This window comes from Geotrypetes seraphini, chromosome 2 (genome assembly GCF_902459505.1).
Source record: "Geotrypetes seraphini chromosome 2, aGeoSer1.1, whole genome shotgun sequence".
In the NCBI taxonomy this organism is placed as follows: Eukaryota; Metazoa; Chordata; class Amphibia; order Gymnophiona; family Dermophiidae; genus Geotrypetes; species Geotrypetes seraphini.
The window spans coordinates 225,740,653-225,863,103 of record NC_047085.1 but is presented as its reverse complement, the minus strand read 5'-3'; the positions used below and the strand labels follow the sequence as shown (position 1 = coordinate 225,863,103).

Sequence of the window (122,451 nt, the reverse complement as noted above, 5' to 3'; positions counted from 1 at the left end):
CTCCATCCTGGGTCCAGTATCTATCTGAGTCCATCCCCATCCATTATCTGGTCTCTGTCCCTTCCTCCCTCCAGTCCAATCTCTCTCTTTTGTTCCCCCCTCTCAGTTGGTCCAGCATACCTCCATCTCCCTTCCTCTCCCGATCCAGCACATCTCTTCTAACTCTTCCTTGCTGATTGCACCCTCTCCCACCAAATGGATCCAGTGCCTCTCCTTCCCGCACCATGAGTCTAACATCTTTCTGTCTCCCACCTCTCTCCCCCTGCATGTCCAATGTCTGTCCTTCACTGCCTCCCCCTCCTTTCCCTAGGTCCTTCAATCTTGCCTTGATCATCTGTAGTAACAGTGATTAAGGCAAACTGCCTTTGCCAGCATCAAGACTTTCCTTCTGGGTGTCCTGCCTGCATGGTAACAGGAAGTTACATCAGAGGAGGTGGGACACCCTAGTGCAGGGGTTCTTAATCTGGAGTCCATGGATGGGTTTCAGGGGGGCTATGAGGGTCAGATAAAAATTAACATTTATATTCACTATACAGCCCAGTACTGTTGATTTTTCTTGCAGATAATGAGAGAGTAGATGTAGTAGTAATAGTACCCTGTTTCCCTGAAAATAAACCCTAGCATGATTTTTAAAGATGTTCCTAATATAAGCCTTACCCCAAAAATAAGCCCTAGTTATGATTGATCCACGAAGCCCCGCCCAAATGTCCCCAACACTCCCCAACTCGATCCCTGACACTAGTGCTGCCCGATTTGCTGAAAAAAATCAGACTCGTCAATTCAGCGACCCCCCCCACCCCCGTGAGACCTGACATACCTCCGCTGAGACCTCCTAAAGCAGCAGCGGTGTCAGCGCTTTCTCCCCTCCCCCATGTGTAGCATCTTTCCTCCCCTCTCACCCATTCCCTTGTACAGCATCTTTCTATCCCTCTCTTCCATTCCACTGTGCAGCAGAACCCCACTGAACTTCCTACTGTGAGACTGACATACCGTACCTCAGTGATGCGGCAGAGGAAAGGCCCTGCTGGGGAAGACCATGAAACAGCCCTTTCAGAGCGCTGCTGCCACGGCTGTTTTTGGAAGCCTCGGAGGTATGGTATGTCAGTCTCACGGTGGGAGGGTTGGTGGGGTTCTACTGCACAGGGGGGATGGGAGGAAGGGAGGGATAGAAAGATGCTGCATAAGAGGATGGTTGAGAGGGGAGGAAAGATGCTGCACATTGGGGGGGGGAAGGAAAGAGGAAGAATGAGTGGAGAAGAAGAAGGGAGAGATGATTGTTGTACATGAAAAACAATAAGACATCCCCCCAAAATAAGCCCTAATGCATTTTTAGGACCCAAAATTAATATAAGACCCTTTCTTATTTTCGGGGAAACACAGTAGTAGAAAGCATAGCAGTAGATCTGTTTTGATTTGCACAAGAAGATTGTATTTCAGAATTATAATGCGTGGCCACTACTTTTTGCATGACCCCATCTATTTCACTTTATCATATATGTTTGAGACAATCAAATTTCGATAATTAAAGTACATTATATTAATTGCATGCAAAGTTGTGTTTATCTGAATATTTCTGGGGAAGGGGGTCTATAGCTTTCATCAGATTCTTAAAGGGGTCTGTGACTCAAAAAAGGTTAAGAATCAATGCCCTAGAGGGAAAGCCCTGATGCTGTCTTAATAGCTGCCAGTGACCGAGGCAAGGTTGAAGGACCCAGGGGGAAGGAGGTGTTAATGGACAAATGTTGAACTCACAGAGGGGGTAGAAGAGAGAGTGAGCAATGCTGGATTTGGGAATAGAGAGTAGTGACTCAGATTATTGGCTTAACATTAAAGACTCCCTTTACCCCTTTCCCTTTCTATTAGTTTCATGCAATATATCCTTCCCATTTACCCTTATATAGCATGTTACGTCCGTATTGTTTATGTAAGTCTGTTTCCCACTTTTCTAAATATTTTTTTTAAATACTTTTTAATTCTCTTTATATAGTACTCCCCTGAAATTCATGGGGGTTCCGTTCTAGGAACCCCTGCAAATTTTTAAAAACCGGGAGGTAGAAGAGGGCAGCTGGAGCGCCGGTGAGTGAAGAAAATAACTCACGGTCTGCTCCAACCACCTCTTCCTGTAGTAAAGTCAGTCTACACCAGTCAGGAACTGCTCTGACACGCAACTCCTGATTGGGATTTTCTGTGATAGCCCGACTTTACTACAGGAAGAGGCGGTCGGAGCAGACCACGAATAAGCGAGTTCGCGAACTGTGAATTCGTGGGGGAACACTGTAATTGTAAACCGCTTTGCATTTTAAAAGTGGTATATCAAGTCCAAATAAACTTGAAACTTTCTTTTAGAATGTGCCCGATTGTGTTTTCATTATCTGGATTTGTTTCTCCTGCTCTTGGAGGTTTTCGGGATTTTTTGTTATCTCTTCCTCTTAGTGAGTTTCTTGTTGTTTGTCACCTTTTGTATCGTTGGCTTTGGTTTCTCTTTCTTCCACCTCAGACATGTCTTGAATAGGATGTCTTTCACCCTCTGGCCGTGCACATTTGCAGGCAACTCGCAGGTAGCGCCTACTTTCAGGTTCAGTTTATCAATCCACCTGGAACAGAGAAGACATTACATTAGAGATGGGCTGTCAGGTGTGACGAAATGTTATTCACCGATAATAGTGTGCACTCTTTCTTGTTGGTTTGCACATGTGTGCACTCTGCAAAGAATGTATATATTTGTTCCAGGATGAAAAAAAAAAAAATCTAACAAATTGAAATTTTTGTGACTGCCCCATCCCACATAAGAACAAAAAATTGACCCTGATGGCTCCAAGAGAAAAAAAATCAAAAAGCAACAAAAAATACTGTGGAGAAGTGATGTTCTTGATATGAACTTTATTGATAAATGAACTTGACAATCCACATGAAAAATTCTAGGACATAGTACACTGAGAGCCTTGGACACAACACGGTCCATGTTTTGACAAGAATGTCTTCCTCAGAGGTTAAACTAATCAGTCCAAATATGCTAGTCTGCAGTAACTCTGTGTATTTGGACTGATTAGTTTAACCTCAAGCTCTTATCTTAGGACTTATAGGGACCCCTGAGGAAGACATTCTTGTCAAAACACAGACCGTGTTGGGTCCAAGGCTCTCAGTGGACTAGGACCTAGAATTTTTCATGTGGATTGTCAAGTTCATTTATCGATAAAGTCCATATCAGGAACATCACTTCTCCACAGTGTTTTTTGTTGCCCCATCCTACATTATATTGGGTTAGACCAGGAGTTGGCAACGAGGGCCGGAAGCCAGTCGGGTTTTCAGGATTTCCTCAATGAATATGTATGAGATCTATTTGCATGCACTGCCTCCCATTGTATGCAAATGGATCTCATGCATATTCATTGGGGAAATCCTAAAAACCCGACTGGATTCTGCCCCTCGTTGCCCACCCCTGGGTTAGACCAACCTCTGGAATAATCTGATGGCCAAAGGTTTGTAAATGATAGCCTGAAGAGAACAAGGAAGAGCAAGTACTAGTAACCAGGACCTGATACCAACTGTGACGGTCTTGTCCTGGCTTACAGTTTTTAGTTCATTTTTTTAATATTTCAAAATAAGAGAGATGAATTACAGTTGTATATAATCAGAGAATTAACAGAACCAAACTTGTAATGGCCTTCTGAGCACTAAGCTGTGCTGTTACAAGTTCAGTTTAGTTAATTCCCTGATGCAGCCGCGAGGTGAAACGTCAGCCATTGTCAGTTGGGCCGTCTCTTGTCAGTTTCACGTTTGATTTTAAAAGATAAGTGTTAAAATTCCATAACTTTAAACTGAAATTTAGAATGTGAAAATTCATTTGTTATTTAATCTGGAGGTTTTTTAGCCTATGAAGTAACTACCCTCTCTAATTGTGAGGAGGGTTTTCTCCCCGACAGGGTTCTGAGGCTTTTTCTTCTAGTACAGTATATCCATATATACTCAGCTTCTTGGGATGTTTTGAAATAATGGGGTTCTTCAGGGGTCTGTGTTGAGTCTGCTTATTTTTAACATATTTATCAGTGATCTAGAGATGGGAATGACCAGTGAGATAATTAAATGTGTTGTTGACCCAAAGTTGTTAAATCGCAATAGGATTGTGAAAAATTGAAAGAGGATCTTGAGAAACAGGGCATCAAAATGGCAGATGACATTTAATGTGAGCAAGTGCAAAGTGATGCATGTGGGAAAAAGGAGCCTGAGCTATGGCTACGTGATGCTGGGTTCTATGTTAGGAGCCATCGTTGAGGATAGAAACATGATTGCAGATAAAGGCCAAATGGCCCGTCTAGTCAGTCCATCTGCAGCATCCACTATCTTCTCCTCTCCCTTAGAGAATCCCATGAGTCTGTCCTTGCTTTCTTGAATTCAGACACAATCTTTGTCTCCACCACCTCTACCAGGAGACTATTTCATACATCTACCACTCTTTCTGTAAAAAATTATTTCCTTAAATTACTCCTGAGCCTATCACCTCTTAACCCTTTCAGGACCAAGGGACATATTTGTCCCATAACTTTAAAATCCTATAAATTTTGATTGGGATAGTCTACAGTTCTAAATTTGATATGTACGGATTCCATATGATACTGCCTTTATGTAAACAAACTGGTTCCGACATTCATTCATTAGCGTCGTTGCCAGATTGACGAGAAGATTCACTTGCCACACTGTCCATAAGCCAGAAGTTTGATTTAAAAAAAAAAAATAATGATATTTCACAAAAAAAATCAATTTTTTGGCATCTGCAAGCCCTTTTTACCATAAAAATGTCGTCAAAACCACAAAAATTGGCCTACGATCCTTATGGTCCTGAAAGGGTTAACTTCATCCTATGCCCTCTCATTCCAGAGCTTCCTTTCAAATGAAAGACACTCGCCTCATGCATATTTATGCCACATATGTATTTAAACGTCTCTTATCATATATCCCACCTTTCCTCCAAAGTATACTGTATGTTTAAACTGTAACACGCCTAGGATTTAGGCAGGAAATACATTTAAAAATAAATAAATCTTATAAATCGATAAAGGAATACTTGCCATACTCAAGCTGACTCGTTTCCATTAAGACATCCCTATTTATAGGGTGAGTAATTTTAATACTATCGTTTCAACCATTTTGCCCAGTAGAGACATCACTCTCACCAGCCTACAATTTTCCAGATTACTCTTGGAGGCCTTTCATGCCTGTTTTAAATGATAGGCTACAACTACCAATCGGCTTTTCAAGACTTCCACAATGGAGATGCGTGAGATTGTGGGAGTGTGTGGCGCAGTGGTTAGAGCTACAACCTTAGTACCCTGAGGTTGTGGGTTCAAATCCCTCGCTGCTCCTTGTGACCCTGGGCAAATCACTTAATCCTCTCATTGCCCCAGGTACACTAGATAGAGTTTGAACCCGCCGGGACAGATAGGGAAATATGATAAAACACCTGAATGTAAACCACTTAGGATATAAGTGGTAAATAAATAAACACGGATTGATTTGCATGTACCGCTTCCATTGTATGCAAATAGATATCATGCTCATTCATGGTAGAAAACTGAAAATACAACTGGGTTGTGGGCGTGGCCCTTGAGGACTGCTGTTGCCTATGCCGGCTTTAGGTGATGAATTAAATTTCCAATTTAGAATCAGCTGGGTACTTGTAACAAGGACTGGACAAGGTTAGAGCAGGGTATTGGACTTGATGGACCTTGGTCTGACTCAGCGTGGCTTGTCTTATGTTTTTATATTGTCTAAGTGCAGATCTGATCAATAAATTCAGCCCCACTATTGAAAGGAGAACACTGGTTGTCAATTTCATTTCGAATCCCATTTAAGTTATTAACAGTGGTACGTAAGATATATTATTCTGGACTTCCATTATTTCTTTCTCGATTGTTGATTCTGCTTTTATGTTGTCTAAGTTGGGTACAGTTTAAGTTACACCTTTGTGTTCTGTGTTACTGTTTACTTGAGAATGTCTGGGGACCCTGTCATTTGGCTGCAGTGCTGTGGGCTGAGCTGAAGGAACAAGGTTCCAAATGTATTGAAACAGGGTTACCAGATAGTGTTGGGTCATCCTTGACCACAGTGTTCCCTCTGAGTGGCTTAGTATGTGCAAACTTTTTTCATGTGAGCAACAAGGTCTAAAAATCAAGTTTTGGTCCCAGTATTAGCAATACATTTCTGTATGTACCACCAAAAACCAACACATACAGTCATGTGAAAAAATTAGGACACCCCATGAAATATTCAGTTCTTTCTTAAGAAATGTTCACATATTGATGTCAAATCTTTTATTTTTTCAATGTATCTTTGGAAAAGAAAGTGATGTAATTGCAGGAAAACAACAAAACTTTTCCTTGATTTACTCATGAAACAAAAGATATCCACAAAAATATGTTTTCTAACTGAGGAATAAATTAGGACACCCTACACCCTAATAGCTAGTGTTACCCCCTTTGGCTGAAATACAAGTTTCAAGTTTATTAGGAGACTTGATAAATCGCTTAATCGGATATTCTAAGCGATGTACATTTAAAATTTACAATTTAAAAAACGAAAAACAATAACAATGTAATACATTACAGTACATACAATTTTAAATAATAGCTAAAATACTCTAAATTTAACATTGTTAAACATAAGGAATGGAGGGATGAAATGCAATTTTTAAAGTAAAGAAGAAACATTGAGGGAAAATACAAAAGGGATATAGTTAAAACAGGTCTAACCAAATAAAATATAATTCATAAAGCATAAAATTATGTTGAAAAGGCATCTTTAAAAAGGAAAGTTTTTAGCTCAGTTTTAAATTTTCCAAGGTCTTTCTCCTCCCGTAAAGTAATAGGGAGGGCGTTCCATGTTTGCGGTGCCGTACAAGAAAAAATAAATTGTCTCCTCGTATTAATAATTTTTAATGATGGAATCGATAGCAGATTTTGTTCGCTAGATCGTAAAATTCTCTTTGCAGAATATGGAATAAGTGACCTATATAAAAAAGCAGGGGACTTGTTGATCAAAGTTTTAAAGATAATTATGCATAACTTATAAGTGATTCTGTAATTAACAGGAAGCCAATGCGCCTCTTTGAGAAGTGGTGTTACATGATCAAATTTCTTAGAATTATTTATTAATTTTATTGCCGTATTCTGTATAATTTGTAATCGTTTTATTTCATATTGTGCAATTCCTTTGAATAAAGAGTTGCAGTAATCAAGTTTAGACATCACCAAAGAGTGAATCAGTATAGTGAGTGATTTAGCACAAAGAAATTTCGAGATGGAACGAATTTTACGTAGTCTATAAAAAGTGATTTTCACAATGTTACTGATATGATCATGGAAATTAAGTTTATTATCAAAAATTACCCCTAAAATTTTTATATTTTTAACTAATTGTAGGGGAACATTATGAATTGAAATCGGATGAACAAGAGAAAAATTCTCTTTCCAGGGAAATAACATAACATTGGTTTTTTTGATATTGAGAGCCAATCTGTTTTTGTCTAGCCAATGATGTACATGATCTAGTTTCTCATTAATAGACGAAATTTCAATTATATTATTATTATTTAGGGGGTGTAATAATTGTATATCATCGGCATAGGCAAAAACATGAAATCCTACAGATTGGCATAATGTCATCAGTGGTGCTAGAAAAATATTGAAAAGTAAGGGTGAAAGAATAGATCCTTGTGGAACCCCATGAGAAATTTGAGATGGAAGGGATGAAGAATTATTGAAATTAACTATTGATGTACGCTCACTAAAGTAAGATGTGAACCAAGCTAGAACTTCATCTGTAACCCCAATAGATTGAAGTCTAGCAAGGAGTAATTGGTGATCAATTGTATCAAACGCTGCTGACAGATCAAGAGAAATTAACAGCACCGATTGATGGTGATCTAAGAAATATTGAATTGAAGTTGTCATTCCGAGAAGAGAGTGTTCCGTGTTATGGTGTTTTCTAAAACCGGTTTGATTCGGATGTAACACATTAGTTTGTTCTATAAACTCAGAGATCTGGTTGAAAACAATTTTTTCTGTTAATTTAGCCAAGAATGGAATATTAGATATTGGTCTATAATTAGAGAGTTCGTCTTGACCTACATTTTTATCCTTAATAATTGGATGGATATATGATTTTTTCCAATTTAGGGGAACTGTATGTTGATTTAAACTCTCTGTAACTAATATATGAATCATAGGTCCAAAGATTTTAAAATATTGTTTAAGAAGTAATGGTGGTATTAGGTCAGCTTTTGAACTTCTGATATTCAGAGTTTTTAGAACAATTTCTATCTCATTTAAACTAGGCATTTTGAATTTCGAACACTTGGAGGATAACATATCTGAATTAGCCTGTTCAGAATCACTTATAAGTGGAAGATTTATAAATGACTTCCTAATATTAATAATTTTCTCAGTGAAATAGTCAGCGATTTCCTGGGCTGTAGGGACTGTGCCACTAGAATCATTTTGTATTTTTTTATGCGATGTTATTTTGTTAAGAATGTTATAGAGAATTGAAGAGTTTTTAGCTTTGAAAATCTTTTCAGAATAGTATTTCATTTTGGTTTGATTAATTTTTGTTTTATATAATTTCATATGATCCCTGTATGTCGAAAGATTTTTCTGGGAATTATCCTTCCTCCATCTCCGTTCCAGAGATCTTAATTGTTTTTTAAGGAGTAAAAGATCTGCGGTGAACCACAGGTTACTAACTTTACGAGCAGAAATGACCTTATTTTGTATTGGAACAAGTTTATTTAATGTAGTTTGAATGGCTATATTCCATAAGTTGGTTAAATCATCTATTGAGGTAGTAGTTGATTTTGAAAAATCTAGTTTAAACGTAGATTGTATTGTATCATATGAGAGTTCCTTAAAATTCCTATAGGAAATTGTTTGTCGTGTAGAATTAGGTCTGGTATAAGGGCTAACAGTGAGCTGCAGTGAGACGCTTCTTGTAGCCATCTACCAGTCTCTTGACATCGGTCTGAGGAAAGTTTGATATCGATATGTGAACATTTCTTAAGAAAGAATTGAATATTTCATGGGGTGTCCTAATTTGTTCACATGACTGTATATGGTAACTGATCTAGTTTAATTCATTTTTATAGTTTCATTTTGTTTGAAAGTCAGGTTGGTATTTTTGTGAGTGACCACCACATAAAATTTATGAGTTATCACTTGCACGCGCCGAGTAAAGGGAACATAGATCGACAAATTAAGCCAGTTTTGGATTTGCTGCATTGCATATATGGAATTATAGTTTTTATTCCCCTTAATTTTCCTAGAAAATCAGAGCTACAAATTGATGTATGCAATGTGTCAAACCCCAGGACTGGAACAGCCTGATCCTGATAATCTGCCGTCATCTGCTGACACCAGCTGAGAGGATTACTGTATGTACTGGACTCCAAGTGGGAAGGGAAGTGACTTCCAGTACAGAAGTGACTCCTGCTGGTGGAAGAGTGGCCTTGACAGGCCTAGAGGAGACTTCCACTTCAGCCTTATCTTGTGAAGGAACTTGAAGTTGTAGAGGTCAGTCATTTGGGCAGAGGGTAATGAGGCTTAGAAGCAGGAAAATAAGATTAATATTAAAAAGGAGACATAATGAGACTGAGTGATATCAGATAGTGGCAAGAATACACCTTTGTTCAAGAAAGAGCAGGTGTAGAAATTAGAAGGAAGGTTACCACAGCTGTACCCCCCTGCAAAATCACTCTTGATAGTCCTGATACCAAATCATGGTTTCCTTTAGGCCAGTGTCTCTCAAACCTTTTTAGCTCTGGCACACTAAATGGAGCAAATGTTTTGCTTGGCACATTATAATTTAAATTATAAAATTACAAAACCAACAAAAAATTAAATTTGAGAATTATTTATTTAAAGTTCTTTAAGCTATGTATGGGTAATTTTAACAACAGTGAAACTAGAAACATAGAAACATAGAAAAAAGCGGCAGAAAAGGGCTATAGCCCACCAAGTCTGCACATTCCAAGTATCCCTCCCCCCTGAGTTTACTCCCTTAAAGATCCCACGTGAGTATCCCATTTTCTCTTAAAATCCGTCACGCTGCTGGCCTTTATCACATGGAGTGGGAGTCTGTTCCAATGATCCACCACTCTCTCGGTGAAGAAGTACTTCCTGGAGTCGCCATGAAACTTCCCTCCCCTGACTTTCAGCAGATGCCCTCTGGTGGTCGAGGGTCCCATGAGCCAGAAGATATCATCTTCTGACTCGATGCGTCCCCTGATGTACTTATACGTTTCAATCATATCTCCCCGTTCTCTTCTTTCCTCAAGTGAGTAAAGCCGCAATTTCTTTAGTCTTTCTTCATACGTGAGATCCTTGAGCCCCAAGACCATCCTGGTGGCCGTTCGCTGTACCGACTCGATCCTCAGCACGTCCTTTCGGTCAAGTCCCTTATGAATCTGAGGGATCCCTGTCAACATGGATTCACTAAGGGCAGGTCATGCCAATTCAATCTTATCAGCTTCTTTGACTGGGTGACAGGAAAGCTAGACTTGGGAGAGTCTCTGGCCATAGTGTACTTGGATTTCAGTAAAGCGTTTGACAGCATCCCACACCGTAGACTATTAAACAAGATGAAATCGTTGGGGTTAGGTGAGAAACTAACGGCATGGGTCAATGATTGGCTGAGTGGAAGACTTCAGAGGGTGATGGTCAATGGCACCCTCTCTAAGACATCGGAGGTGACTAGCGGAGTACCGCAGGGCTCAGTCCTGGGACCATCCCTTTTTAACATATTCATAAGGGACTTGACCCGAGGGCTTCAGGGAAAAGTAGCGCTGTTTGCCGATGACGCCAAACTGTGTAATATAGTGGGTGAAAGCAATCTCACGGATGGTATGGCGCAGGATCTGATCAAGTTGGAAAACTGGTCCTCGACATGGCAGCTGGGCTTCAACGCAAAGAAGTGTAAGGTGATGCATCTCGGCAGCAGAAATCCATGCAGAACATACACCTTGAATGGAGAAACACTAGCTACGACCTCAGAAGAACGGGACTTGGGAGTATTCATCAGTGCAGACATGAAGGCTGCCAAACAAGTAGAGAAGGCCTCATCCAAGGCAAGGCGGATGATGGGATGTATCAATAGAAGCTTCGTCAGCCGTAGACCTGATGTCATAATGCCACTGTACAGAGCCATGGTGAGACCTCATCTGGAATACTGTGTGCAGTTCTGGAGGCCACATTACCGTAAAGATGTACTTCGAGCTGAGTCAGTCCAGCGAATGGCCACTAGGATGGTCTCCGGACTCAGGGGTCTCTCAAACGAGGAAAGACTGGGCAAGTTGCAGCTCTACTCTCTAGAGGAGCGCAGGGAGAGGGGTGACATGATTGAGACATTTAAGTACGTCACAGGTCGTGTTGAGGTGGAAAACGACATATTCTTTCCTAAGGGACCTTCAGTCACAAGGGGGCACCCGCTCAAACTCAGAGGAGGGAGATTTGGTGGTGACACCAGGAAGTATTTCTTTACAGAAAGGGTGGTGGATCACTGGAACAAACTACCGGTGCAGGTGATCAAGGCCACTAGCATGCTTGACTTTAAGAATAAATGGGATATCCACGTGGGATCTCTACGTGGGTTGAGCAGCACTCTGACTTAACAGGGTGGGACAGTAGAGTGGGCAGACTTGATGGGCTATAGCCCTTTTCTGCCGTCATCTTTCTATGTTCTATGTTTCTATGTTTAGTGTGGTCTCCAAAACTGAACACAGTACTCTAAGTGAGGCCTCACCATGGCTCTGTACAACAGCATCATAACTTCAGGTCTCCTGCTGACGAAACTTCTGCGGATACATCCCATCATTTGTCTTGCCCTGGAGGTAGCCTTCTCCACTTGATTGGCAACCTTCATGTCCTTGCTAATGATCACTCCTAGATCGCGTTCCGCCGTGGTCCTAACCAAGGTCTCACCATTTAGTATATAAGTTCTACGCGGGTTTCTCTTACCCAGGTGCATTATCTTGCATTTTTTAGCATTGAAGCCTAGCTGCCAAGTAGTCGACCATTGTTCCAGAAGCAGTAGGTCGTGTGTCATATTATCAGGTAATAAGCTTCTGCCTACTATGTTGCAAAGTTTGGCGGCGTCGGTGAACAGTGATACCCTTCCTCTAAGTCCCTGCGTCATATCTCTTATGAATAAGTTGAATAGAATCGGGCCCAGGACCGAGCCCTGCGGCACTCCAATGATCACATCCGATACTTCGGATGGGGTACCGTTCACCACCACCTTCTGAAGTCTACCGCTCAGCCAATCCCCAACCCATGTAGTTAGAGTGTCTCCTAATCCTATCGATTTCAGCTTGTTCAGTAATCTTCGATGAGGGACGCTATCAAATGCTTTACTGAAGTCCAAATATACCACGTCCAGTGACTCTCCGGCGTCCAGTTGTCTAGTAACCCAGTCAAAAAAGCTAATCAGATTAGATTGGCAGGATCTTCCCTGGGTGAACCCGTGTTGGTGTGGATCACGCAGTTTTTTTTGTCTAGGATTGTGTCAATATTCTGTTTGATCAGTGTTTCCATGAGTTTACACACTATAGACGTGAGACTCACTGGTCTGTAGTTTGCTGTCTCTGTCCTGCAGCCCTTTTTGTGGAGTGGGATTATGTTGGCGGTTTGCCAGTCCAAGGGGACCCTTCCTGTGCTTAGGGAAAGATTGAAAAGAACATATAATGGTTCAGCCAGGACTTCCCTTAACTCCCTGAGCATTCTGGGTGTAGGTTATCTGGTCCCATAAAATTGCTAATCAATGCGATGGAGGTGCTTGTTTTTGAGTGCAAATGAACTCAAAATGAGCAAACATGCATTTCATCAACCACCATCTGCAGTCGTTTCTTTCATTTCTGTCAGAGCTGAAAATTCAAGTTCGCAAAGATAAGAAGATCCAAATGGTAACAAAGCCTTGAGTGCCTTGTTGCTCAAGTTAGGATAATTACTGCATATAAAAATAAAACTAAAATTACTTGCCATTAGTTTTCAAGGACCAATCATGTTCAAGAATGGTGCTTGTCTAGGCGGTTGTATCCTTACACAGATGCTCATAACATTAACAGACTCTTGCATAGTTGAGGTACTGTACAAGTCATCTATTTTAGTGTATACTTATGAAGGGAATTTTTAAAATAAAGAGCTCCTTTTACGAAGCCGCGTTAGGCTTTTTTTATCACCCGCTGTGGTGGTATTAGCTCTGAAGCTAATAGAATTCCGATGATAATCGGAGCTAATACTGCTGCAGCCAGTGATAAAAAGTCTTTTTTTTAAAAAAATCTTTATTCATTTTCAAACTTGCAATAAGTGTGTCAATATGTTAAAACAGATTAACAATAAGTATATCACTTAATAATTATCAATAGTACAAATGATATATTCTTATCTCCCACCCTTCCCACCCCTTCCTATTATATAATCAATACCTTGTATAATATGTAATCATAAAATTACCCCCCTCATAATTGAACCTGTATATTTAAGGGAAAAAATGTCATCTAATCAGTACAATATTTTGTTAATGTCTCCCACACATCTTGAAATTTCCTAAAACATCCTCGCTGTATTGCAATAAATCTTTCCATTTTATAAATATGACATAAGGAATTCCACCAGAAATTATAATTTAATCTACTCCAGTTTTTCCAATTATACGATCAATCAATTGCGATAAAAAGTCTTAACGTGGCTTAATAAAAGGGGGAGGGGGGTGGGGAAGGAAAATTCTGGAATGTCTTGTGGCACACCCGGAATGCCTTCGAGGCACACCCCTGTGCTGTGGCACATAGTTTGAGAGATACTGCTTTAGGCCTTACTCTTCACTATGCAGGGCTGGCTTTAGAGGTGAGGCACTAGCTACAGCAGTGCTTCCCAATCTTTTTATGTCATGACTCCAAAAGCAGGTTTTGGGACCCCCATTTGGTGTCCTAATCTGCAATATGGAAAGCTTTGAACTAGAACAGTGGTTCCCAGCCCCGTCCTAGGGGACCACCAGCCAGTCGGGTTTTCAGGATGTCCCTAATGAATGAGAGAGATTTGCATACCTGTCACTTCCATTATATGGCAAATCTCTCGCATGCATATTCATTAGGGATATCCTGAAAACCCGACTGGCTGGTGGTCCCTCAGGACAGGGCTGGGAACCACTGCTCTAGTTTGATTTCCTGGTAGACGGTGTGTTTCCTGCTTGTCAGCTGATCCCGGCTTGTGTCGAACCCTGGGTCCCTGCTCGAGTCATGCTTAGTTTACTGGTGAAGTTGTGATGTTGTTGAGCCTTGCAAACACAGCTCCTGAAGACGCCAGGTGGCAAAACACAGGGCTCCTTTTACTAAGCTGCGTTAGCGATTTTAGCGTGTGCTAAATTGCCACGCGCACTAGAAGCTAACGCCACCATTGAGCGTTAGTTTTTACGCATAGCGCGGGGGTTAGTGCGCGCTAATCGGCAGCATGCACTAAAAACACTAGCGCAGCTTAGTAAAAGGAGCCCACAGTCTTGTGTTGAGCTGAATGCTTTATGAATTGAAGAACAGGACCATCATGAGGACAGAGGGGCCTGCCGGTTGTGTTTAAGAAACTGTGATTTTCATGTGCTAGACCAGGGGTGTCCAACCTTTTGGCTTCCCTGGGCCGCATTGGCCGAAAAAATATTTTCTGGGGTCGCACAAACACTAACATTAGCTGATGAGCAAAAAAAAACGGTTGAGCAGGTCTCAAATTTGCAATCACAAATATAGAAGATGTATGTATCTAATAATAAACCTTCATTAAAGGGACACTGTGGAAAGGAACCCAAAAAAGCAGTAATACTTACCCTGGCTGAGTGATCATCCACGTGCACCGCTGACAGTGGGAGCAGCCACAGGCTTCCGCATCCCCATTCTGATGAGCAAGGATGCGTGGATGCGTGCTCCTGGTTTTCCCATTCACTTCTAATACAGCTATGGTGAGCCTCTTCAGGTGTGAGCCTCATAAGAGCGGGGGTGCTGAATCAGCTGTCAGGAGCGCACATGGAGGATCGTTTAATCAGGGTAAATATTACTGCTTTTTTGGGCCTCCCACTTTGAGCTTAGGCTCCCTCAAAATGAACATCTCCCCTGTTGTAGCTAGTAGGGATCCCCCAAGCCTCACCAACTGACAGCCACCTCCTCCCCCTCCAACTTCCCAAGTTCTGCAGCTGGCAGCAATATTGCAGAGCGGCTGCCTTCCCTCCTCCCTGCCTCCCCCCCCTTTGGCTTTCATGCATGCATGACAGCAGAGGCAGCTTGAGGATGTTGCCATTGGTTGCAAAGCTTGGAGATTTTGAGTTGCCAGACTGGAGGAAAATGTCTTCAGTTGGCAGGGCTTGGGAATCCCCACTAGCTCAAGTATTTATAAATTGTACTCAGGCAGGGAGAAACTTTGGTGCCCATCCACTAATTTTGGGCTTGTCCCTCCCCCAAATCAGCTGTATATGACTAAGCTACTGAATACAAAAATAATTGTGATGCGCATATCCCAAAGCTAACATATTCTAGTTAATAAATTCAAAATAAAACCATTTTTTCAACCTTGTTGACTGGATATTTTTGTTATTCCATCATCTTGGTCCCAGTTTCTCTTTCTGTTTTTTCTCTATCTTCAACTAATTTTCTTTCCAGTGTCTGCTGTCCATTTTTTTTCTCCTTTTCTCTCATTCCATTTCCTTCCTATGCCTGTCTCCAATGTATTGATTTTTCCTTTTCAGCTTTCTTAACTTTTTTTTTCTTTTTTGCCTCTGTCCACTCAAATCTTGCCTTCCTTTCTCACCCTTCTTCTTTTTAAATGTTCAGCTACCTCTCAATTCTCCATCTTCTCTCAGTCCCTAGCTCTCCCATTTCCCATCTCACTCCTTTCCCAGTCTCCTGTTCCCTTCTATCTACTTCCCATTACCACATTTCTACCACTGTATTCGCTGCTCTCACTCATCTTGTCTTCTCCATTTTGACCTCATCCACATGGCTCACCACTTTAAGAATCCCCCTCTATCTCTCCTCTGGTCAGGCTCTAATTCCTTGTCCTTTTCTTTCCATCTCCTAGCATCTTATCCCAGCTCTCTTCCCTCCTGCCGTCCTATGGGTCCATCTCTGCTCCTTTATCCCCATGGTCCAACATTTTGCTCCTCTCTTTCCTGGTTTTCTTCTTTCCTCCCCCACCTTGATGCTGAACAATGAAATGGAGGGGAAAAAAAGAGAGATGCTGCATCTCTCTATCTCTCTGCCTTCCATCCACAGGCCTAATATTTCTCCCTCCCTCCTTTCCATCCCCAAATCCAACTTCTCTCCCTTTCTCTTTCCAACTTCCCCATCCCATCTCTCCCCCTGCCTGCCTTCCCCCAGGTCCACCATTTCTCCCTTTCTCTCCCCAACAGTTCTCCCTTCAAGTATCTCTTTCCCTCTTCCTCCACACCACCCCAGGTCCAACTTTTCTCCCTTCAGACTATTGCCCACCATCTCTCTATCCTGTTTTTGGCCATAATCTCTCTGTCATCTGTGTCTGGCCCTATAAGCTCTCTCCCCACATCCAATCTAGCACTTCTTTTAATACCCTCCCCCTCTGTACTTAATAAAAAGTCCATGAGGCTTCCTCGGCTCAGTATGTTTTTCCCCTTCTCTCTCCCCAATTGCACCATCTCTTTCCCTCTCTCAGACACCCAATTCTCCCTTTCTATTATCTCCCTCACTTCTGCCTCTCTTTCCTTCACTCCCTCCATTCTTCCATCTTATGGCTTATGCTCCCCTCTATCTTTCCCTTCATTCTGTCTCCTTCACTACTGCCCCCAGCCCTCTCTGCCTTCTCCTGAAGGGCTACTGCTGCTGGTGTCTGTAACTCCCAGTTCCTTAGTCCGTTGATTTTTTTTTTTTTTCATCATTCTTTATTTAAACACAAATAGGAAAAACACAAATAGGAAACAAGAAAAACACAAGGATCCCAATCTCCTGAAAAGTAACAACCAAACAACAATGTCCCACCAAGCACAAGAACTCTTGAACATTTTTAAGAGAACAAAACAAAACCCCCCTTCCCCACCCCCACCCCCTGAGAGACAGCTCAATGACTCCCCTCCCCTTTACCTTCCCCAACCACCTAAAAGACCAAGTGGAGCCCCCAACTCCCTATATCTAAGCCACAGCCCAACCACCCAGGAATCCAATCACCGCCCCCTCCCCCATCACCCCTCAGTTCTAGCAAAATCCATTCCCTCCACTGCGAGAAATCAACCCCATACCTCCTCAAATTGCTGCCAGCGCCGAATTAGTAAAGCAGGGTAGGCACCATTGAGCTCTTCCAATGAAGGGTTATCACTATCCAGGCAGCCGTGAAGGCCAAACGGGCCAACCAGTCCTGTGTGTCCTCCACCCCCCCAGGCAGCACCCCCAACAATGCTCGAATGTATTTACCGTCTTGCCGGGTGCCTCGGTGATGCGGTGTTTTCTGTCTTGCCGGCACCCTCCTCCATCTTCCTGCAGCGTTTGCTGAAAGCCGCGGCAGCGGCTTCCATGCGCTTCCTGTAGCTGATCTGGAAGTGTTCCCTCTGACGTTGTGACGTCAGAGGAACACTTCTGGGTCAGCCGCAAGAAGCACATAGGATCCGCTGCCCGCGGATTTCAGCGAACAATGCAGGAAGCTGGAGGAGGGCGCCAGCAAGACAGAAAACATCGCATCACCCTCGAGAGTGAGCGGGGCCACACAAAATACTTCTTGGGGCCGCGGGTTGAACACCCCTGTGCTAGACTGTTGTGCAACTCTCAGTTTGAAGCCTCTCTGACTAGATGATCATGGACTAATGAACTCATGAACTAACCAAGATCCAGTTTTAGATAAAAGTAATCACAATGACTGTAGTATGTGTGTGAAAGTTGGGAAGTGAGTGTGAGTGATTAAATTATTCTGATATTTATTAATAAACTAAGTATTGGTAAGTTGTAAAAGTACTGTAATGAAATGAACTCTGGGAGATAAGATTAAAATTGAAAAGATTAAAATTGAATTGATTCACCCTGGCTATGGATCTCCTCTGTTCTTCTTGTGGTTTCTGCTCTTTACTTTTGGTTGTTTGTTCTTCGTTCTTGGTGCTGGGGGTTTTTTTTTGTTTTTTTTTTTTGGGGGGGGGGTTCTCTCTCTTTTGGGGGCTTTGGGGGGGGGGGAGAGGCCTTGATTTTCTTTTCAGGGCTCATCAAAGTACAGGGCTCTGTTTGCACGGTATTTTGGCCTATGCTGTCCGGGCCTCTGCAGTGGTGCAGGATTGAGCTTTTGCCTGTTATTGGTCTTGCATAGTGTTGTTTCCTATTTCTGGGACTGGTTTTGGATGGGGGGTGGGATGGGGAGGGGGTTGGGAGTGGGGGAGTTGAGGGAGTTGTTGTACATTTTCTGCACAACCTGTTCCTTCTTTGCTGTGTTTCTTTCTCTGTTCAATAAAAATTGATTTCACTATAAAAATTGAATTGATTCAGATAACACTTGTTTGTATTAAATATTTAATAGCTAGTTTTAAGAATTTGAGTTATCCAATAGGCAGTTATTTAATTAACTGAAAAAACCCTCAAGCTTAGGCTTTAGGTTAATGCATATTTATTAGGGATATCCTGAAAACCCGACTGGCTGGTGGTCCCCCAGGACAGGGTTGGGAACCACTGAACTAGAGGAACTGACAGCTCTAACTCACCATCTTGTCCTTCACAGTGATGGGAGCTTATTCTTTCAGTCTTGTCACTGTACTTTACTTCAGCATTCTGTTGAAGGTAGTTCTAGTACCTTCTATTAAATATTAAATGTATAGCACTGCATACGCCTTTCAGCGCTCTAGAAATGATAAATAGTAGTAAATGAGAATAGGCTCTTCCTGTTTCTCATTATCTGCCTCTTGGCTTTCTATGCCAGGTTATTGGTTTAGTCTTAACTCAAATGTAATAATAATCCATGTAAACTCATTGGTGATATTACCTCTTCCACTATGAACCAATTCTCCTAACAATGCTCAGCCTTTGAAATCTCACAGAATCATATCCTGGACTGATCATGCAGCAGGCATTGGAAATGGGAGTGTCTACCAAATCAGCTGCCCACTTACCTGCGGAGGGGGAGTAGCTGGCAGTTGCATACAAAGGGATTATTGTCCAAGTTGATGACCTCGAGCCTGGTGAAATTGTTCATACTGGGCAGGTTTGGCAGTTTGTTATTCTCCAGATACAGTCTTCTAATCCCAGGCCCAATCCCAGCGAAGGCACCAGCGGCAATCTAAATGAAATAGGAAAAAGGTCAGAGAGAGAGGAAAAAAAAAAGAATGGATGAAGAAAGAGAGGACAGTATCAAAATGCAGGATTAGGCATAGGGTTACCATATGCCTCCAGAAAAAGGAGGACGGATTGAGACATCTAGGTTTTATTTTCATTCCTATCAATGGAAGTAAAACCCAGATGTCTCAATCCGTCCTCCTTTTTTCTGGAGCCATATGGTAACCCCAGAATTAAGTGCACTCAGTGCTGTACCAGGAGCTGTGAAAGAGATGGCCCAAATATGGAGGGGTACAAAAATTGGTACCAGCTCACCATCTCCTCTCATTAGTAGTGACAAAGTAGGTAGAGCACAGGCCTGAGTACACCTGTATTTCTTCTTCCTTTGAAAATGAAACTGTAAAGTATAGTACTCTCAATAAGGAGTAGCCGCAGGTAACCCACTAAAACAGTGTGTGTGTGTGGGGGGGAATGTGCTTACTGTAGGCACGGGGACAAGGCCATCCACCGCTTTGTCCCTGCAGTTAAGGTTGCGTCAGAGGAGAAGCTTCCGCCCACACACACGCGACTGCAGGGCGGCACAGGCAGGCTTCGCTGGCATCAGTTTATTTTCTAAATCACCGCAAAGGTTAAGGGGGAGGGGGAGGGAGGGAGATAGATTTTGCCGGAGGTAGGGAGAGAGGGAAGGGGCCGCGCAGGTAAGGGGGAGGGTAGGAGATTCTAGGGCCGCTGAAGGGCAGTGAAGTAGCAAGAGGGAAGGGTGGATGCTGCGGCGATGGGGCGGTGAAAGGGACAGCGGGTTCAGAGATGGGGCAATGACAGGGATGGTGGTCCGATGACGGGGCAGTAACCGGGGACAGATTTTTTCCCCGTGTCATTCTCTAGTTATAATTTCTAAATATCAATTAAAAAGAAAAGAAGAAACCCAATACTTTTCCCTCATTTGGTAAAGACAGGCCATATCAGAGTCTGGGCACTAAGAGGCCTGTAGGCTTTGGTGGGGGAGAATGCTAGAAACAAGTATGATCATTAGAGGCAAACAAGAAGTTCTAAAAAGAAAAAGTATAGAAAGATTTCCAAAAAACTTTGTTTTCCACTCTATGAACAGTAACTGACTGATCCTTCTTCACTAGGGTGAGAGTTATTTGACTTCCACAATATCCGGCACTTATTTAGATTTCAGGAGACATTTGAAAACATATCGGTTCATCAAGTATATCGGAAACTAAGGGCTCCTTTTACTAAGCTGCGATAGCGGTTTTAGCGTGCGCAGAATTACAGCGTACGCTAGACGCCAATGCCAGCATTGAGCTGGCATTAGTTCTAACCGTGTAGCGCAGGTTTAGCACACGCTAAAATTCTGTGCGCGCTAAAAATGCTATCGTAGCTTAGTAAAAGGATCCCTAAATTGTGATGTACCCTAACCCCAGGACAGTTTTAAGTGACTTCAAGGCAATTACAAAAGTTGTAGAGTTGCCCTGTAAAACCCTAAACAGGGGTGGAAAACAAATTAACCTCATCCTGCAGTTTCTAAAACAGCAGGAGGAAATTAATAAGGATTTAAGGAAAATAGTTAAGTATAATATTTTCTTAAGTAAAATTCAAATGTGTTGGTAATCAAAATAATCACAAAATTTTAAGAAATAGTACAATAACAATTTTAAACTTGTGTTCTATATTTCTGTACAGTAAATCCTGAATTGTCAGAAATATTAGTCACCTTTAGTCACAACAGATCATTTCAAATAAGTTAACACTTTTATATTTTAGCACTGAGCTCAATGTGAAAATGGGACCATTAAGAGTGATTCTTTCTGTTGATGTTTTTTTCTTTTTTTCTCTCTTCTTCTGTCTTGCGATGAGTAGGGTACCTGCTTGATTGTAGTTCTTCACTGATGCCTACTGACCTATTTTTAATAAATCATTAAAACAAACAAAAATAACCCTATATCTTCCTAAAGAAAATACTGAAGAGTATATATCTTTTCAATATAGCTGTTCTACTGACCCTAACTAATTAAAAATAAACAAATAATTAGGGAACCCTAAACTGAACCCACCCTTAGCAAATGCAAAATTATTTAAACACTCAAGCAGTTAAGACATCCCCCAAATACTTAAAATTCAATCTCAGTTCTCATCAGTAAGCCATAAGACAGTCACATTCCGATATCACCAATCAATTTAGTAACTCCAAATTTTAAAAGCTTTTCACGCTTATTGATATGAATATCAAGGATTCTTTTATAATAAAAGGAATAAACCACCTTTGGCTACCTTTAAAGTGTTTAACACAACTCAGTTTACATCAGGGGTGTCCAACCTTTTGGCTTCTCTGGGCCGCATTGGCTGAAAAAAATGTTTCAAGGGGCCGCGCAAACGCTGCAGCAAGACAGAAGGGAGCCGGCATAATGGTAAACACCCAGGGGCAGCAGAGGAAAACACTGCATCGTCCTCGACCAGGGCCGCACAAAATACTACATGGGGCCGCATGGGCCCTCGGGCCGCAGGTTGGACACCCCTGGTTTACATCAAGAGAGCACACATATAAAACTCATAATAGACGCTGTGTAACGATCACCACAGCACAATGATGGTGAGCACAATATAAAATAGTTATCTTGGTGGAACTCTGTGTGCCATATATATAAAATGGAAAGGATACTAGCTGTCCAAAAAGGAAATTATAACAAATTTCAAGATGTGTGGAGGCCATTAATAGAATATTGTAAAGATTAAAAATATTCTCCCCTGTATAAAAATTTTAAGACATCAAGGGGGGAGGGGCGGGGGTATTTTTGATTATAATTGAAACAAATCATTTTCATAAATAAATAAGGGAGGGGGGTAATATTTTATATTATGATGATCAATTATAGGATTTCAAGTGTATTTGAAAGCTCAATTGATAAATGTCAATATTGTACTTGATTTAAGATTTGAAATGAATAAAGATTTAAAATAAATAAATAAAGTAGTTATTTAAAGTTGTTAAAGAACTAGAATTTTAAAGTTACTAGAATTTCTCTAATAGTTAAAGCAAACACATTATACTACACAGTATGAGCAGTCCAGTTCTCTCAGCAGGACTGTCAAAATATCAGTTCTAATCACAGTCACACACAAAAAGCCAAATACATTCCGTGGGCTCTATGTAGTTACCTAAACAAACTCTCACCCCCTCTTTTACTAAGGTGCGCTAACCGATTAGCGCGTGCTAAACGCTAACCCGTCCATAGACTAACATGCACGCGTTAGTGTTTAGCGCACTGTAATCAGTTAGCGCACCTTAGTAAAAGAGGGCCTTAGTCTTTAAAATTTTACCAACAAACTACCACAGTGACAAAGGCAGTTTCCAGCACACAGCTGCCTCTTTCAAAGTTCCCCTCTAGAGAATGACACGGTGGTTGTTACCCGCGGCTAGCCCGCCATAACGGTGACCAAAAAAAAAAAAGGTCACCGTGAGATCGGGGACAAGGCCATTCACCGCCCCGTGGAACGGTGAATGGTTAGCACACACGGTGAATGAGCATTGGATCCGGCAGTTCCCTCTCTCCCGCCGGCCATGCATCTCCCTTCCACCCTCCTCTTCCCTTACCTTTTCTTGTTGAAACTGGCAATTTCTATAAGGCTATGAGCTGTATTACAGCCGGAGCCTTGAAGTTGCGTCGCGTTGCCTGTTGGAAAAATCTCCTCTGACGCAACTTCCTGTTTCCGGTTGCATCGGAGGAGACTTTTCTAGCAGGCAACCCGACGCAACTTCAAGGCTTCGGCTGTAATACAGCGCATAGCCTTATACAAATTGCCAGTTTCGCCACAAGAGAAGGTAAGAGGGAGGGAGCTGCTGGACCGCATGAAGGGTGCTGGGGGTGGGGGGATGGAGAGGAGAAGACACTGAAGACGGGGACGGGGCGGTGAAAGGGAGAGCGGGGATGGTGACGGGGTGGTGAAGGGGACGGCAGAGACGGGGATGGGGCGGAGAAGAGGATGGTGGTCCGGGGACAGAATTTTTCCCCGTGTCATTCTCTATTCCCCTCCCAACCAGCTTCAGCTGTCAGCTCTAGAATCTTGCTATTGCAACAGCATCAGCTGATCTCTGCCAGAAGCCGAACAGCAGAGGACATTCTTTTAAAACCTGCAAATGCGAAGCTAGAAAGCCACAGCAAAAACTTTCAAATCTCTTATTTTAATTTTCCCCATGAGCCCCAGGATTCATATATTTTTAGCCCCTTAGGGGTTACAGTAACAACTTTCTCTTTTGTAAACCGCACAGAGTTTCACAGTGTATATAAGCAGAATGTTATGTCATGTTAAGCTGAACTAGGAACTGACACCAGATTTGCTGCTCAGCAATTAAGCAGCATTAACAATACCTGAATTCACAGTTTTTGCTGCTAAAGTAACTATAGCCATTGCCTCCTGAGATTTACCTTTTCCAGACCCAGGTTATCAAGGTACAGATGCTGTAGAGAACTTGCAAGTGGCAGGAAGGTTCCATTTCCAATATATTTGATAGGGTTTTTTGACAGTTTTAACTCCTCAAGCATGGGCAGGTTTAGCAAAGAACTTGTAGGTATTTCAGAGAGAAGGTTCTCATCTAGGTGGAGTTTCTCTAGCCCTTCTATACCACACAGTGCTAAGGGAGCCACATATTTAATGTTATTTCCTGTCAAATAAAGCCAGTGCAGCTTCTCTGCTCCAGACATGTTGTCATCAGAAAGGAAACTGATGGAGTTATACTGCAAATGGAGAGCAAAGAGATTGGGTAAAAGTTTGAAAGCTTCTTTGGGAACCTTTGGGAATCGATTGTGATCCAGGTAGAGGTACGTGAGCTGTGGGATACCCTCAAATGCAGCACTATTAATGGCGGAAATCTTATTGTTGGAGAGATAAAGATAAATCATTTTCCTCATGCCGAGAAAGGCTCCTGGCTGAAGCTTAGTAATGTGGCAGTTCTGTAGATGGAGAGAGACCAGGTTCTTCATATCGGAAAAGGAGTTTTTGGGAACTGTGTGAAACTTATTCCAGCGCAAATCCAGAAGGTGGGTGTTGGCCGAGAAGCCTTTGGGGATTTTGTGATGGCCTTGGTTTTCACAGCTTACATGTAACAGATCAGGCCTGCAGAAACAGTTTTGAGGGCAAGGTGTAGATTCTTCAGTTGACATTGTAGGGGCAGGCACATGATCCTCTTCCACCTCCAGAATATTGCTAGCACACTTCAGATCTATGGCTCTTAATGACTCAAGGTGCTCCCCTCGGAATGAAATTGGACTTGAACAGACAATATTAGCCTGAATTCTGGACTTGTCTGCCCATTCCTTAAAAGGGCGCATGTAGCAATTGCAGTGGATTGGATTACCAGTCAGGTTGACCATTTTTATCTGTTTCAGTCCAGTCAATGGCTGCATCACTTTCAACTGGTTATTCTGAAAGTCGATGAGAGACAAACTGGGGCTCTTTTCAAAAGCTTTGTGAGAAACATCCTGAAGAGCCATATCGTTTAAGAAAAGCTGTTTCAAAGAATCCATTTGGACTGCTTCCTCACCTATAAAAGTCAAAGGATTCCAACCTAGATCCAATCGGATGACACCAGACAACTTGGAAAGAGCTTCGGTTGGCAAGTATTGGAGCTCATTATGATCAAGGCTTAGCCTTTTAAGTGTTGGCAGGCCAACGAAAGCCTGGTCTGCCACAATGTTTAATGTGTTATTGGACAAACAAATCCATTTGACTTGCTGTAGTCCTTGAAAGATCATGTCGGGAAGATAGACCAAGAAATTATCACCCAGATTCAATAAATTGAGGAAGCCCAATTGACTAAAGGCTCCAGGCTTGATTTCTTCTAGGCGATTCTTCTCCAGAACAAGCTGCTGGAGAAAGGACAATCCATCAAAAGACTCTTGGTAGATAAATGCAATGTTGTTGAAGGCCAGGTTGAGGTACACAAGACGTCCCAAACCCCTGAAAGCACCTTCCTCAATGCTTTCAATCTTGCATTTCTGCATGTTCAGATGAGTGAGATAAGGGATAGGACGGAAGGCACCTCCTGGAATCATTTCGATATTGTTGTCATGGATATCTAATTTATTAGTAAGCTGAAAGACATAAAATATTTATTTTTTATCATATGTAATTTGTAACTTCATTTTTATTACAAACATTTGAAAAAATCATTTCAAAATACTAAAAAGCTTGCAGTTGGACAAATCCTCTTCCCCCTTGGTTGGAATTATGCATACAACAGCTATAATCAAATATATAGTTCTATAATACATTCGTAAAGGTAAACAAATCATCAACCCCTGTGTTATCTAATATATTCTGCTTTTTGTTTCAAGTGCTTGGTTATATCCTTGCCAAAAAAGGTAATACTTTCTTGAATTTTGTAATAGAAGGCTTGCAGAGTTTCAGTAGATTTGATTAAGAACAAGAGTTTTGTTTTTTTTAATGAGCTGGGGGGTTTCTTTTAAATACCTCAGAGTTTTTAAAATGGGCTCTTCATAAGAATGTTTTTTCATTTAATGAAAAGTGTATAACATCTTTGCAACTACCCCTATGATCTTTTGTGATTTTATGATGTTGAGATAAGTAGAAGAAAATATTTTGTCAGCAAATATATATTTCCCTGCGTCTGAGCCATAATAAAATCAGGATTTGAGTTTCCCTTTTTCTTTCTAAACCAGGGGTCCCCAAAGTCTCTCCTTGAGGGCCAAATTCAGTCAGGTTTTCAGGATTTCCCCAATGAATGTGCATTGAAAGCAGTGCATGCACATAGATCTCATGCATATTCATTGGGGAAATCCAGAAAACCCGACTGGATTCGGCCCTCAAGTAGGGACTGTGGGGACCCCTGTTCTAAGCAATGAATTACCACCAAATTAAGAATGTGAGGGTTAGTTCTGCTAATTTACTTCCATGAAATTCACTACAAAGAGAGCAGGAGTATTTTAATTTTCCAAGGGCCACATAAATATTTTGGTCTCTGAAAATGTGCTACATCAGTAGTGCTGCAGTTTCCTGGACGCTGGTGCAGTGGTTAAGGCTGCCACCTCGGCACACTGCTCCTTCTGACCCTGGGCACATTTTCCATAAGAGCCATAGAAAACATGTGGTGTTTATGAGCAACAATGCAAAATAAAGGATTAAAATGTAACACCACCTTTATTTTTGAATACCATAGCTGTATGGAATAGATGAGTGTAAGATGGAACAACAATATTGCAAAAAGTGAAGTGGGGGAAATATAAATAAAGTAGTGCCAAAAACTCCACTTAAAGGTAGCTGAGAGTCTGCTCAAATGGAAGAAAAAGCCTCAGGTTTTATTGGCAAAGCTCAAGTTCAAACCACCACCTCCACATCATTGGCTAAAAAAACTTCCATAGAGTGACAACTCGTCGCTGAGGTTTAAAATAATTGAGAACTGAGATATTTTGCAACTGAAACCACTGTGTTTAAAGCAGTCTGTTAAAATGGCAGCGTTTCACAGCACTAAGCCGTTTCTTCAGGGTTAATATGACCTTGCTTGAATCTTCACAGTGACAGTGTTGTGCTCACGATCTCACCAGTTGTCAATCTATGGAAATTTTTTAGCCAATGATGTGGAGGTGGTGGTTTGAGCTTCAGCTCTGCCAATAAAACCTGAGGCTTTATAAAATCCTGTTTCATCTATTATCAATCCTTATGCTCAAATACCTAATCTTAATCAGACCTTACATATAGGCTAGAGAATGACACGGTGACAAAATTCATCACCATTCCCTTCCCTGCGGGAAATAATCCCATGTCATTTTTTAGTGTCTATTTCATCATCAGTCCTTCTACACCAGCATTCTTCAAAGCAAAGCTTGCGGGTCAGTGGTTGTGGCCATTCATACTCTGATTCTTCCCTCTCTCCTTAAAGAATGACATGAAGATGGTTTACCGCGGTTATCCGCGGGGACAGGAAAGGTGATGAATTTCCCCTATCATCTACTTTAGGCTTAGTAAACTATATTAATCTGGATGTTGAGACTGAATGTGAATGACTATACTATGTAATCCAGGTAAGAGTGAGTGAAGGTAGGCATCCATGAAGGTTGGGCCTTGAAGCTAGAGTTCAACTTGACCAACCAGCACAACAACATAGTAACATAGTAACATAGTAGATGATGGCAGATAAAGACCCGAATGGTCCATCCAGTCTACCCAACCTGATTCAATTTAAATTTTTTTAATTTTTTCTTCTTAGCTATTTCTGGGCAAGAATCCAAAGCTTTACCCGGTACTGTGCTTGGGTTCCAACTGCCGAAATCTCTGTTAAGACTTACTCCAGCCCATCTATACCCTCCCAGCCATTAAAGCCCTCCCCAGCCCCTCCTCCACCAAACGGCCATATACAGACACAAACCGTTCAAGTCTGCCCAGTACTGGCCTTAGTTCAATATTTAATCTTATTTTTTGATTCTAGACTCTTTGTGTTCATCCCACGCTTCTTTGAACTCAGTCACAGTTTTACTCTCCACCACCTCTCTCGGGAGCGCATTCCAGGCATCCACCACCCTCTCCGTAAAGTAGAATTTCCTAACATTGTTCTTGAATCTACCACCCCTTAACCTCAAATTATGTCCTCTGGTTTTACCATTTTCCTTTCTCTGAAAAAGATTTTGTTCTACGTTAATACCCTTCAAGTATTTGAACGTCTGAATCATATCTCCCCTGTCTCTCCTTTCCTCTAGGGTATACATATTCAGGGCTTCCAGTCTCTCCTCATACGTCTTCTGGCGCAAGCCTCCTATCATTTTCGTCGCCCTCCTCTGGACCGCCTCAAGTCTTCTTACGTCCTTCGCCAGATACGGTCTCCAAAATTGAACACAATATTCCAAGTGGGGCCTTACCAATGACCTGTACAGGGGCATCAACACATTCTTCCTTCTACTGACTACGCCTCTCTTTATACAGCCCAGCATCCTTCTGGCAGCAGCCACTGCCTTGTCACACTGTTTTTTCACCTTTAGATCTTTGGACACTATCACCCCAAGGTCCCTCTCCCCGTCCGTGCATATCAGCTTCTCTCCTCCCAGCATATACGGTTCCTTCCTATTATTAATCCCCAAATGCATTACTCTGCATTTCTTTGCATTGAATTTTAGTTGCCAAACATTAGACCATTCCTCTAACTTTTGCAGATCCTCTTTCATCTTTTCCACTCCCTCTTCGGTGTCTACTCTGTTACAAATCTTGGTATCATCTGCAAAAAGGCACACTTTTCCTTCTATCCCTTCAGCAATGTCACTCACAAACATATTGAACAGGATTGGCCCCAGCACTGCACCCTGAGGGACTCCACTACTCACCTTTCCTTCCTTCGAGCGACTTCCATTAACCACCACACTCTGGTGTCTGTCCGACAGCCAGTTTCTGACCCAGTTCACCACTTTGGGTCCTAACTTCAGCCCTTCAAGTTTGTTCAACAGCCTCCTATGAGGAACTGTATCAAAGGCTTTGCTGAAATCCAAGTAAATTACATCTAGCATATGTCCTCGATCCAACTCTCTGGTCACCCAATCAAAAAATTCAATCAGGTTCGTTTGGCACGATTTACCTTTTGTAAAGCCATGTTGCCTCGGATCCTGTAACCCATTAGATTCAAGGAAGTACACAAAACTATTGGTTATACAAGTTATCGTGATACCAGCAAAGTGGGAGAACAGGATTTCAGTGTTCTGGCCAAGAGAGCAATGCGAACAAATGGAAAATCTACTTTTCTTGCTCATGTGTTTTAGTAACCTATGGAGTTCTTTTGTTTTGTTTGCTGAAACCCTGCTTTTTCTTTTTTGCTTGTCCCTATCTTTATGTCAGCAAAAAGGTTAGTATGTTAGAACAGTTTATGTGTCGACTTTTCATTTTGACAGACATTGGGGAAATTTATCAAAGCGTGCTACTGTTAAGATGGGCTATTTTACCACAAGGTGTCATTGCTAAAATAGCACATGTGCTAAAATAACCCATTTTAACAGTAGAAAACTTTGATAAATTCTCTCCTATTTGTTGAAATCCCCATGGATGAATCTTACATTCAAGCCTGTAATGAGTTGGTCAGTGCTCTGTAGTACTCAAAAGATGATCTCATGCCTTGGTTCAGGGCATACCACCCTCCTCAGTTGTAATTCCAGGAGCTGGTCATCCTCGAGACACAAACTAGTTCCTCGCCAGTCATCTGACTGCCACTGGACTCACCTGTGGAATGGTAACGGGAACCTGGGTAAGATTTTTATTCACACAGGCAACGGAGTGTTTAATGTTGTCACAGATGCAGAAGCGAGGGCAGCGCTCGGAGCGCCCTGTCCCTGCCAGTGTGAGATAGAACAGGCCCAGGTTTGCAAATGTCAGCATCCTGTGAAAGAGAGAAAGAGACGGTCAGTTACAGAAAGGGGTCATGGGACAGGCTATACTCTCACCGGAACTGGAGCAGAACTTGTCACTTCTACATTTTTTAAGGTAATGGTTTGTTTTTTTTAAATATATTTTTCCGTCTGATTAAATGGAACAACATTTATGGACACACTAAACACTACTACAGTGCTGTTCTGGAAAGGTACTGGGATCTTGGCCCTAAGAGAATAATGGAGAATGAAGAGGTTATAATCATCTGGGACATTTCCGTTCTGACCAATTAAAAAGCTGGATGTAAGAAAACTGGACAAAGCAATAGAAGAGAAAAAATTCACAACTCTCTGACTATTCTGTGAATTGTGTGCAGAGACCATGTGGCAGAAAGATACAGAGATATTTCCCATTCTATTAAGTGCCACAAGGAAGTACTGGTGATTGAATGGGATCATGATAACTAATTTTTTTTTTCTTGGGGGTGTTTTTTCTTGTTCAATTGGTACATATTTTAATTCTGTTTATGTGTCCACAGTTATGTCACATAATATTTTATCAGCACTGATGCCCCAGGGGTTCCTTTTCCAAAGCGATTCCTGTGTGGCAAATGTGACGCAACCTGTTCAGTTCCTGTGGGCTGACTCACGTTTGCCATGCCAGAACTCACTTCCACGGCTTTGTAACAGGGGTCCTAATTCTATATATGGTGCTCAAAATTGCTTGCCCAACTACGTGAGTGTACCCAATTTGAATGTGCAATTTAACTGGCAAATGGGGCAATTAACACTGATAATTGGGTACTAATAATCCATATCGGCTCTAATTGGCATTGATTAAAATTTGCGCACACATCTTTAGGTGCCAGAATCTGTGGATAAAATTTATGCGTGGATCCGAAAGGGGGGCGCAGCCATGGGCGAGTCATGGGTGGATCCAGGGCATTACTGGAATTCGCATAAGGGCGATCCATGCCTAATTTAGGCGCAAGGATTTACAGCAGTGGTCTCAAACTCAAACCCTTTGCAGGGCCACATTTTGGATTTGTAAGTACTTGGAGGGCCGCAGAAAAAATAGTTAATGTCTTATTAAAGAAATGAGAATTTTGCATGAGGTAAAACTCTTTATAGTTTATAAATCTTTCCTTTTGGCTAAGTCGTAATAATAATATTGTAATTTATAGCTAAAGAGACATATGATCAAGAAACTGTTTTATTTTACTTTTATGATTATGATAAACATACCAAGGGCCTCAAAATAGTACCTGGCGGGCCGCATGAGGCCCCCAGGCCGTGGGTTTGAGACCACTGGTTTACACCAAGCTTTACTTCAAATTGTTTAGAAAAGAAATAAAAACCATGCTATTCAATAAATCCTGGAAGACAAACTAACACTGCAAGACTCATCCCAATTTCTCTGAAGCAACCCCCTCTTCTCTTCAATTCCTCTGGAAATGGCCAGATAACTTCTTTTGTAATCCGCCTTGAACCGCAAGGTATTGGCGGAAAAGAAATCACTAATGTAAATCCTCAGGCCCAAACGTAGGTGCGGATCCCAGTGCCAAATGCTATTGTATAGAGGGCGCCCCCAACTCTGAGCAGTTGGCACTGATTTTTATCGGTGCCCATATTTGCCACTTATAGAACTAACTCCTAAATTTTCAGGAGATGACAGAAGTAAAACATGGATACTTTTGCTCAGATCCATGTACATTCCAGAAAGTGGCACTAGTGGCGTAGTAAGGGAGGGGGGGGGGGGAGGAGTGGACTGCCCCAGGCACCATCTTGGTGGGGACGCCGGCACCTCTCCACCCTCCCATGCCACACTCGTGCCCTCCTTTCCCCACGTACCTCTTTAAATCTTTGCCAGCACGAGCCGCTTTTCTGGCCTGCTGCTTGTGCCAGACTGGCTCCCCTCTGAAATCATTCAAAACCAGCACGAGCAGAAGGCCAGAGAAGCTGCTTACGCTGGTGAAGATTTAAAGAGGTCCAGGGTAAGGGAGGGCATAAGTGTGGAGGTGGTGGTGAGGGGCATAGAAGGAGCGGGAGAGGGGCAGAGAGAAGGTCACAGAGGGGGGGGGGGGGTGCCATCATCCCAATTGTCTCCTACCCTCACTATGCCACTGAGTAGTGCTGTTATTTTTTTATTTATTCATTCAATTTTCTATACTGTCCTCCCTGGGGAGCTCAGAATGGTTTACATTAATTTATTCAGGTACTCAAGCATTTTTCCCTGTCTATCCCGGTGGGCTCACAATCTATCTAATGTACCTGGGGCAATGGGGGGATTAAGTGACTTGTCCATGGTCACAAGGAGCAGCGTGGGTTTGAACCCACAACCTCAGGGTGGTGATAATGTAGCTTTAACCACTGCACTATTCTAGAAATCAAAATGTAGTACAAGTGAGCCAAGTACAGGACTGTCAAGCCGTTGTGACATCACTGATGAGGTTGGCTCTTAAGCATTGGTGGAATGAGGCATTATGATGTCACGGTACCAGCTCTGGTTATCAGAGGCTGAAGCTTTTCACACTATTTGTTTATTCACTCAATTTTCTATACTGTTCTCCTAGGAGAGCTCAGAACGGTTTACATGAATTCTTCCTTGTCTGTCCTGGCGGCCTGGAGCAATGGGGGGATTAAGTGACTTGCCCAGGGTCACAAGGAGCAGCGTGGGTTAGAACCCACTACCCCAGGGTGCTCAGGCTGTCACTTTAACCACTGCACCACACTGTAAAAAAAATAGCAGTATGAATGGATTTCTGGTTGAATGTCTTTCTTTTGGATGTGGTTAGGTCCTTATTATTATTTTAAAGGAGTTCCTTTACTTCTTTTAAACTTGTTTTTTGGAAGCTGTAACCTGCCCTAATCCGATAAGGCTAGTCAGTATATCAAGTTTTAAATAAAACATAAAGCGCTATTCCTTCCCTTTTCTACCAAGCCTGTGCTTTCTGAAGAGATTATAAGCCTGTGTGGCTGTTTTAAAGTTGTGAACTTGCTTTTACTGCATCTCTGTGACAGAAACCAAATGCAGTTCTTCCTCTATTAGAGCCTCTAAGTCTGAGCTCTCATTAGCCAGTGTACCAGGATTTATACACAGCACTTTTGAGATGCTGTCCCTTCTCCATGTCTCTGTAAAATAAGTCAGAGAATGCAAAATATCAAACTCACTACCTGAACCTCCAGCTTCAATAAAAGCAAAAGGTGCTGTAGCTACATCTAATGATCAAAGACAGTGATAATTTAGTCACTGTCTCTTCTGGGTATCCCAAAGCTTTATGTGTCTTAATCGTCCCTGGATCTGTAAACTTTTCTATATTCGTGATTCGAAGGTGTAAGTTTGCATTATTTTTACCAAACTATATTTTACTAGTCTTATAGCCCATTACATTAACGGGTTCTAGAATATATGTGTGTGTCTCTCTTTATTTCTTTCTCTCTCTCTCTCCTTAGCCGCTTTCTTTCTTTCTGTCTTTCTTTTTCCTTGGCTGTCCATCACCACCCCTTGCCTGCTCCCCCTGTCCATTCTCCCTTCCTTTTACCTCCCGTGTCCACCACCACCCCTTCATTGCTCTCCTTATGCAGCAGCAGCCCTTCTCCCTTTGTTTTACCTCCCCCCTGTCCATCAGCACCTCTTTCCTTCTCCCCCTGTCCAGCAGTAGGCGTCCCTTCCTTTTTCTCCCACCCTCCTCCTTCTTATCCCTATGATACACTTACCTTGCTCTGCCCCTGATCAGAGGTTCCCGACAGTCGCCCAGTTGCACCCATTGGAAAAGTTCCTTCTGCCGCATCCCGCACCCCTCCTGACACGACTCCCGCTGTCTTTCTTTCTGTCTGTCTCTGTCCCTGGTCCCCTTTGTCTGTTTGTCTTTCTGTATATCTCCCTGCCCCTGTGTCTTTCTTCTTTTCTTTCTGTCTCCCTTCCTCCCTCTGTCTGTCTGTCTGTCTGAAGCAGCATTCCCTCCCCCTCCATTTCCCTTCTCCCACACCAGTTCCCTGTGCACCTGCCCCTGTGTCTTCTTTTCTTTCTCCCTTCCTCCCTCTGTCTGTCAGTCCGAAGCAGCATTCCCTCCCCCCACACCAGTTCCCTGTGCACCTACCCCTGTGTCTTTCTTCTTTTCTTTCTGTCTCTCTTCCTCCCTCTGTCTGTCTGTCCAAAGCAGCATTCCCTCCCCCTTCCATTTCCCTCCCCCCACACCAGTTCCCTGTGCCTGCATTAGCGTTTCCTCTACCCCCTTTCCCTTCCCACAGTCGCGACTACAAACGCGGGCCCGAGTCCTTTGCCGCCCCCCCCCTTCCCTTCCCGCAGGCCCTACTACACATGGTGATTCAAGCAGCATGTGCAGCAATCTTCACATGCTGCTTCGGGTCCTTCTACTGCCCTGATTTACTCTGGCACGTCCGGAGCAAATCAGGGCAGTAGAAGGGCCCGAAGCAGCATGTGAAGACTGCTGGACACGCTGCTTAAATCGCCAGTCGGGCCCGCGGTAAGGGAAGAGGGGGCGGCGGCAAATGAGTCGGGTCCCGGGCAGCGGAAAGTTGCTGGGCTCCTCGGTGGGGGCGCTGAGTGGCTGCGATCCCTCTCCTCCCAGACACCCCCCCTCCGCTGGAGGAACGGATATCGGCGGTTACAGCCGCTGGCTTCGGCGTCTTCTATCCACTGCGGCCAACCCTAGCGGAAAGAGGAAGTAGTCAGAGAGGGCGGCCTGCAGTGGACAGAAGACAGCAAAGCCAGCGTTCTCTTCATTTAAAAGCGGGTGAGCCGGCGAGAAGGAGGAGGTGGTGGTTTTGGCAGTGAGTGAGGGCGGGAGGGGGGAGTCGCCGGCTGTGCTGTGCTTTCCCGATCGCAGTGGCGCTGCTGTTGGTGTCAGAGCTCGCCGCCTTCTCCGACCTTCACTGAGCCCTTTGAAAGCAGCGCTAGGTGGAGAGTAGGGAGGCTGTTGTGAGGTAATACGCGCGCATGCGAACTCGTGCGGCCACATCCCGACAGAAAAGGGATCAGGGAACACGCTTGTCGCGAGTGTGCATGCGCGGGCTAGCATTTTATTATATAGATAGGCTATAAGCGAATACTTAGCCTAAACTTAGTGGTCTCTGGCTAGGGATTTTTACGCCAACATGTTTCCGTTACAGCTCCTCAAACATGGAATTCCCTCCCTATTTACTTAAGAGAGGAAAACAATTTGGATAAATTTAAGAGCAAACTTAAGCTTTCTTTTTATAGATGCGTTTAATGACTAAAAGGACTGTCTAGGAGCTTCATTTTATTTTCATAACTTCTTTGAGATTCTTTCCCTTCCTATTGTTTTCAACCATAAGTGTCTTTTCTTCTATCAACCAAATTGTATTTCTGTCCCCATCCTTTCCTCACATTTTATTATGTTTGTTAAGTTAGTCTTCAATATGTTTTGTAAGGTTCAGTTTTTTTGTTACTTTTGTTTGTCCCCCTTTTTGAACCCAGATCCCATTCACCTACCCACCACTCAAAGGTACATGATGCAAGAAACTATACGACAACCTCCTAGCGACGCAGGCAGCGAAACTTGACCCCTCCATCTCCAAGCTGCTGACCACAACAACTGACTTTAAAGCGTTCCGAAAAGAAATCAAAACACTACTATTCAATAAACACATCCCATCAACCTAATCTTCCCCCTACTCCTATCCCATCTGCATATTCCTCGCGAACTTACCACTTTTCTGGTAACATCTATTCAATGCCTCTAAACTGAATCCTTAATATATAACTGGAATCCAGCTTCTTTTAAAGTATTGTAACTCCTCAATGTCTCATAACGTCCAGAAACCTCAATATTTAACCTGAAACCAGCTTTCTCCAATGTAATGTAATCTCCTGGAAATGTCCAGCTTTCTTCTAATGTAATCCGCTTAGAACTGCAAGATACAGGCGGAATAGAAATCACTTATGTAATGTAATGTAATTTTATTGATTTGTTCATCGCTTAGAATTTTGAATAAGCGATTAATCAAATTTTATAATGAACTTGAAACTTTCGCATAAATTGCTTTTTCAAGGCATAACCCCTATCACATGCACACCAGTTTCCGTGACCACATAATCATTTGATCATTGGTATACAAGTTGTATTCCCTTAAAGAGTCTATATGTGTGTACATTGGTAGCTACATCTAAAGCACTTGCTTTAGGACTCTAAAAATCAGTTGACAAAGATTGTAGTTAACCATTTTACGCTTCACTGAAAAACAAAACTTTTGACACTCTCAACCAGCAAACATAAAGCGTACCAAAACATAGATACATAAACAACCCCCAAATAGACTTCTTATTTTTTTCATATTCACAGAATCCATGAGGACGGCATGAATAAATACCATAAGAGTCTGAACTCACCTTTTGGTTTTTGCTGGAACTGCAGCCATGACACGTTTACCTCACATATGGCTAAAAATGCAATTGAATAAGAGCAGTGAACGAACTTAAAATAATCCAGAGATATGTCTATTTCTTCGACATAACTCAATGCACAGTGCTGAAGAGGTGGGAAGAAGCTGAAAGGAAAGAGATGGAAAGGCGAGACAGAAGTGGGCTCTGTATGCTTGGCAGGTTTGTATTTCACAGGGCCATTAGAGAAATTCCAGCCCCTTCCTCTCTAAAGACCACAAATCTCCATGAGACTTTTAAAAAAAAATAATGCATTTCTCTCTTGTCTCTTTTTTTTTTTTTTATTCTCTTATTTGCTTCTTTTTCTTCCTTGTTTTTGTACAGTTAAATAAACCAAGGGCTAACATTTTTCTGCCAATTTCATATGAATGAGCCATCCAGTTGCAGAAACTGAGCTTGTGAGTGTGACGTGCAGGAATGTGGAGAAGAGAGAGGAAGGCTTCAGAGCATGAACCCATGAAATCAGGGCAGAATTAAGGAATTGGTAAACTAGGCCATGTGCTGAGGCCCTTTCAAATGTGCTAATTCAATGGCACCAAAGGCCTGTGGGCATTTTGGGCCTAATAACAAATAGAAACAAACAAGCAACAAAAAAATAAAAGATTACCTGTATACCTTTTTTTTAATTGGACTAACAATATAGTTTGTGACATTTCAATAATTGAGAAGCCTCTTGGGAGTTCTGATTGACAAGTCGATGAAGCCGTCTGCGCAGCGGTGAAAAGGGCGAACAGAATGCTAGGAATGATAAAGAAGGGGATCATGAACAGATTGGAGAAGGTTATCATGCCGATGTACCAAGCCATGGTGTGCTCTCATCTGGAGTACTGCGTCCAGAACTGGGCGCCATACATGAAGAAGGACACGATACTACTCAAAAAGGTCTAGAGAAGAGCAACTAAAATGGTTAAGGGATTGGAGGAGTTGCTGTACAGTGAGAGACTAGAGAAGCTGGGCCTATTCTCCCTTGAAAAGAGCAGACTGAGAGGGGACGTGATCGAAACATTCAAGATAATGAAGGGAATAGACCTAGTAGATAAAGATAGGTTGTTCACCCTCTCCAAGGTGGGGAGAACGAGAGGGCAGTCTCTAAAGTTAAAAGGGGATAGATTCCATACAAACATAAGGAAGTTCTTCTACACCTAGAGAGTGATAGAAAACTGGAACACTCTTCTGGAGGCTGTTATAGGGGAAAACATCCTCCAGGGATTCAAGACAGGTTCCTGCTAAACTGGAACGCACACAGGTGAGGCTGGACTCATTTAGAGCAGTGTTTTTCAACCGCTGTTCCGCGGCACACTAGTGTGCCGCGAGATGTTGCCTGGTGTGCCGTACAGTCAGGCCGCCATCAGGGCAGTACCACCAGTCTAGGGAGAGGGGCGGTCCGCCCCATGTGGACAGGAGAGAGCTGGACGGGGGACCCGCGAAGTTCAATACATCTCGAGCCGCGAGGCTCGTCTTCTGTTCCTGCCTGCCCTGCAGCTAACATATAGCCGATCGCAAGCATTCCCCGATGTCAGCGCTGACATCGGAGGGAGGGCTTAAGCAAAGCCTGCCCTCCGACGTCAGCGCTGACGTCGGAGAATACTTCCGTTCGGCTATTTGTGCGCGGCAGGGCAGGCAGGAAGCAGAAGACAAGCCTCGCGGCTTGAGCTTCGTTTTGCTGAGAAAGTTGCAAAGATGGGCTGGGAGGCAAACACGGAACACAAAAGGGGGGAGGGAGTGTGTTTTGGACACAAGGCATGAACTTGGGAGAGAGGAAGGGAGGGAAAGAGATGCTGAGGTGGGGGAGGGAATGGGTTTTTGGACACAGAAGACATGGACTTGGGAGAGAGGAAGGGAGGGAAAGAGATGCTGAGGTGGGGGAGGGAATGCGTTTTTGGACAGAGAAGAAATGGACTTGGGAGAGAGGAAGGGAGGGAAAGAGATGCTGAGGTGGGGGAGGGAATGCGTTTTTGGACACAGAAGAAATGGACTTGGGAGAGAGGAAGGGAGGGAAAGAGATGCTGAGGTGGGGGAGGGAATGAGTGTTTGGACACAGAAGGCATGGACTTTGGAGAGAGGAAGGGAGGGAAAGAGATGGTTGTGTACACGGGGAATAGAAGAAAGGAGAATTTTTGGTCATAGGGAGGGAGTGAGGTACAGATAGTGGCATACCAGGGTGGGGGGGGGGCGGTCTGCCCCACCCCGGGTTTACGTCCCAAGGGGGTGCACAGCTGGCCACCCTCCAGTGTTGTCCCTAGGCCGGCAAACTGCGGCTCTTTAGCCACTTGAGTGCCACCGCCGCCATCGGGAACAGGCCGGCGCCAAGTTCTCCCTGCTTTTCCCTGTGGGGCCGGCCAACTCTCGCCACTCGCGTCAATTCTGACGTCGGAGAGGACGTTCTGGGCCAGCCAATCGCTGCCTGGCTGGCCTAGAACGTCCTCTCTGACGTTAGAATTGACGACGGGTGGCGAGAGTTGGTCAGCCCCGCGGGGAAGAGAAGCAGGGAGAACTCGGTGCCGGCCTGTTCCCGATGGCGGCAGTGGCAGCCTATTCCCCAGTGGCGGTGGCAGCATCTAATATAATAAAATGCTAGGCCGCGCATGCGCACTAAAAAAAACGTGTTCCCTGAGCTGTCCCGTTTTTTTTAGTGCGCATGCGCGGGTTGTACGTCACCAAACTCGGCAACGCAAGCCATGTCCGCCGTCGGCCTCGAGCTCCTGGGGGCCGGCGGCTCGAGTCGCCCAGCCGGTGCTGAGTCCCCCCCACTCCCACTTCAGCTGGCACGGACGGTTTGAGAATGAGGGAGAGAACAACGCAGCCAGACGGACCGCGGGAAGGGAAAGGGGGGGAGGGTTTCGAGGGAGCCGGCTGGCCGCATAAATTATTTTAATTTGAAATCTGCCGCCGTCGCCGCGGCTCCTCTCTCATCTTCCAACATAATATAAGTGCAGCTCATGAGAGGAGCCGCGGCGGCGGCTTTGAAAACAGCTCCCTTAGTTCGCTGCATTTTTTTTTTTAAGTTTAAAACTGCCACCGTGGCTCCTCTCACGATCCCGGCCTGTGTCAGAGAAGGCTTCTGACGCAGGCCGGATCGTGAGAGGAGTCGCGTAGGCATCTTTAAACTTAAAAAAAAATCCAGCAAAGAACTAAGGGAGCCGTATTATCTCCATGCTGCTACGAAGGAACAGGTGAGGGGGAGGGAAATGCTGATGCTGATGCACAGGGAGCAGGCAGGCATGGCAGGCAAGCAGGGGAAGAGGGAAAGGGGCTGCTTTGGGGGAAGGGGTGTGCTGGGGGCACATAGCAGTCATGGGCAGGGGATCACAGAACAGGCAGGCATGGCTCAACAAGGGGAGAGGGAAAGGGGGCTACTTTGGGGTGAGGGGTTTCCTGGGCCAGACAGCAATCATAGGGGGGAAACAGAAAGGGGCCACGGAGCAGGCAGGCATGGCACAAAAGGGGGCAGGGGCATTGGGAAACGGGGCTGCTTTGGGGGGAAGGGTGTTCTGGGGGCACATACCAATCATGCCGGGGAAGAGAAGGGGGCCACAGAGAGATAGGCAGGCATGGCGCAAGACAGAGACACAGACAGAAAGAATGACAGACAGACAGACAGCATCCAAGCACAGAGAGAGAAAGGAAAAAAAAAACAGTCGTCTACTCTAGCACCTGTTGCACAGGGGGAGAACGAAAGAGATGCTGATGGACAGGGGGTTGAAGAAAAGGAACGGAGGACTAATGTTGGACAGGGGGAGAAGGAAAGAGGTGCTGCTGGACAGGGGGGAGGTAAAACAAAGGGAGAAGGGCTGCTGCTGCATAAGGAGAGCAGTGAAGGGGTGGTGGTGGACACAGGGGAGGTAAAAGAAGGGAAAATGGACAGGGGGATCAGGCAAGGGGTGGTGATGGACAGCCAAGGAAAAAGAAAGGCAGAAAGAAAAAAAGCGGCTAAGGAGAGAGAGAGAAAGAAATAAAGACAGACACACACACATATGTTCTAGCACCCGTTAATGTAACGGGCTTAAAGACTAGTTATAAAATACTTTCTTTGTGTTTATTTGATTCCTATTCAAGAGAATTACTTTATATATAGTCAATATAAGCACAGAGTTAAATTTTTTAACATTTTCTAATGGTGGTGTGCCTCGTGATTTTTTTCATGAAACAAGTGTGCCTTTGCCCAAAAAAGGTTGAAAAACACTGATTTAGAGCACTGGTCTTTGACCTGAGGGCCACCGCGTGAGCAGACTGCTGGGCACGATGGACCAATGGTCTGACCCAGCAGCGGCAATTCTTATGTTCCCTAGATCTGGACAATATTGGCAAAAGATGACAATATAATAATATATAAGTGAAACATAAAATCGTTCCAATGGCAGTCTCATAAGGAAAAGGCAGCTGCTAGGAAGGGGGTGAGTGTGAAAAGAGGAAATCAGAGTCACTGTTGGCACAAAAGTCTCTCTAGTCTTCTTTACTTCAGGCGCTATTGTCCTGTCTGCAGAAGGAGTCCCTGAGTGGCACTTTTTATCAGCTGCTGCTTTTTCTGCTGTTTTTCCTTTCCAGTCAGGACACAAAGGGGGAAATTTTATAAATGATGTTCTGATTTTATAAATGATGTTCTGATTGTGTCCCGATTGGGACACACGTTAACCACCCCCCCTAAAAATACCCTGAGGCAGGCAGCCTACATTGTAGGCATTTTTGTGAGCCTAGAGAGGTGCGTAGGACTGCTTAAGCTGGCCCAAAGCTAGGCGTGGGCGTGGTTTCACAAGGAAGTGGCCTTAGGTGAGCTTAGGCAGCTCTAGGCCTTTCCCTAAGGCTGCGATAAGCACCTGAAATGTAGGCCAGCAAAATTCTGGTCTACATTTCAAATAGACACGGCCGCTGAGCTGATTACAGCAAGGGAATCTCCCTGTCATGATCAGTTTAGCAGCTGCAGCAGGGAACCTGTTTCCCCCCTCTCCCCCCCAGATGACCAGCAGGAGGGATGCCCACTCCCTCCTATCAGAACCCTTGAAGCACCCCCCACTCCTGAATGTCTGTGGCAGGAGGAGTGCCTAATTCCTCCTGCTGCCACTCCTCTGAGACATCCCTGGCAGGAGGAGTGCCCACTCTCTCCTGCTGCCACATCATCCCCTGAAGATTACTGTTAGGAGGGATGCCCAGTCCCTCCTTCCAGAACCCCCATGAAGACATGTCCCCCCAACCTGCCCCCCAGCCCACCCAGACCCCACCAGTACTTATTTTTCATAGGCCGGCCAGAGGGATGCTTACTTCATCTGGCCGCCAGGCCCGCCTCCATAGAATGGCCAGCTTTCCCCTTCCTGGTGCATCCTGGGATGCACCGAGGAGGGGGCCTAATGCCCCTCCATAGGAGGGGTCTTAGGCGCCTGGGCCAACCGGAATCAGGCCTCTCTCCCAGTGCATTCTGGGATGCACTGGGAGTGGCCCAAGACTCCAATTGGCCAGTTCCCTTAGACCATCCCATGGGGTAGCAGTGTATCTCTGCAGAAAGAGGGTCCTAGTTTATCCATATCTGGATGTTTGGTTGATCCACATTGGAGTGTGAGCAGGTGGTGAAGACTGTTGTGTTTCTCCTGCAGTGTTTGGGCCAAATTTTCAGTTTCAGGAAAGGCCAGCTAATTCCATCTCAGATGCTGGACTACTAGGAGCTTGGTTTGACACGCTCCAAGGCTGTGTTTTTCTTCCCGAGCCACGCAAACAGAAGCTCCAGAAGCAGATTGAGGATCTTGGGTGATCCCGAGTCCTATGGTCCTGGGATCCCTGGAGGTCGTTTCCTGGGCTCGAGTGCACTTGCGGCTGCTACAACAGCCCCTCCTATCCTGGTGGTCCCTGCAACATCATTCCCTTCAGATGCCTCTTCCCTGGGCGGAAGCGGTGCAGAGCCGTTTGCTCTGGTGGCTTCGGAGAGTGACTTTCGACAAGGGCATGCCCCTCAGAATCATGGAGTGGATCACTCTGACAACAGATGTGAGTCTCTTGGGCTGGGGGGACCTTTGTAGGGATTGTTCCATCCAGGACTGGTGGTCTCTCCCTCAGCCTCAACCATCTCAAGCTCAGAGCCATTCGGTTGATGCTCAGAGATCTGCAAAACAGGAGGGAAAAGCAGTAAGGGTGTTTTTCGACAATGCTTGGTGGTGGCGTACATAAATCATCAAGGGGGCACTAGAAGTGCTCCCATAAGTCAGGAGGCTCCAATACTGTTCTAGTTGGCAGAAGTTCACCTTCTAGCTCTTTCAGCAGTGCATGACTGCTGTAGACAATGTTCAGGTGGACTTTTTCCAGTCACCAAATCTTGAACCCGGAAGAGTGTTCGCTCTCACATAGAGCATTCCACCTCATTGTAAGTCGCTGGGGCAGGGCATTGATGGACTTAATGGCTTCGGCCAAGGACTCCAAAGTTAAGCATTTTTTTCAGTTGAAGAACAGAACCAGGAAGCAGCAATGCATTAGTTCAACCCAGGCCAGCTAAGGAGCTCCTTTATGTCTTTCCACTCTGGCCCATGGTGGGTCAGGTCATTCACAGGATTGCAATGCATGTGAGCCTAGTGATCCTAGTGGCCTCGGACTGTCCTCACTACCCGTGGTATGCGGATCTGATTCGTCTTCAGTGAGGCAAGAAACTCAGGCTCCTTTGTCATCGTAGTCTTCTCAGTCAGGGACTGGTTCCTAAGGAGAACCCCCCAGTGCTTTGGTCTTGAGTGCAAGGCTGTGAATCAAAAAGGCTACTCTGATGTGGTCATTGCCACTGTTTTGAAGTCCAGGAAGCCATCTACTATGGCAGCTTATGCAAAGGCCTCTAAAACTTTCCAGCAGTATTGTGCCAGAGGTTCCCATTCCGGTGGTCTTAGCCTTCCTGCAGGATGGTCCAGACAAGGGCCTAGCGTACCTTCCTTCAAGGTACAGGTAGCAGGCCTTTTTTGCTTCAGAGTGCTTACAGCTCATCCTGATGCGACCAGATTCCTCAGGGGGGGGGGGGGGTGCTTCATTAACGCCCTCCTCTGGTTCAGCTCTTTCCCACATGGAATCTCAATATTCTGCTGAAGGGTCTGATTGAACCTTCTTTTGAACTACTCAAGAAGGCGTCTATTCTGGATCTTACGGTTAAAAGGGTTTTTCCTTGTGGCAATTGTCTCAGCTCGGCGTATTTCAGAGCTGCCCGCCCTCTCTTGTAGGGAACCCTTTCTTCAGTTCATGGAGACGGGAGTGTCCCTCCGTATAGTTCCTTTCTTTCTTCTAAAAGTGGTTTCCGAGTTTCATGTGAACCAGGAAGTTCATCTGCCTGCTTTTCGTTCTACAGAGTCAAACAAGAAGGATAAGCTTTTGAAGAAACTAGATGTGCGCAGAGTTTTGCTTCACTATTTGGAGAGGACCAATGACTTCTGTCTCTTGGATCACCTGTCCTGACTAGCCAGTCCAGACAGGGCAGGCCAGCTTCTAAGGCCTCTATTGCCCTCTGAACTCACATGGCCATCTCGTCAACCTATATCAACTGTGGCAAGCAGCTGCCGGTTTCACTCAAAGCCCACTCGACTCGAGGTGTCGCCGCTTCATGGGCGGAATCTTGAGCAATTAATCTGGCAGAAATTTGAAGAGCGGCCACTTGGCCATCTCTTCATACCTTTACTAGATTTTACAGAGTGGATGTGGCGGTTTGGTCTGATGCTGCATTAGAGCCTCGATATTATGGGCAAGCTCTTTTGTCCCATCCTAGAAGTTGCCGTTGCTTTGGTATGTCACCTGTTGTAATGACTCTGGAGTGGATGTAACAGAATGGTAATTATGTTCTTATGTTTGGTAATCTCCTTTCTGTTAATCCACGAAGGAGTCATTACAAGAAGTGATGTACCAAAGCAACGGCAACGTCTAGGGGTGCAGAAAAGCTGGACACAACAAAAGGGAGAACTAGGGTGAGACTCCACTATTCAGTACCAGCAATCCCAACCACCAACAGAAAAGAAGCCAGCAAAAAAGAACATAAGAACATAAGCAGTGCCTCCGCCGGGTCAGACCATAGGTCCATCCTGCCCGGCAGTCCGCTCCCGCGGCGGCCCAAACAGGTCACGACCTGTCTGAATCACCAGAAGGGCTCCCTTGCCACCTTGGTTTCTCCTTGAAGTCCTATCTTCCCATCGTAGTCCTAACCCTCCGGTCTTGCACATGCATGACCTGTTGGGTTTCTATACTTATTACCTGGTTAGCTTTCTATACCTGTGTTACATCCCAGCACCTCTCTCAGTATCCCACGATCCCTTTATCCCTCAGGAATCCGTCCAATCCCTGTTTGAATCCCTGTACCGTACTCTGCCTGATCACTTCCTCCGGTAGCGCATTCCAAGTGTCCACGACCCTTTGGGTGAAAAAAAACTTCCTTGCATTTGTTTTGAACCTATCTCCCTTCAGTTTCTCCGAATGCCCCCTCGTACTTGTTGTCCCCTTCAGTCTGAAGAATCTGTCCCTATCCACCCTCTCTATGCCCCTCATGATCTTGAAGGTCTCTATCATATCTCCCCTGAGCCTCCTTTTTTCCAGAGAGAAGAGCCCCAGCCTATCCAACCTCTCGGCGTATGGGCAGTGTTCCAGCCCTTTTACCAGTTTCGTTGCTCTCCTTTGGACTCTCTCAAGTACCGCCATGTCCTTCTTGAGGTGTGGCGACCAATACTGAACGCAGTATTCCAGATGTGGACGCACCATCGCTCGATACAATGGCATGATGACTTCCCGCGTCCTGGTTGTTATGCCCCTCTTTATGATGCCCAGCATCCTGTTGGCTTTTATCGAGGCTGCTGCGCACTGTGCAGATGGCTTCAGTGATGCATCCACCAGCACACCCAAGTCTCTCTCAAGTCTGCTGTCTCCCAACAATGCCCCCCCCCCCCCCAATTTGTAGTTGAACAACGGGTTCTTTTTCCCTATATGCATGACCTTGCATTTTTCCACGTTAAAGCGCATTTGCCATTTGTTTGCCCAGTCTTCCAGCTTGTCCAGGTCCCTTTGCAGGTCCTCACACTCCTCCCTGGACCTAACTCTACCGCACAGTTTGGTATCGTCTGCAAATTTTATAACCTCGCACTTTGCCTCCTTTTCCAGGTCATTGATAAATATGTTGAAGAGTAACGGCCCCAGCACCGATCCCTTGGCACACCGCTCGTGACTCCCCGCCAGTCAGAATATTGGCCCTTTACTCCGACCCTCTGCAGTCTACCCGACAACCAGTGCTTGATCCATCTGTGCACATCCCCTCCCACCCCGTGGTTCCACAGCTTCCTAAGCAGCCTTTCATGTGGCACCTTGTCGAAAGCCTTTTGAAAATCGAGGTAAATGATGTCTATGGGTTCCCCATTGTCCACCCGACTGCTTATTCCCTCAAAGAAGTACAGAAGGTTCGTTAGGCACGACCTTCCCTTACAGAATCCGTGCTGACTTGTTCTCAGTAGGCCATTCCTCTCGATGTGCTCGCAAATGCCGTCCTTGATCATAGCTTCCACCATCTGCCCTATAATTGAAGTCAGGCTCACCGGCCTGTAACTTCTACCGGCAAAGGTAGAAGTTAAAAAGAGGATCGCTTGGACCCCACAGAACTAAAAGCGCACAGCCTTAAAACGAAAGTAGCTGTGGCATGGGGGCCATAGGGAACCTTGTTTTTTAAACTCCTGTGGAGTTTAAACTCCTGTGGAGTCACCCTATTTATCTTCATCTTATTCCCCTCCAGCGCGATCCATGAGGTATGCAGGAGTTAAAACAAGGGAAAATCCTAGGCAACTTGCACCAACATATGCATTTGAAAAGACACGCTTTAAGCCACCACTGCCAAGTGAATGGTATACTGTTTGGAACAGCGGTATCTCTGTGCGACAGCCCCTAGAAGGACGTTGGTTGCTGGCGTTCGTTTATAGTAACGCTGAAGGCTGATGTGTCCATGGAAACAGATAAGTCCCAGCTTTACTATTCACTTGGCAGTGGTGTCTTTTCAAATGCATATCTTGGTGCAAGTTGCCTAGGATTTTCATCTAAGTATAACTATTTGAAGGCTCTTTAAAATACTATGTATTACTACATTGCAACAAGTCATTGCACTTAGCATGATAACAGTGTCCTGAGAGAGCTTTTTCAGAGTGAGAGTAGAGGGTTGTTTTTTTTTTCCTCCCATGAAGCTTAACTGAGGGGATTTTTTTCCTCTCCTCAATTCATTTTGTTTTTTTCAGTATATATTCCTTTGAATATCTGGCATCTGACAGGAGCATTTCTTGCAAGTTATTTTTGAAGCAGGCTTTTTGTTTAAAAGTGGAGTCATTTTAAAATACCCCATTTAGCAGGGTAAACAACCTTCATGGTTTCTGTGTGTTTAAATATCTAAAAAAAATAATACATGCATGATTTTGGGTGGGTGGAGGGGAGCCTAGGGCGCCCAATACCCTTGCACTGGCTCTGGGCATACCATTTCTCTCGCCCATCTCCCCCATAAGCGGCCATGCACGCACAAGATTCCCTCCTTTACAGCCACTAGCTCCCCCCCCTCCCGCATATAAACCGACCCACTAAGCTCCTTTACCCCCCCCCCCCTCCCAAACTTTACATACAGGGGATTCTCATTCATGAAAACACGACTAGAACACACCAACCTCCATTCTTCCCCTCCCCCGGGCTCTCTCTCGTCACACGCGCACACGCCCCCTCACCGGACACAGTCGCGCGCCCCCGCCGGAGCAGAGGCAGCTGCAACATGTTCGGGCTGATCCGGAACTCTCTGTTCGGGAGGACGGAATCCTGCCCGCTGCAAGTCCTCCGAACCGGGGTCAAGGTGAGAGGAGTGAGGGGCTCAGTCGGGGGGGGGGGGGGCAAGGTTTTACAGCCCAACGAGAGAGACGTGTAGGGAGCCTCCTCCTGCGGGAAGTGGCCATAGATTGCACCCCCCCTCCCGGGACTCGGCCAATAGGGCGGCTAGGCGCAAATAAGGCGCACATATGCCCGTCTAAAGGTCCAGGCGGCGCATGCGTGCGAGCGAGTTATTCCCGGTGATTTGGGGTTCAAATCGTGGCCTTTAGGGGGTGCACGATGTCAGGTGGTTTATTTTTTTTAATTCTTTATTCATTTTCATCATTTTCAATAAGTGCAATACAAATTAAATACATTTTATATTTAAGACATCACTTAATACTCTTTCAAGAAACAAATCAATCTATATCCCTCCCCCCACCCTATCCCATAACTATTATAAATTTTTAATTTAATAATCAAATCTTCAAAAAGCTCATTACGATATACATTTCATGTCCATAAGAGATAATAAGCACTAATAAAGAAACCCATACATTAATTTTACAAGAATTCAGGTTGTTTATTTTTGATGAGTAAAATGAGAAGGGCCTGTGTTATTTTGCATCACGCGGGCCAGTAATACGCGTGTAATTGTAAATTGCTCTCTTAAGTGTAAAATGCTTTAAGCGCACAGTTCAGCCAAATATACGGATAGTTTTGAACCCTTTTTAACAGGAAGCTGCTCAGAAAGCGACACGCCAAGGTTTTTTTCACCCCCCCCAAATTGTGCAATACATAGCCTGATTTGTTTTAAACAGTACAGTTATATAAAACATGCTTAAAAGACAAATGAACTGAACCTTGATAGAATGAATATCAAGCAATTTTGACTTGTCAGTGGTTTAAGTTTGTATGTCCAACTTTGTGAAAGGTGAAGCTACAGGGAGGTGGGGAATACCAGGCCCCCACCCACTAAATTGTGTAAAGAGGACTAGAGAGGGGAATTTTGCTGAGTGTAAATTAGGAGCTATTGTAGATTAAATGAGGCCCAGCACAGCACTGTATGTTGTGCCTGCAAATGGCCCCCTCTGCCCAGCTAACACTACAGACAAGGGGAACAAGAACATAAGAATATCTATACTGAGGAGCTCCTGAGCGATCTAGACAAGACGGCAAGCAGGCACCCCTGCAGTCACCACCTGTCCGTTGGCATCGGGAGGGGAGGTGCTCTCTCCTAGCTTTAAAACACCTGACTGATGCGGAACGTGGGCCAAAATGGCAGGTTATGCCCCCTTCTGAGCCACTTCAGAAACATTAGGAGTACTGAGCCGGAACGAGGAGAGGAAAATAGGTAAGAGGAAGGCGAGAGTCATCCCATCGGCCCCAGGTGTAGGACCAATGGATTGTCACCTGCATCCCATGTCGACAATATCTTTGGGAGGTAAGATTACTTTACAATCTCATTCTGCCTCAGTCTCCTCTGGCGAACCTTTACCTCCACCTCAACCAGCCTTAAGTATGCAGGAGAAAACTGGTTCTACCTCCGAAGTTGAAATGGAACTAGCTTCTCTTAATTTGTCTGATTTGGAATCGGCCTAACACCATCAGGAAAATCTGCTACAAAATTAACACCTGTCCAAATGCCTTCAGAACCTGTTAACTACTTTGGAAGGTGATAAAGCTATTGCCTTACAAGATGTTTGGACAGTGGTAAATAGACATGAGAGCTCATTACAGAGTACAGTTGTAAAACTCTGCCAATTTTCTACTGAAAGGTGGATGCTGCAGAGACGGGATCGGGATGGTGAAGGGGACGGTGGTCCGGTGACAGGGCAGTGACGGGGACAGATTTTTTCCCCCTTGTCATTCTCTAAATCTGCTGCCTCAGGGTGTAACACGAGCAACCAGATTGGAATATAAACAAAAAAATAAAATAATTTATACTCCAGTCACTGTTCTCAAAAGCTATAATAAAGCTCAAAAGCGTTCCTTTAACCCTTTCAGGACCAAGGGACATATTTGTCCCATAACTTTAAAATCCTATAAATTTTGATTGGGATAGTCTACAGTTCTAAATTTGATATGTACGGATTCCATATGATACTACCTTTATGTAAACAAACTGGTTCCGACATTCATTCATTAGCGTCGTTGCTAGATTGACGAGAAGATTCACTTGCCACACTGTCCATAAGCCAGAAGTGTGATTTTTTTAAATAAAAATAATGATATTTCACAAAAAAAATCAATTTTTTGGCATCTGCAAGCCCTTTTTACCATAAAAATGTCGTCAAAACCACAAAAATTGGCCTACGATCCTTATGGTCCTGAAAGGGTTAAAGTGGGACACAAAACGCGTCTCCTGCATCTCAAGATGGCTCCTCACCGACTCGCCCCGATGAGGTGACCACTCAACCACCTATAATAGCCACCATTGTGGAGGTGGGAAGGCCCTGCTCTGAGGCTTTTCCTTCTGTTTCATTTGTTGTGGAGCCTGTGTTGTTTTATTTTACACATCTGACACCTTGCATCATTTATGTGGAAGAGTTATAATACATCAACCCTTTGAAGAACCATTTCAGTTGAGCTAACCTAACAATGCTGCTGTGTTGAAATATTTCTGAGAGTACCAAGCACTAAAATATCTCCGTGTACGAGCAACCGCTGAAATAGATTATATAACGTTTTATAAAGCCCAATCCGAATTCTAAGGGCAGGGCTAGAACTTTGGAAAAGGCACATTTAAGTTCAGAGAAGACTGGACTGGAAGGTTTCTGGGGGGGGGGGGGGCGGAGAAGTTCAAACGTCAGCAGGCTAAAAGCATTGATACTTTGAAACATATCTGTTCCTTTCAAACTGCCCCTCCCTTTTCCAGCTCGCCAAGCACACAGAGTGCCAACGTAGATAACGGTAGAGAGAGATAGGTCATGCACAAACAGATGCGTATGGGCAGAAAAGGGGTACACGTAGGCAGATACGCTAGAAAGAATTCAATAAGGCATGCTCCTCTCCTCCCCTCTGCAGACATCCCTTGTCCCTGCCAGGCTGGTTCATTGTGATTCAGCATGTATTTCATTTTGTTTCTTGTAAATTCTACTGTGAGACTTTCAGGGGCAGAAACAGCTTAGCTCTGCACTTGAATGTTTTTGATCACTCAAAACGTCCAAGTGCCGATTTTCGAAACCAACTTCAGGACTTCTAAGCTAATATATGCTTTGAGTTCTAGGGCGTGTTATGGGCGGGTTTAGGCTTGGACGCTTTGCAGCTATAGTCGAGGGTTTTGCAGGGCATCCTAGACCAGGGGTGTCAAAGTCCCTCCTCGAGGGCCGCAATCCAGTCGGGTTTTCAGGATTCCCCCAATGAATATGCATGAGATCTATTTGCGTGCACTGCTTTCATGGTATGCAAATAGATCTCATGCATATTCTTTGGGGAAATCCTGAAAACCCGACTGGACTGCGGCCCTCGAGGAGGGATTTTGACATCCCTGTCCTAGACGGAACATGGACGTTTTTGGCTAGACCTGTTTTAGAAGCGTTTAAGTACTATAAAGGTCTCCAAACTGAAGGATTATGTAATGAGCCCCCCCATACTCCCCCAGGGGTCACTGACCCCTTTCCCACCCCCCCCCCCAAACTGTTTAACTGTTGGCATCCTTCAAAGTAGTCTCCCAGCTTGTCTTCATGAGGGACACACCATGAATGCGCAGTATTACAAGTCATTTCTGCAGTACCACCTTCATCATCAGTACGGGTCCTTGAGAGCCGCAGCCAGGTCAGGTTTTCGGGATATCCACAATGAATATGTATGAGATGGATTTGCATGCACTGCCTCCTTGAGACGCAAGTCTACCTCATGCATATTCATTGTGGATATCCTGAAAACCTGACCTGGCTGCGGCTCTCGCGGACTGGAATTGCCTACCCATGGTTTAGAGAAACAGCTAACATTTATTACTTGTTTGTTAATAAAACGATTTAAAATGTTGAGGTTTTTGGGTTTTGTTTTGTATTTTTGCTTCTCCCCTACCAGACGTTGCTGCGCTCATCTCTCATCTGGTGGCAACATTAAGAAATACATGTCACACACTTTCAAACATACAGTATATATGTATTAGATTTCCAGTAGTGTTGGCACAGGGGAGTGTGTGGTATGGGTTCAAATCCCGCACTGCTCCTTGTGACCCTGGGCAAGTCACTTAATCCCTCCATTGCCCCAGGTATATTGGATTGTAAGTCTATGAGGACAGACAGGGGAAAATGCTTGAGTACCTGAATGTATCCCACTTAGGTTATAAGTGGTATATAAATACTAAAATAAATAAAATTTTTGAGAGAAAAAAAATAGTTGTTGTGACTTAATCAATCCTCGTATACAGTCTCCTAAGGGCCGATGCTCAAAAGCAAACATGACCGCTAGAGGCGATTTAACCCTCTGTTGTAGTTCCTTCCTATTTCTCCTACGGTAAACCGCGTCGAGCTCTACGAACGTGGAGATGATGCGGTATACAAACCTAAGGATTAGATTAGATTAGATTAGATTTGCGCCAGACTAGTGCCCGCTTTAGTGAGAGTACAGAGTGCTCAGAGTGCCCTAGGGTGGGAGACCATGTGCATGCCAAAGATTAGCGCAGATAGCTTGCGGATGTAGTCGAGTGGATGTTAATGAAATCATTTCCTAATGTTCAGAGAACAGCGCACAAAAAAAGATTGCCTTGCTGCTGGAAAAAAATAATGCCAGCTCGGAGCAGGCGTTAGCATGTTTGAAGAGAGGATTTTATTTTATTTGGAAGCAGAAGGATGCCTGTGCAAGCCCCTGAGCGCTGGTGGTGAGAGACGAATGTGTGCGGGACAGAGCAAACCCAAAAGTGAAAGCACACGTTGGCGCCTGTTTTCTGCACTTAAATACAGTATAAACCTTTCAAGTGAAAAAAAACCCCTTTATATTTAAAGGCATGGTAAGAACAGTGCCGTTGGAAAAAAGACGGCTGAGGGGAGATATGAATGAAGTCTACAAAATCCTGAGTGGAGTAGAACGGCTATTTTATCTTCCAGTTACATCTTTGCTTTCCTGACTGCTCGACCAACCTTTTTTAACTTTGCCAGATATTTTTGCCTGTCTTTCTCTTTCTGCGATCTTTTGTAGTTTATGAAAGCTGTCCTCTTTTTCCTTACCTTCTCAGTTACTACTTTTGAGAACCAAAGTGGCCTTCTTTTCCTCTTACTTTTACTTACTTGCCTCACAAAAAGATTCATTGCCCTTACAATAACTCCTATCAGTTTTGACCACTACTTTCCTTCTTCTTGCCTTGTCTATTAGATGTCAGTAGTGCTGTACAGATGCTCATAAATCAATCCTCTCCAACATACAGTGCAAATCAGAGACTAAGAAAGTGGTTAAAGCCAACAAGGCAGGTGATTAGGAAGAAAGAACCATTCAGAAATCTCAATCTCACCAGAGCAAAGCACAAAAATGACACAGAAAGTATTGACCCTCCAGAGCCTGAAGACCTTCAGGGTTTCCACTTCTACTTGCCTGCCAAAGCTCAAACAATCCCTTAAGTCTACTCCAAAAGGGGTGTGTATGAGGAGGGTGGAGGGAATCAGGGGAGCTGCAGGGGAAGGATCACTTTGCAGGATAGGTGCAAACGTGTTGGACACCCCATGAAACTTTCACCATATCCCTCGCTACTCAATTAACTTTTAGGCCCCTCTGTCATTTTTATAACCAAACTCAATTATAATCGGCCGACATTGCCCCCCCCAGAGTGATCCTGTAAAAATGAATATTTGAACGTCATACTTATTAATAACTTTGTTATGCTTATAGATACATGATTGGGGGCAATTTCCCAAAAATCTACTCTGGTAACTGGGATACCTTCCCTGTGAGTCAAAATTTAGACTAGTGCTTCTTTGAGTTAGTGAGGCTGTCTGTACATATTGTTTTGTGTTCACAGCTGTTGCTCTTTTCTGCCCCTCGGAAGCTACTGCCCTAGGCAGCTGCCTAGTCAACATATTAGTTAAGCTGTCCCTGTGTTTATGTAAATGTTGAAAATGGCTGTGCAAACCTTGGTCGTGGCCTTGTGTGGGAGTAATACAGTGGTCATGGAACTGAAAAGGGAGAACAGCTAGTGGAAGAAATGGATTAGTGCAGGGGTCTCAAACTCCCTCCTCGAGGGCCGCAATTCAGTCGGGTTTTCAGGATTCCCCCAATGAAAATGCACGAGATCTATGTGCATGCACTGCTTTCAATGCATATTCATTGGGGAAATCCTGAAAACCTGACTGGATTGCGGCCCTCGAGGAGGGACTTTGAGATCCCTGGATTAGTGGTACCTCGCTTTCATTGGATTTAAACTGAAAGGAAGCCTAGGTGGAGGGAAGAAAGCGAAAATAGAATAATCTTCTCAGCCCAGAAGGAGATATTGGCACCACCCTGCTGGTTTACTTCTGTACCAATACAATAGCAGAGAGGCCACACTGCAGGCTGTTGCATTCCCCCCCCCCCTCCCCCACTCCCAGGCAGGTGGGGTTTGTTGGCCTCGGTCTTATCTTACAGACCTGTTTGTTCAGTTTTAGTCAGCTTTATTTATCTTATTGGAAGTCTAGGAGAACACTTTTCTGAAGTCCATTCTGAATTGTTTTTACCCTGGGGAGGCCTGCCTTGGCTCGTCACTCCTACTGGCTTATTCTTTACAAAGCCTTTTCTTTGCTTAAGAACATAAGAGTTGCCATACAGGGACAAGCCCAGAATCCTGTTTCCAACAGTGGCCAACTCAGGCCACAAGTACCTGGCAAGATCCCAAGGAGTAAAACAGATTTTATTCAGTAGATTTCCCCCAAGCCATCTCAATAATAATACATTTTATTTTTATCCCGCAGTACCTCTCAGTTCTATGCGGTTAACAATAATAAAAAGCTGATCAAAACAGCAATAGCATTGAAATTCGTGATAGCATCAGACAAATTTATCATAAAGATAAGTTTTAACATTTTTCCTAAAAATTTGTTAGGCGTTAGAAGCCACAATCAAGCCACTTAACGTTTTACTCCATTTACCAGCTTGGAAAGATAAGAGTTCTTCCAAGAAATCTTGTATGCATACATCCTTTTGTTTTCGGAAATTATCCAAACCTTTTATGAACCCTGCTAAGCTAACTGCTTTTATCACATTCTCTAGCAATGTGCTAAGCTAACTGCTTTCATCACATTCTCTGGCAATGAATTCCCGAGTTTAATTACATGTTGAATGAAGAAATATTTTCTCTGGTTTGTTTTGAATCTACTACTTGGTAGCTTCATCACATGCCCCCAAGGCCTAGTATTTGGAAAGGATAAACAAGCAATTCACATCTACTTTCCACTCCACTCAGTGTTTTGATAGACCTCTATCATATCTCCCCTGAGCCGTCTCTTTTCCAAGCTGAAGAGCCCTAGCTGCTTTAGCCTTTCCTCACAGAGAAGTCGTCCCATCCTTTTCATCATTTTTGTCGCCCTTCTCTGTACCTTTTCTAATTCCGCTTCTCCCTTATCAGTTTTTTTTTTCAGGCAGGAGAGGGAAGGACAGAAGGGCAGAGGATTTGATACAGAAAGCTTGTATTAGAGGTGTGTGCTGATGGCTTAGTGCGCAGTTCCTAACTCAAAAATAATGCCCAATTTTTGCTTAACAATGCAGTAAGCAAATTATATGTAAATAGGACCTGCGTAACTGGTCAAATAAGGCAAAGCATATCAGATTCATGCTTACAAGGTTCTGCACTAAGGGCAACTAGTGCTGTGTCTACGCCAGATCCTGGAATGGCACGCATGTGTCTACGCACGTGTCCTGGAATGGCATTCCAGGGGAAATTCTAGAAACGGTGCCCTACCAGCGCCTAAGTGAAGTAACAAACACCATTTAAAACGGCACTGTTAAAGTTCCTACTGGCACATAAGCGCCAGAATTGTACCTGTGTCGGTGCTTTAGGCCGCTGAATGCCACTATGAGTGTGGCTAATGCCAGAATTGGAGTTAGGCGGCCTAAAGCACCTTACTAGGCGCGACTTGTAACGAAGATAGGCGCTGGAAACTTAGGCCTGGAAAACCCTGGCCTACCTTTCCGGCGCCTATCTTTCACAGAGGCGTGATTCTCTGTAGGACGCTGCCGCGTGATTGACACACGATCGGCGGCCACTTTTTAGGCGGCTGCCGATAGTGGTGCCCTATAAAGAATCCGGGCCTCTAGGGATAAAGTTTTGTAATGCTCTGATGTTTGTGCTGGTTTATTTATTTTTTTGCTCAGACCTGTGAACAGCTGCTCTTAGCACAGAGCCGTCAGTACCCCCTATTCTGTCTTTTTAACCCATGCTCTTCATGGAGGCCATAAAAAAAGAGGCATTAATTTTTCACAGATGTTACTGCAGAAGGAGGAGCTCCTCAGATGTGGGGTGGGGGTTCATGCAGAAAGCTTTGCAGTGAAACCTGCCCTCTACTGCAGAATTACCTCTAAAAAAAAATGTTACCGCTGTGTGCTATAACCTTTGAGTGTGAAGTTCATTGACATCTCGAAGCAGGGACTTTAGATCATTTATTATTCTATTGTCCATTTATTATGAATTTTTGGAAATCAATTTGGGACCAAATTAATTGTTTATTGGACAACCCAGTGGCATTATCATATGATACTGTGCTGTTTGGTATGGCAATGAGAGCAAAAAGTCAGATTTCTTGAAATAATAACAAATTATTACTTATAATGACTGGGGTTGCCATTCAACAAATTATGTATAATTGGAAAGATTGGAGTAGATTAAATTATAATTTCTGGTGGAATTCCTTATGTCATGTTTATAAAATGGAGAGATTTATTGCAATACAGCGAGGATGTTTTAAGAAATTTCAAGATGTGTGGGAGACATTAACAAAATATTGTACTGATTAGATGACATTGTTTCCCTTAAATTTACAAGTTCAATGGTGAGGGGGGAGGGGGCAATTTTATTATTGCATATTGTACAAGATATTTGATTATATGATAGGAAAGGGTGGGTGATAAGAGCATATTATTTGTCCCATTGATGATTATTAAGTGATATATTTATTGTTAATTTGTTAGGACATATTGTCACACTTATTGTAAGTCTGAAAATGAATAAAGATTAAAAAAAAAAAAAAAAAGAACTTCATTAACAAATGTCTTTTCCTTTCAGTGCCTAAGTAGGGTGACATTGAAGAAAACAAAACACCAAACTGCTGGTGCCCTGACCAACTTTTTGCAGGACCCCTAGTGGCCTCGCTTCTTCCCGCTTCTCAACTCACCCTGATGCAATTTCCCCCATACCCAACAGTCAGAATAATAAATAAATAAAAATACTTGTTTTTCTAGTGGGTTTCCCTGTCTCTGACCATAACCCCAGCATCAATACAAATGTCCCTGATGGTCTAGTGCAGTGGTTCTCAACCCTGTCCTGGAGGACCACCAGCCAGTCAGGTTTTCAGGATAACCCTAATGAATATGCATGGGGCAGATTTGCATGCCTGTCAGCTCTATTATATGCAAATTTCTCTCATGCATATTCATTAGGCCTATCCAGAAAATCGGACTGGTCTAGTGGCCTCCCTCTCTCCCACCAAATCCCCTGTCTTCAGATTTTAAAAGAAAAGCTCTCTGGTGTCTAGCAGCATACCCAAGCCCCCTCAAACCCATACCTCAAAAGAGACAGGAGCGATGCCCACTTGATCCTGCCTCTGACACTGCCATCTTCAAAATGGTGGTGCCATGCCCCATGCGGTGCATCCAATGACCCGGAAGTAATTTCAGAGGGAGCCAGGCTGGCGCGAGCATAAGGCTAGAATAGTTTCTCACACTGGCAAAGATTTTTAAAGAGGTAGCTGGGGAGGTGGGGGGGGGGGGCAAAGGAAGAGTGGGGGTGTGGGGAGCGGAGAGGTTCCGGCACCCCCACTCCTTTACTATGCCACTGCATATACACACTCTGTTAGTGAAACCTTTGTGTACTGCTCAGAGATGCATTTCCCTCTGATGTCACTTCTGAGCCCCGCGACCCGGAAGTAATTTCACAGGGAGCCAGGCTGGCACGAGCATAAGGCTAGAATAGTTTCTCACAATCACAAAGATTTTTAAAAAGGTAGGTGGGGGCGGCGAAGGGAGAGTGTGGAGGGCGGAGAGGATTCGACGCCCCCCACCAAGATGGCACCCAGGGTGGTCTGTCCCCCCACCCCACCCCTTTACTACGCCACAGCATATATACACTCTGTTAGTGAAACCTTTGTGTACTGCTCCCAGCAAGATGTGGGTTGTGGAAGTCCTCTGCTTTTCCTGTGCTTGTTGCAACAACAGTGGCCAGAAGTAAAGTAGCAGGGCTCTTTTCAAAACCCATACCACAGGCTCTGAATCTGGCCTTTGTGCTGCCTTTTAACAATAACTCTCTCTTGTTCTCTCTGTCTATCCAAGTTGGATTGTAAGCTCGTCCGAGCAGGGACCATCTATAAATGTCAAAATGTACAGCGCTGCATACGCCTTTCAGCGCTAAATAAGTGATAGGTAGTACTAGTAGTTCTCATGGGCTGTGAGCGTAGCCTCCATACCATAAGTATCACTGTGTTTTGTGGGGCCCTTCTCCCCCCTCCCAGGCGGTCTTGTGTTTCCAGCTTTCATTGTGTTGGTGTGACGGTTTGTTGTGTCTATAGGATGACGTACACTATGAAGAGAGAGTGTATGATGCGGGAAAATATGCGGCAGTGGAGGTGACAGGAAAGCCATTCGATGAGGCCTCACGGGAAGCAGTGCTTCAGTTATTGAAGTACGTCGGAGGAGCCAACCAGAAAGGTGAGTAGTAATTCACCACTTGGAGCATACAGGGAATGATTATTTGGACTGTAGCATTGACTGGCTCACTTTATGGTCTGCTACTCTCGGCACTGTTGTTCTTCAAAAGAAATCCAAAGGGAAAACAAACTGTGGAAAAACACACAATGTTCTTGACTTTCCTTTATTTCTTAAAGATATGTATGGACAAGTCTAATAAATGTTGGCACTGTCATCTCGAAGCAGGGACTTTAGATCATTTATTATTCTATTGTCCATTTATTATGACTTTCTGGAAATCAATTTGGGACCAAATTAATTGTTTATTAGATAACCCAGTGGCATTATCATATGATACTGTGCTGTTTGGTATGGCAATGAGAGCAAAAAGTCAGATTTCTTCAAATAATAACAAATTATTACTTATAATGATTGGGGTTGCCATTCAACAAATTACGTATAATTGGAAAAACTGGAGTAAATTAAATTATAATTTCTGGTGGAATTCCTTATGTCATGTTTATAAAATGGAAAATTTATTGTAATACAGCGGGATTGTTTCAGGAAATTTCAAGATGTGTGGGAGCCATTAACAAAATATTGTACTGATTAGATGATATTTTTTCCCTTAAATTTACAAGTTCAGTGGTGAGGGGGATGGGTGGGGTAATTTTATTATTACATATTGTAAAAGATATTTGATTATATGATAGGGAAGGGTGGGAGATAAGAGCATATCATTTGTACCACTGATGATTATTAAGTGATATATTTATTGTTAATTTGTTTGGACATGTTATCACACTTATTGTAAGTTTGAAAATGAATAAGGATTTAAAAAAAAAAAAAAAAAAAAGATATGTATGGACAGTGGTGAAGTTAGACCACATCAAAATGTAAAAGACTACCATGATCTGACACGGGCTGTGTTTCGGCCGACAAGCCTTTTCAAGGGTCCTAAAGTTAAAAACAATGTATACATGAAGAATAAAAATAATAATAAATACAGTTAGAGCAAATATATGATGGTAGTGAGACCCCTATATATTCTGGGTATTGAAGATCCATGATGTGGTAATAAGATGAAATGATAAGAAGAGAGATGATCTTTGAATAGTGAAATAAAACAGTGAGGGCGTGTCCACATGAGGAGGAAGGATTATGCTATAAAGGGGGGGGAGAAATTAAATTTAATGAACAGCATACCAGTCAAGGTGGGTAGTTGGTAAAATGGAAATGATGGTCACGAAAAGTCCTTAAAATGAGGCAAAACTATGGAAGCTAGTTAATTACCCGTGGTCTCAAACCCAAACCCTTTGCAGGGCCACATTTTGGATTTGTAGGTATTTGGAGGGCCTCGGAAAAAAATAGTTAATGTCTTATTAAAGAAATGACAATTTTGCATGAGGTAAAACTTTACAGTTTATAAATTTTTCATTTTGGCTAAGTCTTAATAATAATACTGTATTGTCATTTATAGCTAGAGACATATGATCAAGAAACTGTTTTATTTTACTTTTATGATTATGATAAACATACCGAGGGCCTCAAAATAGTACCTGGCGGGCAGCGAGTTTGAGACCACTGCTAATAACTAATGTTTGCATCTTTTTTTAAATTTAAACTTGTCTCGTCTTTTTTTTAATTTAAATTGTCTTCAGCAATAAACCTACAATTTTCTCTTTATCCCTAGTCTTTAAATCCCCCCAAATTTTCACTTGCACAGAGAAATGCCCTCTTCTCTCGGAACATCTTAGAAGGAAGGCTACCTGGGACCATTCCTTTCGATAGTTCTGATTCTCTGTGTCCCAAAAATGGCAAAAATGGATCAGAATCAAGTATACGTGGAGCGAGATTTTAGAAAGGAGGTTTCAATTTAGAAAAAACCAGATGCCCAAGTGCAGGACATTCGACTTAGAACAAGATTTGCTGACATAGAGCCTGTTCTAAAATTCAACATCCCCTGTCCCAATCCCTTTCTCCCAGGTTTGTGAGAAATGACTTAACATAATGGCTTGAGGTGTGTTAATCTAGAATTTGGGTAGTACCATATTTATTTATATTTTATTGCATTTTGAGTGTAGCTTCAGCCTACGATGGGGCTGTAGTATAATGGTTATTGCAGTGGCCTGAGAAACAGGGAAACTGGGTTCAATTCCTACTGCAGTTTCTTGTGATTGTAGGCAAGTCACTTTACACCCCCCTCCCCCCCATATGCCCCAGGTACAAAATAAGTACCTGTATATAATCTGCAAACAGCTTTGATTGTAGAGAATGACACGGTGACAAAATTCATCACCGTTCCCGTCCTCGCGGATAACCGCGGGAAACCATCTTCATGTCATTCTTTAAGGAGAAAGGGAAGAATCAGAGTATAATTGGTCACAACCACTGACCCACAAGCTTTGCTTTGAAGAATGCCGGTGTAGAAGGACTGAGGTTGAGATAGACACTACAGAATGACAGTCTCTTGTATCCAGAGCAGATATTGTGATGTCATAATGCCTCATTCCATCAGTGCCTAAGAGCCAATCACATCAGTGATGTCACAATGGCTTCATTATCCTTGGCTCACATAAGAATCAGAGTATGAATGGCCACAACCACTGACCCGCAAGCTTTGCTTTGAAGAATGCTGGGGTAGAAGGTCTGAGATTGAAATAGACACTAGAAAATGACATGGGATTATTTCCCGCGGTTATCTGCGGGGACGGGAACGGTGATGAATTTTGTCACCGTGCCATTCTCTAATTGTAACCACAGAAAGGTGATATATCACATCCCTTCCCCTTTCCAGTTGCTAGGGATATTCATGTATAACCGCAAGGTAATGGCGGAATAGAAATCCCTAATGTAATGTAATGTAATGTAATGTATAAAGCTTGTTCCCTGGCCAGGATTCCTGAAGCAAGAACATAACAAGGCTCTCCTTCACCGCCCAGATACAACATATCGCTGAAGCCTGCCGCTTCTTCCTCTATAACAGTGTTCTTCAACCTTTTGACACCTATGGACCGGCAGAAATAAAATAATTATTTTCTGGACCAGCACCAGTCTGCGGACCAGCAGTTGAAGAACATTGGGCTAAGTTGTGGGCCAGACCCCGCCCATCTCCACCCCAGACCCCGCCCCCATAACAGTACTAATTGTAACACCATTTTTTCCATTCATTTTTCATATATATATATATATACACACACACAGAATATAATCTTATTAAGAACACATAATGGTTAACCACAAAATTAAACTACACTGTGTTTCTCAACATTCATTCCTACCAGAAAACAGATAACCCCTATGCAAATACAGGACCAAAAACAAAACTCTTAAGATTCAAGTCTCTGCATGTAGTACAACCCCAGAGAAAAAGAAACAAATGCATTTCTTCCTGAACAGTGCAAAATGCAGACAGCAGATGTAAATTCTCAAAATTGACACAATTCAATCACTAAATTTAAAACTAAAATCATTCCCCCCTACCTTTGTTGTCTCCTTCCCTCCATGCTGTACCTTCCCTTTAGGCCTGCTCATGTCTGGCCATTTTATGCCGCCTCCGGTGTTATCTTTGGGCCGGCTCCCTCTTCGTCACTGACGCAGTGCGCAAAGATGCAGGCAGCGGCTCCTTGCATGTCTCCCGCACCTGATCGGAAAGCCTTCCCTCTCAGGTTGCGACATCAGAGAGAAGGTTCAGGTGCAGGACTTGCGTAGGAGCCGCTGCCCACGGCTTTGTGAACTGCGTCAGTGAGGAAGAGGGAGCTGGCCCAAAGATAATGCCGCATCGATTGCAACGCGGACCGGCAGCTGAAGAACACTGTCTCAGGCCCGATGCACGTGCCGGCCCTGTGGACTGGCAGGAAATTTCTGCGGACCGGCGGTTGAAGAACACTGCTGTATAATCTTAACAAAATCCGACCCTTCCTCTCTGAGCACACTACAAAAACACTTATCCATGCCCTCATTACCTTGCACTTAGACTACTGCAACTCTCTACTCTCAGGCCTTCCACTTAGCCATCTCGCTCCCCTCCAGTCCATCCAGAATTTGGCTGCACAACTCATATTCTGTGAGAGCTGCTATACTCACGTTACCCCTCTCCTAAAGTCACTTCATTGGCTTCCCATTCGTTTCCGAATACAATTCAAACTCCTCTTACTGACCTACAAATTCACTCACTCAGCTGCCCCTCACTATCTCTCTTCTCTTATCTCCCCCTATGTTCCCCCGCGAGCTCCGCTTAGCTGTTAAGTCCCTCCTATCTGTGCCCTTTTCTTCAACTGCCAACTCCGTCCCTTCTGCCTTGCTGCACCATATGCTTGGAACAAGCTGCCCGAATTCCTATAGTGGGCTCTGTCTCTGGCAGTGTTCAAGGACCAGTTAAAAGCCCACCTCTTCGAGAGTGCTTTCGATTGCTAACTCCTCTCACCTTGCGTTCTGCATCCCCAACCCTATGGGTCATGTCTGTCTGTCCAAGTTAGATTGTAAGCTCTTCCGAGCAGGGACCCTGTATAAATCTCAAAATATAGTAATATAGTAATAAGGCTGCCTTTGGTTAAAGCTGACATGTTTATGTTTGAATGTCCTTGTGTGTTTGCACTTTAGGTGCCAGCATGGGGATGACAGCGCCAGTCACCATCACTGCCTTTCCTACCGAGGATGAGTCCCTGCAGCAAAGGGTAAAGGTTTTCCTACGTATTCCCAGCCAGTTCCAGGAGGACCCACCTGTTCCTACCGAGAGCGGCATCAAGATCGAGGAGAGAGAAAGCATGACTGTGTATTCCACGTGAGTGCTAGTTGCAGTGAGTGGTTGTCCCATGACAGAGAAATATTTTCAATTGTGGCCTGCTGGAAACCCATAACCTGCACGAGAACATAGAATGTGCCATGCTAGCAGTGCTCCCTCTAAGGGACAAGTTCTAAAAACATTTTTTTGTGTGAGCACCAAGTTTTTAAAAAACAACAATTTTCCAGATTTGCAAGTATTTTTGTGAGCGACCATGTAAAATCTGTGAGCGATGCACCTAGAATTTATGAGCGATTGCTTATGTACTCAGCTTAGGGCAGTGGTCTCAAACTCAAACCCTTTGCAGGGCCACATTTTGGATTTGTAGGTACTTGGAGGGCCTCAGAAAAAATAGTTAATGTCTTATTAAAGAAATGACAGTTTTGCATGAGGTAAAACTCTTATAGTTTATAAATCTTTCCTTTTGGCTAAGTCTTAATAATAATATTGTCATTTATAGCCAGAGACATATGATCAAGAAACTGTTTTATTTTACTTTTGTGATTATGATAAACATACTGAGGGCCTCAAAATAGTTCCTGGCGGGCCGCATGTGGTCCCCGAGCCGCGAGTTTGAGACCACTGGCTTAGGAGAAACATAGCATGCTAGTCCAGCGGTGTCAGCTTGTGGCCAGTCTAGGTGGGTCACATGGAAGATTTTGGAATTATTTTGGACTCAAGTGAAGGTTTCTGCTTAATGTCACACAGATGCTAAAAGACAAACAAAAATAATGTTTTAGGAATTAAATTTTTTTTTAAATGGAGAGTAAACTGAGAACATTGTTATGGTTCTATAGGCCTCATCTCATGAAGGATATAGTGAAATTAGAAATGATTCAAAGAAGGGTGACAGAAATGATAAAGGGGATGAAACAGCTCCCATATGAGGAGGCTAAACAGATTAAGGGGCTCTTCTATTTGGAGAACAGATGAATGAAAGAATTTGTCCCTGTGGGTTCGCTCTATCCCCGTCCTGTCCCCACGAGTTCTGTCCCTGCCCCATTCCTGCAAGCTCTGTCCTCATCTGCACAAGCCTCGAATACTTTAAAATCCTAAGTGTTCGAGGCTTGTGCGATTAAGGCAGAGCTTGCTGGAATGGGACATTGACAGAACTCGCGGGGACGCAACAGGGATATTGAGATTCCATGGGGACAGGGTCAAATTTGTCCCAATGTCATTCTCTGAAAAATCATGAGTGGAGTATGAAAAGGATTCAGGTCCCAATTCCTGCCCCATACTTTCTCCGTCTCTGTCATATGTAAGTCAGGTACCTGGGGACACATCTTAAAGACCAGAAACCATCTTTCAAATATGTCCGTCTTTTACTATGAGTTTCACATCTTTTATACGAATCAGGTTTGTCAGCATGTGTCAGCATGTGACGTAAGGTCACATGAAACTTTAAACACATCAGCATTTTTCCTATCTAGAGATTGAAGTCCAAAAGGTAAGAAAAAGCCTTGACCAGCAGAGCTTCTTAACTAAAGCTGTCTGTAAATACGGCTTAACAAAACAATTGAATTCACTTCACTACAACTCTGTTTAAACATTCATGTCAAAGAAAGAAAGACAAACATAGATGTCCTTATACCATCTTCAAAGAAGGGAAAGATAAACAGGGCCTACCTTTGCATCTTTAAACAACATATGCCTAAGGACACTTACTAAAGTTCTGATACGTGTCCGTTCAAATCCCCTCTTACGTCATGTAAATGACGTCACAAATACACAGCATGAGCTGGAAGGGAGTGATACCCTAGGTATGTCTCTCAAGGAGGGGTCTTTTTAGGAGCTGTAATACGAATAACACAGTACATGAGCAGTCAAGACAAGAGTGCAAATAATAAGAGATTATGCATTCAACTAAAGTGCTGATCCCAAAAATTAGATAAATCAGAGTTACATTTGAACTCAGCAAAGAGGTCTGCTAATTTCTGAATGTCCATAGGAGGACCTATATTGTCAGAAAGAAAAGTACAACAGCTTAAAGTACTGAGGAGAATTTTTCAGAATTCTCAGCTAGAATCATATCTAGGGCCATATGATTTTGAGAACCATCTGAGAAGTGGAGCCTAATTGATCAGTAATACTTTGCAAGGCGTCCCTAGAATAGTTCACAAAGCGTTGCTGATTATAATAATTTTAACTAATCCAATCAACATTCTTATTAATAGTAATAAAGGGAATAAGGAACTCAAACCCAGCCTTAACCTGAGCTCGGGCCTTAAATTCATCTGGGACCCCTCTTGGGACCCCTATAGCATCTATGTATACATGTGATCAGATTTATATCAAGACAAATAAAAGGAAAAACCATGTGAATAGGAAGGATGCCTTTCAGAAAGAATATGCAGAAGCATAATAACCTTAACTAAAGTGCACTGGCCTATCCACTGGCTGGGTAGCTTAACAGGGAGCCAAAAGTCTCCATAAAGCCAGTAAATATCAAATCTGATGCAGCAACAATAGGGCATACCTATGAGCCAAGACAGAACAATAACCTGGGGGTAAATTACCTACAAAACTACTCTGTGTCAGATTAGAAACATGACATGTGTAATTGCCCTTATAGATGGTAACGGCAATATCAAGCTTTTGCTGTCCTGGCAACAAAGGGTATTTAGAACACCGCAGTGCACAAAGGGGATAGGTAAATAACCCAAAAAGGCATGGTTGGATACCAGGAGGGAGGTCCAGATGTACGGTTCCTAGATGGGGTCTAGCTTGAGCACATATGTAACAATTACTCTTATTATGTTGATCAGCAGTGAATTTCATCCATTCTAACCAAAGGTTACGTTCTGAAAACCCTACCTCAACAGCCACAATATCTTCAAAAGTGGGATTGGCAATAGCCATCATGTCAGTAAGTTTATTGAATGTAGGGGCCAGTGGGTTAGTATTTTTTGGGGCCCCCACAAAATGGCGGGAGAAGATGAGTGGAGGTAGATAGATCCCGTAAGAAAACTGATGATAGCTAGACCCACCCTTAAACCACATGTCCATAATGTACATACCTTCATCAGTAGGTCTAGGGTTGTCAATAGTAAGAGAAAGCTTAATAATTTGTGCAGGAACACTTTTCCTATAACAGTGTCCAACCTTATGAAGGGCCATACAAGTAAGCAGTGATTTACCATTTTGGTCCACTGTTTTTCAGGGTATTTTCTAGTTTATAAACCCAGTCAGTATCAATATTCCACCCTACCACTCCCCAGAATGCACACTTAACCCCCAACGTGAGTCAGTAACATATACATATATGTCCTTAGTTTTAGGAATCTCTGAGGACCAATGGCACAGCCTTGGGATATCAATTGATGAACAGTCCACAATGTCACAATACTCAAAGGAGAAGGTGGCAACTTGCACACTGCTGGAATTATACCAAAGGGTAGCATCGGTCTTTTCTGGATTCCAATTGAAGGACAGCCTTTGCGAGGGAGTAGTCCAGCTTGACGTCGTGTTCGCAAAGAGGTGTCGGGGGTGCTGTTTACAGCAGGAATGTCATTTACAGATGGGTATGGGCAGAAAGTGTCGTGGACCCAGAACACATCATCCCTGTAGACCCAGTTAGAAATGATCCATACAGGGAGAAAAACTAGCAGCAGCGGTGCCAGTAAGAGAATGATAAAGTTGGTAGAATGCTGCAATGAGATCATCATGTTGTTCCACTGGAGGAGGTGAAATCTGCGCAGGGAAGACTTGCTTCTGGGGTTTTAGGTTAACCCTCTTCAAGCGACTTGCGTGGATCCAAACAGGAAACTCCTCAGTGAGTGCAGCGGGCCTGGTCACAGCGATCACAGTAGTGGGAAGGCCAAAGGGGAAATCCGTCTGCTTCCGATCCTTGGAAAGCTGCTGGATAATCACCAGGCTGGAAAAAATGGGTAGGAATCTGTGGAGAGAAAGGAGAAGTGCAAGACACGTTTCTTTGAACAAGCCCTAATATTTCAATTAGCTTTTGGACGTATTCCTCCTGTATCAAGGGAAAATCTACCCATGGGGCGGGGAAAGGTCATCCCGTGAGAATCTCAAAGGGAGAGCAGCCAGATGTCTGTGCATACAGAAAGAGATACTTGAAAAGAAATGCTTGAAAAGCATTCCAAATATCATTCAGCAGCTGTACTCCAATGTGATCCAAATAAGAGATAGAAAACAAGAGAAACCATGTTGCCTGTACTGAATGTGGCAACATGCACAATACCAATTCATTCACTTAGCATAGCCATGGCAAAAGAGAGACAATACTCACTTACTTAAGGTTCTTAATTGAACAATCCAAAAGGATATGTTTTTTCGTGCTTCATATAACTATTATGCACTTCAGAGAGACCATACTGATGTACTGAATGTATTCAGAAATGTATATTGAATGGATCATATGTAGGGAACACCACGAAATAAATGCTGTATAAAATAAAGCTTTTTCTTATAACCCCTAACTAAACTATATTCAGAATATAAAAGCTAAAAGTAAAAGAACATTGCGCAGTTAGGCTAGTAAGAAGTGGAAAAAGAGCTCTAGAAATGGCCAATATTATGTATCCTGGGGTACCCACTAAACTAAAACAAGTAAACATGACACAGACAAAACATAAAGTTTTAAGCGTGGAGCTATTACTCCATCTGTCAAGTGTGCAGGGCTGAATTTAACTCTGCAAATAAACACATTGATATAAAAAAACCAAAACAACAAATAATGTATATCATAACCATCTCATATTTGGAAAAAGGCATAAAGCTAATGTCTCTTTGGAGCGTCTCTATCTCTGCAGTGATAAAGAGGACCCATGGAAAACATTAGAAATATCTGTGCCAAAACTGATCTGGGATGGCTATGTATAAATCCGGAAAAAACCATTTTAAATTAGCAACATCCTAATTTCAGCTAAAACAATAGAAAGGAATTGTATTTCCCAATTTATTTTCAATTCACAACCATGCCAGCTGTAATTATTGAGCTATATATCTCTGTATCAAGGAGCAAAAGGTCAAGAATGAAAATATCACTAGCAAGAAGTTAAAATGTCGAGCGAGCACTACGATAACCAATACCATGATATTGGGCAATGAATAAGGGAGAGCTAGCAACTGGTATCCAGGGTTTCCCCTCTTTGCACCAAAGTCCGTCCAAAAGGGCGGCTTTGGGCACCTGCCAAACGCCAGGCATCAAATTCAGAGGAAGCTGTGAAAAAAGAGAGGAAGAGAATCCTGTTCACCCTTGAGACCCAGAAGCCTATTTAAAAGAAGGGCTTGAACATCGTGAAGAGTGTGAAGGATAATGAGGTGACCAAGGGTCAAAGAAGTAACCATCTCTACCACCATAGCACAAGCAGCCAGGGAACTTAAACAGGAGTGACTATAAAAAAAGGCAACAGAGCGTAATTTACCGCCATGTTCTCCCTTCATGGTGTTACAATAGTCCCAAACAAAGAGATAAAACATGTGGGCATAAGCAGGAAAACCCAAACTTGAGCTAGAAACCAAAGCACATCTTAAATGTCCAACATTTCATAAGTCCATCTGATAAGAGCAGTCATTTCAGAAACCAGGGTCTGTCTCAAAATCTGGTCATAGAAGGAACAAGCAGAGATCCATTGGCGGCAGTGACCAATCATAGCAAGAAAAGTAAGCATGTCTTTCTTGGTAGCTGGGCGGGGCAGACACAGAATAGCAGCAGTGCAGAAAGTGCAGATTTTCCTCTGACCATGAGACAGGACAAAACCCAGGTATTTCACTTCAGATGTACACCAGTGCAGTTTATTTCGTGACACCTTGTGACCACACACAGACAACCATTATAAAAGGTACAAACTATCAGCCTGACAGGTCTCCTGAATTATGGAACACAAAAAGTTGTACAAAATGAGAATAGGACCATGAGGGGCAGTGCATGACTTTGTAGAATAGCCCGAAGGACATTCCACACTAGGTATACTGTTGCTTAAAGGTGAAGGCAAAAAAAAGAGCTGAAAAGCCTCACCAAAGGGACTAAAATAAAACATTCTTTAGGATAATGACAGAAAAAAATCATTGGCTGCCGGTGGAATGGTGGAAGAAACATAAGGGCAATGAGAATTACCAAAACTCTAACAGCCCTAATAATGCCATCAGCTTTGGCAACAAGAGCGATGGGCGTATTATAAGAAGAGATGGTGGTTTTGATAATGCCGGAGAAAAGTCAAGAGACGAGCAGTGGAATCTCACCTTACTGCTTTATAAAACCAAGAATGAGTAACTTCAAAGAAGCACTATAGGGGGTCAGTGGAAGCCCAAACAGAGAAGTCTGGGGGAAGGGACAAAAACATTCATGCACAGACCCTGATAATGAAAGCAAAGAACAGATTAGCTTTGCTCTGCACAAGAAAGAAAACCTCTAAAACGGAATTTTTTCTTTTTCTTTTTTTAACTACAAGGGAAAGATCTTAGACTGATTCAAACAGCGCATTCAATTCATTCCACATAACAGCATGTCCTACCTCAGTAGTAAACATTGGTGACACAGAAAGATGGGAGCTGAAGGAAAAATGTCATACATACACACAGCCGTACAAGTCTCATTTGTCTAGGAGTAACCTAAGTGCCTTATTACTCATTACAAAGCCAATATAACAATGCAAAATATTCGCTTATCTTACCTTATAAGCGAGGTACAGTAATAAGAGACAATAAAATCTTATACTCTATAAAAGTGTTAACCTTACAAATGACAGAGTGGGCAGGGGGGTTCTATAAATAATTTCATTCTTCCCGAAAGAATGGCAGCTGCTTATATATATGAGGGGTGCTTACCGAAAGTACCCCGAGATTTTTCCCAAAAAAACTCCATAATAGAACCCAAAGCTTGAACTTAAAATAAAGGGTTGGGTACAGGTCACCACTACCCAGTGAGTATTAAAGAACAGAAAAAATTCAGAAATACTCACAAAATACCGGTGATATCATCTGCCCATCCCGGACGAGCCCCCAACTGAAAAGGATTCAGGTCCCAATTCCTGCCCCATACTTTCTCCGTCTCTGTCATATGTAAGTCAGGTACCTGGGGACACATCTTAAAGACCAGAAACCATCTTTCAAATATGTCCGTCTTTTACTATGAGTTTCACATCTTTTATACGAATCAGGTTTGTCAGCATGTGTCAGCATGTGACGTAAGGTCACATGAAACTTTAAACACATCAGCATTTTTCCTATCTAGAGATTGAAGTCCAAAAGGTAAGAAAAAGCCTTGACCAGCAGAGCTTCTTAACTAAAGCTGTCTGTAAATACGGCTTAACAAAACAATTGAATTCACTTCACTACAACTCTGTTTAAACATTCATGTCAAAGAAAGAAAGACAAACATAGATGTCCTTATACCATCTTCAAAGAAGGGAAAGATAAACAGGGCCTACCTTTGCATCTTTAAACAACATATGCCTAAGGACACTTACTAAAGTTCTGATACGTGTCCGTTCAGAGTAGAACAGTTAAATAGGAAACAGTGTAACCTTTTAAACAGCACAAAAACAAGAAGACTCTCTGTGAAACTAATGCCCAGCAGATTGAAAAGTAATCATAGGAAACTCTTTTTCAAAAAAATTTTCACACGGAGCATAGTTAAGCTGTGGAATTTCTTGCCAGGGATTGTGGCCAATGTAGCTAAAAGTGGGGTTCAGAAGAAGTTTGCACAAATTCCTGGAGGAAGAATTTCTAAAAGTTATTTGACAGGTAACTTTGGGAAATCCATCACTTTTTTCCAGTTGATGTATAAATTGCACTTTTCAAAGCATTCTCAGTGTGATGTACAGAAATATCAACAAATTCAGTATATAACATTCAATAAACACTTTGTATGTACTATAGATATGAAAGGATGATTGCAGAACAATCTGGAAATAGTAAGAGGTTTAAAGAGATTTGGAGTCCATTGGAGGCATTTGTCAGGCAACAAAATGATTGAATCCTTAATGTCTGGATTTTCTTAGATTTCTACACACATCCAGGTAGGGAGGGAGGGAAGGGGGGGATGGGTTGGGTTAATGTGTTTCAGTTGTTTGCAAGAATATAAGTGCTGTTACTTATATTGTTGATTGTATATTTGTTGCACTTTGTATAAGTTTTGAAAATCAATAAAGATTTTAAAAACAAAACAAAACGCACAAATATGAAACAGTAGCTCAGCTGTTAAAGCAAATGGATAAGATTGGTTTAGCATCCTAACAGCTACTGCTGATCCAGACTGGCCACTTGGAGATAGGATGCTGGATTAATGGACCTTGGTCTGATTCATTATGGTTTTCCTTATGTTTACGCTCTGCTTTTTACAGCTGCTTTTACATAAATGTCTTTCTAGCTCTCTCTCTCCCATTCTCTTTTTGACTCTCTGGTTTTCTTCTCACATTTCTTCTTGCCTCCCTCCATTTGACTGTCTGCCTCTCTGGTTGTTCCTGTGTTTTCTATATTTTTTCTTCTTGCCTCCCTCCATTTGACTGTCAGCCTCTCTGGTTGTTCCTGTGTTTTCTATATTTTTTTTCTTTACACACACTCATCTTTATCTCCTATTTCTCTGAAATATTTTCTATCATCTCTGCATCCCTGTGGTATTTCCCCCTTCTCATTTTCCTCTCTCTACTCCACTGATATCTCTCCCCTAACACTTCTGCTCTCCCCCACTACACTGGCTGTTCTGCACTGCTGTTCTTTCCCATGTTTTCTTGTCTCTCTCCATTCCTTCTCTTGACTCTAGGGTCCATAACAGATGCTGTGTGCTTTATTGACAGGCAATTTGGCGGTTATGCCAAAGAACCTGACTATGTGGCTCATGCCGCCAAGCTGCGCTCGGCCTTGGGGGATGAAGCAACATACCACACCGACTACTACTACTGCAACGGCTACGATCCCCCCATGAAACCCTACGGCCGACGCAACGAGGTCTGGTTGGTGAGGAAAGACTTGAGTGCATAAGCGGAATGTTCCGCGACTCGGGGCAAGCAGCAAACCCAGGAATATCCACGCCGGAAGCATGATGGACGATATAATCTTATCCTGCTGGTTTATGAGCTTTGTGTCCTAGGTTATTAGGTCAAATTTAAGAGTTAAATCAGGAGCTGAAACGCCGAAAAGAATTGAGGGCTACATTGATTTTTAAAATTAGTAGCAAAATGTTTTATTGTACAGAAGCTGTGACTCGTAATATGTTGTGAGCAGTAGAGATGACAGACATGGTTCTACATGCAGAGACTTTTCTTTTGGTTCCCAGAAGCATTGGTGGTTGTGACGCAGCAGAATTCTTTCAACGCCATCCTGTGAACACGGGGAGCGTTGTCTGCTCTTTCAGGAAGGCTGATCGGAACTTATCGGTGTTTTCATCCTGTGTGCTTTGTTACCTTTGAGGCCAAAATACATATCATATATGGAGCAGCATTGATTATGAGAGGAGATACACGCACAGCTGTTGCCTAATGGTCAGAAGGAAAATGGTGGCCTGACACAGAGTGATCAACGGGGCTCGAAATAGATTTTGTCTCCCTATGAGCTTTTAATGCCAAGTCGCTGCCCCTACTCTTCCCAGATCTGTCATAGAGAGATGCCTCTGTATTTATGCTGAAAAGTTATATTTGAAACACAGTAGGCCAAACAGTTCATTTGAGAACAGCAGGTTCTGTTGGATCTTTCGCATTGTCAAAATATGCTGTATGATTGCGTTCAGATTTTTTTTATAAGACTAATGTGCATTCATTTTTCTAGCACACAACACAGAAACTTGGTTGTCACACCAAAGTGTCAGAAATTATTCACATCGTTAGTTATCAAAACAATTCCTCTCCGCACCAGCAATCTAAAGCACTTGTCAAGCTTCAGCCACGGGGGTCAACCCTTAAAATCAAAAAGAACTTCATTTTCATTCTCTCAACCATAGTAAAGAGCTGTAATGCTAACTTGTAAGTTACTTTCAGTCGTGGTGAACAAACTGGTGTTTCTCGATGTCATCCGGAAACAGATCTCACACCAGCCAGTAGTTGTATCTCTTCTTTTGTGATTTTTATGCATAGTTTTTCTTTTACACAACTGTGTTTTGGTGCAACTAACATGGCCTGTGAAACTGCCAGAGAGTTCATCCATACGCCAGAGATGCCAGGCCAGAACTCAAGTCAAGCTTTAGTGACTTATGGACTTTAAATGGATTATATGGTATTATTAAGTTTAAATAGTAATAGTGGTATTTACAGATACCAGACGGGGAGTGTTGTGCCCCCCAATTCATGTGTGCAGTTTCATGTATGAGATAAGTATATGGAGTGTTTGATCTTCGACATGTGGGCAGAGTGTGTTCTGTTGACTCAAGCTCCCAGAGTGCTTAGCTTCTCCCAGAGAGCCTAGCTGCATCCAGAGGGCTTTAGCCTGCCTGCCCTTTAGCTTCTGTTAGAGAACAGTTGCCATTTTGTGAGACACCACATGACTGTATGAAACCTTAGGACAAGCATTGTCTCCTCACCAAGTTTTCAACCTTTATTTCTGTTAGCCTAATACAACTTAGGTTTAGTATTTAAGTCTGGAGCACAGTGTTATTCCCCACAAGGTATGTGGGTACACTCCCAGCTTACACCTGCTTCAGTGAGAAGATTCTGTAAGAACCAAACTGCCTTGAAATCATCCAACTGTAAGTGTGCATTCTTTGCTTCAAGTTATTAAAGAAAGTTGTTCAAAAACCTGCGGAGTCTTACTGATAACACTTAAGGTTACTGAAGTAAAGGGTTTAACTAACTGGGATTCTCTGGGAAATTGCCAGCCTATCACAGTGGGACTCTGTCAGCAGTTCCTGGTAATTAAGCAGGTGCCCAGCTTTAACAGTGACAACAGACAGAACTCACAAAAACATCGTGGAGAACATTACACATTTTCCATTTACCATCACAGCTTTATTACATGTCATCAATGAATAATTTATAACATATGGATTCCTTTACAGAAGAACATTTAGGGGATAATTTAGTAATCACTACTCACTACTGTATTTATAGTGGAAAAAAACCCCACTTGATAAATTAAATGTTTGTGCTCTGCTTGCACTAGTAGCTACATCATTTTGGTAATATTGGTTTAGAGGGGGGAACAAGAAATCCTATCTTTTGTGGGCAGAATTGTCCATGTCCATTGAGATATCAGTAAAAGGCAATCTGGATAAGGCCACAAGGGTGTCCACTCTCCACCAGATGCGCTAGGACAGAAGTTTATCTTCAACTTTGAATAAGTCTATGGCTGTCCCAGTGTGTTCCAAGCTCGCCTGTATCTCAGGAATGCAGGGGATGCAGATAGGGCAGCATTAACACTTGGGTAGGTCAAAGCCAAGCAAGCATGTTGGGCTTCCCGCCATTACAAGTATATTGCTATAGGTTAATGTGCTGGTGTTCACACAGTTGTAAGATATCTAATTATGTTTCATGAAGGTGGGGGAGGGGATTGAAACACCCTCCAAACCTAGCAAGCACTCCCTCTTCTATGACCTCAACAAGCAGGTGGGGAAGAGGGTTGAAGGAGGAAAATGCACAACAGAGACAGATACCAAGTCTTCTCAGCTTCTGCTCTAATGGCTCTGGGAAGAGGATGCCAGTGTTTAGCGTCGGCTAATGACTTGGATGGCTGATGATGACACCATCTTTTTCCTAGGGTTACCATATGACTTCAGAAAAAAAGAGGATGTCTCAATCCTTTTTCTGGAGCCATATGATAACCGTACTATATACAGTGGTGCCTCGCATAACGGCCGCCTCGCACAGCGAACGCTGCACACAACGAACTTCTTGTCTTGATTCGTACAACGGACTTCGTTTCACACAACGAAGTCGCCCGAGCTGCATCGCAAACCTCCCCCCGCCGCCACCGCATATTTTTAAACCTCCCCCCGCCGCCACCGCATATTGTTAAACCTCCCCCCGCCGCCACCGCATATTGTTAAACCTCCCCCTGCCGCCTGGGCCTGCGCTGATCTCTGAATGGCTGCAGTCAGCTCTCGCGGGACTCACAAGAACTAACTGCAGCCATTCGGAGATCGGCATGGGCCCACACAGGCGTGCAGAGGAATTGCTCCTGATCTCTGCGCTTCTGGCCTGTACGCCACTGGCTGGGAAAGATGGGAGGAATTAAAAAAGGTACTGGGGAGTATGTGGGGGGTGATTATAATACACAGCAAGGATCAACAAAACCCCTGTCTCCCCTCCCCTTCACATATATCCCCTCTATATCATGCTAACAGCTCTAACAAGATAAATTTATCTTTTTTTATGTCATCTTAGCATATTTTATGCTACAGAACGAATTATTTTTTTTTACATGTATTGTTATGGGAAAACGCGTTTCACATAACGAACTTTTCGCATAACAAACTTGCTCCTGGAACGAATTAAGTTCGTTGTGTGAGGCACCACTGTACATATATAGTCTTAACAAAGACAGTTTAAAGCTTATCTGAGAGGGCTCCTCTCCTTCCAAACCTTTAGACCACAAGCAACGGTAAAGCAGAGGGAGGTGTAACTGGCCAGGGAGCCTCTCCTGACCCAGCAGAGATCGGATAGCTGCTCTGGACGGAAGGATAAAGGAGGCTTCTTTGCTAACATCACTGCAATCGGAGAGTGGAATGCAACAGGCTACTGCCGTTTCCTTGATGATTAAAGAGAATGCTGCTGTGCCTACAGGTACTTTATTTCCTACAGAGGGCTCGGGACATGTTGTTAAACCTATGCAAAGGCCAAAGGTATTCAACATGGAAACGTTATGGGAGGCAATATCAAGTCTGCAACTCTCCTTGGGAACTCAAATTCAGCAACTTTCATTACGTTATATGACAGAAAATTTGGACATAAAGTAAAGTAAAGTGGATGAATATGACTCCAGATTAAAAGATGTTGAAACTCAAGCCTTAACTTGGGTTAAGGATAGAGGGAACCTTCATTTCAAGTTAGAAATGCTGGAGAATGCCACTACGAAATGTAATCTTTGGATTAGAGAATGACATGGTGGATCTTAACCGCCCGCCGAAACAGTGGAGTGGGAAAAAGTGCTCACTGCGGGCATGAGGACAAGGCCATCCACTGCCCCGTGGAGCAGTGAATGGCCTTGTTCCCGCAATTAAGGGAGGGAATGCTGCACGCGGCCCTCTCCCTCCCTCCCTACTGAATCTGTCTCCCTCCCTCCCCTTACCTTCACGGCGCATTAGTAAAGTAACTCGCTGAAGCCAGCCGAGCCTGCCTGCTGTCGTGTGTGTGAGGGCGTCAGAGGAGAAGCTTCTGCCCACACACACACGACTGCAGGCAGGTGCGGCCGGCTTCAGTGAGTTACTTTACTAACACCGTGAAGGTAAGGGGGAGGGAGGGAGATTCTCGGGCCATGCGAGGGGTGCTGAAGGGCGGTGAGGTGGCGAGAGGGAAGGGTGGTAGTGGTGGTGGGAGGAAGATGCTGAAGGGGAAGACAGAGTGGGGAGAAGACGCTGAAGGGAAATGGGGATTGTGGAAGACAGTGGGGAGAAGACGAAAGGAAGTGGGGAGAAGATGCTGGAATGGAAGAAGACAGAGAGTCCAGACTATGGGGACAGCAGAGGGAAGAAGATGGGTGCCAGATCAATTGGGGTGTGTGTGTGTGAAGGGAGAAGTACAGTAATACAGCAAATGGAAGACGCTGAGAGAAGCAGACAGTGGATGGAAAGAATTGAATGAGAAGATGAGGAAAGCAGAAACCAGACAACAGGTAGAAAAAAAATTATATTTATTTATTTCCTCTTTTTTTTAATGCTTTAGATGTAGTATACTAGTTGTGTTGATAAAAATGTACACTGATGTATCTCATTCCACATAGAAGAGAAGGAAACAATTTCTCATATTGAGACCCCAGGCATTGCAGTTTGGTGCTACATTTGTCTTGAGGTATGCCTGTAAATGCATTATGGTCTATAAAGATAGTCGATACATTTTCTATGAACCACAGCAGATGTCTAGATTTATCTCTGCCCAAGGGCAGCCTGTAACTACTACGTGAACCTGTTACATCCAAGTAAAAGCTCAGAGAGGATACGTTCTGACACCTGTTAGCTCCATCTTATTTTTCTTTATTAAAGAGGTACCTGTTAGTTTTTCAGCCTAACTGCAGCTCCTCATCCAGTTATTGAGGACTAATTATGCTCTGTGATTTATTATTTCATTGTTTAATCTTTCCCCAAGAAGTTAACACAAGCTAGGAATATTTCTGTTTGCATTGTATTTTTTTCTTTATTTAATTGATAAGTATGTCAAAAGTTTAAAATATAAATAAAGAATTTTTAAAAAATGCATGAAAATTAAAAAAAAAAAAAAGTTAAAAAGAAACAGAGAAACTTTTAATGACTTTAGGGAAGGTGTGTGTGTGTGTGTGTGTGTGGGGGGGGGGGTTATGCCAATGATTACCTAGATCAGGAGCTCTGTGATGTATCACATTCTGACACCAGATGGTGCTATCGCTCTGTGTTTGAGGCTTTTTTTCCCCCACCTAGTTAAGAAAATTAAAAATAGGGTAAAATAATAAAATATATCTATACGAGTTTGGTAGCACTAGTCCATTGTCAGTGGATTTTATTGATAACTGTGGAATTCACATAGACATCCCAGCAGAGCAGTGGGGCACCTAGGGGGCACTGCAGTAAGCCTCATAAAAAGTCCCAAGAACACATCTCACCATAGCCCCCTTATATTGTATGGTGAGCCCTCCAAAACCCACTAGGCCCAACTATGGTCACTACACCATAGCCCTCATTCTTGCAGGTGACACCTACGAGCTGGTACAGTGGGATTAGGATGGGGTTTGGAAGGCTCACAAATTCCACCATAAGTGTAGTGAGAGTCTCCATCTTTATGGTTCACTAAACCAGGCTACTGCAGAAACCTGCTTGCTGCCCTACTAGAATCTAATGGGTTACAGGATCCGAGGCAACATGGCTTTACAAAAGGTAAATCGTGCCAAACAAACCTGATTGAATTTTTTGATTGGGCGATGGTTAATGGAAGTCGCTCGAAGAAAGGAAAGGTGACTAGTGGAGTCCCTCAGGGTTCAGTGCTGGGGCCAATCCTGTTCAATATGTTTGTGAGTGACATTGCTGAAGGGTTAGAAGGAAAAGTGTGCCTTTTTACAGATGATACCAAGATTTGTAACAGAGTAGACACCGAAGAGGGAGTGGAAAAGATGAAAGAGGATCTGCAAAAGTTAGAGGAATGGTCTAATGTTTGGCAACTAAAATTCAATGCAAAGAAATGCAGAGTAATGCATTTGGGGATTAATAATAGGAAGGAACCGTATATGCTGGGAGGAGAGAATCTGATATGCATGGACGGAGAGAGGGACCTTGGGGTTATAGTGTCCGAAGATCTAAAGGCGAAAAAACAGTGTGACAAGGCAGTGGCTGCTGCCAGAAGGATGCTTGGTTGTATAAAGAGAGGCGTAGTCAGTAGAAGGAAGAAGGTGTTGATGCCCCTGTACAGGTCAATGGTAAGGCCCACTTGAAGTATTGTGTTCAGTTTTGGAGACCATATCTGGCGAAAGACGTAAGAAGACTTGAGGCGGTCCAGAGGAGGGCGACGAAAATGATAGGAGGCTTGCGCCAGAAGATGTATGAGGAGAGACTGGAAGCCCTGAATATGTATACGCTAGAGGAAAGGAGAGACAGGGGAGATATGATTCAGACGTTCAAATACTTGAAGGGTATTAACGTAGAACAAAATCTTTTCCAGAGAAAGGAAAATGGTAAAACCAGAGGACATAATTTGAGGTTGAGAGGTGGTAGATTCAGGGGCAATGTTAGGAAATTCTACTTTACGGAGAGGGTGGTGGATGCCTGGAATGCGCTCCCAAGAGAGGTGGTGGAGAGGAAAATGTTGACTGAGTTCAAAGAAGCATGGGATGAACAAACAAGATTTAGAATCAGAAAATAATATTAAATATTGAACTAGGCCAGTACTGGGCAGACTTGCACGGTCTGTGTCTGTGTATGGCCATTTGGTGGAGGATGGGCAGGGGAGGGCTTCAATGGCTGGGAGGGTGTAGATGGGCTGGAGTAAGTCTTAACTGAGATTTTGGCAGTTGGAACCCAAGCACAGTACAGGGTAAAGCTTTGGATTGTTGCCCAGAAATAACTAAGAAGAAAAAATTAAAAAAATTTAAATTGAATCAGGTTGGGCAGACTGGATGGGCCATTCGGGTCTTTATCTGCCGTCATCTACTATGTTACTATGTAACATCTGAAGCTGTCATACAGGCAGGTATGTACTATTTCATTCACATCTTTGGGGGGTGAGAGGGGTCGGTGACCACTGGGGGAGTGTGAGGGGTAATGCTTACATCCCTCCAGTGATCATCTGGTCAGTTTGGACATCTTTTTGGCATTTATTTGTTGTTAAAACAGGTCTAGCCTCGGACGTCCTCCAAATTGTGCCCTGGACTTATTCTTAAATGTTCGATTATGGCATGAAAACACCCACCCTAGTTCCACCTACACTTTGCCTCTAAAATGCCCCATTAAGATTTAGATGAATTGCAGATGAACAGCATAGGAATCTGTCTAGAAAATAGGTTTTGAAAATAGCAAATTGGAAGGGTTTGCCAAGAAAAATGTCTACCTGCCCCTCTAGGCCACTTATTAGACATTTTTCTTTTTTGAAAATGAGTTCCTTGGTGCGCTCTAAATGCTAAGAAGCCCATTTTATTCCTATAGGTTTCTTTGGGCTAGATTCACTAAGCAAACTGATCGGTTCATGAGCCCTTTGTGACCCGATTTCCCTCCGACCCGATTCACTAACCTCTATCCCGATCATCCTCCGATCCACGCATGCAAATGAGGGGGAACGGCATTCAAATGCAGACAGGAAGCGATTTGCTAAAATAAAAAAAGCAACAGCGACTGGACTGGCCGATCCAAAATAAGCGACTGCTGAGGACCAGTCGCTGAGGTCTTTTCCGACTGCCCTACCTTCTGCCGCCCTGTTCTCTGCCCTGCTTCTCTGCCCCGATCTCTTGCTATCTCCTGCCTGCTGCCTTGACTCATCGCCCTGCTTTTGCCCCGAATCTCTCCTGCTGTCCCAACTCCTGCCCTTCCCCGCATAGTGAGCCAATGGTTTTAGCCCGTGAGTTTAAAGCTCGCTGGGCTAGTAAAAGTTTAAAAAAAAAAAGTCACAGCTCTAGACGGCTTTTAGATGCATGCGGAGACCATTTACAGATGGTCTGTGCATGCGTCGAGATTGCACACTAGCGATCCGTGCGGTTGGAGGGGGGCGTTCCTCTGATCGCCCTCATTTAAATTTTTTTGTTTTGTAAATTGGTCGGGCCTGCATGGATCGGCCACGCAAAGGAGGTTAGTGAATCTAGCCCTTAGTGTTTAGCATGCGCTAATCATTACCATGTGCTAAATCCATTAGTGCACCTTAGTAATAGGAGCCGTGAGTTTATCAGGATCAGTTCAGCAGCACTTCTATTCATAATAGTGAAAGGGACCAAGAAGGAGTGTTCAAACACTTAATAATTTATTTTTATGTTTGAATTGGGGCCGGGCACTGACCAATGTAATTAAGAAGTTGAAATGGGATATTTTTGGACTCTGTACCTTACATTTCAACTTCACTAACAGAGGGATTCTGTATATGGCGCCGCTATCAACGACTGCCTAAAAAGCAGCTGCTGGTTACATGTCAATCGTGATGGCGTCATATGCAGAATTGTGTCTCCAGCCAGGGTTTTACAGGCCTACATTTCAGGTGCCTATCTATGTCATGAATCAGGCCTACGTAGGTGCTTTCTGGTGCTTAACGCCACTTCCGGGTGTTAGCCACGCCCATAGTGGCGTTAGGCACTGGAAAATGCCTACACAGGTTCTTACATAGATTCTGGTGCCTTTTATTTAGGTGCTGGTAGGAGCTTGAACATCGGGGGGGTTTCACTGTTTCTGACGGCGTTTGTCAATTAACTTAGGCGCTGATAGGGTGGCTACCAGCATCTAAGTTTTGGCGCCGGTTATAGAATATCTCCATAAGTGATAATGTATGTTAGTTTTGTGCATATAAATTACAAATGAACTTTGATGCTTTGGAGCTACAGCTGCTTCTGAAAGTTTTTTTAAGTTTTATTGATTTTTTTTTTTGAATAGAACAACAGATCCTATGAAATATATGGAGACAGGCAATTTTATAACCTAGATTATTTATAAATAAATAGAAATTACAATAAAATAAGGGAATCTTAATGATTTTCTTTATCTACTAGTTGAATTAACAAGAAGCTTACACACACACACAGAAAACATATACGGCCTCTTTTACAAAGTCACGTGGCAACAGCCCCGAAGCCCTTTAAATCTCTATGGGCTTCAGGGCCGCTAGTGTGGCATTGTAAGAGAGGCCAATAGTGTATATTCAAAGATAAGCTCTTGGCTAAGAACTCTGGTTTAGAGACCCTTTTACTAAACTATGGTAAGCACTTACCCTGTCTGTGGGACGCACTCGTGTCCTGTAGTAGCTGTCGAATCAATACGAAAAATAACATTAATTTTTATTTTGAGGGGGAATGTTTGGGGAGGTGGAGTGTGAGCATTCCTGCACTAATTAGTGTATCTACATTAGCACTGGAATAGCACACGAGCCCTTAACACCTACAACATGAGTGCAGGAAGTGCCCATGTGGCTGCGTGCTAATAGCAACAGCGCATGGCCACTAATACAGAAAAAAAGAAAAATGCCATTTTTATGGCCGCAGTAAAAATAGCCTTAGCGCACGGGGGAAAACCTGTGCAAGGGTACGCTAAAGCCAGTTTGTACCGTAGCTTACTAAAAGGACCCCTTAGTGTGTTTGACAATGCTGGGCTCTAGCAACGTCAGTCAAAATTCTCCAGCTTAAACCAAAATGGTAAATTTATAACAGGGTGCTTAGGTAAGAGAAGCATTAAGAGGGGAATTTATCAATGGGGGACTTCTGTTAAGAGGGGTTATTTTAGCATAGGGGTCTCACTGCATAAAACAGGACCCTGACTTGTGGTCGGAGAAACTGAAAGGGGACAGGTTTAGAACAAACGCTAGGAAGTTCTTCTTCACTCAGAGGGTGGTGGATACATGTAACGCGCTTCCAGAGGCTGTGGTAGACAGGAACACATTAAATGGTTTCAAAGAAGGTTTGGATAGATTCCTAGAAGAAAAAGGGATTGAAGGGTATAGATAGATATAGACCACTGCTCAGGCAATGGGCTTGATGGGCCACCGCGGGAGCGCACCGCTGAGCAGGATGGACCTATGGTCTGCCTCAGCGGAGGCAACTTCTTATGTTCTTATGTTCTTATCCCATCATAAGGAAAGCCCACTTTAATAACTTCCCTCCTTAATAGCCCAATATTCAAAAGCAGTTATCCATATTGCAGCAGCCCTATATAAATAAGCACTCTGGCAATTTTCAGCAGCACTATCTAGATATTGTATTGAAAGTTCATACTGACCTCCCTGTCTCTATCTGGATAGTTCTGGGACGGAAGGTGAACATTCTGCCTAATTCTACAGGTAATCAGTGATATTCAGTCCCTACCTAGTAGAGCTATTCTGATTAATTTAGGCCAGTAAGAAGGCCGTCCGAACTGAAACTGTTTAGCGATTATGGAAAGCGGGTTCGATATCGCTGCTATCCAGCCGGTCAGCGGCGCTCATCGCGGTTCATTTCATATTCTGCACCATTCACTATCCAGATATACTCCTAGCGATGTTGAATACGTGCAAAATATTTACATACCAAGGCTGACGTTTTAAGAAAACGCTGACCATGGCATTTGAATGCTATCCTGAGAAACATCTTATAAAGGCATCAGAGGCGCGAGTGTATGTCTTTATATATCTGCCTCCCGCAAAGTCACACCTGCTTCTCGGCAAAAGTAAGTTTGAATTTGGATGTGCCAAGAGCAATCGACACATTTGCATGCCCCCGGGCTGCCTGTTCTCTGATCCCGGGAAAGCCCTTGTAGATCACATTAAAAGGGTACACCGACAAATGAGCGCAGGACAATTGCGCTCCGACAAATGTGAGCTGACGATTGCATGCCGGGCCAAGGGCGCGCAGGACAATTGCGGCCTGTGAATCTGGAAGGCCCTGATTTGCTGAGACTCCTCAGACCCCCCCCATCCCTTGGGAGGCCCCTCAAGCCCCTCCCAAGGGACGGGGCCTGAGGAGTCTCAGCAAATCAGGGCCTTCGTGTTAGGGTAAGGTTTATATCATGATTAGGGTTCCTATAATCATGATATAAACCTTACCCTAACACTAGATAGCGAGTGAATATTTAAAGTGTAGTGGGGGTGGGGGTTCCCCCACCCCCTCAAAATAGAGGGTTACTTTGTAACCCTCAAAAACACAAAATACTATCCATCGCTGCAATTGTCCATGCATGCACTTGTCCGTGAGCACAGTTGTCGGGGCATGCACTTGTCAGAACGTAATTGTCCTGCGCTCATTTGACGGGTCACGCATTAAAAGAGGTACTATGGGGTCGATTTTCAAAGCGACTTAACGGAGCAGAAGAGGCTCTTGGCTGGTTAAATTGCCTGTGCGGGGCTATCCGCTGATTTTCAGGGGCACCTAACCAGTTAATGCCGCTGACTATCACCACAGACTGCTAAACTAACAGTCGGCCATTTTGTGGGAGGTCTAGGGGGTGGACCACATAAGGGGGATGGTGCTTGATATACTTCTCTTTTGTGTGCTTTACACAATCAAAACAGTTTACCTATTTTAGGCAGGTACTTAGGGGTCCTTTTATTAAGGCGCGCAAACCGATTTAGCGCACGCTAAATGCTAATGCATCCATTATATTCTATGGGCGCCTTAGCATTTAGTGCGCGCTAAATCGGTTAGCACACCTTAATAAAAAAAGACCCCTTAGTTTGTACCTGGAGCAAGAGGAGAATGTGGTTTTAGTGGTTAGAACTATAGCCTCAGCATCCTGAGGTTATGGGCTCAAACCTTGCACTGGTCCCTGTGACTCTGGGCAAGACACTTAATCCTCCACTGCCCCCAGGTTCATTAGATAGATTTTGAGCCCACGGGACAGATCTGGAAAATGTTTGAAGTATGCAAACCACTTTGAGTGTGGTTGTATAACTACAAAAGGGCTATATACAAATCCCAATACCTTTCCTTTAAGTGACACGCCCAGCTTCACATGGAGCTGCAGTGGGGAATCAAACTCACAACCTCATGGTGCTGAGGTGGCTGCTCTAACCAGTAGGCCACTCCCACCTATTTTTTTTTTCCAGTTTCATGTAGGCACTTAAATGCTGAATATCGCACTTAACCAGATATGGGATAGACACAAAACCAGATATTCAGTGCTGACACCCAGCCATGGCCTAGCACTGAATATCTAGACAACATTCCTGGTGGCCAAAAAATGCTGATCACCACCAGCTGAATATTTATTATTGTACTTTCTGAGTGTTAACATTTGTCAGTGCTTATTTCAGTGTATAAAATACTGCTCTACATGTCCAAGATTTATGTATACTGTGCCCCATATGGGCAATATATCCTGGTACTGTGTTCCCCAGGAATGTTCAAAACAGTCAAGCCCAAGTACAAAACCAGAAATGCCCAACCAGCCATGTGAATCACACTCTGCTGTTTTTCATTTGGTGTCCATGTTGCTGTCTTCTTCCATGTGTCTGTACAAAACCAAGGCTGATGGGAATGCTAGAAGCTGAGCCAGCTGCTGATGCACTTCAGGTCATTGTGATGGGAATGAGACAATGTGAGCTGGACGATGAGAGAGTCTCTGTACAGTGGCATCTTGAGCTGGGAATGGGGAAGGAGCGAGGGGCAGGAGGGAGGTGCTGAGTTTCCCTTCTCTCAGCTTGGTAGCGTGATGTCATGTGTTCTATATTGGACCCATGGGACAGGGTGGGGCCGAGGGATGGTGAACTCCTTGGTGTCTTCGAGGTCCTGGAAGAGATAAGGAATGAGTTAGCGTGAAAGCAGGACTCTAGCCAGTAGGGGGCGTGCAGTTGAAAATGGTTTATTTTGATATGGTTTTGCATTGCCATCTTTTTTTCCCCTATGATTTTGTTTTATTTTAAGAATTGTTTCTTTTCAGGAATTCTCATTGTTACTAGCGCATTACATAAAAAAATCTCATGAGCTACTGATGACAATGAAAAACTGAAATTTGGATTTTTTTTATAAATTTCTAATATTCAATTTTCAGTTCAACTCCCTTTATTAAATATAATTGTAACAGAAACAATAACACGGGGTAAAGAAAATAACATCAAGAACTGATTGTGGAATACTCATGTTCTTATTTATAATAGATATAAACAATATTCCACCATTGTGCCTTAGAGAGGGAAGAAGTATCCTTCCTGTTATTAATGATCAACTTCAATGAAAGAGCAAATAGGAAATCAAAGAGCTGGGCCACACCCCTTGGCAAAGAACTTTCCACAGAGAGAATGACACTGGGTCATATTTGTCCCTGTCCCCACGGAATCTATCACCATCCCCGTGAGTTCTGTCCCTGCCTCTGCCTCATCCCTGCATGCTCTGTCCCCATCTTCATAAGCCTCGAACAGGGACAGGGACAGAACTCACGGGAATGAAGATAGATCCTGCGGGGACGAGGACCAATTTGTCTCTGTCATTCTCTATGTGGATTTCCAAATCAGAACTTTGTATGTGAGCACAAGCAGCATAATTTTCATCCAAACTTCAGTCCAATAGATTGCTCCCTTTTAATAACAATATGGAACAAGATAGGACATGCCATTTGGCATATTCTGTATCATTTCAAATGACTGCATCTTCCTAATGTATCTCCCATTTCTTTTTGCCCATATTGCTTACTTGAGATGTGAGAAATAAAGGGTCATACATAATAGAATATACAGTTGACCCTCTGTATCCACAAGTTCCATCAATCATGGACCTGACTGTGACTCTCTCTCCCCCACCCCCATGTAACTTGGCAGCCTGTCTTCGGCCCTAGAGTGCCAGCGGCAGCCTTACTTAAAGGCTGCCTACACTGGGCCTTTCCCTACAACCCGGCCCAACCTTTCTGACACAACTTCCTGGGCGGGCTGAATCAGAGGGAAAGGTCTGGTGAAGGCCACATGCAGCCTTTGAGTATGGTTGCCCCTGGTACTGCAGCCAGGGTCAAAGACTGGTTGCAGAGGTACAATGGGTGCAGGGGCCCTGAGAGAGAGAGAGAGCTTCGGTCCATGCTGAAAGGGGGGGATGGGAGGCGGTTCTTAAGAGAACTTGAGCATCTATGGATTTTGGTATCTGCGTGGGTCCTGGAACCAATCCTCATGGATACCGAGGGATGAATGTAAGGCAATATCCTTTTACTGGACTAATGTAATGCATGCAAAGCCCCAATTTTGTTTTGGATGCCCAGGTCAGAAAGAGGAAGCCTAAATCAGGACATTCAAAATTTGCCACATATTTTACAACTTCCTACCTGCTATTTGGCATCAGTCATTGAAAAGAGAACAGCTTGATCTCAGGAACCCCAGTCATTAAGACCAGGAGACCCAGTACAACTCTACTGCTGTTGAGGTATTAGATAACTGGAGAGAGGTCAGCACTGCATTTATAGACGTCCAGGTAAAAAGATCTCAGAACACACACACATACATCATTATAGGTTGGATTTACCATCAAGAAATAAAAGAAATAAAGTCTTCAAAGTGCTCTTTGTCCTATTTGTTTGCCTAAGGAAGTCATTCTAGAACAAGGGTTACCCAGTTCTCGGGCTACACCCAACCAGTCAGGTTCTCAGCATACCCAAAATGCATTGAAGTGAGATACATTTACATGCACTACCTCCACTGTATGCTAATCTATCTCATGCATATTCATGGTGGAATCCTGAAAACCTCACCTTCTGGATGTGTCCCAAGGACTGGGTGGAGAACCCCTGTTCTAGAAACACCTATGCATATTTACATCTAGATCAGTGGTCTCAAACTCGGACCCTTTGCAGGGCCACATTTTGGATTTGTAGGTACTTGGAGAGCCTCAGAAAAAATAGTTAATGTCTTAGTAAAGACATGACAATTTTGCATGAGGTAAAACCCTTTATAGTTTATAAAGCTTTTCTTTTGGCTAAGTCTTAATAATAACATTGTAATTTATAGCTAAAGAGACATATGATCAAGAAACTGCTTTATTTTACTTTTGTGATTATGATAAACATACTGAGGGCCTCAAAATAGTAGAAGATTGACTACACATGCAAAGGTTGATTTTAGAAAGCCACTGTTTTCATGTGTAGATGGCTAGAATACAGAGATTTCAATGGGGGTTGGGAGGGACTGAAAATGTATGTGTGTATTTCCCATCACTCCAGCCATGGGTACATGGGCTGGTCGTGCCACTGGGGCCTGTGCCAATCTGAAAAACTGGCAGCTATGTCGTCGGTAGTTTCACTACCAGTAGGCCTCCCAAGGCAGACAGGTATCAGCAGAAATTTCAGACTAGCGATGTACCCATCTGAGCAGCAACAGATGGCCAGTGTTGGAGGCAGAGGATCACGTTCAATGTGACAACATCAAATTTATACTGTGCAGAAGAAAGGCCCAGCAATCTACTTCTGTATTCTGCCATGAAAACTTGATGATGTTCATTGAGTCGCTAGGACTTGAAGATGAGTTGATGGCACCAAACAACATTTCCCATTAAACAATGGGAAAGCACATGTGCTTTAAGAAATTTCCTTTCTAGCTCTTACACTTCTGAAAATGCCAGCAACCTGGGGTTACCACCAGTAACTCAAGAGACAATTGTGCTAATGGTTAGCGTGGTGGGCTAAGAACTAAGGAGGCCAGGGCTCAAATTCCATTGTCGTTCCTTGTGACTTTGGACAAATAATGTAACCTTTTGTCCTTCCATTTCCTCAGGTACTAATTTACTCTGGAGATAGCGAAAAGCTACAGCCCGACCCACAGTATGAGAAGCCACTAATAACATGGTCCCACATCGGCTTCTTTTGAGTTTTGCACACAGCCTGTCAACGCCCACTTGTTTGGGATGGACCTATCACGAGATCCTGCTGGGCAGAAGAGCCAGGGGCACGGACTGGAAGTCAAAGTGTGGGGGGATTTAAATTCTTGTCTTCTGCCCGGTTGCTTTCTCTTTCTTTCATCTGCACCAGCTAGGATCCCTTGGCAGGATATCTGGAAGCAGCTTTCTCAATAGTGGTGCACTGCTTGGGGGTGGGGGGCATGGCAGAATTCATTCTATCTCATGAAATCACTGTGTAGACCTGGAAGGTCTACAGTAGAGAGTTGCACGGGGACAGAAATCCCACCCATCCCCACCCGGAAGGTCTACAGTAGAGAGTTGCACGGGGACAGAAATCCCACCCATCCCCACCCATCCCCGCCAGGATCCTTTCCGTCCTCACCCGTCCCCGCAAGGAATTACCTATATCCCCGCCCGTCCCCATAAAAAGCAGCAATTACTTCTGACAGGATCATTAATTCCACAGTTTCTTTTGTGTTTGCGCTGCTGTTTTCCTTGTGGAATCTCTTTGGTGGAACCCTTTTTTTGTTTTCTGTTCAGGTAATTAACTTATAAATCTCCTCTTTTACTAAGGCTGACGTGTCCATTATATTATATGGATGAACCCTACTTCCAAAGCCTTCCATCCCCGTGGGAGTCCCGTTGGCTAGAGGGGGGTCCCCGTGGGAGTCCCGTGGGCCAGAGGGGAGTCCCCGTGGGAGTCCCGTGGGTTAGGGGGGGTTTCTTGCGGGACCCCCGCGGGACCCATGGGATTCCCTCAATCCCCATTCCCGTGCAGACCTCTAGTCTACAGTGGGTCACCTGTATGACTTCAGACAATTAATTTAAATAATTAATGAGAAACCCTTTTATGATTGAGTGATCTCAAACTTAACACAAAATATGCTTATCACTTCAAATATCTAAAAATAAATTTCTTTTTACTTTTTCTTCTTATCTGAATGTCTTAATACATAATCATAATGGTGAATGTGAAAGCTCAGACCCAACAACCACACTCTAGTGAAAGATCACGGAGCCAGTTGTGAATGAGACCATCATAGCTAACCACTGTCTCATTCCACCGCATACAGACTTCACTTTCAAATCCTAATTAAATGCTAATTAAACAGCCTGTACTTATCTGAAGTGGTGGAGTTGCTGGGATGCCGTCTTTTCCTTTGCTGCCAGTCTGCTCGGGTGGGAGTCTCGCCAACGGTGTCCCCTCCTGAAGAAGCTCCAATTCGTGAAACTCAAGTTGAAGGGTCGAGGGATGTTTGAGACAGCAGCATCTTCTATTTTCTTTTGGTTATCAGACCGGAGCAGTTGTGGGACGCATCCCAGCAACTCCACCGCTTCAGATAAGTACAGGCTGTTTAATTAGCATTTAATTAGCATTTGAAAATGAAGTCTGTATGCGGTGGAATGAGACAGTGGTTAGTTACGATGGTCTCATTCACAACTGGCTCCGTGATCTTTCACTAGAGTGTGGTTGTTGGGTCTGAGCTTTCAAATTCACCATTATTATTATGTATTAAGATATTCAGAAAAAAAGAAAAAGTAACAAGAAATTTTTTTTAGATATTTGAAGTGATAAGCATATTTTGTGTTCAGACAATTAATGTCTATTATTCACCTAGTGGCTGGAGTGTGGAGGGTAATGGAATATAATTAAGACTGGGTTTCATGGCTCAGGCCATTGAATACCACCTTCTGCTCTCCTTGAAACTAAGAATTAAGCTGCAGCTATTAATTACCATCTTTTGCATCCTTTTCATAGAGTAATACTTGCTACTCCTGGAAGGGCCTTCCCATGTTAATAACTATTGTACCTGAAATACTACTGAAAAAGGCGTGAGCTAAATACAAAATCTCTTCCCCATGCATAATTGTTTTAAAATGAGGCACATATCTATGTGAGCACTGACAGGTACACACATATGTTGCAAAATAGATGTTTACATGTGCAGATGTAGGTACTTGCATGTGTCAAGCCCCTGTCCTATACCACGCTTTTTTTTTCTGCACATGTAAGTTTGAAAAATGAATACCATGGCTGTATGTGACATGAAATGCATGTGTCCCCTGCACATCTCTATGCCTATTTTACAAAAGGTGCTATATCTGGTAGAGCCTTTTATAAAATAATGATGAAATGTTAATATCCTGACCTGGAGATATCCCATTTCCTAGTAGAGCCACTGTGTCATATAAGGCTTCATGCAGGAGTGGCTCAAGGCAATCTGCTGCCTGAGGAAAGGGATGAGCTTGCGCGCACTCCTCCTTGAGCTGACGCCCCCTCTGAGCATCCAAAATGGGGGGTGGAACAAGGGCACCCCCAACTATTAGGCTTTCCGCTTTCACCCTTCTCCGCCCCAACCGGCAATTTGTTGTAAAAGTTGCCGGGCGGCGGTAGCGATTCACAGAGCTATCCTGCTGCCGGTCCCTGTGTCTTCTCTCCACTGCGGCCCACTCTCTTTGACAACTTCCTGTTGCCGCTGGAGCGGACCTCAGTGGAGAGAAGACGGAAGGACAGGCAGCAGCTCTGTGAATTGCTACCACCATCTGGCAACTTTTATGACAAATTGAAGGTAGATGGGGAGGGGAGAGGTGTGGAATGGATAAAATGCTGATTGGGGGGAAGAAAGGTGAAAGCATTAGATGCCAGGAAGGGGAGCAGCAGAGAGAGCTAACCAGCAGGTAGGCTGGCTGGCAGCAAGATGTTGCCTCAGTTGGCCTCATTATAGGGCCACCCCTGGCTTTATGTATTATTTTTTATGTTTTGGGGGGAATTTTCAGATCTTTATTCACAGTTTATAATCCATTATCAGATGGGGTTGCAGCCTTTCAATCAGGGCCCTGTCTCCTGAGGATCTTGAACCAAAGAGGATCTCAGCATCGCTTCCTCATTCAAAATAATCCAGCAATTTTTTTTTTTTTTTAACGCTGATCAAAATGAACATGAATACAAGAACAAGCCCACCCTTACCTTCATTGGTAGCGCATCGAAGCGTGGTTGGGAAGATGGAAAACACCGGCCAGAGTCTTCATCTAAAGAACAGAAACAAAGATTCAGGGAATGGAGTTCTGAGACACAGAGGGTCCTGCTGCCATTCTTAAGACCTAGACAACAACATGAACTCAAGGCCCATAGATGAATGCCTGCTTGATGCTCCTTCATTCGGGCATATTAGATTGGAAGAAGGTAGAGACTCCCTATTTATTCTTGCTAGGCCCAAAGCCACCTTGTCTCAGAGTTTACATTTGAGCCAGCCATTGTTTACTTTTCGAAAGCAACTGAAAACATTTCTTCCTGCAAGCCTTTACTTCAGGTCAAACTTTTGGATATTTTGATACTTCGTTGATATAGCCATAATATTGGTTTATAGTCTTTGGGCTCCTTTTACTAAGGTGCACTAGCGTTTTTAGCGCACGCACAAAATTACCGCGCGCTAAACCATGCGGTACGCTTTTAGAATAATGCTAGCTCAATGCTGGCGTTAAGGTCTAGCGCCTGTGGCAATTTAGCCCCCGCTATTCTGCGCGTTAAGGCCCTAACGCACCTTAGTAAAAGGAGCCCTTTGTGTCCTTGTATTTATTTTGTATATATGTGTTTTTTTTTTGTAAGCTGCCTAGATGTGGAGAGTGGGATAAAAGATTTTTTACACAACCCCCTTTTATGAAACCGTAGCACGGTTTTTAGCGCTGGCTGCGGCGGTAACAGCTCCGACACTCATAAAATTCCTATGAGCGTCGGAGATGTTACCGCCACGGCTAGCGCTAAACACTGAGCTACAATTTTGTAAAAGGGGGGGGGGGGGAGGAGAGGAATAACTAAATAAATAAGCATATTTACTTGTGACCCTGGGCAAGTCACTTAATCCCCCCATTGCCCCAAGTACATTAGATAGATTGTGAGCCCACCGGGACAGACAAGGAAAAATGCTTGAGTACCTGAATAAATTCAAGTAAACCGTTCTGAGCTCCCCTGGGAGAACGGTATAGAAAATTGAATACAGTGGTGCCTCACACAACGAACTTAATTGGTTCCAGGAGCAAGTTTGTTATGCGAAAAGTTCGTTATGTGAAACGCGTTTTCCCATAACAATACATGTTAAAAAAAATAATTCGTTCTGTAGCATAAAATATGCTAAGATGACATAAAAAAAGATAAATTTATCTTGTTAGAGCTGGTGTTAGACACAACTGGGGACTGCAAAGTCCAGGCAGAGGCTTACGGCTCTCTTTGACCAAGGGGGACAGTTGCCCTAGTTGCACTACCCTAACCCTATTCCTGCTATGTGTGACTGTGGTATTCTGTTAGCATGATATAGAGGGGATATATGTGAAGGGGAGGGGAGACAGAGGTTTTGTTGATCCTTGCTGTGTATTATAATCACCCCCCACATACTCCCCAGTACCTTTTTAATCATCCCCCCTCGGTACCTTTTTTAATTTCTCCCATCTTTCCCAGCCAGTGGCGTACAGGCCAGAAGCGCAGAGATCAGGAGCAATTCCTCTGCATGCCTGTGTGGGCCCATGCCGATCTCCGAATGGCTGCAGTTAGTTCTTGTGAGTCCCGCAAGAGCTGACTGCAGCCATTCAGAGATCAGCGCAGGCCCAGGCAGTAGCACAGAAGGCTTGCTCTTGATCTCTGTCTGCGCTTCTGGCTGGGAAATTTGCTAGACCACCAGTTACGAGTGAGCGGGTGAGATTAAAGTTGCAGCAGAGGTTTAAAAATATGCGGTGGCGGCAGAGGCTTAAAAATATGCAGCAGCGGCGGCAGGGGGGTTTAAAATATGTAGCGCCACTGCACAGGGAGCCAGGCGGAGAGAGGGCAGTTAAGCGATGCAGCTCGGGCGACTTCGTTGTGTGAAACGAAGTTCGTTGTAGGAAGCAAGACCTGAAGTTCGTTGTGCGCAGCGTTCGCTGTGCGAGGCGTCCGTTATGCGAGGCACCACTGTACGTAAATAAATACTTCAGAATCTTAATTTGGGTATAGCTGCTCTTCCTTTCAAATCTTAACAAGTGCTCACGTCGAGATCTGTGTGTTTGTGAGGATGCAGCGCACATGGAATGGTGCTAAGTAGCTGAAAATTGAAGGGCACTTCTATTGCCAAGACTAATTTTGGTAACTCAGCTTCTCCTTGGGGTACTTTCTGAGCAATGGATCTGCAGAGCCAGAGGCCGCTTCCATTTGTGCCTCTGCTTCTGTGGGGAATCTCATTTAGGTCTCCCGTAGTGGCGTATATCTGGAAGTGTAAGTGACATACAGGTTTTCCTCGAGAGGGTTAGACCTCAGGTTCTCAGTACTACACCCACACAGGTGTGTCTCTTACAGATAGCAAGGATGGGTGTGACTTTTTATTTCTTAAGTAGCAAAATAATACTGAAAAAGGGGAGGGTAACCCTATAAAACCAGGACTACACCTGTATGTTCACTGGAACCAGCAGGAATTCTGCCAAATATGTTCACGTGAAATCAGGATAGCATTTCCACGTGAGAGTCCCAGGCCTTTTGTAGTCCTCCCCTTTCCAGGGGTCTCAGATTTGGAAACACAAGCTATGACTTTAAACCAGACGTATATTATGGCTCAATTTTTTTAAACGCGCATGCACTGTATTAATCACACTAAATCCAACCAAGTATTAGGCGAAACATGAATTCATGTCGAGGAAAGAACAGTCTCCAGTGGAAATGAAGTCTGAATCGACATAACGAAAAGATAAGTTTAAATTTTGATAAAGCTAAATTATATTTTCTAAAAACAAAAAAAAAAAAATATTTTGATGACCTAATGGAGAAGATGGGAACCTTTTAAGCAGTAGACTACTTTAAAGGCCAAAAAACCTCCAAACGTCTAAAAAAAAGGCCTAAATGGGTACTTGGACGATCAAAAAGCCTGATCGTCCAAGTACCCATAATCAAAGCTGTTTTTAGACGTATCTAAAACCAGCTTAAGCCTTTCCCCTGCCTCTAAACCAGGGGTCTCCTAATGAATATGCATGAGATCTATGTGCATGTACTGCTTTCAATGCATATTCATTGGGGAAATCCCAAAAACCTGACTGGATTTGGCCCTCGAGGAGGGACTCTGGAGACCCCTGCTCTAAACGCATAGAGCAAAAAGAGGTGTTTTTAGAGGAGGGGAAAGGGTGGGAGGTGGGCCGAGCTACACCTAGGCGTACAGCAGGTATAACCAAAGTTTAGGCAGGTTATCTAGTCGGCACTTATACATTTTGATTTAGACCAAGTCAAAACAGGTATAAGTGCCAAAAAAGGGCCTGCTGAGCTGATCGCTGCAGCTCAGCAGCCCCAGCAACCTGCTTACTACCTACTGAAACTATCGAAGCAGGAGAGATGGCTCATCTCTCCTGCTACGATGGTGATCACCCACCCCCCCTCTGAACCGCGGCAGGCACTCCTCAGAAGGTCACTGAGAATTTATTATGATGAGAACAAATACATGCTTGATTGCTTGTATTTAGTAGTATGACTTTAAACCAAACATGTTATTGCAGAGCTATAGGTCCAGCTCTTCCGTCTGAAGTGGCCTTTTACTAGACTGCAGTAAAGTGGTCTTAACGTGCCCTTGTGTGAGTTTTCCCTGGGGTTATGAGATTTGCCGATGGGAAAACCCGGATGCATGGCCCCATGCCCTGCTCTGTTCTGCACCCAGCCCTGCCCCCCCCCCCCCCAAAAGCACATCTTTTTTGATCTCCAGGCCGTGTTTGGAGGGCTTCCAGCATGCGTGGATGTGTATGACATTATCCGCACGTGCTTGTTAGAAGCCCTCCAGACGCTGCAGGAGTTTAGGGCTTTCCGAAACCCGGACAAATAATTTTTCTAGTTAATTTCAGGAGTTACCTGGATAAATCCTTACTTTTGAAATTTTGGGATTGCTGCCTGGTTATCTGAGTGGTCTGGGGCACATTTATGATTTAACCAGATAATGACAGTATTTACCACTGGTCTGTTAAAAATAGCTCTGGGTAGCCCCACTAAGCTGTTAAATCTAGTTGGGATAAATACATTACATTACATTAGTGACTTCTATTCCGCCAGTTCTAGGCGGATTACAAAAGAAGATAACTGGACATTTCCAGGAAAATTACAAATTAGGGTGCTGTTTACATGGTTGAGACTTTGAAGGGAAATTTACAAGAGTGGGGATAGACATGGAGATTTGTTATGATTTCTTGATAAATTTTTTGAATAACAGGGTTTTCATTTCTGTCTAGAAGTTCACTTAATAGGGATATTCAGTTAACTTTAACCACATATATTGAAAGCATGGTACGGTTTAATATTGAGACGGGTATAGAGAGGGATCATTCAAAAGTAAAGGTTCTAGACTTTTAAAAAAATGAACTTTGTTCAGATGAGGGATTACGTCAAGGAATTTGCTGGATGGGAGCATCTGGAAGGAGTAGAAATGCAGTGGGCAAAACTGTAAGGCATTATTGTAAGGGTGACAGACATTTTTGTGAGGCAAGTAAGTAAAAGTAAGAGAAAAAGAAGACCACTTTGGTTCTACAAGTGGCCGCAGTCGAAGCAGGCCTGTCAGAAAGGGTTTCCTGATTGGCGAAATCTAAAAAAAAAATCAGTATAGCTTGCCGGGCCTATGCTTCTAGACAGATTTGCCGGGGCATCAGGCAGCCAAGTGGTATAAATTAATATCTGGCTATATGAATAAGAAACCAAAAACAAGTTTGAGAGATATTTGGAGCATTGAGATTAAGCAGCGGATTTCTGCTACTCAATGACCACAAATTTGGTCTTGGAGGATAAGATGTACAGCGTCAGCACCTCTGAGACAAACTTGGTTTTTCTTGTTGCATAGGATTTTTTGGATCCCGGTTCGTCTACAGAAGCTAGATCATTCTAAATTTAACAGATGCTGGCACTGTCATCTTGACTTTGGGACACTGGACCATCTGTTGTTTTACTGTCCTTTAATACTTAGGGCTCCTTTTACTAAGGTGTGCTAGCGTTTTTAGCGCACGCTAACCACACGCTAAATGAAAAATACTAACGCAAGCTCTATGGAGGCATTAGCGTTTAGTGCTAAAACCGCTAGCGCACCTTAGTAAAAAGTGCCCTTAGTTTTTGGAAGTCGATATGGGGGCAGATTAACACTGTACTGGAGTCATCAATTCCATGGACATATGATGTAGTTATATGTGGGACATTATTACAACTTAAATCCCTTTGGACCGATATAAAAGTCGGCTACTCCTTATTATGACTGGGGTAGCCATACAGATGGTTACTCGTAATTGGAAAAATTGCGATCGCCTTAATTTTCCTTTTTGGTGGGCAAATTTATGCCTCTGCTACAGGTATGAGAAAATGAATGCTGATATGTTGGGGCATAGCACATTGTTTAATTTGATTTGGGGACCATTGATGTCATTTATTACTTTGTTATAATTGTCTTTTATCTTTAGTTTTTTGTGGAATTACACACACATCCAGGGTAGGGGGAGGTTTTTATGTTCTATGTCTACAGGTTATAGACGGGAAGGGAGGGGAGTTATTCTTTATGTATTATTATTAACAGATTATAAGTGCTTACTGTGGTGGATTATATATATTGTTCTGTACTTTTGTTGGCTTAAAAAATTAATAAAGTTTAAAAATAAAAATGAAAGTAGTAGCTTAGTAGGTATGGAACAAAAGGTTAGCGTTCATAAACTACAAAAGATTGCAGAAAGAGGAAGACAAGCAAAAATATCTGGAAAAGTAAAGAGAGGTTTGTTTTTTTGCCATTGGTAAGCTGCTGAAACTTTGACCTCATTTACATACTGGCTGCCACTCAAAGATTTGTCAGGAAAGCAAAGCTACAAATGGAAGAAAAAATAGCTGATACGGTTAAATGGGGAGACAAAACATTTTTTAGATATATCAATGATAGGAAGAAGTGCAAAAGTGGCATTGTGAAACTCAAAAGTGAAGGGGAGAAATACGTAGAAGCTGCTAAAGAAAAGGCTGAATTGTTTAACAAATATTTCTGTTCTGTGTTCACGCCTGAAGCTCCAGGAGCGGGACTGCAAAAGACAACATGAATAGGGATGGAGTAGTGGTAGACCCTGATGGATTGTGTTCGTGAGCAGCTAGTGCTCAGAGACCTGGAAACCATACCCAGAGAATACTCCTCATATCCAGCCTCTCCATCCAATTATCACATATTTTGTAATTGATAACTTATTATCTCTTGAAAATGTGAACCTTGACTGTTGTACATGTTTAAAAAAATTTGTAACACACATCTCAATTTTAAGGTTCCGACGTGATTTCTCATGGTTTCGCCCCTGTATCAGGGAACCTCAATGCTAGAAGGTGGAAACATTCAAAAAAGGATAGAACGGGTCTCTGATATATTTTTTCATGGACTTCAAACCGCCATAACGAGAACGTGTACAATAGTCAGGGTTCGCATTTTCAAGAGATAATAAGTTATCAATTACAAAATATGCGATGACTGGATGGAGAGGCTGGATATGGTGAGCATTCTCCAGGCAGTCTCTAGGTTTCTGAGCATATGTTTTCCTTAAGAGTGAGTTTATGAAAAGTTTATGTGCATATTTGAAACTTGTGCATATGTTAGGGAGTTTCTGTACTTTGTTAAGTTTGGACATTTTCCTTTGAGCTCCCAATTTTTCAATTGTTTTCCCCTTCTATTTTGTTTTGACTAATTAAGTCCCTCCTCGAGGGCCGCAATCCAGTCGGATTTTCAGGATTTCCCAATGAATATGCATGAGATCTATTAACATACAGTGAAAGCAGTGCACGCAAATAGATCTCATGTATATTCATTGGGGAAATCCTAAAAACCCAACTGGATTGTGGCCCTCGAGGAGGGACTTTGACACCCCTGATCTACAGTGATGTAGAAGAGATTAGAGCATTGAAAGGACATACTCCCAGCAAGTGTACACATTTAGGATTGGTGGTCTAGGACACCTGCTGTGTCCTAGACAATTCTACACTGTGGGAACTTTCATCTTCTTTCTTCAAGAGTAAGTCCCTCTTCTTGCCACACTTATCTAGTATTTGATCTCTCTCCCTTCCTGCATTCCTGGCTACCCTCTCTCCTGGTTGGCTCTGCCAGACAGCCAATGGGCATTGCAGACAACCTTGAAACTGGGGAAATTCAAATTTTAGCAGGAAGGAGCTCCCAAAAGCTCAGAGGATGACAAAAAAAAACAAAACCTACCGTCGTTTAATCATTGCAAAGGGTCACAGACAGATGGATATGACCTACCTATTAAGTGATCATTTTCACTTTTGTTACTTTAATGTAATGCATGATTACATTGTTCAGCAATTAGTATGAGGCACTGTAACTATGATCCAACTGTATTAATAGTTGTACTGATCTACCTATACTAGCAACCCTATTGAATTTCCATGTCAATCTGTGCATTGTAACTTCCTGGGTAATTGACCCGACCTCTTGTAATGTAATCCGACCTTGAACTGAATAGGTAAAGGCAGAATAGAAAACCTGGTTAACATAACATAAAATAGCATTGGCACAATACACAAACACAATAAATAAATAATGAATGAGTGAATGAATAATTAATATGATAAATAATCATCATGATTAAAACTCAGCCACCCGCTTATTCCATCCCATTTCTAAAAAAAAAACATGTACTCCCAACAATCAATACAAAATCATAGCAGCAAAAAATACAACAAAACAGAACACATCAACCCTAATCCTCATCTTGTATCATATCCTCAGCTGGCCACCCCCCATCCCAGACCCTAACAGAAACCATTCTTTACAATAGCCAATTCACTGCAATTATTAGCTAGAGAGAATCTTGGGTAATAAGCAACCCTTTCTTTCAAAATTTCAAATGTTAGTAACTTTATGCTAGAATACCTAAAATTTACAGACAAGGAGCACCAGAAACCAATTGCAGAAGCTGAGAGGCCCTACCCTAAAGGGCCATTAAAGGTGTAGGGAAATAGGGAGGCTCAAAAAGAAAACCAAAAGATAAGGCTAACCTCTGATAGCTGAATCAGGTAGAGGGGAGGGGGAATTTCTTAGTGATACTTTACCTTGGCAGTCATCTTGCCCAAAGACACGGTTCTCTACTCCACCTGGCTGCCGAAGGAGATGGGGTTGGGTGGGTGCACATTCCTTTATGAGCTCAACAGGATTCCGTGTGAGGTGGATGAACTCGGGAATTAGATAGAAGATAATGAAGACCCAGCCATTGGAGACTAGGGCGATAGATATGACAGGATCATCCCACCAATGGCCGTGGTGCAAATCCCTGTTTCCTCGTAAAAGCATGACAATCCAGACTATCCAGATGCATATGGACAAAAACATAGTGAGGAAGATGTGGACTCCATGTATCTTCCAGGTGCCATTGCTCCCACAGAAAGTTACCATGGAGACAATAAAAGTTAGAGCCATGAGGAAGAGGACATAGATGAGAATATATACAAAGTTTTTATTGAGCTCAATGAACTCATCATCAGTGTTGGTAAGAAAATTGCATGGCATCTTGTTCCTTGCCAGCTCAATTACTACCCAAATGATGGCAATGATGACCTGGACCATTGACAGGGCAAAGACACCCAATAACATCAGGCACCCGTTCATCCCTTGTTTACATCTTACCAGGCCAACCAGCTTGAAGGCGTGGACTAGGAGGCAGGAGAAGCATATGGCAAAGAGAACTCCAAAAAGGAAGAAGCGTGTTGGGCAAGTCTGAGCATTCAGTTGGATGATGAAGGCAAAGGTGAGGCCAAAGATTCCCAAAGTTCCCAGCAGAAAAATTATTTGGATGGGGACAATGGAGCGCTTTGTAAAATTTGCGATGCGGGGGATGAGGCAAAAGAGGACAAACAGAAGGAAGATGGTAGTGACAATGCCGGCGGCTGCCAGAGTTTCCAGAACGATACCCCATGCTGCATTTCTGTCACAGAGGAACCGATAGTCTAATGCAAGGTTACTGCCGCACCCAGCCATCAAGCTAAAGCGAGCAGCTCAGATCAGGAGAATCTTCCAGAAAAGCCTGTGGGGAAGACATAAAGATAGGATGGTTAATTTTAGATGACTCATGAAAAAAGTATGTAGCCAATTTGTATGGATTCACAAGGTGTATTGTAAAAAGAACTAATTTTAGTCTCACATTTTAACTGTATAGGAAAAAAAAATACATACTACATGTCATTTGTATAAAAAAATAAAAGTACAAAAATTAAAATGTAACTAACAAATATTTGTAAAGGTAACAAAAAGAAATCTAAATGATCAGAAGTGGGCATATATCTCTGAGTGAAGTAATTTGGTAATGTATTCAATACGTATCTTCCAAGACATTTAGGAATTAGAGCATTTTAGAGAGAGACTGAGGACGGAGTAAAGAAATAGGACACTAGGACATCCCTATGAAAGGACAAGAAATAATTATATTATTGTTATTACTCTGGCTAATAAAAATGACTAATAAGAGGAAGAGCCCTTCTCCTTTCCAAGAGAGATCTACATAATGCCCCCCTTTAACTAGTGGTCTGTTTATCTAAAATCCACAAGTCATTCACTGATGACGTGGCAGAGGGAAGCCCTAGCGGGGCAGGCTGTTCAGAGTGATGCCACTGCTGACCGTCCACCACCGCTGCTGCTTTAGGAGGCCTCTGAGGTATGTCAGGTCTCATGGTGGGATAATCAGTGGGATGCTGCTGCACAGGGGGACTGGAGGGAGGGATGGTAATCTGCGGCACAGGGGGATGGGAGGGGAGGAAACATGCTGCACATAGGGGGAGAGAGAGAAAAGAGGATGAATTGTTGGGGTGGAGGAGAGAAAGGAAGAGATGAAACAAAGAGAAAGGGGTGAGAGGGAGAAATTCTGCATATGGTGGAGGGGAGGGAGACATGCATGGAGAGGAGAAAGGGAGAAATGTTGGACATAGGGTGGAGGGCAGGGAGAGATGGTGCATGGGGAGAGAGAAAGAAAGGTTGCACAAATGCATATGATAATGGAGGGGAGGAAGGGAAAGATGCTGCATGGAGGGGAATAGAGAGGTTTGACCCAGGGCACAAGGCAGAAAGAGAGAGAGATGGTAGATACCCCCCCCCCCCAAATGTTAGATATGGCAGTGGAAGGTAGAAAAATAATAATTTTCTATTTAAGAACATAAGAATTGCTGCTGCTGGGTCAGACCGGTGGTCCATCGTGCCCAGCAGTCCGCTCACGGGGCAGCCCTTAGGTCAAAGACCAGTGTCCTAGCTGAGACTAGCCTTACCTGCGTACGTTCCAATTCAGCAGGAACTTGTCTAACTTTGTCTTGAATCCCTGGAGGGTGTTTTCCCCTATAACAGCCTCCGGAAGAGCGTTCTAGTTTTCTACCACTCTCTGGGTGAAGAAGAACTTCCTTACGTTTGTATGGAATCTATCTCCTTTCAACTTTAGAGTGTCCTCTTGTTCTCCCTACCTTGGAGAAGGTGACCAACCTGTCTTTATATACTAAGTCTATTCTCTTCATTATCTTGAACGTTTTGATCATGTCCCCTCTCAGTCTCCTCTTTTCAAGGGAGAAGAGGCCCAGTTTCTCTAATCTCTCACTGTACGGCATCTCCTCCAGTCCCTTAACCATTACATAGGTCAGATTTGAAATGTGTATCCTGCCAGAGCTGGTGTTAGACAGTGAGCATGAGCTAAGACCTAACAGAGAGAGAAAAAGTCCTGTTTTGTTTATTTTGTTTAAACCACAGTGCCAGCGTGGGGTTGGAGAGGGAAAAGGGGGTGGGGTGGGTGAAAAGGCTACAAAAAACCTGCCAGGATGTTTGAAAAAAACAAACTCAAAAATGCCTGATTGTACAAGAAAACTGAAACAAATCGAATTTTCCCTGAATCGGGCAGCACTAGTAAGGATCAGTTAAATCTGGACATAGAAATAGAAAAATAAACTGAAGAAAGCCGAAAGGAAAAGGAGGAGAGAAAGAACCTGGAAAGAGATTTACGACGGAGGAAAGCAGAAATCAGAGAAGTGAATGGCCAGAACATAAAAAGCGAAAAGAGAATTTTATTTTTAAATTCAGGATAGTATAGTACCCTTGTTTATAAAGGTTAATAAATATAAATAGAATATAGAATTAAGGTGATATCTTTTCATTGGACTAATTTTAGTAGATTTTTGATCAACTGTCAGAGACCAAAACCTCATTTCTCAGGTCAGGACAGCTTACTGTCTTGATCTTGGGAAGATGATCTTGGCCTCTGAGAGCTAACTGAAAAATGTTTTAAGTCTTTTCAATGAAAAAAATCATCTTATTTTCCATTTTTTTATTTATTTTTAGCATTTATAATACCACTTATAGCCTATGTGATTTTACATTCAGGTACTCAAGCATTTTTCCCTACCTATCCTGGTGGGCTCATACTCTATCTAATGTACCTGGGGCAAGGGGGGATTGGGTGACTTGCCCAGGATCACAAGGAGCAGAATGGGATTTGAACCCTCAACCTCAGGGTGCTGAAGCTGTGGCTCTAACCACTGTGCCACACACTTAACCCCCCCCCCCCCTTTTTCTAAGCTGTGGTTGAGGTTTCTACTGTGGCCCGGAGCGCTAAATGCTCTGACACTGTTCCAACACATAGAATTTCTATGAGCGTTGGAACATTTAACACTCCAGGCCATGGTAGACACCTTTACCGTGGCTTAGTGAAAGAGGTCCTTAATTTGGAATGTACAGTGTGTAATACCAGCAGGGTAATATAACGGACAAGTTTTGCTCATATCAATTCAGTCATTTGCTCGCGACAAAAACCATTTGTGCTCACATGAACTCGGCACTTCGAGGGAACATTGACCCCCAGCATCCCAGATTTTATTTCTTAATGTGTAGGTAGTGCACAGTAATCACAAAAATTACTGCGGGATGCCTGCGCGCACCCTGCAGTAAGGCATTTCAAGCTGTGATAAGCATGCGTTAATGTTTACCACAGCTTAGTAAAAGGATCCCTTGTGAGTTCTGTCATGAAAAGCAAACCAGGATACTGTTCTGTTTCTAAGTCAAAAATCTTCTGTAAGAACTGAACTAGCAAACATGAAAAAAAAAAAAAAATGCCAACGGCATATATAATAAGTTATACAGTAAAACCTTGGATTGCAAGTAACTTGGTTTGCAAGTGTTTTGCAAGACAAGCAAAACATTTAATTAAATTTTAACTTGATATTCAAGCAATGTCTTGCAATACGAGTACATACAGTATACACGTGTCACATAATCAAAACTGAGCCGATAATTCTTCTCTCTCTGACGCTGCAAGTGTGTAGTGACTGTTCTAAATGAGCGAGGTCTTGCAATACAAGTACATGATAGTATTTTGTATTAAAGTTTTGGGGTTGTGGAACGAATCATCTGAGTTTCCATTATTTCCTATAGGGAAATTCGCTTTGATATACGAGTGCTTTAGATTACAAGCATGCTTCTGGAATTAAATATGCTTGCAAAGCAAGGTTTTAATGTACTCAGTTACATCAATAAACATATATAGATAAAATCCTGGGTTTGTGTGTGGGGGGGGGAAGGGGGAAGGTATGTACTCTGTACAGTGCTGCGTACATTTTGTAGTGCTCTAGAAATAATTAATAGCAGTATACCTAAAGATGACAGATTTGACTGCATAAAGGAAACTGCAGACTAGATGAATCACAGCCAGCATTAAAAAAACACACCTGTAAAACTGGAAATGTTACAAGTAAATACAGTATCTTATTGCTGGGTGTGACGTGCTGATGTCAAATGGTCTATATATAGAAAGATACAATAAGGTAACATGGCTAATCAATTGTAAATTATAAACACCATGACAGAGCTAAAGAATGAAGAAGTTGAGATCATCTGGGAGAGTTCCATTCCTCACTGATAAAGCTCAGAGGAAGAAAACCAGACATATTGAAGATGCCCACTCCCTCCTGCCTGAAGGGCCACTTGTTTAAAATTGGCTCAGGTTCGGCAGTCAGAGCGCTTGCCCTGTAGTCCCCAGGGTCTAGGCTAGAGCTGATTCAAACCCCGGCTCCGACAATGCAATAAAATTGGCTCAGGCACCTAAGGCCTGTCCCAGTGCATCCCAGGATGCACTGGGAGGGGGAAGGGCTACCATTTTAAAGAGGCAGCCCTTCAGGCAGGAGGGAATGGACATCCTTCCTGCCTGATTTTCCACAAAAGGTACTTGGGGTGGGGCAATGTCAGGGGTGGGGAGGTCCTTGAGCTCAAGGGGAGGTATCCAACATGACCCCACTAGACCATAAGGATTTTGTTTTGGGGTGGTGAGAGTGGTCAGGGAGATCGGAAGGGGGGGGGGGGAGCTTGATGACAGGGGGTCCTGGTTTTGGGTACCCCTGCCATCAGGGCTGCATGTTTTGGGTTTTTTTTCAAAAATGTGTTTTATTGAATTTCAATACAATACAAAAAGGCGCCACACAGAAAAAATACCAATCTATGCCACAACAAGCAAACCCCACCAGACCCACCCAAGCATCCCACCACTTTCCCTGTCCCCATCGCCCTCCACCCCTTCCACTCCCTACAAGCAATCATGAACCAAAAATGCAATCTAGCTCCAGTGGGCCACAACTCAAAGTAATCAGAAATTTAACAGATGACTTTGTGCCCTGGGAGTTAATGTGGTCCAGAATGGCTCCCCCCGAGCACAAAATGCCCGTCCAGGCAGAGCGTCCAAAGAAGTCAACAACAGTCTTTCCATAGATGCTTGCTGTATCAAAAGCGTGTGCCAATGAGCGAGAGTAGGGCATCCGCAGAAATCCAGCAATGCAGAATGGCTGCAGGATTTTAAAAAAAATGCTGTTGTGCCTCTGTTGTGTTTGCACAACAGTTACCGGCAGCTCCAGAGCTTCCAGTAGCGAGTGGAAACAGATGTCTGTTTTGTGTATCGCTAGGAGGTTGCGGGGGTGGGGCGGGGACAGAAAGAGGGCAGGGGCACCATCTACCCTCACTGCCACTGTCATCTTATCCCCTGCAGTAGGATCAGTGAGGTCTTCAGGAGTTAAAATATGAGGATCGGTGTGGATCCCATGCTAAGGCCACTCTCTTTTTAAGGCGCTACACTTTTAGTTCTGTGGGATCTGCGAGATTCTCTTTTAAACTTCTACCTTTGCTGGCTGCACATCTTGCGGATCTTAACTACATGCCCGGGACCGCAGAGATCTTCATTTTAACTTCCTCGGACCTCACGGATCCCGCTCACCCCCGAGGTGAGCAGATTTTTAAGGGTTAAGATCCGTGAGATCCGTGGGGTCCGCATTTTACCCAGTTCCCACTCAACCTACAACACCCTCAGCTATACACCCACTCCTCTATACCCCCACCCTGAATCTCCATCTTTGGTGTTGCCTCTCTAGTATTTATTTTTTTACGAATATTTCTGGATCACTTTCTAATAAAAAAAAATTGTTTAACAAGATTTGTAAGCTAACATAAGTGGCTCAAACCAATTCAGCAAAAATAAAATAACTCTGGACATGAAACTGTCCCTAGAAATGTAGGTTTTTTATTATCAAGCACACAAGAAAAGAACTTAGCACCATTCCTTAAGAACATAAGAAGTTGCCTCCGCTGAGGCAGACCAGAGGTCCATCTCGCCCAGCGGTCCGCTCTCGCGGCAGCCCATCAGGCCCACTGCCTGAACAGTGGTCTCTGACTAATTTTACAAATTACCTCTAATCCTATCCCTATAACCTTACCTCTACTCTTATCTGTACCCCTCAATCCCTTTGTCCTCCAGGTACCTGTCCAGACTTTCTTTGAAGCCCTGTAGCGTGCTTCTGCTTATCACATCCTCCGGTAGCGCGTTCCATGTATCCACCACCCTCTGGGTGAAAAAGAACTTCCTGGCATTTGTTCTAAACCTTTCCCCTCTCAATTTCTCCGAGTGCCCCCTTGTACTTGTGGTTCCCCATAGTTTGAAAAATCTGTCCCTGTCCACTTTTTCTATGCCCTTCATGATCTTGAAGGTTTCTATCATGTCTCCTCTAAGTCGTCGCTTTTCCAGCGAGAAAAGCCCCAGCTTTTTCAGTCTGTCAATATATGAGAGGTCCCCCATACCCTTTATTAGCTTAGTTTCTCTTCTCTGGACTCTCTCAAGTACCGCCATGTCCTTCTTGAGGTACGGCGACCAGTACTGGATACAGTACTCCAGGTGCGGGCGCACCATTGCATGATACAGTGGCAGGATGACTTCCTTCGTCCTGTGTTGTTCATGTTTTGTTACATATAAATCATATAAAGGGCTGATGTGGGGCAATTTATATTACATTACATTACATTACATTAGTGACTTCTATTCTGCCTTTACCTTGCAGTTCAAGGCGGATTACATAAGAATTGTTATGATTTTAATACATAAGGTTATAATGGAACATTTTCTAATTTGCTAAGGAATAGATTGGTAATGCTGATGGAGTTTTGAACTTTATTGGTAAAGTTATATTAGGTTTTATGTGTTTTTTGAAGAGTAAGGTTTTTGTTTCTTTTTTGAAAGTTTTGTAGTCTGTGGTTGAAGTCAGCAGATTGGTGAGTTGTTGGTCCAGTTTTGCTGCTCTGGTGGCAAGAAGGTTGTCATATTTTTCTTCGTTTGACATTTTTGGTTGGTGGGTGTGCGAATATTGTATGAGTTCTCCTGTGTCTGACTGAGGTGGAATGAGTTAGTCGATTGTTCCAATAGGAAGGGCTGTTTCCGTTTATAGCTTTGAATAGTAGGCAAAGGAATTAGAAGTGTATTCTGGCTTGTATTGGGAGCCAGTGTGAGTCGTGGTAGGCCTCCGTGATGTGGTCGTATTTTTTCAATGAGTAGATAAGTCTTAGGGCTGTGTTTTGTATAGTTTGGAGTTGTTTCATCTTTGTTGTTAGGCAGGGGAGATATAGTAAGTTGCAGTAGTCTATTAGGCCTAGGATTAGGGATTGAATCACAAGTTGGAATTGTTTTCTGTTGAAGAATTTTCTGACTTGCCTAAGGTTTCTCATAGTGGCGAATAATGTTTTTATAATTTTGTTGATTTGTGGTTGCATGATACAACCTCTGTCTATCAGCACTCCAAGGAGTTTTAGTGTGGGTTGAATGGGGTAAGAGATCGAGTTAATTTCTATGTTTGTCAAGGTTGGAGTTTTGCAGTTTTCAAGGAGGATGAAGTTTGTTTTGTCCGGGTTAAGTTTTAGTTTGTGTTCTTTCATCCATGTTGCTATTGTTTCCAGTGTTCCGTGTATTGTGCCTATCATGGATGGTTCAAGTTGGTCGAAGGGGATGAGTATGGTGATATCATCTGTGTAACTGTAGAAGGTAATGCCTAGTTTATCTAGGTGGGAACTTAGGGAGGCAATGTATAGGTTGAAAAGTGTGGGAGATAGGGGAGATCCTTGTGGCACTCCACATGGGTTGGACCAAGGATCCGATTTTTCTTTGTTTGTTTGTTTTTACTATAAGTTCTGGATTGTAGGAAACCTTTAAACCATGTTAGAACTTTTCCTGTAATTCCTATTGCATCTAGAGTTTGTAAGAGGATTTCGTGGTCTACTATATCAAAGGTCTAGTTGAATGATCATCATTTTTTTTTCCAGTGCAGAGGTGTTGTCTTGCGATGTCCATGAGTGTTCCTAGTAGGGTTTCCATGCTGTAGTTGGTTCTGAAGCCGGATTGCATGGGGTGGAGTAAGTTGTGGTGATCTAGGTAAATGTTTAGGGCTTTAGCTACTAGGCCTTCCTTTAGTTTAACATATAGTGGGATTGAGGCTATAGGTCTATAGTTAGATGGTTGGTCTGTTGCTCCCTTGGGGTCTTTTAGGATTGGAGTTATGATAATTTCGCTGAAGTTTTGTGGGAAATGGCTGTCGGAGAGTAGGGTTTGTATCCATTGTAGGAGCAGAGTGCGGAATAGCATACTGGAGGTTTTCAATAGGTATGGTGGGCAGTGATTAAGTTTGCAGGCTGCATGACTGTATTTGTTATATAGTTTGTTGAAGTCTGACCAATGTATAGGTGAGAAGTGGGACCAGGTTCTGTCTGCTGTTATTGATTCTTTTTCTGTGGGAGGAGTTGAGATTTCTTCTAGGTGAGTTGGTGTATCATTGAACGTGGATCTGATATTAGCGATCTTATTTTTGAAGAATGTGGCTAATGCGGTGGCTGAGGGAGGGGGGAGTTGTTAGTGGTCAGATATGGTGAGGTGTCTGTGAGTTCTTTTAGTAACTGAAATATCTTTTTTGTGTCTTGGGATCCTTCTCCTATTTGCTTTGTGTAGTATGTCTTTCTTTTTTTCTTTCAGCTTTTGTTTGTAATTTTGGTGAAGTATTTTCCATTCTACTTTTGTGGAATCTTGGCTACTTTTTCTCCATTTTCTTTCTTGTTGTCTGCATTTTCTTTTGAGTTGGAGTAGTTCATTGTCGAACCATTTGTCGGATTATCTATGTATTCTTGTTTTGGATTGTTCTGGGGCTAGTTCATCTAGGGTTGCTGTACTTAGGATGTTCCATTGTGGGATGAAGTCTTTGGGGTTGTAGTCTTGGATTATGGTGTCTGTCTTTGTCCAGAATTTGGTGGGGGTCAACATATGGGCGTGAGTTGTACGTTATTTTTTGTGTAATTGGTTTGCTTTTGTTTTCGGTCCAGTTGATTTTGAAGGAGTACGTATAATGGTCGGACCATATGGATTGGTACCAGTATCCATTAGATGTGTATATTTCTGGCTGAGTGGGTTGTTGGGACATGTAGGCTGCAATGTCGAGTTGGTGTCCTTTTTCATGAGTGGTTTGCGGGTCTAGTATCTTGTATGTTAGGGCCTTGAGGAATGCTAGTAAGTTTTCAACTTGTTTGTGGGCTTGGTTTTCGAGGTGTAGGTTAAGGTCTCCAAGTACTAAGTTGTATGTTGTCGTTAGTGAGTTTTGGTAAATGAAATCTTCGAATTTTGGTTTTGCTGTGTTCCAGTTTCCTGGAGTTATGTAGCAGAGCATGCATGTTAGTGTTCCTTTAAGTGATGTGCTTGAGAGTTGACAGGCTAGTAGATCCATGTATGGGGTAGTTGATTTGTCTTATATTTTTAGGTCTATGGTGGTTTTAGCTATTATGGCGATATCTCCTCCTCTTTTGTTTTCTCTGCAGATCACTATTGGGCAAACTTTTGTTATTCTGGGGCCTGAATCTGAGGTAAGCCAGGTTTCTGTGAGGAAAAGGCAATCTATGTTTTCTTCTTTTATCCAGGTCTTTATGTGTTCTGTCTTGGGGCTTATGGATCTGATATTCACATATGCACAATTGAGAGTGGTGTAGGCTGTTTGTATGATCCGAGTTATTTTGGGATAGATGAATGATCTTAGGCGTGGTTGCGTTTTGGTCTTGCAAGGGTTGGCCGATCTTCTTGTAGTATGTGTGGTGGATTGGTAGTTGTGGGTCTGATAGTTTGTGATAATGTCTATTGAGAGTCGTCTGGTAGGTTGGGTGGTTCCCATGGAGTTAGATATGGTTGGTATGGGTGAGATGTTGTTTGCTGTTATCTTCTGGTTGGTTAGGAGTAGGGTAATCAGTAGAATAGCTTGATATTTTTGCGGTATAGTTTTTATTGTGGTAATGGTAGCGGGGGTATTGGAAGTGTTGGGGATGTTCTTTTTCTTTCTTTTTGTTTAATAGACTTATTGGCTACTATCCCAATCAGAAACATTTTTTATATATTTAACAACTTTTAGTCCACACAATCATTACGTTTTAAGCAGTTCACAATCTTCAACATACATAATAAAAAAATACTAACATAATTTTAATAAAACAGAAAACAAAAACCAGAGCATCTGAATATTCATCATTTCATTACAACCACTATGGCCTAGATTCACTAAACTCACCAAGCTGGGCGACCCGTGGACGATCTGTGGCCGAGTCTTGCCGGGTAACCGATTCACAACAGTTCCTACATTTAAATGATCTGATCGGATGCACACCCACAAGCGATCCCATGGATCACTGTAGAGCGATCGAGATGCATGCGCAAGAATCATTTCAATTTGTGCAGTCAAAATGGAACAGAACGTCCACCCAATCAGCGCTACAGGGGGAAGGAGTTCCTCCGCCCACAGAACGTTGTGCAACCAATCATGTTAGGCGCTACCTGTGGCTCTGGCCCACTTCTGTTAACTCCTCCTCCTCCTCCCTCTCTCTCGAGCTTGGCTGCAGTCTCCCGTAGGACAGAAAATAAATAAAAAACAGGAAGAGCTAGGGAACAGAACACCCTTTACACCTGCGGGTTAAAACCACAGGCTCGCAGAGAGCAGGGTAGCAGAGAGCAGGGCGGCAGAGAGCAGGGAGATTTCAGGGATTTCAGTTTTATTTTGATGGTTTTATTTTGATAAATGGGATTTCAGGGCGGCAGAGAGCAGGACAGTCAGCTAGGACGTGAGCGACTGGTCCTCAGCATTCACTTCAGTTTGGATCGGCAGCCCCAATCGGTGTTCCTTCTTCTGTTTAGTGAATCACTGCCTTCCTACTTATGCATGGCATTTCCCCTCATTTGCATGTGCGAATCAGATATTGATTGCACAGCTGTTGAGTGAATCGGGTCGGGGAACAATCGGGTTAAGAAACAATCGCAAAACCATCGGTGCACGATCAGTAAGTTTTGTGAATCTAGCCCTTTATCCTGTTTCAATCTTAGTAGTTATCAAAAGCTTATTTATACAATAGTGCCTTAAACTCTCTCAAATTTCAATGTTTTGACGTTAATTTGAATACTCATTTCAGTGTATATCAAAGGCCTGTTTAAACAAAAATGTCTTAAGTTCTCTTTTAAATAGATTCACACTCTCATTCTCATAATCCAAGGGGCAATGAATTACAAAACTGCGGACCCAGAATGTTAAAAATTGAATTTTTTTTAAATTTTAAATCTTTATTCATTTTAAAGCCAAAAATAAGTCCACAGACATTTTACACTTTAACAGCACTTACAATCAGTCAAAATAATATTCTATGACAATACATATACCCCCCCCCTTGTCTACATATCCAAAAATTGCACTCTAATTTAAAAAAAAGTGTCTTCCCACCCACCCTGGACATGTATTATCAAAGGGGAAAACCAACAATCACTCCTTATAGAATTTTGTCAATGGCTCCCAAGTATCCATAAACTTCCTATAATGTCCCTGTTGTATGGCCATCAAACGGTCTATTTTAAAAGTGTAACACAGAGATTCCCACCAAAACGTATAATTTAACCGATCCCAGTTCTTCCAGTTCCTCAAAATAAGTTGTGTGGCCATCCCTTCAAAATCCTCCACGGTATCCTTCCTCCTTTTATCCCTCTATCCTGGAATTCCTCAAATCCAACCTCCACTAGATCCACTCAAAAATTAAAACTATCCTACCCCTCCTTAAAAGGCATCTCCCTTGTTGGTAAACTTGGCTCTTCCCTCCCTTTCAGAATCACTCAGCTCTGGAACAGTCTCCCTTCCCCTCTCCGCAATTTGAGCCCCCTTCTACCATTCCGTAAGCATCTGAAGACCTGGCTCTTCTCCAGAACGTAACCCCGTCCCGCTCCTGGCACTCTCACACCAACCTCTCTTCTCTCATACTTATATAATTCCACTGGAGTTCCGTTCCTTCCCTAACCATGTAAACCGTGTCGAGCTCCATCTGCGGAGATGATGCGGTATATAAACCCAAGATTTAGATTAGATTAGATTAGATAAAGAGAAGTTTGTTATTCCGAGCAGATATTTGGCTTTTAGCCCTCATTAACGTACCAAATAAGATCCAAAACTGCGGACCCAGAATGTTAAAAATTGAATTTTGATTTTGCTCTAGTCATGAAACCTGTTACTTGATCTTAATGAATGAGAAGATTGATAAGTGTGCAATTTTGAGACAATGATAGCTGAATCTTGCTTTGTCGCAACTTTAAATCTTATTCTGAACTCAACCAAATGTAGAGATTTCAGAGCAGGAGTGAAATGGTCAAATCGACTAAAACCTGCCAGGACTCTAGCCACTGAGGGGAAGATTTTCTAATGTTCTTGGTACAATCTGAAAGGCCGCTGCCACAGCTGTTATTTTAATGATTTCTAAAAGATGAGTCATTCTCAAAAAACAGCACATGCAAACAAGGTTCATGGAGTTTCACGAAAGATCACTAAATTTACATGTGATGAGTCACTGATGATAACGTTCGGCACATGTGCAGAATATGCCACAAAAAGAGGCTTAAATGTTCGCATGTGCTGGGAAAAGCAACATCGTCATCATTGTCTTTGGGTCTCATCGCATATCTTCTCATTGGGACAACATGGAAAGAGTGAGGACAAGAACCACCATCCATAATGCTGTCCGCTATTGTAGCACATAACACGCGCGGCTCACAGATGCCTATAATTCACAGTCTTTTGAATTTTGTAATTTTTTAATGTCAAATTTTATCATGAGCCACAGCCAGAAACACGTGCCTGAGATGCGATTTTCACAGTACTGGCACCGCTGGAGCGGTTGGTGATTTTTGGTCGCAAAAAGCCAGCACCATGCTTGGGGAATCACAAGGTATTGATAGAGAATTGCCTGGAGTGCTCCTTTGAATACTGATGAGCCCAATTTACTATCATTTTAAAATGAATAACCTCATTGCACTACATTTGCACGGCAGAATCGGAGACTGCTGGAAAGCTCGTAGAAGACCATGGTGAGCTGTTATGATAATCGGCCACTGAAATGCATGCACGTTAAATTCTCTGGAACAGGTTTTGCGACAGTTGTTAAGGGCACGGTAAGTTTTGAGAATCTGCCTTTGAATGCCTCAGGCAATGTACACAGCAAGCCAGTAGCAAAATCAAAAAATGTAGGGCCTGATATTCAAAGCGACTTGGCAGTGTGCATAAATCAATTCTTTTGAAAATCTGTGGCCGCAATCTCTACTCAAATGAACATCCAACAGTGCCATTTTAAAGATCAGCCTTGCTGAATAAACACAATATATATGAACACAAATCAAGATATCTATTTCATGAACTCTAATGAAATAATGTAAATCCTGGACATGGCCAGGCCTCTTCTAAATGGTAAATCACATTGGACTACTTCTGGGATATATTAGTGATCCATAAATACTAATGTAATGTAATGCAATAAAATTAAATTCCGGTGGTTAACTTTCCCCCTCTTTTACATTCTAGCATTTTTAGCGCTGGCCGCCACGGTAATAGCTCCAACGCTCAAAGAATTCCTATGAGGAGGTTTATGTGTTAGGTAGGCAAAGCCTGTAGCATAAAAGGGTAGTGAAACCTCAAACATATTCATGAAAGTAGTTTAAATAAATATCAATACATATCAGCAACTTCACCACCTTCCTCAATCACAACCAAAAACCACCTCCCCACCTTCCCAGTACTTGCCAGACACACCTGGACCAGGCTGACAGCTATTCACTCACTACTCATGGCAAATGTTCATTAAAAGAAACAGATCAAAATCAAAATGGTTTTCCTGACAGTTTTTTGCCTTTTCTTTGTAGATCTGATCACAGAGTTATTCATCTGTTTCACACCATACCTGTGCTTTAGAAGAATAGCAATTTATCTGAATTCAAGCACATGCCACTGTTCCAAGATACTTGGGGGGTCATGGGAATATTTGATTCATATTCAAGTGTAAAGTGACATAATAGATGATGGAAAAAATAGACCATAGAGTCTCTAATCTAATCTAATCTTCAGTTTATATACCAGGTCATCTCCCAGTGGAGCTCGACTCGGTTCACATATGATTAAGACTAGAGTACAGAGCAAGAAAACATGGGAGAAAGAAGAGCTATAATTAAAAACTAGAGTACATAGTAAAAGAGCATTTATTCCTATCCACACACCCAAGGATAGATTGATTCCTGGTGCCAGCCCTAGAGTGTGACTGCTTGTAAGATTTTTCTCTTTAACTAGGGTAGATTGTTATTTTCCTATAAGAACATAAGAATAGCTTTACTTGGTTAGACCAATGGTCCATTGAGCCCAGTAGCCCATTCTCACAGTGGCCAATGCAGGTCACTAGTACCTGGCAAAAAACCAAAGAGTAGCAACATTCTATGCTACCGATCCAGGGCAAGCAGAGGCTTCCCCCCATGTCTTAATAACAGACTATGGACTTTTTCTCCAGAAATTTGTCCAAACCTTTCTTAAAACCAGCTACACTATCTGCTCTTACCACAACCCCTGGCAACATGTTCCAGAGCTACACTATTCTCTGAGTGAAAAAAAATTTCCTCTTATTGGTTTTAAAAGTATTTCCCTGTAACTTCATCGAGTGTCCCCTAGTCTTTGTAATTTTTGACGGAGTGAAAAATCGATCCACTTGTACCCGTTCTACTCCACTCAGGATTTTGTAGACTTCAATCACATCTCCCCTCAGCCGTCTCTTTTCCAAGCTGAAGAGCCCTAACCGTTTTAGTCTTTCCTCATACGAGAGGAGTTCCATCCCCTTTACCATCTTGGTCGCTCTTCTTTGAACCTTTTCTAGCGCCACTTTCTTGAGATAAGGAGACCAGAATTGAACGCAATACTCCAGATGAGGTTGCACCATGGAGCGATACAGGGGCATTATGACATTCTTAGGGTCTCTTCTATCAAACTGCACTAGCAGTTTGTAGCGCGGTGAGCTGCACTGAATGGCCCGCGCTACTCCCGACGCTCATAGAGTTCCTAGCGCAGTTTTATAGAAGAGGCCCTTAGTCTTGTTAGCCATCCCTTTTTTTTAATAATTCCTAGCATCCTGTTTGCTTTTTTGGCTGCCGCCACACATTAGACAGAAGGTTTCATCGTATTGCCTATGATGACACCTTCCTTATAAGAATCTCATTCTCTGAGCATAAAAAAAATCACCCTCTTCATTCCTGATTGATACCCTTCCTTTACTATGTCCGTCCACAAAGCTCTGTAGTTATTTAAACAACTCTCTATATGTGCTCTGATCTCCTCGGACTTCTAATGTTTCCTATGCCACACTGTGTCATTCATTCTAGCAATCACAAAGTAGTTGCTGAATCATTTGAGTAGAGCATGTTAAACCCTGTAAAGAAGCACCGCTAGACTTCGGCAATAATAATAACAGTTTATATACTGCAGGACCGTGAAGTTCTATGCGGTTTGCAATGATTAGAAATGCTACAGATTGAGTAGAACTAACATAGTTAAAATCTAGTGACTAAGAGCTCTAGAGATCAGTTATTGTGGGAAAGATTGTGCAAATCAGCTTCCTACGTACTTTAGGAACAGATATGTACATATTTTATTTATTTTATTTTAATGTATCTTTTAAGGTATCTTCATTGTAAACCGCTTTGAACCTCACGGTATAGCGGTATATAAGAAATAAAATCAAATCTAAATCAAATCAAATATGTTTTTAGGTGTCTCCTAAATTCCCCGTAAGTATTGGCAAGCAAAAGTAATTGTTTCAGATCATTACCCCATAATGCTGCTTAATAAGAGAAAAGATGTTGGTGATGTCTTTCAAATTTACATCCTCTAGCCGGAGGAGAATCAAAATTCAAGTTGGCACGTACCTCAGTCCTTCCCTGCAGCAATAATAATAACTTAATAATAATAATAATAATAATAACTTTATTTTTTTATATGCAATACCACAAACAGTTCAAAGCGGTTTACAAAGGAAGAGACTGAATACAGACAGCGATATAACAAAAGCTTCAAAAATTACATCGGCATAATAGGATTAATCAGATTAGTCTGGAAGCATTCAATGATACATCAAAGTAAATACTGAAACCTACACACCATCGAGGGTCTTCAGTAGTTACCGTGTTCCTGTTTTAACCTCCATTATTCACTCTGGGAGAGAGGTCCATACGTTAGGAGAGTGTGGTTTAGTGGTTAGAGTTACAGCCTGAGCACCCTGAGGGTATGAGTTCAAACCCCACACTGCTCCCTGCGACCCTAGGCAGGCCTCTTAATCCTCCCCTGCCCCTGATACATTAGATGGTTTGTGAGCCCACCAGGACAGATAGGAAATGCATGTAAAGTGCTTCAAGTGTGGTTGTAAAAACTGCAAAAAAAAAGACAGTCTACAAATCCCTTTACCCTTTCTGTGAAAAATATTTCCTGATTCTGTTCCTAGGTCTATTATTTCAAGAAATGGTTCATTTTTTCCCTCCCAAAGTTGGGAAATGGAGGCTCGGTCTCCCATATGATAAAAAGTGGGAGATGCATGTCATTACCCTGGAGAAGAGGAGAGCAATAGAAAGGCAGACCAGGAGCATTAGGCTCAGTTAGTCTGCCCAATTCAGCTCCTCTGGTCCCAGTTGATTGCTGGCTTCATTTCTTGGTCCCCAGGGATCCTGTGGGCTTGCCTTAAGTTTTCTTGACTTCGGGTGTTGATTTTGCCTCCACCTCCACTGGGTGGCTATTCCACACAACCACCAAATCCTGAATCTACCCCCTGTGAGCCTTCCTGCAACATGTAACTAATCCTATCAATATTGGCCTGAGAAATTGTCACACTTATTTTCCAATGTATGCTGCTTTACCTTCTCGGCACGGCTGTCTTCTAATTTGAGCCCGACGCTGAAACTTCAGTAGCAGGAATGGGATGAAATAAAGCTGATTTGAATCCTTTCCCTGAGTGTGAGGGTGTGTGCGATCTCTCTGACACTTCTAAGTGCCAGCAGCAGATCCTCTGCCAAATTCTGTGGATGGCAACTATAAAAACTCAGTGGAGCAGGGGGAGTGGAGGTGACACACCTGGACCAGTTTGGCAGCTACCTGTGACATTGGGAAAGTGAGAGAGAGAGTGTGAGTGCCCGACGTAAGCTACCAAGGAGGAGACAAAATCTGCCTATGCTTCTTCCTCAGACTTGTCGCACTGGAATAGCCAGAAGTTCCACAGAGCAAGATCAAGGTGTATTTGCAGATCTGTGTGTAGATTTCCATGCTGGAATAAGAGAGGGTGCTGCAGGGAAGGACTGAGGTATATAGCCAGAGGTTCCACAGAGCAAGATCAAGGTGTATTTTCAGATCTGTGTGTGGGTTCCCATGCTGGAATAAGAGAGGGTGCTGCAGGGAAGGACTGAGGTATATAGCAAGAGGTTCCACAGAGCAAGATCAAGGTGTATTTTCAGATTTGTGTGTGGGTTTCCATGCTGGAATAAGCGAGGGTGCTGCAGGGAAGGACTGAGGTATATAGCCAGAGGTTCAACAGAGTAAGATCAAGGTGTATTTGCATATCTGTGTGTGGGTTTCCATGCTGGAATAAGCGAGGGTGCTGCAGGGAAGGACTGAGGTATATTAACTGAGCTGGGAGAGTAGGTTCGGTACTGAAATAATGGGGACACTGCAGTTCAGGACATTATTTATTTTAAAAAATTTATAGCCCGCTTAAACCTAAGCGGTTCACAAAACACATACACAATCTTCAAAACAGTACAAATCAAATAGTTTACCCACATCTAAAACTGTCTCCGATTTGAATAAATCATTGTTCATAAGAAAGCCTCTGCAAATAAAGTTGTCTTCAATCCCATCTTAAATTGCTGAATATCAGAAAGTAGCCCCTAGTGTTCCTGTCAAGTGGTTCCACGAAAGAACTCCCGCTACCAAAATGATTGAAGTTCTTATTTTCAAGTAATGCACATTTACCATCTCCGCGCACTAATTAACCGCATCCTCCCCTCTGAACTTAAAAGATCTAGGAGGCTGAAAATGTTTTCTATCTTACCTAGTCCATAAAAGAAAACCACATACAATATTTACATTATTTATATGCATACATAAAAAAATAATTGGCAGAGCTGTGTGTGAGTCTCAGTACTGGAGCAACAGGAAGTGCCGAGAGACAGGACTGAGACGCACTGGCAGAGCTGTGTATAGATCTTGCTATTAAAATACCAGGGCCAGCTTTACCATGAGGTGAACTAGGCAGCCACCTAGAGTGCCAGAATTTGACGGAGTGGTAAAACATGCTGCTGTGGGGCAATCCACTAGCAGGGATCCCCAGGCCCCACTAGCTGAAGAGAAGGCAGTGCTGCGGGAAAGAGCAACATCGCTGGCAGGGATGCCCAAGTCCTGATAACCGAATAAGAAAACAGCGCTGCAAGATGGAGCACATTGCTGTCCAGGATTCGCGAGCCCAACAAGTGGAGCAGCAACCCTCTCCTCTTCTTGCTCCTTGCTATCACCATGAGCCAGAGCTGGATTAGCATGGTATTTATGGGCCACTACTGTGGACCCCATTTACTTTCTTTCTCAGCCCCCATCCCCCACCAGAATCACATTCACTCTTTCCCTGCCAGCCCTGGGATCATCATTTGTGGGGTTTCCCTATACTTCACCTCTGTAGAAGTAGGGTAGGGAAATCTACAGGGCTTAGTTCAGGCTATAGTAGCAGTAGTAAGGAGCATGGGACTGCATAAGCACATGCTTTAGCCAAAAGGTGGCTCAAACCACCCCCTCCACCTTCACTGCCATATCCCTCTGTAATCCAGTATCTATCTGCTTCTTTACTTCTCCTCCAAACAAGGTGTCCAGCATCTCCCCTTCCCAATGCTGAGATGTCCAGCATCTCTCTGCTTCCCTACCTCTTTACTTCTGAGCTGTTGTATTAATGAATTCACATGAGCAGATATCCAAGCGTGTTTTTCCTTTTTATCCTCAAGAATTCATTTTATTGAGGTTTATTTTATGTGTTGATGCCTCAGAGAGTGTGTGCATTTCTACAAGATGACAGAGAGCTGTTGAATACATCTAGTCCTCTGTTAAGACTCCTGATGCAGGCCATTTAGGCTGAAGCACGTACTCGTCGAGTCCTCAAGTGAATAAAATTGGAAAAACACAGAGGTCTTCTTTGCTGTTTTTTCTTTGACTATGTTATGTTATGTGCAATCTTATATCCCACCAAATCCTTTTTAATTAGAGTTCTATGCAGGTTGGTTTATAATAGAAAATACAGTATTTTTTGCTCCATAAGACGCACCTGACCTTAGGACGCACCCTAGATTTAGAGGAGGAAAATAAGAAAAAAACATTCTGAACCAAATTCTCCCTACCAAGCTCTGCACCCAACCCCACACTCCTTGCCAAGCTTTGCAACTTGTCCCCCCTCACTGCCAGGCTCTGTATCCTGTCCCCCCAGGCAGGCAGGCAGGCAGGCCTCCCCCCTCCCAGGCAGCCCCCCCAGGCAAGCAGGCCGTCCTCCCCCTCCCAGGCAGCCCCCCCAGGCAAGCAAGCATGCAAGCAGGCCTCCCCCCTCCCAGGCAGGCAAGCAGGCTTCCCCTCTCCAGGCCTCCCCGCAGGCAGGCAGGCCCAGCCGTCACTGCTTGCGGGGACCAGGCAGGCAGCCGCATCTAGTGAGGGAGGGCAATGGAATGAAAAAAAAGGTAATGTGGGGTGGGGGTGGGGGTGGGGGTAGGGTATTCGCTTCATAAGACCCTTATTTCCACCCCTTTTTTGGGGGTGGAAAAAGTACATCTTATGGAATGAAAAATATGGTAAATCCATAGGAGTAAACAAGGACTAAAACAGATCAAATAGGTAGGGTTACTAGATTTTCCGTTTGGAAAATCTGGATCCCTAGACCTGCCCCCAGGCCCACCCAGTTCCACCTATCTCCACCCCTTCATGCCCCAGTCCCACCCCCAATTTTGCCCCAGCCCCAGCCTCACCCCCCATTGCCTGCTCTCATAGGGCAGGACATCCACGCATGCACAGATACGACGCGATGACATCACGTCATCACATCGCATCTGCTCTTGCGCGGATGTCCTCCTGCCTGAAGCGATGTGGAGGAAAGCTTTTCAAAAGCCGGACAAAGTGCTGGGTTTTGAAAAGCTGTCTGGACTCCCTCAAAAGGAGGATGTGTCCAGGGAAATCCGGACCTCTGGTAACCCTAGGCAATACAAATGAGGGGGTTGCTGAGCTCCCAAAGACTCATTTCGAATATATTTCATCTGCCAATATCGACAGCTGATTTAACTACAGGAAGATGTATCTCACTACTACAAATAGTATACCATCTGGCAAAATTAGCATGAGACATAGAACTGAACTTGCTTTACCTCCCAAAATGATAGATGGAAAATCTGGCAACATGGCCTCCACCACCACCTTGAAAGATCTGCCTGCTGAAACAAAGGAAGACACCAGTGAAATTAAAGCTGTGTTGAAACTGAGGTAACAATATAAAGCTGGAACTGAGTCACTGGAAAATATAAGCAGCCTACTACGTAGCGTCAAGCCTACTACGTAGCGTCAAGTGCATTACACAATTAGAGAGAGATAAGAACATAAGAAGTGCCTCTGCTGGGTCAGACCAGAGGTCCATCATGCCCAGCAGTCCACTCACGCGGTGGTCCATCAGGTCCAGGACCTGTATAGTAATCCTCTATCTATACTCTTCTATCCCCTTTTCCTTCAGGAAATCATCCAATCCCTTCTTGAACCCCCAATACCGTACTCTATCCTATCACACCCTCTGGAAGCGCATTCCAGGTGTCCACCACCCTTTGGGTGAAGAAGAACCTCCTAGCATTGGTTCTGAAGAAACTAACAAGCGAAGAGAGAGAACATCTGCAGACTTAGAAGGGCATAATCAAAACAAACGTCTAAGTCCACTTTGGGCCTAGGGCACTAGTTACCCAAAATCGGCAGTGTCCAAAGTCCATTATATAAAAAAAAAATCCAAAATTTTTTCTTTCACGAAAATCATCGACTTCTACGTCCAGCCATCTGATCATCCAGACCACTAGTACATCTATATTTATACTATATTTCCATCCAAACAATTGTCCAAGTCCCAGACGCCTAGAACAAGACCTTTTGGACATGGGAGGAATTAGCAAAGGGATGGACTGGCCACCCAGACATGGCAACAGAGTAGTGCCCACCTTACAGGGCACTGCTGTGAACTTCACAAAAAGGGTGCCACATAAACATCTTACCACAACTCCCTTGCAGCTCATAGTGAGCCCCCCAAAACCTACTATACCCACCTGTTTACAACCCCAGTAGTCCTTATGGTTGCAGGTGCCACCTACATGGCAGTAGAGTAGGGTTTGGGATTTTTTTGGTGGACTCACATTTTTCAACCTGAATGCAGTGGTTAAAGTGGCTTAAGTGCCTGGGTCCTCCTCTCTATGGCTCACTAGCCCACCCCTGTGCAGCTCTACAAGACTTTCCTATGCCAGGTGCTAATGTTCTGGAGGCAGGTATCTATGTTTTTATTCCAATTTTTATGGTGGTGTGGGGAGGTCAGTGATCACTGGGGGAGTGTGTGGGAGTCAGTACTTTGTCCCTTGTGACAAACCCAGCACCAGCACTAGTCCGGTCCCTGATAGGATCGGATGCAGAAGAGCAGACCAGATCGATTCTGGCACTCACCTTGAGGCTGACCTCCCTTGCCCCCATAACCAAAGAGATAGTGAACTGGAACAGAGGCAGGCAGATTGGCAACATCAGCCTCCTGTCTTTAGAGCAGCTAGAGAAGCCACGAGGAAGGTAGCTGCAGTAGAAAAACCTAGGCAGAGAAAAGCTGCTGTAGAGCCAAAACCCATCCCCCGCTACAGGCTGAAGGGGATTGGCTCTGATCTGTTTAAAAGCAGGCTGAGTCAAGCAGGAGGAGGAGGAGCGAGTGACCAGGGCGAGTCACTCCCACAGCTCAAGGCAGGTGAAGAGCTGTGGAACAGAGCAGGAGAGGAAAACGTGCTGGATTATCCCATGCAGGATTTGGAGGAAATCCTGCCTACTTCAAACTACCAGGTTCTAGATCGTGTGGAAGGCATGGAGATAGAACTGGCTGGCCCTATGTTAGAAAGCCAGACGGAAGGTATGGAAGTTGCATGAAAGAATGCAGCAACTGAGAAACCATTAGTGGTTTGTGTTTCTTTCTTTCTTGTGCTGATGTTTGGTTTGTTTCTGCTGTGCAAACTATGCCTGCAGAAGTTAAGATATGTTTGAACTTTATAATTATTTTGAGAGTAAGAATAATACTTGCTTCAAACTGAGGAAGGGATTTAAAAGCAAGTTTATGAACCTGAAGCTCAAACTGACATAGTTAAGTTTGGTTTTTTGGAACTTTAGAAATCCTGCTGTGACTCCCGTTCTTGAAGCTAATTAGATTATCTGTCTCAGCTGTGTGATTTTGCCTGCATGTGTGAGCTGAAAGAAAAGCTGAACTGTTACCAGAGTTTGCTGTGGCTAAGTTTGCCTAAGGAGTTTTGATTTATTTTGAATTTGCAGTAAAGCTTTATTTTTGCAAATCTACTATTTTTGTTGAATGACCTGCAAAAGTGATGTTTGTTTTCTGTTGCATACTTTTGACCTGTGGGTCAGAATAAACAACTTATTCTTTCCTAAAGAACTTGTTTTGGCTGGTGATATGGTGAAACCTTTTTACTTACCTTGCATCTCTTAGGCCCAGGCAATTTGCCCAGGGCCACCTGAAAAAGTCCTGAAGGTACCCCTGGTTGGAGGGGACACGCCAGAATCCCTGTGTTTGTCACCCGGCAGCCCTACTTTGCGGAGGGTTGGTGACACCCTGCAGTGGTTATCTGGTCACTTTGGATACCTTCTGGGCACTTATACCTGGTTTTAGAATGCCTAAGTCACAACATATAAGTTCCGTCCAGGCAGCCTCATAAAACTTTCGGTTATCCTTGCAGTACGAGTAAGTCTAGGTTGGCTCACATCCCACCCTAACCACGCCTTCAAAAATGCCCCTTTCAGCTCTGGGTGCACAGCAGGATTCAGAGGCCTAAAAAGTCTCTGGATACGTCTAAAAACCCGTTTTGATTATTGGCACTTGGATGACTTGTCTTTTAGGTCGTCCAAGTGCCGATTTAGGCGGGTTTTTAGAATTACAGTGGTGCCTCGCATAACGGACGCCTCGCACAACGAACTTCAGGTCTTGCTTCCTACAACGAACTTCGTTTCACACAACGAAGTCGCCCGAGCTGCATCGCTTAACTGCCCTCTCTCCGCCTGGCTCCCTGT

At 43.4% G+C, this 122,451-nt stretch overlaps 3 protein-coding genes across 6 annotated transcripts; 1 reads left to right on the top strand and 2 right to left on the bottom strand.

The window, feature by feature from the left end:
* Positions 1-1,311: 1,311 nt before the first annotated feature.
* CHADL (chondroadherin like) lies at positions 1,312-46,889 on the bottom strand. 3 transcript variants are annotated; one of them, XM_033935059.1, is made up of 5 exons: positions 46,759-46,889; positions 29,507-29,663; positions 23,722-25,386; positions 19,129-19,295; positions 1,312-2,594 (listed from the first exon to the last, which is right to left on the bottom strand). In XM_033935059.1, the coding sequence occupies exons 2-5, from the start codon at positions 29,660-29,662 to the stop codon at positions 2,417-2,419; spliced, it is 2,166 nt and encodes a 721-aa protein (XP_033790950.1). In that variant the 5' UTR covers position 29,663; positions 46,759-46,889; the 3' UTR covers positions 1,312-2,416. The 3 variants fall into 3 exon arrangements, with proteins under 3 accessions (XP_033790950.1, XP_033790949.1, XP_033790951.1); XM_033935058.1 differs by having other exon boundaries at positions 46,702-46,843; XM_033935060.1 differs by lacking the exons at positions 1,312-2,594; positions 19,129-19,295 and having other exon boundaries at positions 23,282-25,386; positions 46,702-46,846.
* Positions 46,753-74,104, top strand: HEBP1 (heme binding protein 1). Its single transcript, XM_033935062.1, has 4 exons — positions 46,753-46,880; positions 57,526-57,664; positions 62,246-62,426; positions 71,189-74,104. The coding sequence occupies exons 1-4, from the start codon at positions 46,803-46,805 to the stop codon at positions 71,370-71,372; spliced, it is 582 nt and encodes a 193-aa protein (XP_033790953.1). The 5' UTR covers positions 46,753-46,802; the 3' UTR covers positions 71,373-74,104.
* Positions 74,105-82,677: 8,573 nt separating this feature from the next.
* On the bottom strand, positions 82,678-116,133 carry LOC117353503 (retinoic acid-induced protein 3-like). 2 transcript variants are annotated; one of them, XM_033929474.1, is made up of 4 exons: positions 115,998-116,133; positions 98,521-99,488; positions 90,430-90,491; positions 82,678-84,380 (listed from the first exon to the last, which is right to left on the bottom strand). In XM_033929474.1, the coding sequence occupies exons 2-4, from the start codon at positions 99,440-99,442 to the stop codon at positions 84,288-84,290; spliced, it is 1,077 nt and encodes a 358-aa protein (XP_033785365.1). In that variant the 5' UTR covers positions 99,443-99,488; positions 115,998-116,133; the 3' UTR covers positions 82,678-84,287. The 2 variants fall into 2 exon arrangements, with proteins under 2 accessions (XP_033785365.1, XP_033785366.1); XM_033929475.1 differs by lacking the exon at positions 115,998-116,133 and adding an exon at positions 114,920-115,028.
* Between the last annotated feature and the right edge of the window lie 6,318 nt (positions 116,134-122,451).

Coding starts and splice junctions, on each gene's coding strand:
- HEBP1 (XM_033935062.1), top strand. CDS start 46,803: ATGTTCGGGCTGATCCGGAACTCTCTGTTCGGGAGGACGGAATCCTGC. Junction 46,881..57,525: donor TCCTCCGAACCGGGGTCAAG/GTGAGAGGAGTG, acceptor TTGTGTCTATAG/GATGACGTACACTATGAAGA. Junction 57,665..62,245: donor CGGAGGAGCCAACCAGAAAG/GTGAGTAGTAAT, acceptor TTTGCACTTTAG/GTGCCAGCATGGGGATGACA.
- CHADL (XM_033935059.1), bottom strand. CDS start 29,662: ATGCTGACATTTGCAAACCTGGGCCTGTTCTATCTCACACTGGCAGGG. Junction 19,296..23,721: donor ATAACCTGGGTCTGGAAAAG/GTAAATCTCAGG, acceptor TATTTCATTTAG/ATTGCCGCTGGTGCCTTCGC. Junction 2,595..19,128: donor CAGCTACTCCCCCTCCGCAG/GTAAGTGGGCAG, acceptor TCTCTGTTCCAG/GTGGATTGATAAACTGAACC.
- LOC117353503 (XM_033929474.1), bottom strand. CDS start 99,442: ATGGCTGGGTGCGGCAGTAACCTTGCATTAGACTATCGGTTCCTCTGT. Junction 90,492..98,520: donor TGGGCAAGATGACTGCCAAG/GTAAAGTATCAC, acceptor TCTGTTCTTTAG/ATGAAGACTCTGGCCGGTGT. Junction 84,381..90,429: donor TCGATGCGCTACCAATGAAG/GTAAGGGTGGGC, acceptor TATCTCTTCCAG/GACCTCGAAGACACCAAGGA.